Raw genomic sequence first — 144,179 nt, 5'->3', positions numbered from 1 at the left:
ACGGATGAAATCTACCACCCATGGGTCCCTAAAATTGATGATAACAACGCAATCGCCCTCCAGATCCTTAGGACAGTGACCCACCCAGCCTGTTCTTCTAACGTTTAAGATGTCCGTGTTAGACATTGGAGGGAGGGGTCGGTTCTTATTCAGCCAAAAGGTAACCTTGTTTTTTAGGTCTCTATGGGATTCCATTTTGTCCACCCCGATAGCAGTAACTCCCGTCAGAATAATTGTGTAGGGTGCAGACTCGGGGGGTAAATTAACACAGGGTGGCCTCTGCTTATAAGACTCTTTGCCCATTTTGCCAGGCCCCAATGCCTGTCCACCACTAGCAGGTGCACATTGAGTGGGCTGGAGACTAGTCGCGGCACCATCCTGTGGAAGCCTGCTCTTGGCGGAGGCCCTAGGAACTAACACCTTAGGAGCTTTCTCGATACTAGTTTTTTTGCCTGCGTTATCAAAGGGTCGATTATAGATGAGGGGGCCCGCCTAGCAGTAACAGTAATCCCCGGTTTCTGGTACCCTGTAGGAGGCTCCAATATTTTATCTGGACCTTTGGTTAGATTACCCAATATAACCGAGTTATCTCTTACTAGATTCTCCAACGGGTCCAATTTAGTATTTATCAACCTAGTCCGTTCCAACAAGGGTAGCATCAAGGATTTGACTAGAAATTCAATCCTACCCAAGAGAACGTCATCTGCACTATTGGTCGGTGAGATCTACAGGACCTGCTATGGGAGTTGGGGGGCTTATTACAACAGAAGGGGACAACACTATATTGTTAATTTTAGATATCTTAGCATTTCTTCCCATCTGGGTTTTATCCCCTCTTTTTCTTTTACTAGATTTGAAATTAAGTAATCCTCCCAAGGTTGAAGGGTTATGTGCGGGACTCGGTGGTAGGGACAGGTCACCTGAACTATTTAATGAGGTATCTATAGATACACTAGTTACTGATGTGTCCGGGATCAAGCTGTCATCCTCAACATCTGAATCCACAGGCAACAGATCCGAGTTTGAGCATTGTATTAAGCTAGGGTCTGGCTGGGTAAGTTGTGGGGGAGATACTGCTAACCCAATTTTTCCCAGCGACGAGCGTTTGCCAGTGATAAGATCTACTGATAATCTCTTCTCAGCAAATGCAATTTCCTTTTCTAAGATACCTGTTGCTCCCTTAAAAAAGTGATCAAGAGTACCAGATACCACCCCACTCTTCGTAGTAACCTGGACAATTCTTTCTTTCCCCGAGCGTAAAGACATAACTATTAATAAAAAGACACAAACTGGGGCCCAAGTAGCTACACAAGAATAAAACATTTACGTGACACTTATAACAATAGGCACGAAATTAAATAAATGTCTTAACTCGGTCCAATCTTCACTTGAAAGGGGGGTGGCCCGACCCGACCACAGTCGACCTCGGACGGCCTCAGACGGCCCGCCCTTTGCCCGGGCTTCACCCGGCGCCCACCCGCGCGCGTCCCGCGTCACGGGTAAATGATGGAATTATAAAGAGGCAGGCGGGGGCGTGTCCACTGCGGGAAGAGGCGGCAGGTGTGTGGCAAATGGCCTGCTGGGCCTCGCAGTCCCACAGTGTCAGGGAATTCAGCCCCGGAGTCCCGTGAACGGCTCCCACGAAACGGGGGCCTGAAAAGTATCTCCAAACGCCCTCAATCAATCCTCGTAGTCAGGAGCACAAAGAGTCAGCCAGGTGAGCAAAACGAGATACCGGCACCTGAGGAGCGGGGGCCGTGTAGCCAGGATAAGGAGGCAGGCGGGGGCGTGTCCACTGCGGGAAGAGGCGGCAGGTGAGTGGCAAATGGCCTGCTGGGCCTCGCAGTCCCACAGTGTCAGGGAATTCAGCCCCGGAGTCCCGTGAACGGCTCCCACAAAGCGGGGGCCGTGAAAAGTATCTCCAAACACCCTCAATCAATCCTCGTAGTCAGGAGCACAAAGAGTCAGCCAGGTGAGCAAAACGAGATACCGGCACCCGAGGAGCGGGGGCCGTGTAGCCAGGATAAGGAGGCAGGCGGGGGCGTGTCCACTGCGGGAAGAGGCGGCAGGTGAGTGGCAAATGGCCTGCTGGGCCTCGCAGTCCCACAGTGTCAGGGAATTCAGCCCCGGAGTCCCGTGAACGGCTCCCACGAAGCGGGGGCCGTGAAAAGTATCTCCAAACACCCTCAATCAATCCTCGTAGTCAGGAGCACAAAGAGTCAGCCAGGTGAGCAAAACGAGATACCGGCACCCGAGGAGCAGGGCCGTGTAGCCAGGATAAGGAGGCAGGCGGGGCGTGTCCACTGTGGAAAGAGGCGGCAGGTGTGTGGCAAATGGCCTGCTGGGCCTCGCAGTCCCACAGTGTCAGGGAATTCAGCCCCGCAGTCCCGTGAACGGCACCCGCAAAGCGGGGGCCGTGAAAAGTATCTCCAAACGCCCTCAATCAATCCTCGTAGTCAGGAGCACAAAGAGTCAGCCAGGTGAGCAAAACGAGATACCGGCACCTGAGGAGCGGGGGCCGTGTAGCCAGGATAAGGAGGCAGGCGGGGGCGTGTCCACTGCGGGAAGAGGCGGCAGGTGAGTGGCAAATGGCCTGCTGGGCCTCGCAGTCCCACAGTGTCAGGGAATTCAGCCCCGGAGTCCCGTGAACGGCTCCCACGAAGCGGGGGCCGTGAAAAGTATCTCCAAACACCCTCAATCAATCCTCGTAGTCAGGAGCACAAAGAGTCAGCCAGGTGAGCAAAACGAGATACCGGCACCCGAGGAGCAGGGCCGTGTAGCCAGGATAAGGAGGCAGGCGGGGCGTGTCCACTGTGGAAAGAGGCGGCAGGTGTGTGGCAAATGGCCTGCTGGGCCTCGCAGTCCCACAGTGTCAGGGAATTCAGCCCCGCAGTCCCGTGAACGGCACCCGCAAAGCGGGGGCCGTGAAAAGTATCTCCAAACGCCCTCAATCAATCCTCATAGTCAGGAGCACAAAGAGTCAGCCAGGTGAGCAAAACGAGATACCGGCACCCAAAGAGCAGGGCCGTGTAGCCAGGATAAGGAGGCAGGCGGGGCGTGTCCACTGTGGAAAGAGGCGGCAGGTGTGTGGCAAATGGCCTGCTGGGCCTCGCAGTCCCACAGTGTCAGGGAATTCAGCCCCGCAGTCCCGTGAACGGCACCCGCAAAGCGGGGGCCGTGAAAAGTATCTCCAAACGCCCTCAATCAATCCTCATAGTCAGGAGCACAAAGAGTCAGCCAGGTGAGCAAAACGAGATACCGGCACCCAAAGAGCAGGGCCGTGTAGCCAGGATAAGGAGGCAGGCGGGGCGTGTCCACTGTGGAAAGAGGCGGCAGGTGTGTGGCAAATGGCCTGCTGGGCCTCGCAGTCCCACAGTGTCAGGGAATTCAGCCCCGCAGTCCCGTGAACGGCACCCGCAAAGCGGGGGCCGTGAAAAGTATCTCCAAACGCCCTCAATCAATCCTCATAGTCAGGAGCACAAAGAGTCAGCCAGGTGAGCAAAACGAGATACCGGCACTCTGCTGCAGGTAGGCTTTTGAAATTTCCATAATCAATGGTATCAACATCAAGATTTTTCAGATGCCTTGTGATTTTAGTGAACAGATACCACAGGCAAGCACCCCACTCCGAAACTTGTTACGCCTACACTGCAGCTCTTCATCTGCCATTTTTATTGTCAGATCAATATCTTGGCAACAGTCTGATTAATAGATATGGAAGGATGATGTGTTTTTTTTCCAACTGGCTTCAAATTTTTCTGACTATAAGGTCAATATTTGTAATTTTTTTGCACTTAGGAATATAAATTCAGCAATTTGTGTTTAGAAAATGTCCGTAAAATGTAAAATGGTTGCAAAAAAGTTAGATGGGCGAATGGGTTTGTAAATCATATCCACAGACAGCAAAACCTTTAATGATCATTTCTAAAGACATTTTAATGATAAATGCATCTCTTGGTTATTATGTTTTGATGGCTTTCTTGGTAAAGTGAGCCCCAAACATCCCTGGAGAGTGCCAGAATTTCACAGCACACCTTGAAAGGATTGGACTATTTCATGACTACTGCATGTAGGGTAATCACCTCCCTCCGGGTCTTTGCAGATACTTTTACCGGTCTTAGAATTTTATATGATAATCTAATGCATTATGGGTGTTGAAGTCTTGTTTTGCTTCAATTAAACTAATTAGATGAACACATCCATAAATAACGATTTGTATGTGAAATGTTCAAGGCTGAAGGCATTGTCCATAATGACCTAGACTCAGGTGGACACCCTAGCTGCATGACATAGTATGGGTTTTTGGCAATAGATATGCTGTAAAATGCACTCTCCCCGCCCCCACCATTGTTCTTGGGGTTGAAGCCCCTGCCCCTACCCCTGTCTGAAACAAACTGTTTCCCTAACTTCGTGAAATTCTGGTCAGTATCTGTATCACACTATTTTTACTTTTCACCAGTTGCCATTGTTATGATCTATAATGTACAAAGCTGAACACCCACCAGTGACTGTGGTGCCATTGAGGAGCATTTGTCCTCTAACTAGAAAAACCTGCTATCACAGGTGTATTGCAAATGTTTATTGGGTGACAAGTGCAACGTGATCAGCTGCTACAAACGATTAAACTTCCTTGTAAGTTTTAAGGTAGGAGGAACACTACTTTTGCTTCCCATTTATTAAGGGTCACAATTAACTCACAATGTTATTTTGATACATCATGGGTTTGTTTTTCATTTATAAAGCCTTCAATTTTCTGCAGTGCATAAAATGCAAAGAAAAGAGGATCTGTCCTAAAGGCTAGAGCGGTCGACCTCGAACCTGGGGACCGTGGTTCGAGTCTTGGCAGGGACGCTCAACATCCTGTGATTCTGAGCGAAACACTTAATCTCCCAGTGCCTAACAAAGATGAATGTGTCTGTATCGCAACTGGTGCTCATGTAAAGCGCTCTGATACGTTCGTGTCAAATTCGCACTATATAAAACTCCCCCCGAAAAAAATATCACAAATATATCTACTCCTACTTTACATGGACAACTTGAAAGTCCAGTACACTTCCCCGAGCATGGTAAGTAAAATATAGAGAACTAAAGCAATGTATTTTAGAAAGTCGGAGAGCATACATTTTGCTCCAGCATTCCATAAAAAGTATAAACAAAGGGAAAGATTTACATGTTTCTCGCAACACAGTGCAGCAAACAAGATTGCCATACATAAGACTGACCTGATGCTGCTGTCATCCCCTGCTGGTGCTCTAATTAGCCTGCCTTGAGAAGAGGCGCAGCCTCACAGTAGGGTACAGAGGTGACTACCCGCTGTCTAGCATATATGATTTGTACTGGAAGTATAGATGTCCAGTCCAATTACCTATGATTAGGATGTCCTAAAATTGGGCCATCTGAAAGCATCTGGAAAACCTTGGCACCAACACAGAGGTGTGAAGGTTGCCATACAGTTATTGCAACTGCAGTGTACTTACTGCCCAGGGATGTAGAGAAAAGGCTGGTGATAGCAGGTACTTTCTATGGGTCATTCAGGAATTAAGGGATATTGGACACTGGTTACCTTCAGAGACTACAATATGTGGAGCATCTTGGTGGAGGTGATTGTTGTTTGAATTTGTTGTGTAAAATCAATTAAATATTTCAAAAAAGAAAAACGCCTATGCTTAGATACAGTATCCCATGCTTTGGGTATGTGCTGTGAAATGTGTGGGTTTTTCTGAGAAATGAAAATATTTCCGCTTGTTAACACCTGCTCCAAGGAGGTGTTAGTTTATGACTCAAAGCCCGGCCTGGCTATCTTAGTAGATAGGGCTTTACATTAAAACCTATAGGTGCTTGCGCTGATCCCCACAAGTAACATCCCAATAAAGCACTACTGATGCAAAACGATCGGCAGCTGTGCAAAAAAGGGCACCCCCTCCAGACCCTTTGAGCTGGAAAGTATATTCCAATGTATCAACTTATGACAACGCAAAGCCTTGGTAAATTCTTGATGTATTTCACCCAAACAAGGAACCGCAGACAGGAGGGACTCTCCCTGCTTGCATCAGGGTTCCTGACATGTTTGGCACACCTCTGAAAACAACGACACAAACTCAACGTGATGACTTGTGGTCAGGCCAGTTCCAGAGCTCGCAATCAGTCCTGTACACACACACGAGGTTCACCCATGAAGCATTGCGAGGTCCAAGCCAGCAGAGAAAACCTGCAAACAATGCAGCCAGCAGCACACGTCGCCCAAGGAGAGGAGGGCCGAGACTCGTGCCCTCTACTAAGAGACTGCACCTGATGTCACTCCCTGATGCTGTTATGCTTTGCCGCAAATATTATCATGTCTGCCGATGTCTTGATTTCGCTAATGCTGACATTGCCTCGCTGCCTATTTGGTTAGCCATTTGATGTTCATTATTCTTGTTTCCTAAAATGATAACTAAGGTCTTAAAAAAGGAGAGAAAAACATGCAGATAGGAATGCACATTTACCCTAACAGGTAGTAGATACAATCGTTTTGGCAAAGGAAGAATTACAACATGTTAGACAAGTTCCAGCAACAAAATTTGCCTCAGCTACACTGAAAACAAAATGCGCAAGGTAAGGCAGAAGGAAGTGGGGTACATATGTAACCAATAGAACAAAGAGTCTCCCTTGTACCAAACACCTTCCTAGATACCTAATTAGTGCTTACACAAGTACAAAAAATAACATTTAAGAGTTTCTTTATACATTAGCCTTCATTGTGTACCAATACTCAGAAGTATGTTCTAACAGTCCAAGAAGCCCCCCTAAAATATGTAGAACATAGTGAATGCGTGCTAATACCCAATATGTAGTTATCATCTTGATTTTAGGTGGGTCTCTGCTGTAAGTGGAAGGAGCTTAGCAATTACGAGAGTAGAAAAGGGATAACCAAGGCCCAGGAAAGCTGCACCTGGTACTAGTGCAAATGTGTAATAAGATTTCCCCATTGCCAGCCAGCATGAGTGGGTAATGTATTAGAATGTTGCTGGCAGCTCTGACCCACTTAAATGGAAAAATCTGCTAGCCTTCCCTTCCATGGGGTCAGTTGGGGGGCATGGTAGTAGTGACACTACATGAAAAGCATTAATGCTTCTAATTCGCCTACAAAAAGTCGTACTAGGTCTAATGATTGTCTTGATTAGGGCATCATGCTGTGCTGAGGAACGACAGCAAGATCGTTATACAGTGATTTAAACACTCTGAAGATTCGTCAGAATCTGCATGGTACATAATAACTGGATGGGACTGCAATTTAGAGGCTCCTAAGGGCTGTGGTCCACCCATCCACCAAACTCTAAGGGGCATATATACAAGCCCCCTATCGCCTCCACAACGTCACTTTTAGTGACGTTGTGATGGCGATAGGAGCTTCGCTTTATTTACAAGGCAGAGTTAAGCTACTCAACGTGGCTTAAGGCTGCATTGTATATAAGGCCCCCTTTCACGCTACACATAGCGTGAAAGGGGAGGACAATGGGTGTTGTGGTGGGCATTCCACCACAACACCCATTGATTTTGACGCTGCCACCTATATACAAGGGTGGCGTAATTAGGAGGCATCACCAAAATTAAGACCAGGGAAAACCTGGTCTTATTTATTTATTTATTTATTTATGCATTTTTATATAGCGCGGACTTTACCCGAAGGCGTCAGAGCGCTTCACATTAGGAACAGAAATGAAACATAATGAGAAACATTACAAAAGAACAGATTGCAAAAACATACGTTACGTACATAAGGTAATAGTGAGCAAACAAAATACATGAGGTAGTAAAAACTGTGAGCAACCAAAAATACATGAGGTAGTAAAGGTAATAGTGACAATCGTGAGCAAACAAAATACTTGAGTAAAAATTGTGAGCAACCAAAATACATGAGGTAGTAAAGGTAATAGTGACAATCGTGAGCAAACAAAATACTTGAGTAAAAATTGTGAGCAACCAAAATACCTGAGGTAGTCAAAAGTGCACAAGAGGAAATGAAAGTGACAAGTGTGCAGTTATAAGAGAAAACAGAGTATAATTAGAGGTATAGTCCTGCAATAGGTGCTAGACACTCAGGGCCCGATTCACAGAATGAACTTAAGACTCAATCCTAAATTTACTACTATTTTGGTATTCACAGAATGCACTTACTACTTTTGGCATTCACAGAATGAACTTACTACTTTGGGTATTCACAGAAGTTAGGATTTTGTCTTAAGTTTGTCTTAAGACACACTTACGACAGACTTAAGACAGACTTAAGACAAACTTAAGACAGACTTAAGACAGACTTAAGACAAAATCCTAACTTCTGTGAATACCAACAGTAGTAAGTTCATTCTGTGAATACCAAAAGTAGTAAATGCATTCTGTGAATACCAAAATAGTAGTAAGTTTAGGATTGAGTCTTAAGTTCATTCTGTGAATCGGACCCTCAGGCTCAGGAACAAGCGTTACGTGGGCAAGGTGGCACTTGTGCAAGTATCAAAGGTAAAGACATGTGAGAGGTAGCAGCCGTGTGTTGCAAGGGCAGAGTGGTGTGTGCATGTTACAAAAGGGCACCGAACACCAGTACATGGAAAATACTGCAAAAAGGCAGACCCTCCAATCACAGGCATACACTGGAAAGGCACTTCCATGGTCATGGAAAGTAGAAATTATCAGTAGTGGGAAGTCTTCCTCACAAATAGCAAGAGGACGTGAGTTACTTTTGGAGGTGTCTCTGGAGGAGGAGAACTTTGAGGTACCTTTTGAAGGCCTGGGAGGAGGCGGTGGTGAGTTCCAGATTCTCACTGCGTTGCCTGAAAAGGATTGGGCCATTGTTCTTTCCTTCTTGAAAGTGGGAGGTTCAAGCAGTAGATTTTCCGCATTGCGTGAACGTCTAGAGCCACCAGAGAGTTTCAGTTTATTCGCCAGGTAGCTGGGAGATGAGGAGTGCAAGGCTTTGTGGGTAATGCAGGCAGTCTTGTAGATAGCTCTAGCCTCGAAGGGAAGCCAGCGGAGGGTGGATAACATCGGCGTGATGTGATCGCTTCTTTTGGCCCCATAAATGAAACGAGCTGCTGAATGGAAGACAGACTTAAGTGGGGACAGGTGAGATTTGGGGAGGCCAGTAAGTAGAAAATTGCAGTAGTCTAGTCTAGAGAGGACCAGCGATTGCACCAGGGTTATAAGGTCCTGCTCCGGGAAGAAGCGACGGATTCCCCAAAGAAGGCGCAGTTGGTAGCGAGCAGATTTTGCAATAGAATTGATGTGGGGAGTTAGATTGAGTTTTTTGTCTAGAATGACACCAAGGGATTTTGCACTGTCGACAATGATGGGTTTATTGTTTAGTAGATTCAACTGATCCATCCATGATTGAACCGGGGGAGGAGAGAGTGAGGAGGAGAAGAGGAGGAATTCAGTTTTGGCGGGATTCAGAATCAATTGATGAGTTGACATCCAGTTTTGAATGGAGTCAAGAGTAGATCTTAGGATGGAGAGATCATGAGTGGAGGCAACCTTGAGGTAGAGTTGAGTGTCGTCTGCATAGAGATGATAGTGAATCCCAGATTTGCTTAGGAGGTTTCCCAGTGGTTCTAAGTAGAGATTGAACAATGTTGGTGCTAGTATTGATCCTTGGGGAACACCTTGACCCACCGCCACAGGAGAAGAGAGACTGTTCGCTATTTTGATCATTTGAGATCTGTCAGAGAGGAAGGATGCAAACCACTTAAGCACAGAGCCATCCATGCCCATTCTCTGTTGAAGAATATTGAGGAGGGTGTTGTGATTAACAGTGTCGAAGGCTGCGGAAAGGTCAAGGAGAATTAGCAGACAGGACCCCCCTGAGTCGAGTATCCTCAGCGCATCATCAACCACTTGCAGAAGGGCTGTTTCAGTGCTGCAGTTTTGGATGAAGCCGGACTGACAATTGTCAAGAAGATCATTGTCCTTGATATGACGAGAGAGTTGTTTTGCTACACATCTTTCTGTGATCTTCGCAAGAAAGGGAAAGTTAGTGATGGGGCGGAAGTTGTTGAGGTCATTCGCATCAGCAGTGGGCTTTTTAAGCAGAGGGGTGACCTGCCCAGTTTTGAAGGAGATAGGAAGGGAGCCTTGCCAGAGGGAGAGGTTGATCAGGGTAGTCCAATAGGAAAGGGAATGGGTATAGAAGTCCAAGGCAATGGCACTGGGGATAGGGTCAAGAGAATGGTTGGAGGGCTTTGTTTCCCGTATGCACTTGAGAAGGGCATCTTCAGATATGGGGTCAAAGCTCTGCCAGATGGCTAAGGATTTGCGCTCCTCTGGAGGTGTAGGATGAGCAACCTGATCCACAAGTGCTTTCACTTTTCCATCGAAGAAAACAGCGAAATCCGCTGCTCTCTTTGAAGAATCCTCCACCTTGGAGGTTGGGGGAGAGCAGCTCGGAGTCTTGATGAGATCGAATAGTTTTTTGGGTCTATTTTTGGCGGAGTCAAGGAGGGTTTTGAAGTGCGTCGCTTTCTCAAGGAAGATGTGTTTGTGGTACTTGCATCTTGCTGTGCGAAGCAAGGCTAAATTGTCATTGGAGGGCAATTGTCTCCATTGCTTCTCCAGGAATCTTAGCTGCTTCCTTTCATCATAAAGGGATTTGTTGAACCAAGGTGCTGAGGGAGTGGGCCTTATCCTTTTGCTTTTGAGTGGAGCAACGTTATTAATTTCAGCTGCAAGAACTGTGAGGCATTGGGAGGTGAGATCGTCAACAGCTATGTTTGGGTCTAGTCTTGGAAGGGATAGCAAGGCTGATTCACAGAGGGGACTGATATCAATGTTTTTGGCATCACGGAACCAGGAGATGGCCCTCTTGGGTTGGCCAAGAGTTATAGAGTGTGAAAGTTGAAGGGAGAATGGGATGAGGTGGTGGTCAGACCAGTCTACATGAATTGGGGTATTAGTAGAAAGCATGCCTGCTTTAGAAATAACAAGGTCCAGGATTGCGCCTTTGGAGTGGGTTGACTCGGTGCAGTGTTGGATAAGATCATTTGCAGAGAGGAAGGTGGCCAGTGAGTTCGCAGAGGAGTCATGCGGTGCGCCCCAGTGGAGATTAAAGTCACCCACGATGGTCTGATTGTCACTTTGAGAGTATTGGTCGCTGATGAAGTCTTTGAGATCTTCTATAAATGAAGAGCCACTACGAGGCGGGTGGTAAATGATATGGAATCTGAGCGGTGAACGGTGTTGCAATTGAAGTTCAAGAGAAAGGCATTCAAAGGTGTGGGGGGAGCTGATAGGAGACGCCTTAAGTTGGAGGGCGTTTCTGAAGATGACTGCAACACCTCCCCCCGTGTTTTCAGTTCTGTCATTCCTAAATATGGAGTAACCTGTGGGTAATAGGAGATCAAAAATAGTGTGAGAGGTATCTTTGAACCAGGTCTCTGTCAGGAAGAGCATGTCAAGATTGTGAAGGGTGATGGTGTCGGAGATTTCAAGTTTGTGTTTTACTGCAGATCTGCAGTTGTGAAGCATACAGCGCAGCTCTGTCAAGACTGTTTTGGTGACGGGGGCACTTGGGCTCTGAAGAGTGATCGGGATATTGTACATTTGCGGGGGTGCTCGGGAGGGTTTAGGTGGACGCTTTGTTCTGACAGAGGTGATGGTCGGAATAGTGTAGACAGTGGGGTTGCTAGGGTATGCCTGTTGAAGAAGGGTGGCGTTCAAGGGCTTGTGCGAGTTAACGACGTTTGCAGACGAAAGGTTGAGCTTGGCTGTGTTGGGGTGAGGGGGCGAGGTGCAGCTCCGGGGAAGTTGGGAGGGAGTAGAGGTGCATGGAGGGGTGGAGATCTTAGAGCATAGAAGTGAAATGGCAACTGTAAGCTGGGAGATGGAGGTGATCAGGGAGCCTAGCGTATTTTCCAGTGAGAAAGAGGTAGAACATGGAAGGTTGGGTGGCTCGATTGAAATAAGGGGGGTGGAATTGGTGGTGGAAGGCAGGGAGAGGTGGGGGGACAGGAGGTGAGTCGGGGGGCGGTGTTCACAGGTGAGTAAAGGTGGAGGTTGGGAGCGGAAGTAAGTGAATTGGGTGTTAAGGGAGAGTTGTCATTGTTGGTGTTGCATGAGGGGGAGGAATTAAGGAAAAATTTAGAGGGAGAAAGGTGCGGAACACGTCGGTAGGGAGGTAGGAGGGGGGGGCCTGTGTGGCGACATGGGAATGTAGGAGGTTTGGGAGGAAAAGGGGTGCAGTGGTTGCGGAGGTCCTGTCAGTTAGGAGAGGTAGCGTTGAGGGAACGGTCATCTGGCAGAGTGAGGGGGGTTGAGAGAGAGGGAAGTTGAGGAGGGGAAGTGTTTCTGCTGGGCCCGAGGGAGGGAGATGGAAGGTGTTACTAGGAGGGGAAAGGGGGTAGTGCGGCAGTACTGGAGGAGTAGGAGGGAGGAGAGAGATGCAGTGGGAATGTGGCAAAGACGGGGTGTATGACGAGGGGATGAAGGGTTGGAGAGGAGGGATGGAAGGAGGGCTAAGGGGAGCATAGGGAAAGTTAATTGGGGGAGAGTGTTGGAGGAAAGGTGGACTAAAGAGGGGGGTGATGGGAAGAAGTATGGGGGAGGAGAAGAAGGGGGTGATGGGAAGAAGTATGGGGGAGGAGAAGAGATTGGAGTATCGTGATAGTGCAGATGGGACGAGGAGCGTGTTAGCTAGTGGTAAGGCTGAAGTAATGTGGGAGGGGACATACTGTGGGGGGGGAGGAATAGGAGATGAGGTGAGTTGTGGGGGGGGAAGGAAGAGGGCCAGCCTGAGCTTCTCGAGAGTGCAGCCAATTGGAGTGAGGTGGGGTCGGCGGAGGAGAAAGGGAGTAATGGGTGGAGCTGGAAGGAGAGTCAAGGGGAAACCCGGTTGCAGAGGAGGGGAGTAAGGAGGGGAAGAGGTGGTCAAAGAGCGAGAGGCAGGAGTCTTTGCCTTGGATCATGACAGTACCGTTGTTATAGAGTGAGATAGTGAGGTAGCCATTGAAGCACCCAGAGGGGGAAATTTTTAGTTGTTTCCCATAAGGGATAGAGGAGGAGGAGGTGACGTTAAGGGAATTGTAAAAACTGTTGGACCAAGAGGGGGTGTCGCGAGTGAAGAAGATGAAATCGTTTTTGAGCCTCCCAAGACGACCATTGTAGAATTGATCCACAAAAAGGGAGTCCGGGAAACGTTCAATAGTGTTATGCTTCTGTCGTTTTATTGTAGCTTTAGGCTGGTCGGGAGGATAAATGATTTTGTAGCAATTGGCTCCAGTCTTAACTCGAGAGGTGGCCATGGTGGGAAGATGAGGCGAAGGAGGGTGGGGGAGAGATGAGAGGGGTGTTACTGGGAGAGCGGTAGTGAGGAGAAATAAGAGGGCAAAAAGGGGGCGCATAATCCGGGTTAATGTGCCGTCAGGCTGTAAAAGGCCTAAACGATGCAGCTGGCACTAATTGCTGGGCAGCTGTAAAAGGCCTAAACGGTGCATCTGGCACTACTTGCTGCGCAGCTGTAGAAGGCCTAAACGGTGCAGCTGGCACTATTTGCTGCGCAGCTGTAAAAGTGTTTAAAATAAATACCACACAATTAAAGAGTTAAGCGGATTGCGATTATGACGGAGGAATGCATTCCGAGGGCTGTCCGATTGCTGCAGGAAGCACTGGCCGTGAAGATGAAACATCTGGAAGACAGGCTGTGGACTTACTTAATACAGCTCGGTAAATAGGCGTGCAGGTGCGCGCGGCGTCGAGGTCTCCAATTCCGCCATTTTCCGGTCAGGTGGCATGGGCTGATCGTGAAACAGCAGTACTGAGCCAAAATGGCGACCGTTTGAGGCTGTGTCAGTAAGATTGAGCTAAAACAGGCAGTTTCAGGCAGTTTCAGCAGTGCTGTGCTTGGAGTCGGGTGGCGCCATTTTGGAGCACCTTTCTCATAAATGACTGTAGGTGGCGCTATTGTATGATCCACATTGAGTAATGGCTCTTTAATTTCGAAAGATTGTTTTCCTATATCTTTGCAGTTTTATATAGCGCGACTCTGGCTCGAGAGCACTACAGCGCTTTGCAAGAGACACCAGACACCTTCCAGGCACGGGGAAGAGTGGTTTTCTCAGGTGCTGCCTTGGATGCTCTTCAGATCTCCTCAAGGCGCCCTGGGCCTGAGTCAATGTAAGGCCCCCTACTGCCTGCAGTGGAGAACTTGTAGGGCCCTCACTAACCGAATTTGTGTCAATTTACAAAAGGCGCCTGCCCTGTCCCGGGCGCCGCCATCTTAATGACAGGCAGCCATGGCAAGGGTAGTCTGTGATCTGGCCCCCAAGCTAGGGTGATCAGGCGTCCCCTTTTTTGCCAGGACGGTCCCTGTTTTTCCCCATCTGTCCCAGCAAATTTCAAGAACTTTAGCTCATGTCCCAGATCTTAGAGAGGCTTGACTGAAAACGGTGGGAGGTGTTTTCCATGCTTTACAAAGCAGGGATAGTTAGCAGCCGCTCCAAGAAAGCAATTTAACTAACAGGCAAGCCACTGGGCTCAAATATTGCATTTTATGTATGTTCTTACTTCCTGTTCTGTAATTCTCTGCTGAGGAGCTCTCTCATCGCTTGAAGTAAAATGGTAGTCCTTCTTCTACTTTTATTAAATGTCCCGGTTTTTGGCTTTAAAACGGGTGAAATGAGAAGAAATGCTTTGTTTTTGCTGTTTCCACGTGTGCTGTATTAGGCAGCACACATAGAACCAGCAAAACGTCAATGATTGTTTATTGTTTAACAATAATTTTGAAAAAAAATATGTGTTTTGCAACTTCTATGTGTGCTGCATTAAGCAGCACACTTAGAAGTTACAAAACGGCATTTAAAGATTGTTTATGTGCAGGAAGGGGCACCTTCCTGCACATAAACAATCTTCCCCTCAACACAGGTACCCTTGCACAATGGTGCAAGTGTGCATGCGTGGCACTAGGCAGCTAAATTCAGCGCCAGTGCAGGGGGAAACTCAGGGCTGCACCACATTCTAGTAAATATGGTGCAGCCCTGCGTTTCAGAAATGGCGAAGCATGTCGTTAGCCTTCTTGGCTTAACAAGATGCCTCACTACTTTCTAGTAAATATGCCCCTCCCCTTATACACCAATTCATAAGGCTTTTTTTAGGGTAATTTTGTCTTTCCTATGACTAAGGTGTAACTACCGCCAGAATTTTGAAGAGTATGACAATTACTAACCAAGCATCCATTGGCAAAGCCAATAGGTCTCCGCGATTGGAGAGCTATTGGCTATGCCAATGTAAATGTCTTTTTGCTATGTAGCCCAAGTGCACACATTTTAGGCAGTGAAGCTGTGATTTATCATCGTTTTCTGGTCAGCACCTTTATTTTTGTCTATTTTCTGTTTCATACAAACTGCACATTAGTTTTACAATTGTGTTTTGGGACTCTGTGATTTATGTTTCGCTACTTTCTTTACGACTCTGCATTGAGAAGCCTTGTTTCGCTAAATGTTGTGTAAAAAGTCAATTGTGGCACAGCACATGTTGGTATTTGGATGGATGAAGTAGTGAAAACGCAAGCACCCGTGGTTTTGTCAACCAGATCTAGTGGCTGGTTAAAACAATATTCACAAGTTTGACATAACAGGAATGTGAATTAAAAGGAACATGAAATCTTTACTCTCAATCGCCTCTCTGGTCTTTGTGAGAGTCTGTGGTTTCCTATGAAAGCTGTTCCTTGAACAATCAGCGCCACTGAGGCCCATCCTCCAGCAAAGAAAGTGTTATTCATGTGTTTTGCCAGCCAGCAGTCTAGAGATCTTATGAGACTAAGCATGCAACCTACCCTGTGAAATATATGTGCCCTCGTCCACAAAACTTAAACCAGCAGAGCACATTCTAGACAGGTTCTGGGAATCTGATTGTGATGCAGGACTGGCCGCGCTAAAATCATGACCAAGCTTTTAGGTGGTGATGCAGAGGCCATGAAGGGGGTCCTGGGTGGGTTCAGTGAAATAATCAAAGCAGTGTAATCCTGCTACTGCTTGGATGATATGGGCTTGGGGTACCAAACTCTCCAATGTCGAATGTAATTGGCGCCTTTCTTCTGTTGCAATATGGGACATGTGGTCTTCTCTTTAACATCTTCTACCAGTCCCACCAATTACCTTTATATGCCAATGAGTAGATTGTCTCCCCATTACCTTGTTTCACTAATGTATTGCTGACATAGCAGTTCCTCCGTACATCTGTTGCAGAGATCACCCTGTAACACCAACATGCCAGCACTTTAATAAACATCTGAAATATATGTCAGAGCTCTCTAGTCTCTGTGTTGCATAGTTGACAAGCTTTGCAAGGCCAGCAGATGTTTGGAAGAGAGGGCGTCGCAGAAATGATAGCAGTGGTAGGGTCAACTCAAGGTACAGTAGGAATGATAGAGTAACCCCCGGTTCCTCTATCATCAGAAAAGATAGACCTGAGAGGATAGGGGGTGGATTAGCCATAATCTTTTAAAACGAACTCTAGCTCTCTCTAGTCAAGAACACAGACTATGCAATCTTCGAATACCTTGGAGCCGAACTTAAGATTCAAGGCTGTCCCCCAATATGACTACACAATATCTACCACCAACCTGGTGATCCTCTTCCCTTTGCTGAGGAACTATATGACCTCCTTAGTCAATTGTTACTTTCTAACTCTAAAATTCTCTTCCGAGGAGATTTAAAACTTCACTGGAATGAGCCTGAGGACCCCACAGTCAATTTCTCACTCATCTTTTAGAGATTAGCAACCTCAAACAACTTTGCCATTCCCCAAACCACTCTACAGGGGCCATTCTTGATGCCATCCTTGCAAACAATTACTTGGCATCCCTATCCAACATCATCCCTATCAACTGGTCAGACCACCACCTCATACTGTTCATGATCTCCTTCTCAGCCCCACCCTCCCCATCTAAAAACAACAAAGCCATGAAATGGACCAGAAACCTTAATCTTATCCCCCCTGGTGTACTGGAGTCCAAACTCCAAGCTTCATCGCACCCCTCCCTCTCTTAATGCCAATGATCTGAAGGAGAATTTGAATAAAACTGTCTCCGAGGTTTTAGATCAACTTGCTACGCCCAAATTTAAAACTCTAAAAAATATTCCTTCCAAATCATGCTTTAACTCAGATCTCAACAATGAAAGACGCGCACTTAGATTGTTAGGAATTAGAAACCTTGACATGTGGGATTGGTGCAGATACGCCGGTATTTAGACCATAGCCCTAACCACTGTAAATTTATAGCATTTATTGATGCTCCCTAGCGCAAGTAAAGAGGCGCGTCGGAACGTAGCCGTTGCTTGGCTTACTGTTCCAGTACCACGCCCCCTTTCCACTTCCTGGTTCCTGATCGCGTCCTCCGTGGCGTGTTGCAGATCCCTCTGGGCGTTTGTGGAGAAAGTCCTTCCTGCATCTTGCTGCCGTCCCTTGCTGCAGTGCCCCGCTTTCCTTGTGCACAGTGAGAAAGTTCTTGCCGGTGTTCGGCATTTCTCTGTTATCGCGCTCGAGCAAGCTTTGGTTCTTTCCCTACCTTTCCTCACGCATTGTGCGGGCGTCCTGCTCGACTCCTTTCTTCAGCCTCCGGCTTTGTGGCACTAAGCAACCATATTTCTCCCTTTTACATTTTGATACCTTCTGAGAAAGAGCGCTCCGCCCTGGTTGTCCCTAAGGGCCGGGTGTCTCTCCTCCTGAGTGTGTTTACCACTCCGCTGTTCACTCCCCTACACAGCCGGTTGGGACACCTCACTCCTTATCTTGTTTTCTTTTGTGTGTCTGGTGTGTGAGTCCTTTGATAGTTCTGTCCTTCCTGGCCTGTTATTTTGGGTCTACTGAATTCCCTCTTCACAGAACTCATCTATACGGCGATCACGACCTTCATTTGGGGTAAGAATACCTGGTACAACCCTGCATGTCAATGTTTTAAAGTTACAGTGATATCTAGATAAGAGTGTATATTACCTAGTGCTACCTGGTTTTGTTTCCTAGCCTGGACCACCACCTGAGACTCTTCCTACTACAAGCTGACCCCCTCGTATGAGGAGAGTGGTGGACACTCCTTGGGTTATTCCCTCATACTTTTAGGGGACAGTAGACAGGAGTGTGTTTCATATCGCATTCTTGCTTCTGTGTCCTGGAGGTGGAGGGATTCTTCTTCGTTCCCGTGGAAGTTGGTCAATTTTTTAACATAGATAGGCTGAAAGAACATGGAGACCATGCCCTTCTCCCTCCCATCTCGCCCTCCTCAGAACCGCTAGACCTACTTACAAGAAACACATTTTCTAAGAAAAGGCATCTTTCTTTTTTTCTCAACTCGCCCATTCCAAAAATAGACCCAGAGAACTGTTCAACATTGTTAGAAACCAAACCTCCCCTAACCCCCTCAACTTGACGGCCTCCACTAATAAATGTGAAAAAATTGCCAAAATAGATCAATCCTTCCTTTGAACTCAGATCCCTCCCAACCCCAATGTACCTTTGATGCTACTTCAATACCACCCTCCCCTCTGATTCTACTCACTGCTTCCTCCCCGCACCTACTATCCACATCCACTCCTGAAACCTAACTCGCCAACCCACAGCTTAAAATAATGCCTCCTGGCAGAATTTCCACTCCATTTCCGAACTTGAAGTCGTTAACATCTTGTCCAAATTAAAACCGTCCTCACACAAAATACCCTCTTTCGTCTAAACTCGTCCAAGATCTAAAGCATGTCATTGTCCCGACTCGGACAAATCACGCCCATTCCTAAAAACCCCAAGGCTGACCCTAACAACCCTAACAACCTCCGCCCTATCTCCAACCTCCCCCTTCTTTCCAAAGCCCTTGAAAAATGTGCATTGCTTCAATTCGATAAGCACATTGACACTTACAACCTACTCAACCCCCCTACAATCCGGCTTCCATAAAGGCTGCAGCACTGAAACTGCATTGCTAAATATAGTTGATGACACCCACCACGCCCTGGATAATGGCGAGACCTGCCTACTCATTCTCCTCAACCTCGCTGCTGCATCTGATACAGATAACCATTTAACCTTACTTAACGCACTCAAATTTCGTTTCGGGCGAAATGGCCCTGTCCTCAGTTGGTTAGCCTCCTACTTCCGACAAAGAAACCCTGTAAATCAAAATTCAAAACTGCCTCTTTAACCCCACACCTGTCTCCCTTGGTGTCCCCCAAGGATTTATCCTCTCTCCCGCTCTCTTCAACCTCTTTATGGAACCCCTTACCCTCATAGTTAAACAAGCCGGAATTAACACACTCAACTGCACTATAAAATTAAATCCCACTCTGATGTCCTGCACCTTAACACTGCCCTGACTAAGATCCAATCCTGGTTCTACTCCAATTATCTCAAACTCAATTCTAATAAAACTGAAATCTTCTTTTCTCTCCTAAAAACAACCTACTCCCCATCCAATCATGGATCACTGAACTTAATGCCTCAAACAGTTCACTCTCCCTATCCGAAGCAGTAAAATCTCTTGGCATCACCATCGACAGTAAGCTAACGCTCAATTCCCATATAACAAATTTGGCTAAGGGAGCACTCTTCACGCTCCAATATCTCAAAAAATCAAAAATGTCATTCCAGCTGAAGATTTCAAATCGGTTGTCCAATCTCTAGTCCTCTCGAAAATTGACTATGAGACGCCCTCTTCTCCGGAACTCCCAAAGCTCATCTTGCCCCCCCTCATATCTGTTCTCAACCTAGCGGCCAGGCTAACAACTGCTGCAAACGTTTTGACCACATCTCCCCTGCCCTTAAGGCCCTTAAACGTCTTCCTATCGAAGGCAGATCCTTCTATAAAATAGCCTGCATTATGCACAAAGCCCTTCATCAAAAGACCCCGCTCTACCTCTCAATCAAATTCAATAAAGCGGGCTGCGCCCGACCGATGAGAAGCACCGACTCTCTCCTCCTCGTCACCCCTCTGTTAAAAAAGAAAGCCTCTCAATCTCGCTCCTTCTCGGGTAAGGCCCCCAGCATCTGGAATGCTCTCCCTAAAGATCTACGACATAATCCTTCTTTTTTTTTTTGTTCTCATTTGCCATGACCTCAGTATGGGAAAATACCAACCACCTAGCGAGTCCTTGCCTTAGGGTCCACTCAGAGGTCCCCTCCATCCATTACCAGGACTCGAGTAATTTAATTTAATGGGTGGAAGATAAAACCCAGTGACACGAGGCGTACAGACTGACTCCATCTAGGTGCGTTACCACCTGTAGGACCATATTCGGAGCGAGGCAATACCCAGTCCATGGAGTATTATCGGTATAATCATAGCACCCGGGGAAAAAAAAATTAAAAAAACGGATTCTATCTCCACTCGATGAGCAGCTCCCAAAATGCCAGGTTACACTTACTGCCTGATCTATTAAGGACTGATCTTGATGTTTCATATAGTGAAGTGAGCCATGCATAATGTAAAGGGGCTGCTTTCTCCGTCCAGTGTATACAGATTTGCCTTCTAGCCAGCAAGATTGCGTAGAACAGAAATTACCTTGCTTTACCTGTGATGTTGCCATCCAGACCAAAGATGATGAGTGGTAGTGTAATTGAGAGTGATGTGTTCATGATGGATTTTAGAGGTGCCTCCACTTCTAGCCAGAAACTAGTTATGTCAGGGCATTCCAAAAACATGTGTACATCTGAAGCTCCCGTGAGATTACATTTATTACATTTTTTGTCCGGGAGAAATTTGAAAAGTTTAAGTGGCGTGATATATGCTCGATGTGCTGTAAAAAGGTGATTTCTTCTTAGCCATGATGGTTTCACAGTTTTGTATAAGAGGGCAAAAGAAGTCAACCACAACTCTTCATATTGAGATCCAATTACTGCGCCCCACAGTTCGACTGGGAGAGAGAATTCTCCATCAATTTCTTCAAGCAACTGCCAATACCAAAATGCTACCTCTCTTCGTCCCGCTGGCTTCTCCACTAGCTGTTGTTCTAAGGGACTTACTTTCCCCAGGTGTTTATCTTTTCTACGCTGGCCCCTTGTCCAGCTATCCAGCTGAATGTATTTGAATCTGGACATTCCGGGACCTACGTGGTCTTTTAACTCGTCCCATGCAATTAATAATCCGTCCTTTACTAGTTGACCCCATCTTGTAATCCCTGCTTGCTCAAGTACACCTGACAAACTGTCTCTCATGTATAGCGGAAGCCCGGGAGATTCCCAAATTGGGGCGAAGTTTGAGTAGTATGACAGCCCGAGTTATTTCCTTATGATGAGCCAGGTCTTAGACCACGATTGTAGTACTTTAAGTTTGATTTTTTTTGAAAAATTTCTGGCTGGCAAATTTAAACATAAACCCATCCACTGATAGGTTTGCCCCGATTAACATAGCTTTGTACATTGATCCATTCAACAGATTAGTTGGCGTTTTTAGAAGCATCCTCGAGTGAGTCAACTGAAATGCCCATGCGTAGTATAGTAGGTCAGGCAGAGCCAGACCTCCCTTCTCCCTTCTTCTCCTCAGCTTCTTCCAAGCGATTCTTGTTGACTTATAGTTCCAAATAAAGGAGTTAATTTCTTGTTGACTTTTTTCGATTGCCTTGGGGTCAAAAGCCAAAGGGATAGTACTAAATATAAAGGTATATTTGGGGAGGATGCACATTTTTATTAGGTTTACTCGTCCTGATACAGAAAGTGGCAAGTGCGACCAAGATTTCAACACCTTAATACTCTCTCTGTGGATTCTGTCTAGGTTGATTTGACTAATATTGCCCACATCCTGGGTAACTCGGATTCCTAGGTACCGCATGGACAGTGAAACATTTATTCCCAGATGTTGTTCTGGGATATTCCAAGTCATTATTTCTGTTTTACTCGAGTTGATGTCATACCCTGAGATAAGTCCAAATTCTTTTGCTCGCTCTATGACTACGGGTAGTGTAGTTTTTGGATCCGATGTTAAGATCAAAATGTCGTCAGCGTATAGTGCAACCCGCCTCTCCCACTCCCCAAAGCAAAACGATGGAATGTTTGCTTCTGCCCTCAGGACCTGGGCAAAAGGCTCAATATATAAATTAAAGAGGAGTGGGGAGAGCGGGCATCCCTGTCTGGTGCCCCTGGTAATTTGAAATGCCTCTGTCAAGATGCCGTTAACCAATAGCTTGGCTGAGGGGGCACTTTTTAGCTGAAATATTGCTTTGCAGAATCTACTTTCAAAGTTAAATTTTGTAAGGACATCCTCTAAATAGGGCCAGTTGACCCTATCAAACGCCTTAGTTGCGTCTAGCGTGAGTGTAGCCAAGGGTAGGGAAAAGGCTGATGCAATATCTATGGCTCCTATCAGATCGTGTGTTAATTCTGACAGTTGTCGCCCTTTAATGAAGCCCTTTTGATCTTGGTGTATTAGGCTAGGTATTACGCCGCTCAGTCTTGTTGATAATATAGTGGTGAAAATGTTATAATCGTTATTGAGAAGCGATATGGGTCGATAAGACCCACACCCCCGGGGCGATTTGCCTAATTTTGGGATGAGTACAATTATTGCCTCCCCCCATGATTTCGGTGTTGGGTTTCCTTCTATTAGGATGTCGTTAAATAAACCACACAGGACAGGGGTAATAACTTCTTCCAGAGCTCTGTATATCTCTCCTGGGAGACCGTCGGGGCCTGCTGCCTTTCCTTTTTTGGAATGCCATATTGCTGTCTTTACCTCTTCCGCTGTGATCTGACTCTCTAGAGCTTTATTCTGTGGGATTGAGAGGGCAGGTAGCAGAATTTCTTTGAGCCAATTTTCCCTAGCCCCTTGATTGTTGGGAAGATCTTCTTTGTATATTAGTTTAAAGAAATCGTGGAAGGCGTTACCTGTATCTGAGTTGGATGTTCTTACTGTTACTTCTCCCTCTACCTGTATCTCTTTGATATATTTAAGAGCTTGGTCTGATTTTATTTTCCAAGCCAGAACTTTGCCGGCAGCTTCTCCAAACTCAAACTGGGATATCTTACTTGCTTCCCATCTCTTGTTAATCCTTTCTTGTAAGATCCCTTCCAGTTGTGCCTTCTTTTCAGCTAGCCTCGTCTGTTCTTGTGGTGTTGCCAGACGTTTGTCAATATTTTGCTCTAATAGTTTCATTTCCTGCTCCAGATTGGCTATTTTTTCTCTATATATTTTGCGCCTGTACGAGGCCCTGTTGGTAATCTGTCCTCTCAAAACAGCTTTAAATGTCTCCCAGACTACCACCAGATTTGCGGAACCTAAGTTCAAGTCGAAAAATGTTGAAGACTCTTCTACTAAAAACTTGACCTCCTCTTCCTCGAGCAAGAGTGTCCGGTCAAATGACCAAGATGTTGATGTGGTCTTGTTATCTAGTCTCATAGTAAAGGAAAGTGCAGAGTGGTCTGAAAGATGTGAAGGAAGGTAATCTATTGTTATCAGGGTGTCCTTCAAAGAATAACTAAAAAAAGCATAGTCAATTCTTGACTTGTGCTTAAACCGGCCATTTCTAAAGGATACCCCCATTTTATTTCCAGCTTTTTCTCTCCACAAATCTGCCATGCCAAGATGTTTCATTATTGCAATAAGTGTTTGCCTTGATTTAGGTGAACTAGGAGTTTTGGAGCTTATGGATTTATCCAACTTAGGGTTAAGTACAATGTTGAAATCTCCCATCCAGATCACTGGGTCGTGCACTACAGTTAAATGATTCCTAACTGCCTCTAAGTGAGATGGATCGTCTGAGTTAGGGCCATAATAGCCCACCAAAGTGCGAACTTGGCCTTCCAGTAATGCTCTAACTATTAGCCATCTCCCTGTATAGTCCTCTTTATATTCTAGAAGTTGTGCTCTGGCTGATTTCTTAAAGATAAATATCATCCCCCTGATATTTGCGTTATGGTCTGTAGAACAGAATTTGTCTATCCATTTATGTTTCTTTAATATCTGTTCGGCCTCTGACTTAATTAAGTGTGACTCCTGGAGAACAATAATCTGTGCCTGGGAGTCCCTTAGATATTGGAAGATGCGCTCCCTTCTACCCTTCACCCGCAGACCATTAACATTCCAGGATAGATATCGGTGCAAAGTCATTTTATTATTTCCACCTCACCCTCCTTCATGGTCAGTTTTTGGCGTCTGGTGACTACTACACTTGGGTTTATTGTAGTCAGACTTAAATCAAAGGGACATACTAGAGAACTAGTTTGATTAGGCTTGTGAGGACTTTTTAAATTTTCTCCCCTTCTTCCCCCCCCCCTCCTCCCCCCTGGGAAAACCCCCCCTACTTACTGTGGCCTGATGTCTGGCCACCTTTACGCCCATTGCAGCTTGCTCTTTTTCCCTCGGCTACAGATACATTGTTAGGTTAGGAGCTATTATCAACTTTTTAAAGGATTATATCTGCCAAAGGCTTTTACTATTTTCTCTGAGGGAGCCATCCTTTTTTTTTTTTTCTCCCCTTTTCTTATTATTTTTTTTTTTCCTTTTTATTGACTCCCAATCTCCCTTTTCGGCCTTAATCTTCATTTTTTTTCCCCCTCGATTTTTCCTCGATTTTTATATGTTTTTTTGAGTTTATCTATTTATTTTATTGTAGTCATACTCGTGTTTTTATGTGCTATGCTAGCATTTCTTTAAATGATAGGGGTTTTTTTTTTGTTTTTTTTTTCCTTTTTTTTTCTTTTTTACGATTTCTATTTTCTTTTATTTCCCTTTTTATGTTATTTTTCCTCCCTTCTTTTTGTCTTCATCCTCTCCCTTTTCTTTTTTTTCCTCTCATGTGATATATCGTCAGGTCTATCCTGTATATGATCCTCCTTTCCTAGGTTATTTAGTTTTTCGGAGCCTGCGCATGTTCTTGTATATTTTGCAATAAATCATCCGCGTCTTGTATTGAGCGGATGTTGTGCATTTTGTTATTATACATGATCTTTAAGAATGCGGGGAATCTCATCTGAACATTTGCTCCGAACGACCTAAACTTTTCCATGCACTGTCCCAGCTCCCACTGTCTATCAAGTGTGGTTTTAGATAGATCTGAGCGAATCTCAAAAAGGAAATCAGGGCCCTGTATCGTTTTAGCCTTTAGGGCAAGATTCAGAACCCTTTCCTTTAGTGCGTATGTCAGGAAATTAACTAATACTTTTCTGGGTTTACTTCTAGCCGGGTTCAGACTGAATGGGTCTCGGTGTATCCGCTGTATGTCCTTTTCAAGGGACTCCGCAGTCTCTTCCAGATTGAGAGATTCCTTCAATAGCTTTACTATGAAGTTCTTAAGATCACTCCCTTCTTTCCCCTCCGGAATTTTCAGAATTCTAATATTATTACGTCTGGAATAGTTTTCCAGCACCTCAATGCGCTCCCTCATACTCTCTCCGTCCTTTTGGAGAGTGTTAATTTTAGATCTTGCTGATTCTAGATTGGAGGACAAGACTCCCACGGAGCATTCTAGTATTTCTGTTCTTTCACACAGTCTGTCAACTTTCTTTTCTAGGATGTCGCAGGATGCCCTTATATCAGTCTGATTGGCTTTGAAAACTGCGAAGTCATGTCTGATTTCTTGTCTCATCGCAGTAATAGATCCAACAAGGGCCTCAAGAGCACTGCCCACTCCGGCCTCCCCCTGCCAATTAACCATCTCTAAAGCCCCCTGAAGTATAGGCGTCTCATTATCGAAACTCCCTCCTGGGAGAGTTCGGAGGGGTTCCAGTGCATCCTCTGAGGTTAGCACCAGTTCGGGGTCATGTGCGGGTCTCTCTGTCGACTCCGGAGACGATATCTCAGCTAAACTCTGAGTGGGGACCTCTCCCTTCCCAGTGGTGCCCTTTACTATATCATGTAGGTTATCTTGCTTCTCTAGTGTAGCCATATCTTGCAAAATCTCCAAAACCTGAGGTATGGGCTTAAAGTACGATCGTAGCGATGGAGTTATGCCAATGGGTGCTTTTATGTTTTTATTTTTAATCTTACTCTGCCTTGTTTGCTTTGTATTTTTAGTGCCTTTGTCTTTGCACGATGCGGGTCTCCTTGATTCTGGTGCTCCCGTCTTGTAGCTCAAATCCGGCTCCTTATCTGAGCCCTTCCCCGCGCTGCACTCTGGGACTTGTAGTTTGTTATGTGCTTTTACTAATTTGGCCCCTCTATCTGCAGCCCTGGATTTACTTCTTGTAATGCGAGGTTGCTGCTCAGCCCCCCTGGCTGCCTTCCCTGCCCCTCCTGGACTCACCACGTCATCCTTCCGATTAGACTCTGCAAGTTGTGAGCCTCTCCCCTCCTCTGTAAGGCTCACCTCCCTGTTGAATCGCCGCAGTTGCAAGGGTGGGTCACCAGCTGATAACGAGCGTCAGGGGCTCCCTCCTTCCCCTCCGCTCCCGCCGCAGCTGGCAGTGGATCTGCTCAGGGCTCCTCTAGCTGCGGCCGCCCAGCCGCGTCGGAGCTCCACGGCTGCCCGCCTCCAACTCGGGTGAAGAGCGGATGCCGAGGAGAGATTCGTGCACGGCTGACACATACGCCGCAAATCCTGGTACTGATGTGCAAGGAGAGGCTTTTGCACTATGAAAGTACTCCGCTTTCTACCTCACGCTGTTTTTTTAAATTCTTTTCTGTGTCCCAAGTGTAGATCAGCAATTCCAGCTCAATTCAACTGTGACTTCTACGTTTCTGCAGCGAGGTACTCAGAGCGCTGCTTGGTGCGTGCGGTCCGCTCTAGACAGCGGCCGCCATGTTTTCCCCGACATAACCCTTCTTACGTCAGTTTAAAAAAAGACCTTAAAAAACACCTGCTCAACAAATATTGGGGTCCATAATCCTTCTCTTACCCTTCTTGCTATACTCTCCCTTCCTCTTGAAACTCCTGCCTTTCCCCCTCTCCCCTCCCCTCTCCCCCCATTTTTCCGACCTCTCCTACCCATCCCCTTCCCTACCCCTCTCCACCTTTTCTTCCTCCCCTTCCCCATCCTAACATTTCCCCCTTCTCACTTGCCTAACCCCTCCCGCTATATGCATACTACTGAGCCTCCCTCCTTTATACTGTATAATAATTTGTAATTACATTATTAATGAGTTGTTTGTAAATAGCTCCTTCTTTGCATTTTTATCAATTTAGGCAATATTACTCAATGTGTTCTCTAAGTCCACCCTGTCTGAATGCTCCATTTAAAACAATTGTTTTATATTCCTGTACTATCATCATACTAATGTAAAGCGCTCTGATACCCTTGGGTAGAGCCAGCGCTATATAAAACCTTTTTAAATGAAAAAAAATAAAAAAAACATTTGCTTAACAGGAAACATCTGGCTGAAAATTGAGGTTGGTGAGGTTTGTGATGAGGGCTGCTTTAGTTGCTGCAACAAGCCGGTGAACTGCTCACTAGCCTTTTTCGCTGCTGATAGGTTTTTTTGAACCTGAGATGAAACTGTGTGTGTTTTTCCAGTAAACCATGCCGTTCCTACTTTGTATTCCATCTTTTTCAAAAGTGTGTATGTAAACTTTAGAGCAATGTAATTACTTATCTGATTATTAACACAACATTAAGATGTGTTTGCTGTTTTTGTGCCATGTTACATGCACACATGTCAGTCATGGCCCGTCCCCTGCCAAAGTGGCGGGTTGGGCCAGAGGAGGGAGCTGGGGGAACTCTGAGACAAAATAAAAAATAAATAAATAAATAAATAAACGTATCTGGGTGCCGTGGCCTCCACCGTCTGCTCCATCCCGCTCTTTCTGCTTCTGGGACAGGCTTCCAGACTGCACTGTGGCCAATCATGACGCCGCAGGAAAGCACCATCAGGACTGGCCTGAGCGCTACAACTTTGTAGAACTTGGAAGACTAGTAGCCTGTGCCTGCTTTCTCCAGACCCAGCAATGCAGCTGGGGCTGGAGAAAGCTTTCCTGCACTTGAGGTGTTTAAGTGTCTTGAAACGGCAGCCAAACACCTCAAGTGCAGTGAAGGGACAAGGGAGTGCATTAGCACTCCACCACCACAGTGGCATCCCCCTGGACCCGCCCCCAAGACTCGTCAGAGTCCGGGGGCGGGTCCAGGGGGACTCAAATACAGGGCCAGTCTGGGCCAGGGCCAGTCTGGTATATCAGCTGAACTCAATCTTCTTGAAAGCTGCACTCTATGATCTAAGCCAATGCAAAGAAACACATGACAAGCAAGGAGTAGAGGGAGCTGGGCAAAGAGAAGCGCACAGGGCAGAGAATAGCAGTGTGCAACTTTTTGTACATAACGCATGGGGCCCAACTTGAATGAACCAGTTTCTCATATTTCCTTTAGCAAAAAATATATGTATATAAACATACAATTTGCCTTAGTTTTAGCGTAATGAAGTACTGGGAAACTTTTACACGAGTTGCTATTGTGAAATATATGAAAGGTTTTGCTAAAGTGCAAATGGCAGCTGAAGTTACACTCACATTTATCACAAAAAGCTATTGTGTTTCGTTGCATTTAGGTCTGGTCCTCAGGTTAGCTGTTGTTGTGTCCTTCGGATAGGTTGGACCAACTTAGCTAATCGGCACTAGGCCTAACACGTGGCTCTAGGAATAAAGGATGCAGACACGGGAAATAACTTGCTGGCTCTCCGTGCGCCCGTCTCAGAATGGCGTACGTGCGTGCGGAGCCTTTCTTTATTATAGGCGGTCACATGACTTCAACACTACACGCCCCTTACGCCAGGGGCGGATTATGAGCCCAAAACATAACATTCCTCCTAAAACAAGAAAAACTCAAAACAATAATTCTCAAACATTGGCAACCCTTCAGTCTTGAGGGATAGTCTATTGTACTAATCTTCATAGACTTCAAAGTTCACTTTCAATAACTGCTCCCAACCCGTAGGACACATTACGGAACATTGTATTTAACACTGATATATAGAACAGTCTTACGTGAGATAATCGCGTAGTCGACAGGAAGGCGTCGGGTTACGTCTCAGCCTTTGATCCCCGCCCCTCTGGCTTGAACAGTCTGTCTCTGGGGCGGAGCCGGTCTCAGGCGCCTCCATGTCGGGCTCCTCCGGATCTGACACCCCTTCCTGGGCCTCCGCACCGCCTTCCGTTTCCTTGATCACCGCCCTCGGAGTGCTACTCTGTGTGATCTCGAGACTGGGCGTCGGCTCCCTGCCTGGCAGGTCCTGGGCAGTTTCGGTTTCTGTTACCAGAGGTGGTGAATCCGAGGCTCTCAAACCCCCATGGAAATGTTTAAAGTGCGACACAATCCTGGTTACAGTCTCCCTTCCGCGGACCACAGTGATGCGTGTTCCTCTGACACCAACTACTCGCCAGGGTCTTTTTTCGTAGTTCAAACGAAACTTTCCGCTCGTCACCCTGTTACGGAGAAGCACCACATCTCCCCTGCCAAATTGTGTCACCATGGCTCTTCTCCTTTGGCTGATTTTAGCAAATGCAGTCTCTCGCTTGTGAGCAATTATTTCTTCATTCACGGGGGCAGGGGCCCATTGGGGGTGGTGAGGAATGGAATCAGGTACAATCCGTCCCATCAGGAGATGCGCCGGGGCTATCCCGGTAGTTGAATGAGGGGTTTGTCGGTAGCTGCGAAGAAAAGTGAAGATGGCCATTTCCACGGACTGTCCTTTGTCATGAGCTATGCGAATTACTTTATTAAGGGTCCTCATGAAACGTTCCGCTTCCCCATTCGCTTGTGGCCATCGGGGAGTGATGCGTCGATGCCGAATGCCCAGAGATGACAGATAGGTGGCCAATTCCTGTCCTTGAAATGGGGGTCCATTGTCAGTGCGGATTTCACACATAGCTCCATGGGTGGCAATAATCTTCTCCACCTTCGGGATCACACACTCGGCGCTGGTGCTGGTTATTATTTCCACTTCCGGATACTTGGAATGGTCATCAATCATGACCAGCGTGTAGTTTCCGTCCGGAAGACTGCCAAAGTCCATGCTGACCTTGTCCCATGGCCTTTGTGGACGAGGTTCCACGGCAATCGGGGCTTCTCGAGGAGCTTCCCCCGACACGCAGCACATGCCCTCACCACTTGCTCCACCATGTCATCCATCAGAGGAAACCACACCTTTGTCCGTAAGCATGCCTTGGTTTTAACTATGCCTTGGTGACCTACGTGCGCTAACTGTATTACTTGATCAGTGAGGGCTGAGGGTATCACCAAGCGATGCCCCCGCAGAAGGCATCCGGCCTCATCCTCATTGAGCTCCTCTCGGACATGGTACAGACTCTCCATTATTTTCTGAGCTTCGGGCGTGAGCATTTTCCACCCCTCCTTGGCCCGATTCCAGTTAGTCGTGTGAACAAGTTCTTTGGCCCTCTGGAGGCATGCGTCTTGCGCTGTGACACTCACAATGTCGCTGAGAGAGATGGGACGAGGGCACGATCGCGCCACCACCCACCTGACATAGGCCTCTGTTTCTTCAGCTTCCTCCATCTCCTCAGCCGTGGCTGGTCTGGGATGTCGGGACAGATAATCTGCCGGGTTCTTGGCTCCAGGCTGATACTCGATTGTACAGTTGTACTCCTGCAGTTGAAGCAGCCACTTTTCTATGCGAGGCGGGGGTTTGGAGGAGGTTCCCGCAAACAGGGACAGCAGGGGTTTGTGATCGGTCACCACCGTGAATGGCTTGCCATATATGTAGAGGTGAAAATGTCGGCACCCCCAATGAATGGCAATTGCTTCCTTCTCAATCTGCGAGTACCTCTGTTCCGTGTCCGTGAGAGATCTGCTCGCAAAAGCAACAGGCGTCCAGTCGATGTCGTCTCTCTTCCTCTGCATGAGAACCGCTCCCAGTCCAGCAGGCCCCGCATCCACAGCAATGAGCGTGAAGTTGCGGGGATCAAAGAAAGCGAGAGTGGTGTTGTTAGACAGAGACTCTTTGATGTCTCGGAAGGCTTTCTCTTGCTCAGGTCCCCAGTGCCAGGGATTGGAGTCTTTGGTGAGGTCCCGCAGGGGAAGCGTGAGGTTAGCCAAGTCTCTGATGAACCGGCCACAATAGTTGACCATGCCCAGGAAGCTCCGGACTTCAGTAACGGTCTGCGGGGGTGGCGCATCTTTGATGTCCTTCACCTTATCCGGGTCCGGGTTGACACCCTCGGCTGAGAAGATGTAGCCAAAGAATCCTAGCCGGTCCCGCAGAAATTCACACTTTTCTCGGTGGAGCGTTAGTCCTGCGTCTTTGAGTCTCTGAAACACTTGGGCCAGCCTTTGATTGTGCTCCGGGATGGTGCGGGCATGTATCATTATGTCATCACTGACATTTATCACTCCAGGTATTCCAGCGATTAGCTCCTGGATTACATTCTGGAACACCTCCGCTGCGCTGGAGATTCCGAAACTGAGGCGAGTGTATCTTCGGAGGCCGATGTGAGTGGAGAAAGTAGTGATGTTACGCGACTCCATGTCCAACACCAACTGGTGGTACCCTGATCGCAAGTCCAACTTGGAAAACCAGCGGGCACCTGCCATCTCTCCGATGAGGTCATCTATGGTTGGCGTGATGTGGCGCTCCCGTTTTATGGCAGCATTCGGGAGGCGCATGTCCACGCATATCCTGACCGCTCCGGGTTGCTTCGGTTTCCTGGTGACCACGATGGGCGAAACCCATGGGGTGGGACCCGAAACCTTTTCAATTATGCCTGCCGCTTCCAATTTGTGCAGTTCTTCTTCCACCAGCGGCCGTAAATGGAACGCAATGCGGCGGTGTCGCAGAGCCACCGGCTGCACCGTTGGATCAATGTGCAGATGAATTTCTCGGCCTTTGAACTTGCCAATGCCCTCGAAGAGGTCCGGGTGCTCCATGAGGAGATGTTGGACAGATTCCTCATGGACCCCGAAGGCAAATGTCACCACTCCCAGGTCTTCAGCCGCTCTGCAACTCAGCAGCATGCCTTGGCCTTCTTCTGACACGAAGACATTGGTTTTGATTGTCTTGTTCCCATGGCGGATTACCGCTTTGAACTTTCCTCTAATCTCGAGAGGGGTGTCTTGCCCATACGCGAAGACAGTGATGGGGGTGGGACGCAGCGCCGGAGGCGTGGTCATGGTCCTGTAGAGGGAAACACTCATCAGGTTTATGGATGCGCCCGTGTCTACCACGGCTATTAGATCTTGGTCCGCTACCTGTATGGCGCATTGGGGCAGGGGCCTGGTGCGGCGGGCAGCCGTGCCAATCATGTGCACCTTGTGCACCGACCGTTCTTCCTCTTCGTCATCATCCATGTCACTGTGACTCTGTTCCCCCTCCACTATGGCCTGCACAGCGGGGCGTGGTTTACGGAAGTTCTTCGATCGGCACACCTTTTCAAAGTGATTCTGCCGGCCACATCCCGAACACCGCTTGCCCCGTGCTGGGCATTCTGCCATCTGGTGTCGCGGACCTCCACAATACCCACATGACTGTCCCGACGCTCCACCCTGAATGGGCGGTCTCTTGGGCCACTTGGTGGGCGGGTGTGTCTGTATCTTGTTGACCGGTTCCACTTTGACCGATGCCTGCAAGGCAGCTTCCATGTGCGCAGCCCTTGCTTTGGAGAGTTCTTTCGTGCGGCCAAGGGTTAGGATGTCCGTCAGCGGCTTGCCAGACTCCTCCAGAATCCGTTCCCTCAATTTGGCCGACGCACATCCCTGTATGATCTGCCCCCGAATTTCCTCAGTGGTATCTTGAAACCCACACGTGAGCGCCAACCTTTTGAGCCTGGTGTGATATGTGTCCAGCGATTCCTCAGGCAGCTGGCGCGCTTGTCTAAACACAAATCGTTCATAATCTTGATTGGCCATGGGCTCAAAATGGGCATTGAGGGCATTAATCAGCGTGTGATGAGTTCTGGGGGTCGCCTCCGGGAGGGTCCGAGCAATGGAGTGTATGTCCTTGCCGCCGAGATGCAACACCATGGCCCGTTTCTGTTCCTTGTGCGTCTTCGTAGCTTCAAAGAATACTAGAAGTCTATCCACCCACTCCTTCCATTTGGGAGCGAGCGCTGAGGGCGCACCCTCCACCACAAAGGGTTCGACGGGCGGAATCGTTGCCATCCTCCCAGGCGCGCTCGCGCGGAGGTGGGGTGCGCCGCACGGCACGAGCACCACGAGCCGAGGGACAGGCTCGCAGCCGCCACACGGGGCAGGAGGCCGGTACTCTCACCCAGCGAGGATTCAGCAGCCACCCTCGTCGCCAATTGTTGTGTCCTTCGGATAGGTTGGACCAACTTAGCTAATCGGCACTAGGCCTAACACGTGGCTCTAGGAATAAAGGATGCAGACACGGGAAATAACTTGCTGGCTCTCCGTGCGCCCGTCTCAGAATGGCGTACGTGCGTGCGGAGCCGTTCTTTATTATAGGCGGTCACATGACTTCAACACTACACGCCCCTTACGCCAGGGGCGGATTATGAGCCCAAAACATAACAGCTGTGTGAAGTCCATTCGCTGATGATTTCACAGATTTCTATGCATTTCAAAGCCTGTGTTCAAGCAGCGGGAAATAAAGCTTTGCGCGGAGGGAAAATGAGTCACCGCATATCCTTTCATAAGTGTTGAACTGTTTCTCTCATACAATATTGGAAATTACTATTTGGAATATACAACTGTCTTTTACTAATTCCAACAGAGGATTTTATAATTATCCTACCTGCCAAACAGCCACAAGAGGGAGACATGTCCCTCAACTATGCAATCTTTCAGGGTAAAAAACGCACTAAAACGTAGTTTTGCTTCTTTTTACGTCCGGCTTGACAGCTAATCCTATTGCTGCCTTATGTTATCAATAGCATGCCAGTTTTAAGAAGCAGTACTGAGAAAGGGGCTTTTTAATCAGCCCAAATGTTGATTTCCTTGAGATTTTAATTGGGCCGAAGTTGTGTGCTTCCACTGAAAAAGAGTCCTTGTGTTGCACCTTCTGCCTTGCTAGAAGTCGTATGCTCAATACAGCAGGACTCAGGTGTTCATGCTAAGGAGGAAATGAGCAAGGCTAGCTTGATCTGTTTGTTATGAAAAAAATACAATAAAGGCTGTATGTCTGACTTATTTATTGTGAAAAGCACATGTTGTAGCCAATATGCATTTAAGGGTAGCTTATCATTGCACTGCGGTAAAGCATGTTGAAAGGTAAGTTTTTACACAGAATCTCACAGAATACCATAGTAGGCATGGGTTTCCATGCTGGGTATTCCTTTTGACAAACTCTCACGGTAGAAAAATTGCATTTTTAATTCTTTGTTATACATTTTAGGAAGGGTTTTATATTGTTTCTCAACTGTAATTTTGTATAGATTTGTAACGATTTGACTGTACACCAGTACATTTACTGGTGGGATAATTTTTGCAAAAGCAATAGACATGAGTTGTTCAGTGATAAACACTATAATCTTGATTTATTTAAAAAGTTTTACATCAGGGGCCATAGATCTAATCTTTATGAAAAACGTAGGTCTGATTTGTTTATTGCTAAAATCATATGTTAAACAAATAGACCTCTGAGGGTAGATTATAATTACACTGTGTTAATGCCTGCTGATAGGCATTGCGCTATATGGAATCTCACAGATTACTGAAGTAGGCAAGGGTTTTGATGTTTACTTCCCCCTCTTCTTTCTATCTCTGACACACCCTGTGGGTAAACGATTTGCAATTTGATAATCCTTGTTAACTCTCTTAGGAGTTGTTGAATGCTGTTTTTCTAGCTGTAATTTTCTGTATTTTTATAATTTTCGGACTCTATGCCTGAGGATTGACTTGTGTGAATTTGGTAGCCTGATTTGGCTATAGTGCAAAGACAATTATAAAGGCTGTGGGTTCATTGAGATGCCACAGGTCTGATCTGTTTATTGTGAAAGACTATGACAAAAGCAGTAAGCCAAACCAATTTATCGTGAAAAGAGTTTGTTAAAGCCCACAAGATTTTAAGGGTATGTTGTCATCACACTGAGTTAATGTTCTATAGAGAGATATTTTGTTGCATCAAATCTCAAAGTTTACCGTAGTAGGCAAGTTTTTTTTTGTTGGTTACGTCTTCTGGCAAACACTTGTGGCCTGATTCACAAAAGTAAACTTACAATTTTGTGTGAGTTTATGATTTTTTGCTATTCACAAATGTTTTTGATATCTTTACAACTGCAGAGTAAAAGATAGGACGGTCCTGTTGTGAATAGCAAACAAGCGTACACTTACCCAAAAGTTTAAGTTTACTTTTGTGAAACAAGTCATTGCAGCTGACCATCTGCAAACTGCAATGTGATAATCCTTGCTACGCCCTGCATATAGGTTGTGTATTGTTTTTCTAACTGTATTTTTGAACACATTTGTAATTTTATGATTGTATGCTTGATGTTTGCCAGCCTATGCGCAATACAAGAGGACTCAGTTGGATATGGTGACAAGCCAGTTATGTAGGCTATCTGCTTGATTGAAAAGGTTATAACAGATGCAATATGTCTGATCTGTTTATTGTGAAGAGTTATGACAAAACCAGTAGGCCGGTCTTATTCTAGCTAAAAAAAATCATTAGGCCTTTAAGGGTAGTTTGATCTTATGCTGTGTTGAAGGCCGTTGAGTGGCATTTTATTAGATGGGATCTCACAGATTAACTTAGTAAACAAGGGTTTTACTAACTTTTATGCCAACGTTCGCCATCTTTAATGTTATATGTATTAGTAATGTTACCCTGGCAGCTGCCTAGGGAGAACCATTAGGATTGATATAGTAGGCATGAGATGGTTATGGTGATAAGCCAATGATGAAAGCTCCAGGCTTGATTGGTTCAGGATGAAAAGCAATGTCAGTTGCTATATGCCCAATCTGTTTATTATGAAAAATAACAACAAAGACAGAAGGCCTGACTTATTGTTTGTTATTGGAGTTGTAGGGTTGTTTCCCTTTCACAATGAATGGTTGCTTGATGTTCAAGTGTTTTCTTTCAATCCCTGGTTCTTCTTCAGCACTTTTGACTATTGCGATCCCTGGGCAAACCTAAAAGTATTTGTTATTTTCAGACTTTGAATATCTGGGACAACATAAATGTCGAGTACGGATTTGCCAAATAAATGGTGCACAACGAGTCTGGACACATCACAATCAGAGGCAGTCATCATATTTGAGCTAACACTTTGCAGAATTACAAAATACAAACCTGACACTGGTAGAGACACATATCCTGGAACTGAAAAGTTTAGAAAACTGTTATGATGTTCTTGGTTACAATGTTTATTTTGTGACAAGATTTCATTCTCTTTCAGGTTTAATATAGATCTGTTGAGGATCCTTTGAATGTAAGTAGGAACGTTTTTTCAAACCTTCATAAGATAAGTAGTATTTTGATGTAAGATAAGTCAGAAAGGAGATATTTTTGACGACCACTTGAGAAGCGATAGGGGCGTATTCCCTCTCAGCCACTACTATGCCTAGGTTATTCTCAGTTCATTTTCCATCATCTTTACAATGCAGCGTTCTGAGCGTTCAGGGTTCTTGCCCTTACCCCTTTTCTCGTAATAATGGCAATATCATTTTATATATGAACAGTTCAAAACGCCATGAATCAGTATGTAAAACCAGAAAGAGTGCTCAGCCTGACTGGGCTTGTCCTTGAAAGTTTTGAGTTCTTGCGCTTTTTTATTGACATGTATCGGGCTGGTGTGATCATTGGTCACAGTGTGTCCAGAATATTCCAGCGCAGAACATATATACTTTCTAAAGATGGATGTAATTTGTCATACAATGTTCTGATATGTAGTTTAATTAAACATACAGAATTATACACATTTTAAACACCACAACAAAGAACACAGCTACAGGCTTAAGGCTGTAGGTCAAATAGTATGAGTAAGGACCATCTGGTTTAATCTTTGACACAAGGTCTTTAGCCTGTAACTCTGTAATTTGTTGTGCTACTCGATCCACAGTCTTTAGTATGTAACTCTGTACTTTGTGGTTCTATAAAATGAAAACTTTGTTGAGTCTGCTCTATTGGACATATAGTTGAAGATTCATCTTCATGAAGCAGCATAAGAAGGCTGTGCGTAATGCTGTGTAGCAAGGAGAATGTATCTGGTAGCACAACATATATGAAAATAATGGATTATCAACCCCCAACTGTAGCTGAAGTCCATTAATCTATTGGCCAAGATAGTGGTGGATGAAGTCTACATGATGGCCGAGGTGTCCTGCTCGGTGGAAGGCGTGTATACAGAACTTTGCCGCTCTAGTCTTTCTCTATCAGACATTGGGCAGTAGGTACACATTGCCCATTTCGGCATCAGTTTTCTGAGATATTTTCTGAATTTTTCCCCTACAAAAGCATAGATGATGGGATTAAGACAGCAGTGGATAAAAGCAATTGATTCTGTCCATTGCACTGCCCGATCTAGCGCCTTGCTTGTCTCACAAGTATTTAAAGCTTCGGAATCCTGAAATGTGAACAAGATGATCACTACATTGTAAGGCATCCAGAACAAGAAGAACGTAATCATTATGATGAAGATCAGCTTGACTGCTTTGTGCTTTTTCTCGTTCTTGCATTTCGATAGAGTCTTGAGTATCCTTGTATAACAGAATATCATCATGGCCATGGGAAGTAAGAGACCCAGGATATTCATCTTAAATGTAACAAAGAGTTTCCAGGCCTTCACATTATGCAGTGGGTAATGAGGGCTGCAGGTGTATTTTTCATTTTCCTTTTGAGCTTTGTAAAAGATGAATCCTGGAAGGGATGCGAGCAGAGCTACAACCCACGTCACCACGCTGGTGATTATCCCATATGATACGGTCCGGGCTTTGAAAGCAAGCACGGCATGCACTATCGCTAGGTATCTATCTAATGTGAGAAGAATTATGAACAACAAGCCACTGTAGAACCCAACAAAGTAGATGCCGGAGAGAAGTTTGCAAAACCCATTGCCAAACACCCACTGGTCTTTAGCATAATGTGCCCAAAATGGTAAAGACATAACGAAGAGCAAGTCTGAAATCGCCAGGTTCAGTAGGTATATGTCGGTCATGCTTTTCAGCCGCTTGTATTTTATCAGAACGAGGACCACTAGAGCATTACCAAGAAAGCCAAACACAAACACAAGAGAGTAGACAGCAGGTAGAAACTGAGCTGCAAATTCTTTCACATCGCCTTTTTGACATGGCTCTGTGTCGTCATAGTTATATTCTGTAGATGCACTAGGGCTAGGTTCTCCTTCAATTGTTGGGTTCATCTTGAAAGACCTGAAAATAAAGACAGGAATATATCAGTGACATGAACAGCAACTGAGTGGATCATACGTTCAACCAGAATTCTAATAACAGACATTACTGTGTCAACCTCACAACAATCCATCTTATATCTCTTGAGATTGTTTAATGAAACAATTGTATCCTTTTCTGCAGTGAAGCTTGATTTAACTCATGTACTGTAAGCCAGCAGTTAAGAGGTACAGCAGTCATAATGTCTCTGAAACAACTCATAGGAGTGTAGGTCTCAAAACATACTTCTGGGAAGGTACATTGTGTGTTTAGTTGTTGACGTTGCACTTTAATATTGTGTTGAAAATATGGGCAAGTATATGAGCATAATTTCAATAATGTGAATGATCATGAACTATCATTTATGATCTGTGTTCCAAGCTTTGATGGAATCACTTCTGACATCAGCCTGAATGATATTTATTTGCAACTCGCAGAGGGTTATGTTGTTATGCACTTCTCTTTAGGTGTGGTAAGTAGTTCACTGTTGCTTTAATACTCTAAGTGGATTTATTCTTCTTTTGTGCAAGCAGCTAATTCTTCTACTTTTATTTCTTTTCTCAAAAGTCTATTTAGGATTGAGGGTGCTCCAATGTGTTGTCACAGATAATGGCCACTCTTTCCTTTTCATCAAGTTACTAGTTTTCTAGGAAGTTTTGAAGTCAAACACTTTCAAGTGCCTTGTATAGTCCATCCTCCAATGGACTTGTCAAGAGAGCTAATATTTTTCTTAAGGAAGGGGTTCAAACAGCTTTTCCACCTAATATTGATGTGGGTGATTTTTTGCAAAAAAAGGTTTGGGCATATCTGACTGCACCCCATTCCACCACTGGTCTGACACCTTTTAAGGCACTCAGGGGTAGAGAAGCTAACTCCAAGCTGATGCCTAAGTGGTGAAGTGACTTAGCAATGGGTTCTGCTTTGTCTAAAAAAAGAAATTCTTTAGAAGATCTTCAACAAGTTAAGAACAGGAAAACTTATGATGGTGTTTCTAAAATTAAATGTGCTGATGTAGCAGTGAATGATTGGGTACTTATCAAGAAGCCATACAAAGTTTGCAAAGGTCAATCTAAATTCACATTACCAGTCATTGTTGTCAGTCAAAGTCACCAAACATTCTGTTTTGTTAGAAAATAGAGGTTGGTGGAACAAGGACAATATTGTCAGACTTACTGACACACAAGTTGAAATCTTTAAAAAGGTTTATGCCAATAGGTCTGATGAAGACGATTCTGATTTTACTTTTGGTCCTGGTTTTGATGTTGTAGATTTCCCGAATGCACTAAGTGAAAATGCCTTCTTTGTCTCTAAACTGTTTAAACTTTGAATCACCACACTCTTCTTCATTTGAGGGGGGAACTGCTCACAGCCAGCGGGTCTGTAAGTTACCTATCAAATTGCAAGACAATTTTTTATATTAATGTTCCTGGTTATTTTTTATCAATGGGAGGGGGGTTGTGGTAAGTAGTTCACTGTTGCTTTAATACTTAGAATGTTTTATATGGAATTCTCCTTATGTCATGTTCTGTTCTAGAAATCCATATGGTCGCACACTGCTCCTCCTACCAGCGGGTTCACCCCCGGAGCATTATGGTTAATGCAGTTTGTTTCAGCGTGTGCGCTTCCAGAAAAATGTTGAGTATATCCACCGTTGTGCTGACCATCCCTGGACACGTGTTTCTAGGTCGTTACCTTTCATCAGCAGGGAATAGGCGTGTATATGGGGCTGCTGCGTAGGCTGCCAAAAATGTTCTCAGGTCTTGATACCTCTTGCGGCGCACAGGTGTGTAACCATGAGCTCGTCAGCTCGACAGGCTCAAGGGAGCCTTAATAAACAGAAATCCATATGGTCGCACACTGCTCCTCCTACCAGCGGGTTCACCCCCGGAGCATTATGGTTAGTGCAGTTTGTTTCAGCTTGTGCGCTTCCAGAAAAATGTCGAGTATATCCACTGTTGTGCAGGCCATCCCTGGACACGTGTTTCTAGGTTGTTACCTTTCACCAGCAGGGAATAGGCGTGTGTATGGGGCTGCTGCGTAGGCTGCCAAAAATGTTCTCAGGTCTTGATACCTCTCGCAGCGCGCAGGTGCGTAACCATGAGCTCATCAGCTCGACAGGCTCAAGGGAGCCTTAATAAACAGAAATCCATATGGTCGCACACTGCTCCTCCTACCAGCAGGTTCACCCCCGGAGCATTATGGTTAATGCAGTTTGTTTCAGCGTGTGCGATTCCAGAAAAATGTCGAGTATATCCACCGTTGTGCTGGCCATCCCTGGACACGTGTTTCTAGGTCGTTACCTTTCATCAGCAGGGAATAGGCGTGTGTACGGGGCTGCTGCGTAGGCTGACAAAAATGTTCTCAGATCTTGATACCTCTCGCGGCGCGCAGGTGCGTAACCATGAGCTCGACAGCTCGACAGGCTCAAGGGAGCCTTAATAAACAGAAATCCATATGGTCGCACACTGCTCCTCCTACCAGCGGGTTCACCCCCGGAGCATTATGGTTAATGCAGTTTGTTTCAGCGTGTGCGCTTACAGAAAAATGTCGAGTATATCCACCGTTGTGCTGGCCATCCCTGGACACGTGTTTCTAGGTCATTACCTTTCATCAGCAGGGAATAGGCGTGTGTATGGGGCTGCTGCGTAGGCTGCCAAAAATTTTCTCAGGTCTTGATACCTCTCGCGGCGCGCAGGTGCATAACCATGAGCTCGTCAGCTCGACAGGCTCAAGGGAGCCTTAATAAACAGAAATCCATATGGTCGCACACTGCTCCTCCTACCAGCGGGTTCACCCCCGGAGCATTATGGTTAATGCAGTTTGTTTCAGCATGTGCGCTTCCAGAAAAGTGTCGAGTATATCCACCGTTGTGCTGGCCATCCCTGGACACGTGTTTCTAGGTCATTACCTTTGGGGACAACGAGTACCTACTCGCACCAACTTTGGTGAACCACATACAAACTTTGTTTCTACTCTTCGAACTACACACACTTCAAATACCAGAGTGCTTAGGGGCGAACCGGAGGAGAGGCTAGCGGTGTACGATCCATTCTACTTATAGTGCTCCCATGAGCCCCGAGCTGACGAGCTCCTGGAGATGCACCTGCGCGCCGGAGAGGCATCAGGGCCTGTGACGGATACTTGGCGGCCTTCTCATCCACCCCAAATACTTCTCTACTGATGAGGGAAACTATTCCGAAACCCGGGCCATGTCTCGGGTCTAGAGATCTTGGGGACAACGAGTACCTACTCGCACCAACTTTGGTGAACCACTTACAAACTTTGTTTCTACTCTTCGAACTACACGCACTTCAAATACCAGAGTGCTTAGGGGCGATCCAGAGGAGAGGCTAGCGGTGTGCGATCCATTATGTTATTCTACTTATAGCGCTCCCATGAGCCCCGAGCTGACGAGCTCCTGGAGACGCACCTGCGCGCCGGAGAGGCATCAGGGCCTGTGACGGATACTTGGCGGCCTTCTCATCCACCCCAAATACTTCTCTACTGATGAGGGAAACTATCCCGAAACCTGGGCCATGTCTCGGGTCTAGAGGTCTTGGGGACAACGAGTACTTACTCGTACCAACTTTGGTGAACCACTTACAAACTTTGTTTCTACTCTTCGAACTACACGCACTTCAAATACCAGAGTGCTTAGGGGCGATCCGGAGGAGAGGCTAGCGGTGTGCGATCCATTGTGGTATTCTACTTATAGCGCTCCCATGAGCCCCGAGCTGACGAGCTCCTGGAGACGCACCTGCGCGCCGGAGAGGCATCAGGGCCTGTGACGGATACTTGGCGGCCTTCTCATCCACCCCAAATACTTCTCTACTGATGAGGGAAACTATCCCGAAACCCGGGCCATGGCTCGGGTCTAGAGATCTTGGGGACAACGAGTACCTACTCGCACCAACTTTGGTGAACCAATTACAAACTTTGTTTCTACTCTTCGAACTACATGCACTTCAAATACCAGAGTGCTTAGGGGCGATCCGGAGGAGAGGCTAGTGGTGTGTGATCCATTGTGGTATTCTAGTCATGTTCTGTTCTACCCTGGCTCTGGCAGTTGCTTCTGTGGTCCTTTGCCATGCAGCTGCCTCTTCCGCGGGCTCCTATTTGTACTGCCTACTTGCTTTATTGGAATAAAGCTTTCCAGGATTAAAGTTGATATGACTGCGAGTTTCCTGCCTCCAACCCCACCACATTAGGGCTGTCTATCTTGTGATGTAGCCACTCTTTAAAGGAAATCATCATCTAAACCACTGATTGCTATTTCCTTACAAAATCATTTTGACATCCAGGCAACAAAAAAAGTTAATAAGGGACACCTTAATAAATCAAAATGAGTCCTTTTCATGATGGAATAAGGAGTGATCCAGTAGGACTGCAACATGGATCTGACTGCTCCTTCAATAACACAGCCATTTATCTTTACACACTTGACACAATCAGCCAAGACCCTATTCATCCTGTCTGCGAGCTCATTGATTTGTAGGTGATAAAAGGAACTCTTGAGATGTTTAACTCCTAAATTTGACAAACAAGTGTTTCATGTCAGCACTCACAAATTGGACACCATTGTCTGAAACAAGATACTCGGGGTATCCCTACGTTAAAAAATTACAGAATGTACTTCAAGCCACTTCCTATAATAATCCATATGGGCAAATGCATTACAATGCTGTTGAGACAGAAAGTTGAACTAGCCAAACATATCTATTTTTACTTTAATCCATGGACTATCTGGAAATTCAATTGGACCTAAAGGGGCCATTTGAACATCCAAAAATACCTTGTTTCCACTCAGAGTTACTGTAGACCACACATTCCTCAACAGCTAAGTCAACGTTCTTGTTCATTGAGGGCCACCAAAATACAGCTCTAATCCGCTTCTTTGTCATGGTGGAACCTAAGTGACCTTCATGTGTGACGTGTAACAAGTGCATGTAAAGTCCTAAAAGGTGGATTCAGCTTGTCAAATCCCAAAATAACACAATTCTTGACAGACAATTTGATAAACTCCATTACTTTAAGGATTTCATCCTTTTCACTAGCTCTCAACCACAGTTCTTCGGAACAATCACAAATATCAACTGCTGCTATAAAACCATCTTCCCTGTACAAAGACTCTGGCTCATACGAGGGTAACCTAGAAAGAAAATCTGCTCTAAGATTTTGTTTACCAGGAGTATACTCGACATTAAAGCTGTCCGAGGGGGCGTGGCTTGGTCAAGCAGCTGAATGGTTGCATCTTAGAGCGGCTCCGCCGGTCGGGTAATTAATCCATCTATTATCTGCGATATAACGCACAGGACCCTTATTCCAGACAAGGGATTCGTGCCACTGGGTGCCAGCAGCGCGACGAGTGCCCAGCAGCACTGAAAACATGCAGAAAGATGCAGGCTGAGGCGCCAAGACAGATTGAGGCCTGCTGGAGTGTCTGCTACCGCGAGCCGAGACCTCAATTTCCCTATCACCCTGGCGCAGTGTGCTCGGACTGGATGCCCGCCGATCTGGATACCGGGGGGAAATAAACAGAAATAAATAACAGCGACGTGTTCACTGAAGTGTAGTGACCGGCTGTATGATCAACTGGGTAACAATTGGTGCCTACGGGAACTGTCGGGTGGAATAAGGCGCCACCGATGCGAGTCGACCGAGCAGCTGTGGAGAAGCGGGTAACTCGCTGGGAAAACGAAAGGCAGTAAGTGCCCACCGCAACATCGAGAGGTCCCCCGAGGTGTGTGCTGGAGCGGCGGATGGGTCGGGAGAAAGTGGGGACCACCAGCGTCTTTTGAAGCTGGGTCCTCACTTTTGGCACTGCGCCAGCCGTGGCAGGGGCTGCGCCGGGGGCCCGCTGATCTAATTGCCGAGGTTCGGGTGCGGCGCGGCCAGCGCTCGTGGTGGGGCATCCGGTGGTCCAGGGCGGGTGCCCGATTCCTTACAGACATTACCAGACCAATAACTGTGGATGGAGGGCCGGAAATTGAATAGAGGCCTGTTGGAGGGTCACTTTGTAAAGGGCACCGCAGCATACGTGACAATTTGACCCAAAAGCACCTGGGAACCCTCAGAACTGAGGAGAGTGATCGGGGCATAGAGGAGCGGGCTGACCACCTTGGGGAGGCAGGGCCCATGGAGATGCCATTTAGCAGCCCTAAGCACGTTGTGGGACCGGAGGTGGTCACCAGCAGCATATACTGGCACGTCACCCGCCCCGCACCTTGAGGACACAGCTGACAGAGGAAAAGGAGGTGTAGGAGCATGGCTTGGGGAGACACGGACCGCGAGAGCAAGTTGGCACGGTGAGACCTGCTGTTCTGTATCCGGCTGCCTGAATAGGAGGGCATTGCTTGCCGGGCCCAGGGTGACCAGAGACTGCAAAGGTGGTGGAAGGTGGTGCCGAGCTGAACACTAGTAGGGTGGAGAAAATATACCACTAGGCTAACTGGCCTTAAAAGGGCTCAAAGGAAGGCATTATCGACGTAAATGTCCCCCGCAGAGCGGCTCTCATAGAACTCTTGGCGGAGGCCAGTTGGGCACACTCGAGAGAGGGTGCATGGCGCAGTCTGCAACTCGAGAGTGAAGAAATCGATGCTGAACTCGGTTGCACTGGGAACAGGTGGCGAACACCAGTCGACAAGGCCAGCGTTTCTGACATCACTGATCAGCGATCCGCAGTGCTAGATAGAGTGAGGAAACTGCTGTATGCGCCGCTAGCCACCTAAAGACCTCCTTTCTTTGCCCACAGGAGGTCATCACTTTGGAATTGGTCAACTACAGCTCGCATACACGTAAGCGCGTGGACTCGGGATGGGGAAGCCGGACACCTGGCAGCCGAGACTGAACTTCAACAAAAATACTGCTAAGAGTGCTGATGCGGACTTAAGCCACCAAGAACAACCGGAGGATCCTACGGTGTTGCAGCTTCCAGCCGACGACATACGGGAAATGTTCAAGGGCTTAAAAACCAGCCTACAGGTCATTGACACCAAGATGAAGTCCCTGGCCAAGAGGATGGATTGAATCACAGAGCGAATGGACAAACAGGAGGGCCTTGTTGGCGTCCTGGAAACAAGGATCACGGAAACAGAGGAGGGGCATATGGAATTGGACAAGAAAATATGGCAAATGGACGGTCCGAAATTACAGGGACCGAGACACGATACTGCGGCTTGCGAGGGAAAGGGGGAACATACAGTACAAGGGAAACAACATAGCGTTTTACCTGGACTTCACCCTGCCGGTCCAGGCTGCTCGGACAGAATTTCTACCTGCCAAGAAAATCTTTCAACAACTGGGCACCAAATTTTCCCTGATAAACCCTGCAAAACTGAGGACCCAAGGACCTGGGAAGCCCACCTTTTTCACGGACGCAACAGCAGCGCTCGCATTTGCGAAGCAGATGGCGAAAGACCATAAACAACGAACTATCACAAGCGCCACACAGGCCGTCAACAATCTCAGCGACAATGACTGAGTGAGATACGCCCTAACACTGGACATACAGATAAGTGTGGGGAGAGGAGTTGGCCTAACGGCTAGGGCGCTCGACCTCGGACCTGGGGATCTGGGTTCGTGTCTCGGTAACGACGCCAAAACCTCCTGTGATTCTGGGCAAATCACTTAATCTCCCCGTGCCTAAAATGAATGTGTGTCTGTCCTCATGTAACGTAACTGGTGCTATGTAAAGCGCTAATCTCCTCGTGCCTAAAATTAATGTGTGTCTGTCCTCATGTAATGTAACTGGTGCTATGTAAAGCGCTCTGATACCCGGTTCGGTTTGGGTCTAGTTCGCGCTATATAAAACTCTGCAAAAAAAAATAAAAAAATAAGTACTCTGTTCATGATATTGAGTCAAGGATAATGTCTTGCCGGGGAGGTAATTTATGTGTTGGTATTGGTCAGCACCAGGAGGGGTTAATCCTGTTTTGTTCAGATGCCTGTCGACTGGTTCCAGTTGTAGATTATGTTATTATGGTATAAATATGGAATCGGGGGGAGGGGGTGTTAAACACCCGGCCACCCTGTCACAAGTATAGGGGAGTGTTGCCGGTGAACCCATGTACCCCACTGGGATGATTCCCTTGTGCTCAAGGCTGTGGACCATATGTTTACAGTTAGGGGGATTAGGGTGGGTATTTCACAACCTGTTTGGGGGGTTGGTGTGGGTGGAGGGGGGGGTGTGTGGGAAATATTAATATTTTTTACTGGTCTTGCCACAATCTATGCCATAACATGTTGGAAACGTTACACACTTACTCTTTCCCGGGATGTGGGACATAACGGGGACAGGTTGCGATTATAGCATCTACAATATCGTATATATTGGTACACAATATGACATGTGACTTGCACAGAGCTGTCTACCCACTGGCACACTACATTCACTCTATATGACGACACTCAAATGTTTGTTATGGAATGTTAGAGGTCTGAATGACCATCGTAAGGTTAGGCTAGTACACTCTTATTTGCTACGACACGCTATAGATGTCTGTTTGCTACAAGAAACGCATTTAATGGCCGCATACTGAAATATACAAGGTGGGAGGTGGTACTGGAGGCTGGGTATTCAAACTAATCTAGGGGTGTGGCTATCCTCATTCGTAAGGGATTGCAATGTAAAACACATCAGCAACTTACTGAGAAAGAGGGAAGGTTTATTTTGTTAGATGGCACGCTTTATGATACCCCTTTGGTGATAGTCAAAGCGTATGGCCCAAACGTGGATGATCCCGTGTTCTTTCGGAATATAGGACAAAAAATCTAGGCCCTCGGTGATGTAGCGATTAAGTGGTGAGGCGATTTTAATGTTGTTCTATCGCCTTCATTGGATAGGCAGGGTGCGCCACGGGAACACCATCCCCACGCAGCCGAAGCGCTGTTGGGAATCATGGAGGATCTCAATCTCATTGACTCGTGGAGGGTGTTACGCCCCGCAGTGAGGGAAGGTACGTGCATGACCCAACACCGAAATGCTTGGTCAAGATTGGACTATTGGCTAGTTACTAAAGATATGCAAACCTGGATACACAATGCCACACATTGCCCTCGCACGCTGTTTGATCACACGCCTGTCCTGTTGACGCTGCAAGTGCCACCTCCATATCGTCAACCCTTTAGCTGGCATTTCCCCTCGGGGGCGTTTAGGGATCAAGTTTTCCGAGAGGAATTGAGAAAAAGATTTACTGATTACTTTGCACTCAATGAGGGGACAGTGAACTCGCCCGGAGTGTTGTGGGAGGCATTTAAAGTGGTTACTAGAGGGAATTGCATGGCGCTCAAAACAGGGGTACTTAGAGATATACGCACCACACTTACTAGGTTGGAGCGCAAAAAAGGCGAGCTGGAGCGCTCGATTCAACTATCTGCGCAGCCAGCGGCTCTGGCACAACTACGGTCAAAAATGACGGACTACCAGTTGGCGGCGGAACGAGAAACGGCCTACTTGTATTAAAATGCACAAGCCAGGAGATACGGCGAAGGGATAGGGCGGGTAAAACTCTAGCGGGAATGCTTAGATTCCCGAGGGGAGCCAATCACATCACCGAATTGCAGGCAGCGAGTGGCGAGATGGTCAGGACACCAGGTGACATTCTTCACACGATGACCTCCTTTTACAAATGCTTGTACACTTCCCAAACGCTCCCCCCTCAGATGATTATCGAAGAATACTTGGACACTGTTGCGCAGGCATGGTTTAACCGGGGTGCGCAGGAATACATGGACTTTTCAATAACAGTGGGGGATGTGCGCCATGTGATAAGTGGTATGCCAGCGGATAAATCTTGGGGCTCTGACGGGCTAACAGCAGCCTTTTATAAAGAATACGCTGATATACTTGCACCGTATCTTTTGCAGGTATATCTGGAGGCGACGGAGACGGGTATTTTACCTCTCACCCTCAGAGAAGCCACAATAATCACATTACTCAAACCTGATAAAGACCCGGCTAAACCAGACTCACATAGGCCACTGTCCTTAATAAACCTAGTCGCCAAGATCTATGCAAAGCTACTCGCAAATAGACTACAACCAATGCTGCCGCTGATCGCGCTGCCGGACCAGTCTGGATTCATCCTGGGCCACTCGACGGCGCACAATTCACGCACTATCTTTGGACTGTTGCATTACTTGGCCCCTCATGTCCAGGCAGCGGCTGCCCTACTGGACGCCAAGAAAGCGTTCGATTCTCTAGAGTGGAAAGACCTCTTCACACTCCTTCCCCGACTCTGGCTGAGCGTAGGATTGGTAAGGCAGATCCAATTGATATACAACACTTCGATGGCGCGAGTAAGGGTAAACGGACAGTTATTCACAATAGCAACTGAACCGTTGGCAGATAGACTTCGCCAACACCACACCCAGCGGAGTATAGGTTTCACGACCAGGGGCCTGCTGATCTCCATGTACGCAGACGATATGACAATCTATCTCACAAACCCCAGGGAAAACTTCAACATAATCATGAGGGAATTGGTCAGATTCGGAGGGCTTACCGGGATTCAAATTAATTTGACAAAATCCGTAATCATTCCACTTACTGATAACACCGTCCCTTGCCCTACGGAATTCCCCATCCAATGGGTGGAAAGCGAAACGTGGTATCTTGGCATTTTGGATTAGCCGATCCATGCAAGAACTATGGCTGACAAATTATGGGAGAGTGATGGAGTGGACTGATAGCAAGGTTCAGCGCTGGAAACGCCTCCCCTTATCCCTGAAGGCTCGTATAGCTATTACAAAAATGGTAATACTCCCCAAGCTTCTTTATCTATTTTTCAATATTCCAATGCCACTAAACAAGCATTTGTTTAGACACCTCCGTACTAGTATAATTGAGTTAGTGTGGGCAGGCAGGCCACCGCGGGTGTCCTGGGACCTCTTGACTTTGCCCTTTGCACAGGGTGGATTGGGAGCACCAGATTTTGAACTTTACGCTTTCAGCCACAGGCGCAATACTTGCATTTCTGGCATTATGTGGTAATAGATACCGATAGAGTTGCACATACCCCACTTGATGCGGCATTATATCACCCTTACAAGAGGCAGCTGCATCAAGAGTCATGAATATCCACAATCAAAAATCCTGCCAATGCCCTTCCTGAATCTTGTTCCAGTAGTGTGTCAACGCGTTTCGAACCCACGTATTAATGAGGGGCTCTCCTCAGGACCTGGACTGGAGACTGTCCTGTACTGTAAAGTGTAAAAGAAAAATGAATAGTGTAAGGACAGCTGATCTTACACTATTCATTTTTCTTTTACACTTTCGAAACGCGTTGACACACTACTGGAACAAGATTCAGGAAGGGCATTGGCAGGATTTTTGATTGTGGATATTATTTCACCTGTTTCATGACCCTATTACTCGCTATTGTTCCAGTACAAACAAGCAGGCTAGCAAAAATAATTAATGCCTCTTGGTTTGCTTTAGGTTGTATATCAGGACTGGTGTCGTTAACATTGACTGATAATAGGCATTTTTGCCTGTGTTTTATGTATATAGTGTGCAAATGTAAATATGTGTCATTCACAGTTATTGTCCAATTTATGTTTTGAAAAGTGTAACTTTATGTGAATTTCTCGTTATTGATTTTGTATCGTTCTTTTGACATATACAAATGAAATTTATGAAAAATGAAAAAATAGTAAAATAATACTAAATGATAAGTGTGTCCGCTTAGATCAATTGGGTAAGTGGCACTATACTTTGTTGTCATAATTAACCTACCTTGCCAATGTATTCCACACATAGGGAAGACACTGCGTCTTGCCACTCCTCATCGTCCATTTCTATACCCTCTTCCACCCATTTATTTCGGAGACCTAAAAGGGAATCCTCCATATTGTATATTCATTTTTCATATATAAGAGAGATGTTTTCTCAGGAAGGTGGCCGTCTAGTAGTCTATCCTCTAGTGGGGAGGACTCCGAAGGGGAGGAACCCTTTGGAAGGAGTGAGTGTAATGCGTGGTAAACTTGGGTGTAGCGAAAATATTCAGTGTCAGCTAGCTCGTGTTGACTTTGGAGAGCCGCGAATGTTTTGACATCCCTCTTTTCCCACAGGCCCGCAATCTGAGAAATTCCAATCAAGTCCCAATGACCAAATCCCTTTGACTTCCACAAGCTACCCAGTCATTCAGAGTCCCACAGGGGGTTTGCTAGCGTTAGTTTATTCCGCCATCCGAGGGATTTGTTATCTGCATGCCACACCTTTACGGAATGGCCAGTGGGGCCCATAAGACGACATCTGGTCGGTCTCGAATAAAGTGCCGCATTATAATTACCTCCCGGGAGGAGCCACCTATCCATACGAAATCCACGGTCGTCCTGGTTACCGTATGTGCCATGATTATTAGTCGCCAAGTGTGCGGCCCAGTAATATTTCTTTATATCACGGAGACTGATGCCTCCGTCATACTAGTTTAAGGTGAGTTTGCCAAGGGCAATACATGCACTCCATTCCACAATAAGTCCCTCTGGAGACTTTCAATTTCTTTAAAGTACATGTAAGTACCAACAAAATTATTTTATTTCTCTTGGTTGGCATAGCAAAGTCACCTCAGGACCAATCAGCAGCTGTCAGCATCTCCAACTGACTCCAGCAGAACGTTTGGAACCATTCTATACATAGCAACAGAATCTTAATGAGGGTGAGTTCTATTCTACCAACAGCAGCTCATAGCAATATGACTGGTCTTCACAGGCTTGTCTCCCAGTACAGGTGACGTGAATGCGTCAGAAGTCTGCTGATCAAGGATTATTTTCTGGGTACTGCAAGAGACTTCTTGGCCTAGGTCGCAGATCATTTTTAAAAATGCCTTCAATATACTGTCTTTAATAAATGTTTTGAAATAAAAGAAATAATGACTGTAAATGTTCTTCCCTGGAGGGCCTCAGTAGTTGACTATAGGAGTTCTAGTTAAACACAAAAGGGTTGATGAAACTCTAAGGGGAATGTATGCAATCTCTTTTCTCTTTCTCTCCAAATATTTCACAATAAATATTGATGTGATCCATGCATGGACATAGTGATTGTGACATACACATTTATTAACTTAAATCTGATTTACAAATCAGCACGACTGTTGGAATCCTTGATCAGAAAGATTTGTTTTCTTGCACACAAGGCTTTCTATTTTCCATAGCTACATACTGCTTATGATGCTCTGTATGTAGAAGCATCTCTAAACTATGCCCCTTCTATACTTATGATTACTGGTCTTCTTTATGCTCTGTATGTAGAAGCATCTCTAAACTATGCCCCTTCTATACTTATGATTACTGGTCTTCTTTGCCTCCTAAGATAAAATGTAAGTTTGTGAATTTTCTAGGACAGAGCTTGTATTTTTTCCTGTCTAAAAGACACAGTCCAGTTGGTAGGTTGACAAACATTATAAATCTTTAGGGAGGATGCACAGGGTCTGTTGGTATGTTCTAGGTCTCACATAGTGGCGTAGCTTGGTTTTTAGGGGGGGCGGCGGAGGTGAGCAAGTTGTGTCTGTCTGCTATCACCATCCACCCCACTCCCGAGAACAAGTTGTCCGTCATCTGCCCCCCCCCCCCCACCAGAACAAGTTGTCCACCGGCCACACCCCCCTCCCACTATTACCTTCACCAGGTGGCAAACTTAGGGTCCGCCCCGCGTGGCAGTAGGTCTTGCTACGCCACCAGTCTCACACTAATTTAGCCGCTTGGATGGTCCCTGAAGTGTCAATCCAGACAAGTGATTCTTTGTGAATCGCCCAATTGTAGTCATTGTTTTTCTGTTTTTTTTGTATTCCTGTCAAAGTGAAACAAAGTGCCCAAAAACGTTGTGTAGTATTGATATATTCTGGGTTGCCTTTTACTGCCTTGATTATTCTCTCCTTTAGGGAGAATTATATGACCTAGACACCACAGCACGGGTACTCATAGTACGGCCCGCGGGCCGGTGGCGGCCAGGCATGCCTTCCATGGCGGCCCGCGGACCATGAGACATTCTACCCCTGTTTTCAAAGAGTGTCTGCAAACATTCTGCTGCTCTGTGGGGTTCCGCCGATTCAATCGAGCGAGGCCAGAGTGGAGCTGCAGGGGCGCTAAGAGAAGGAGAATGCACATGCAAATGGTCTTTTTAAAGACCTGTTAAGTGCTGTGAAGTGCTCGAGTGGGGTCTGTGTGTCTGTGCGCGCTGGGGAAGCTGGCTGGGAAGCTGTCTCAGCCCGTGACAGAGACAGAGGGAGAGGGAGGGAAAGGGAGACAGAGAAATGGAGACAGAGAAGGCGACCGAGGGAGATGGAGTGAGGGAAGGGTATCCTAATCACGGAGAGGCGTGCGTCCTAGCTGCATTTCTCTCTCCTCCATAATACATTGTTGTGGAGAAGAACATGATATGCAATTGCTCATTGATTGCCAGGTAATATTTAGTCAACAAGCAGAGGACGTTTTTTTAAGATGTAAATATTTAATATCTGTTTTTAAGTTCTCTTTCATATTCGGCTGTTGAATGCCAAACACTAAGAATCCTTGACTCCTAAGCAAGACTCAAAAATCTGTTTCCTTCTAAAAAATAGTGAAGACAACTCTTTGCTTTGCGGCCTCTGGAAATCCCTTGCAGTTTGTCATGCACTCTTCTTCAGCCTGCAGACAAACAATCTGTTCAGCAGCAGACAATATTTCTGTCCCTTCTTTCTGTCCCTTCCGGTCTCTGGTCTACATCCATCCCCCCCTTCGTGTGTGTCAACCTGGGCTGACCCAGCTTCGAGGCTGGCGACATCTAATTGTAGCTGCACCTGAGTACTTCACAGGTCTGTAAAAGACCATTTAAATGTAAATGAGGCTTTTGTTGTGAGTTTACCCCTTCGTACAGCCACTCTGGTTACGGCTGGAAGAATTAGCCCCCCCCCCAAATCTTTTTCCGCCCCTCCCCCACCCCCCACCCGAAATTTGGCTCTAGTTGCCTGCCTGCTCAAGATGATATGCTCAAACCACGCCATTCAATGTCACCAAAAGATCAAGAGGTGGCTATGTTATGCTCATTTAAGCTGTAGGGCACTTGAAGGGAAGAGAAGGGAGGGAGTGAGGGAAGGGAGTGAGGGAAGGGAGTGAGGGAGGGAAAGGAGTGAGGGAGGGAAGGGAGTGAGGGAGGGAAGGGAGTCAGGGAAGGGAGTGAGGGAGGGAAGGGAGTGAGGGAGGGAAGGGAGTGAGGGAAGGAAGGGAATGAGGGAGGGAATGGAGTGAGGGAAGGGAGCGAGGGAAAGGGAGTGAGGGAAGGGGAGTGAGGGAGGGAAGGGAGTGAGGGAAGGGAGTGAGTGAAGGGGAGTGAGGGAGGGAAGGGCGTGAGGGAAGGGAGTGAGGCAAGAGAGTGAGGGAGGGAAGAGGAGTGAGGGAAGAGGAGTGAGGGAAGAGGAGTGAGGGAAGGGAGTGAGGGAGGGAGTGAGGAAGGGAGGGAGGGAAGGAGGGAGGGAGGGAAGGAAAGGGAGGGAGGGAAGGGAGTGAGGGAGGGAAGGGAGGGAGGGAAGGGAGTGGGAGGGAAGGGAGGAGTGGGAAGGGAGTGAGGGAAGGGGAGTGAGGGAAGGGGAGTGAGGGAGGGAAGGGAGTGAGGGAAGGGAGTGAGGGAAGGAAGGGAGTGAGGGAAGGGGTGAGGGGAGGGAGTGAGGGAAGGGAGTGAGGGAAGAGGAGTCAGGGAAGAGGAGTGAGGAAGGGGAGTGGGGGAAGGGGGTGAGGGAAGAGGAGTGAGGGAAGAGGAGTGAGGGAAGGGAGTGAGGGAAGGGAGTGAGGGAAGGGAGTGAGGGAAGGGGAGTGAGGGAAGGGGAGTGTGGGAAGGGGAGTGAGGAAAGGGGAGTGAGGGAAGGGAGTGAGGGAAGGGGAGTGAGGGAAGGGGAGTGAGGGAAGGGGAGTGAGGGAAGGGGAGTGAGGGAGGGAAGGTAGTGAGGCAGGGAAGGGAGTGAGGGAGGGAAGGGAGTGAGGGGGGGCGAGGGAAGGGGAGTGAGGGGAGGGGGTGAGGGGAGGGAGTGAGGGAAGGGGTGAGGGAAGGGGGTGGGGAGGGGGTGAGGGAAGGGGAGTGAGGGGAGGGGGTGAGGGGAAGGGAGTGAGGGGAGGGGATGAGGGTACGGGGTGAGGGTAGGGGAGTGAGGGAAGGGGAGAGAGAGGGAAGGAGAGTGGAGGGAAGGGGAGTGAGGGAAGGGGAGAGGGAAGGGGAGTGAGGGAAGGGGAGGGAGGGGAGTGAGGAAGGGGAGTGAGTGAGGGTGAGGGAATGGGAGGGAGGGAGGGAGGGATGGGAGGGAGGGAGGGAGAGGGAATGGGAGGGAGGGAGGGGGGGAGGGAGAGGGAATGGGAGGGAGGGAGGGGAGAGGGATAGGGGGAAGGGGAGTGAGGGGAGAGGGAGGTAGAGGGAAGGAGAGAGGGAGAGGGAGTGATACAGTCAGAGTGAGTGAGACAGAGGGAGACCGGGGAGATGAGATAGAGATAGAGGGATGGAGAGTGAGAGAGGTGTGTATGTCGGGTATTGTAGCTCAGTGGACGAAGGCGCTGCTGCAAGGACCTGTGTTCAACTCATGGTCCGTTTTTTTGTTCTCTAGCCCCGCCCTCCCCCCTGACCCGCCCCCCACCGTTGCCGGCCCTCGGGCACAAACCACACTGTAAATTTGGCCCCCGAGGAAAGTTTGTGAGTACCCATGCACACAGTATTGCAAATTTAATTGGAGCCTTATAGAAAACCTTGTTTAGGAGTGAAAGATGTTAATTAAGGTACAATGTTTGCACACATTCAATTGAAAATTACCTAAATAGGTATGCACCTTCCCGTCCACCCTATCTTACTTTGATGGTAGTTGACATGGTACACCATCAGCAGCAAGTAGCATACTCTCCCAAGATGGATAAAACCCCAAAGTCAATAGTTACATCATCAGGAAAGCTTGTTCTTACTGATTCAAATATCTGTTGTGTTGCAGCTATTTGATCCATTGGTCAGGTTTAGTAATATGTTTTTACTCTTATTCACCAACAATAAAACATGAAATATTTGGTAGGGAGAGAAATACACGTTTGTGGTTTACGAAAGGTGTTAAATTAGATGTTGTCTGTCTCAAAGTGTGGAGATAACCCCAGACCCATTAAACAAATAACTTTACTGGCAAGGGCAGGCATAAAACATTTGAACAATCAATTTGTCAGATCGTCTTATACACAAATGAAGGTTTACATTATGCTAATCAATATTGGACCTGTTGGCTATTATGGTGCTTATTTAGATGTAGTAGAGCTACATTTGTTATAAGAAAAATATTGTGTAATGACTGCCTAAACCTCATTACCTTCTGTCTTTACTGGGTCACTTTGAGCTCTTAGCAGGCCTTTTACTCAACTACATACTATGAAGTTAGTAGAAGAACAACCAAAAAGAAAGATGGTTTCAGAGTGTTACATGCGAATCTGTTGTATTTTGTGAGAGCCCATTGTGAATCTTAAACACTGTTTGCAGTGATTACATTACAGTTTCCATCTTTAATGAACTATAGAGGGATGGAGAACATATATTCAGAATTAAATATTTGGAGGCTAGCAGTAGATTCACATAACTTTTTTGAGTATCAGAAGAATGCCCATTGACCGCCACACAAAAAGAACGAATGATATTTCATCATAGTGCTTTAGCACCTAGCATGACTTGTAGCAGTCACAATGGCCTTAGGGTCTTACTGTTTTAATTGTATAGAGTCTGCTCTAAGTTTGAGGAATGTTTTAGTATTTTGTGGAGATTTGATAGCAACATCACTATTTTATAGGAAATTGGATAATTATGCATTTGAAAGTTTAGTCGTTGCAATATTTTGTATGATGTTGTAGAGTAAGTAATACAAGAAAAGTGGCTCTGGTTTATATTTGATTTGAAGGTAGACATGTATCAAATCATCCCTTTTAAAATCTTGTCAACAGAAGAATGCCATGTGCTGCTTTTAGGTGCCTGTCCCTCACAGCCAGAGTAGGGTCTTTTGAACAATACTCTGTCATTTCACGTTGTGATTGTTGAGCTGACATTGTTATGCAAGCATACTGCATCTACATGCATGCCATCACGCCCAGCAACAAGTAAAGTATAACATGGGCTCATTTGGTAGAACTGCTGTTTTATGGTTCTCTGGATCAAAATTATTTCCTTCATAATCCATCAGCAAACTTGCAGCCTTCTTTCTTTGGCTGCTTTTTATTCCATGTCACCCAAATAATTAAACAGTACTGTAAACAAGCATTTGCAATGCATAAGGTCTCGTATTAGGAAGTTTGAGCTATTGGTATTGTAATGACACATTTTTTATATATGTGTTGGTTTTGAAAATAGCAAAAATAATAGCTTTGTCATTTACAATGCCAATAGTTATAACTTGTGACACCTATAGCATTTGTAATGCAATATGTGTTGTATTCACGTGACTTAGATGTATTGATATTACAAATAACAATGGCTTTGAATTTTTTGAATAATTAATACTTAAATAAAAGTTATTGTAATTTATAATGGCAATAGCTTAAACTTTTGTAAATAACTTTTGTGAAGAATATGTTCAGTGTATTTTATTGTGACAAAAATCCAAGAACAGAAGTGAAATACTGACCTCTTTTTGTGACATTTGTAATAAAGCTTGAAACATTGAGAGATCATATTTGACCCAGTTGTTCGTAAATGGTTGCACAGATTGATGCTGTGGTGGGGCTGAGAGATGTTGTGGTGGCGACTAGTGATGCTGTGGCATTCAATGATCCTGTGGTAGCGCATAGTGATGTTGTTGTGCCCCTTAGTGATGCTGTGGTGGTGCTGAGTGATGCTGTGGTGATGCGATAGATAGAGTGAGTGGGATAGATAGATAGAGTGAGGGCGATAGATAGATAGAGGGAGGGCGATAGATAGAGGGCGATAGAGTGATTGAGTGAGCGAGATAGATAGATAGATAGATAGATAGATAGATAGATAGATAGATAGATAGATAGATAGATAGGAGTGAGGGCAATAGATAGCTAGACAGATAGATAGAGCGATGGCGATCAGTATCTAAATAAATAGATAGAATGAGGGCGATAGATAGAGTGAGGGCGATAGATAGATAGAGTGAGGGTGATAGATAGATAGAGTGAGGGCGATAGATAGATAGCGTGAGGGCGATAGATAGATAGATAGATAGAGTGAGGGCGATAGATAGATTGATAGATAGATAGAGTGAGGGCGATTAGATAGATAGAGTGAGGGCGATTAGATAGATAGAGTGAGGGCGATAGATAGATAGATAGAGTTAGGGCGATAGATAGATAGAGTGAGGGCGATAGATAGAGTGAGGGCGATAGATAGAGTGAGGGCGATAGATAGAGTGAGGGCGATAGATAGAGTGAGGGCGATAGATAGAGTGAGGGCGATAGATAGAGTGAGGGCAATAGATAGAGTGAGGGCGATAGATAGAGTGAGGGCGATAAGATAGAGTGAAGGCGATAGATAGATAGAGTGAGGGCGATTATATAGAGTGAGGCCGATAGATAGATAGAGTGAGGGCGATAGATAGACAGATAGAGTGAGGGCGATTAGATAGATAGACTGAGGCCGATAGATAGAGTGAGGGCGATAGATAGACAGAGTGAGGGCGATAGATCGATAGACAGATAGAGTGAGGGCGATAGATAGATAGTTGTGTGTGTGGTTGTGTGTGGTCGTGGTTGTGTGTGTGGTTGTGGTTATGTGTGCGTGGTTGTGTGTGTGTGGTTGTGTGTGGTTGTGTGTGTTATGCTTTGTTTTTCTATGTTATGTTATGCTATGTTTTGTTGTGTTTGGTATGTTATGTTTTGCTAGGCTATGATATGTTTTGTTTTGTTATGCTATGCTATGTTTTGTTATGTTATGCTATGTTTTGTTATGCTATGCAATGTATTGTTTTGCTATTCTATGCTTTGTTTTGTTATGCTATGCTATGTTTTTTGCTATCCTATGCTTTGTTTTGTTATGCTATGCAATGCTTTGTTGTGTTTGTTATGCTATGCTTTGTTATGCTATGCTATGTTGTGTTTTGCTATGCTATGCTTTGTTTTGCTATGCTATGTTTTGTTATGCTATCTTTTGTTATGCTATGTTTTGTTATGCTATGTTTTGTTATGCTATGTTTTGTTATGCTATGCTATGTTTTGTTATGCTATGCTTTGTTATGCTTTGTTATGCTATGCTATGTTTTGCTATGCTATGCTTTGTTTTGCTATGCAATGTTTTGTTGTGTTTGATATGCTATGTTTTGCTATGCTATTATATGTTTTGTTATGCCATGTTTTGTTATGCCATGTTTTGTTAGGCTATGTTTTGCTATCCTATGCTTTGTTTTGTTATGCTATGCTCTGTTTAGTTTTGCTATCCTATGATATGTTGTGTTTTGTTATGCTATGCTATGTTGTGTTTTGTTATGCTATGTTGTGTTTTGTTATGCAAAGCTATGTTGTGTTTTGTTATGCTATGCTGTGTTTTGTTATGCTATGCTATGTTTTGTTATGCTATGTTTTGTTGTGTTTTGTTATGCTATTTTTTGTTATGCTATGTTTTGTTGTGCTTTATTACGCTATGCTTGGTTATGCTGTGCTTGGTTATGCTGTGCTTGGTTATGCTGTGCTTGGTTATGCTGTGCTTGGTTGTGCTGTGCTTGGTTGTGCTGTGCTTGGTTGTGCTGTGCTTGGTTGTGCTGTGCTTGGTTGTGCTGTGCTTGGTTGTGCTGTGCTTGGTTGTGCTGTGCTTGGCTGTGCTGTGCTTGGCTGTGCTGTGCTTGGTTGTGCTGTGCTGTGTTTTGCTGTGCTGTGCTGTTTTGCTGTGCTGTGTTTTGCTGTGCTGTGCTGTGTTTTGCTGTGCTGTGTTTTGTTTTGCTGTGCTGTGCTGTGTTTTGCTGTGCTGTGTTTTGCTGTGCTGTGTTTTGCTGTGCTGTGCTGTTTTTTGCTGTGCTGTGCTGTGTTTTGCTGTGCTGTGTTTTGCTGTGCTGTGTTTTGCTGTGCTGTGTTTTGCTGTGCTGTGTTTTGCTGTGCTGTGCTGTGTTTTGCTGTGCTGTGCTGTGTTTTGCTGTGCTGTGTTTTGCTGTGCTGTGCTGTGTTTTGCTGTGCTGTGGTGTGCTGTGCTGTGCTGTGTTTTGCTGTGCTGTGCTGTGTTTTGCTGTGCTGTGTTTTGCTGTGCTGTGCTGTGTTTTGCTGTGCGGTGGTGTGCTGTGCTGTGTTTTGCTGTGCTGTGCTGTGTTTTGCTGTGCTGTGCTTTGCTGTGCTGTGCTTTGTTTTTCTGTGCTGTGCTGTGTTTTGCTGTGCTGTGTTTTGCTGTGCTGTGTTTTGCTGTGCTGTGCCGTGTTTTGCTGTGCCGTGCTTTGCTGTGCTGTGCTTTGTTTTGCTGTGCTGTGCTGTGTTTTGCTGTGCTGTGTTTTGCTGTGCTGTGTTTTGCTGTGCTGTGCTGTGTTTTGCTGTGCTGTGTTTTGCTGTGCTGTGTTTTGCTGTGCTGTGTTTTGCTGTGCTGTGTTTTGCTGTGCTGTGCTGTGTTTTGCTTTGCTGTGCTGTGTTGTGCTATGCTGTGCTGTGTTTTGCTGTGCTGTGCTTTGCTGTGTTTTGCTGTGTTTTGCTGTGTTGTGCTGTGCTGTGTTTTGCTGTGCTGTGCTGTGTTGTGCTGTGCTGTGTTGTGTTGTGCTGTGTTGTGCTGTGTTGTGCTGTGCTGTGTTGTGCTGTGCTGTGTTGTGCTGTGTTGTGCTGTGCTGTGTTTTGCTGTGCTGTGTTTTGCTGTGCTGTGCTTTGCTGTGCTGTGCTTTGCTGTGCTTTGCTGTGTTTTGCTGTGCTGTGCTGTGCTTTGCTGTGCTGTGTTGTGTTGTGTTTTGCTGTGCTGTGTTGTGCTGTGTTTTGCTGTGCTGTGTTTTGCTGTGCTGTGCTGTGCTGTGTTTTGCTGTGCTGTGCTGTGTTTTGCTGTGTTTTGCTGTGCTGTGCTGTGCTGTCCTGTGCTGTGCTTTGCTGTGCTGTGTTGTGTTGTGCTGTGCTGTGTTGTGTTGTGCTGTGCTTTGCTGTGCTTTGCTGTGCTGTGCTGTGTTGTGCTGTGTTGTGCTGTGTTGTGTTTTGCTGTGTTGTGTTTTGCTGTGCTGTGCTTTGCTGTGCTTTGCTGTGTTTTGCTGTGTTTTGCTGTGCTGTGCTGTCCTGTGCTGTGCTTTGCTGTGCTGTGCTGTGTTGTGTTGTTTTGCTGTGCTGTGTTGTGTTGTGCTGTGTTTTGCTGTGATGTGCTGTGTTGTGTTGTTTTGCTGTGCTGTGTTGTGTTGTGTTGTGCTGTGTTGTGTTTTGCTGTGCTGTGTTGTGTTGTGCTGTGCTTTGCTGTGCTGTGCTGTGTTGTGCTGTGTTGTGCTGTGTTGTGTTTTGCTGTGCTGTGCTTTGCTGTGTTTGCTGTGTTTTGCTGTGCTGTCCTGTGCTGTGCTTTGCTGTGTTTTGCTGTGTTTTGCTGTGCTGTGCTGTCCTGTGCTGTGCTTTGCTGTGCTGTGTTGTGTTGTTTTGCTGTGCTGTGTTGTGTTGTGCTGTGTTTTGCTGTGCTGTGCTTTGCTGTGCTGTGCTGTGTTGTGCTGTGCTGTGCTGTGTTTTGCTGTGCTGTGTTGTGTTTTGCTGTGCTGTGTTGTGTTGTGTTTTGCTGTGCTGTGTTGTGTTGTGTTTTGCTGTGCTGGTAAGGGTATGTGAAGGTGTGTGTGAGGGGGTGTGAAGGTGAGGGTGAGGGTGTGACGGTGAGGAGGTGTGTGAGGGGTGAGGGGTGAGGGTGTGAGGGTGAGTGTCTCCAATGAATGTCACTGCTTGGCCTTCTTTGAAAATGTTCAGTGCTGCAAATAGAGCATGCCGCCCTAATTATCACAGCATGAGGCCCCAAAGATATAATTATCACAGCATGCAGAGAGCCGACCCACGCTGCTGGAGCACTCAACTGCACATTAATTATAGTTGAGTGCTCCAGCAGCCTGGGGCGCCTGTTGACATGCTGTGATAAGTGGGTCTCATGCTGTGATAATTGTTGCGGCGCCTGAGGAAGTGGAGACTCCTGCTGGGATAATTGGTCTGGCGGGCTTGCAGAGCCTGACGTCCAACAAACGTGCACAAGCTGCTCAACCTTGAAGCGCGTTCACAGACCTGGGTCGGCTCGTGCCCAGGTCTGTATCGGGCTCGTTCACAGCTGTTACTCCCTTGACAGGGAGGAAGGTGACTATAGTCTCGCTGGCGGGAGCGCTTCGCGCTCCAACGCCAGCTCGACCTAAAAATGGTTAGTTGACACCTAGCCAGTCTGTGGTCCCAATAAGTCGGACAGCAGAGGTAAAGTCCATATTACAAGTAGAGGATGGCACTGGGCTGGGTCCAGAAGGTAGTAAACTAGTGATCAAAGTATCTAAAGTGTCTCCAAGGATGAGGGTCTTGATTTGATCTGAGTTTAGTTTCAACGTGTTTGCTTACATGATTATGCTGATGGCCAGCAAGCATGCATTCTCTAAAATGTTCAGCTGCCACACCACATCCCCATAAAGTCTGAGGATAATCTGTGTATGGAAGTATACACAAAGGATGTGGACTGATTGAATGTCGCTGGAGATGGGAGCACTGGATGATGATGGAAATAGAAAGAGGGAGACTGTCTTTTAAAGAACATGTGATGCATTTGAAAGCTATATTCCAGATGCCCATTCCATAGACGCTACTAAGGAGAATGGAATTGTTGATGATGTGTAGTCCACTGAAAGGTCCAAAATATTGAGGACTGAAATGTAACTGGCATACAAGTCACTATTGAACACACCCAGCACAGCAAGCAGGAAGTATTCAGTAATATTGGCAAGAACATGTCCTTTACGTCTGTGAGAAGAGCCGAGTTTTTATACAATTTGAAATATGGACAGTAACATCTTATCCCATCCTTTTTTTTATATAGAAAGGATAGGTGGATCCAAGGAGAGTTCTAAGAAAAAGAGTCAAAAGGGTCCATTTACAGGCTACTGGCACTACTACTGTTGTAAATGGTCTGGGTGACTTAGGAGGTGGCTTTTGGGTAGAGAATTAAGTTGTGCTTTTAATTCATATTTAACTACAAAAATGGGCAACCCATATTTAATAAAAATCAATGGCATTCTTCTGTGTTGTAACGTTCAGGTCTAAGAATGAAAAAGAGAAGAATCATTTGAAATTGATGTCTGGCCACCCATACTTCCGTTAAAAGTAATGGAAAGTGACCGCCTCTCTTGCATGTAGAAAAGACTTCTCTATAGCTGAATCTGAAATTACTCCACTGTGTCCATGACTTAGAACAATGCACTTGCTAGCTTCAACTTACAATTTCCGATCACTAAAGCTTTTACCATGTGTATATATTTGGTTGTGCTCAAAATTTGTTTTGTATTTGTTAGAAGTAACGTACTGTCTCATTTGCAGTTATTGAGCTATTCTCATTCCACAATATTAATGACTAATTTATTATCATTTCCCAACCACATGGCCTCAGAGCAAAGAGGCCTCAAAAGTGATATAATGCCATGATCAGTGCATGGAGGGCAACCTGGCAGTATATGGCATGCAGCAAAATAAGGGGCATATTCTCAAGAACGTGTGATAACCATCACAAAAATAACTTAACGCAACTTCCAACATCGCAGTCTATCGCAGGAAAATCACGCCGTGTTAATGAAGCATTTTCAACACGTCGTTACCATGCAATAGTCTCCAGACAACGTGTCAAATGTCGGCGTTAAAATCAATACCACGCTGCAAAAGTGCTAAACGCGAACGCAATGAATCCTGTGATGAGGCCAATCGTGGTACAAAAAGAAGCAAAAACCAGCGACAGGCCTGCAAATCCCACGCGTCTGGCGGGAAAAAGCACTATAACAACTACTGAAATAACACACCAGAAACAATCCAAAGCGAGTAGCAACGGATGCACCCTGACCAAGCGCAGAGGCCAACGTGAACTCCACAACCCCCATAGACCACCAGCAAGGAAGAACAGGGACGGCCAAGGAGAAGAGGGAGAGGAAGACAGGGTGTAGTCCGCAACAAAACCAGATCTGCATCACGGAGGTGACAGAACACTACCATCAACTGATCCACAAGTAGACTACCGGGAATGCAGTCAGAGTGTCGAGGAGGCTGATCGAGGAGGCCAAGAGGTGCTGGCATGATGTGATAATCTAAGCCAGGAGCAAAGCCGCTGTCAACAGGAAGGCAGCAACGGCAACAGGAGGTGGGAGTCCTGAGCCACAGGAGGAGCTGGAGGAAATGGAGGCCACAGGCATCAGTGTGGAAACAATGCAAGGAGTAGTGAGTACAGACACAGCTCGAGGACCTGACACAACAGCAACAGGGTGAGAAATGACCAGGGACTGGGGGGACGGGGGAGATGGGCGCAATGGCACACATGCACAACGATGTGCAGCACACTGCACACCCACAATGATCCCAGTGGCACACTCCAGCACACACACATTGCAAGAACAGCACACTCACATTGCCGACAATGTGGTACAATGCGCAAACCCGACACTGCAGTACAGAGGACACAACTGGCTCCGCACATGCGCAGAAATAGGCCTACTACATCTGACAGAGCTGGAAACTGTGAAATGGAAATGTACGCATACAACTTCACATCCGTCATGTAGTCCAAATGTACTGGCCCACATCCAAATCCTGAACCTTCCAAACAGTCACTAGGTACATTATCATGCAGTCTGCATGTAAACAAGAACAATGCGCCAACATACATGTCAACACAATGTCAAAATGCATCTCCCCTTCATTTTGCAGAGAAACACAACATCCCCAGCAGAGCACAGAAGACCACACATCAGTGATGCTGGAGAGGACCACCACACCTTCGACGCCGATGCCCTACAACAGCCCATGGACATCCCACTCAGCCCACCACCAGGACCAGGGCAGCCAAGCTACTTAGAGAAGAAAACAGACCCTGCAACAGACCACACAGCAGGAAGCACCCGCAAGCAGAGCTGGCTCACAACACTTCACCGAACCACACATGGCACCCCAATGCCAAGTGTGAGAACAGCAAACGGAGTGGGGTCCGAAATCATGGAAGGCGAACTAGATCACATATCTGGGTGTATATTATCCTTCAGGGACCACCTACACCCCATGAAGGAGACCCACACAGCCATAGAGACACATGCAGTGGCACATTCCCAGTACAGAACCACGCCCAGGGGCATTCAAATATCAGTCACACACCCACGTTGGCTCTGTGTACAATGGCCCAGGCCACACCCCTTACGAATTGAGTGGGTGACGATAAAGCTACATGTCCAAGCTCCAACCCGCTGCCTGCAGTGACATGTCTGCGCCCGCTCTACACAGCACAATGTAATGTCGTAGGGCCCAGGGCCCTCATGCATACAATAAGGCCACAGGGACAGACGCAGATATTATGTTGAACTGACTACGGGCATGTGCACCCGGCCCCTTTATTGGCAGGGCCACATGTACCGTGATACCTGTGCTGGATGTGTTTGGGGTGAGTGTAAGCCAGCCCGCACGGAGTGCTTGGTGCTGGCAACAACTTAAACAGTGGACACCAGTGCAACAGAAACTGAAAACACCTGCATAAGTCAAATGCTGAGCAACATGGAGGGAGCCAGAGCAAGTACAGAGGTCACCCAACATGCAGATAGAAGTGCCCGTGAGTTGCAGTGCACTGAGGTTGGGGCACTAGAGCTGAGCACGCTCATGTGATGAAAGTGACTAGGATTGTGTCCATTCGGGATATTCCTGATGCAGATCCAGTGGGGTGTGTTACACCTGCATGATCTTCCTCATCAACGCACCAGGTCGCCCACACTGCCTGAGGTGTCATTGCTGTGCAACCTCTAAACAGCAGAAAACTCAATCAGCCATGGGTTGCGGTGCACTGAGTCTGTGGCACCTGGAGTGCTGAGCAGGCGATCAGGCAGATGATGGCATCCATGACCGGTGTGAGCAACTCCATTAGTCTGCCAGTACCACTGTTTCGACTCTGGCAAATGGTGGTTGGAGTTGGCCCTGGCGATGGTGGCGTGTGCCTCCTGTGGTGATGTGATGTCCAGGCCGGACAGGACTTGTGTGAGGCCGGAGGCAGCAGATAGCTCAGGGCCACATACACATGTCGTCGATGACCCCAAGACCACCGTCACAGAGGTCATCCAATATTCATTCGGACAGGGTCCCTGACTTGAGCAGCACAGAGTTAGTGGCCCCGCATGCACAGTGGCCATCACAGGCACCCCGCCACAAGACGGTGACTTGTGGTCCAATGAGGTAGGGCCACAAAGACTGAGTGGGTCTTCGTCGAAGGTGAATGTAGCGGATGGTTGTGGAGGACAGTAGAAAGTGTCCTCCAGGGCATGATGCAGAAGTCTGATGCTATCCGGGAGCAGCAAATAGAGGAGTGGAATGCCCCAGCCTCGTTGCCACCACCAATTCGGTATCAGCTACATGAGTATGAATACTAACCCCTAGTCCATAGACTCAGACGCAACCAATGTTTGACCAGAGAGTGTCCATGAATGTCGGGGAACAGACTTAGTGGCACCAGGTCTGAGAGGGTATGCAGTCTGCGATGATGCCGGTACACTGTTATGAACTCTGCCATTGCTCAATCAAGACTCTGTGACCTACTGGACCGCAGTGTAGGCTGGAGGCAGCGGTCAGCAGTGGCCCACAGCCACGAGTCGTAAGCTCGCGATGCACAGAATTAGTGACACCAGGGCAGTTGTCGGTAGTGTTCGATCACCTCCCAAACGATGATCCAAATGCAATGCGTCATCCTCTTACGCCTCTCCTTGTGTGCAATGATATGTACTCTGCATTTGAAAAATCAATGCTCAGTTCCAATTGAGTGACCTACTCGAGCGCAGGGTAGGCCGAGGGCATTAGTCTGCATGGGCACACAGAATCGTGCGGTTGTGATGCACCACTAAGACCTGGTGGCACCACATCGAAGGGAGTATAGTGACATAAACTCAATCATAATTAATGTGTTCTGCCATGGTGTAATCAAGACTCAGTTACAAATGTGTGACCTACTAGTCTGCTGTGTCAGCCGGTAGAGTACGCAAATGAGAAAAGAGTACTGCGTGCCTTGCTCGTGGAGGCCGTGGAGGTCGTAGCAGGTTGCCAGGGTTGCGGGCATCGGGATTAGAGGGTGCACTGGGATGTGGTGGGCCTTCTTCAACACATGCCAGTATCGGTAGGTGGGCATTGAGGCCTGGGTGCGCAGGGGTGGGTAAGAAAGGTTTGGGGACCAGCATCCGGGGTGCAGCAGGCGCACAGGATCACAGGCAACCTCGCTCACGGCGACAGCAGTATACTCTTGGTGGGGGGAGAGGCGCTGCCTTGGCAGAGATGTTGGGCATTCCGGAAGTGTTATGTGCCTTTTATTCACACCCCTACGCTGACCTGGCATACGCCTGAACAGCCCACTCCGCTCACGCTTACCGGGGAACATAACAAGCTACATTCCCGCGATCTTCCCCACTGGCTGGGGTGGCATGGTTGCGTCCACTGTCCACTACACTCCAAACATCAGTGGTGTGTGTCGACATGGATATGTGTGTGTGTTCTACATACCACAGTCTGGCGATAACATCCTCCCCACACTTGGCATTGTGTACATTCTCATTCATCAGTCACTTGCCTCCTTCGCAAATGCCTGGTGCCCACTTCTTCCGACATTCTGCTATTGTGTGGCGGTGATGCCATACCGTTGATTGGCTGGGTCACATTCCCACAGGGAGTTGTGCTGTCGTGTCTGGTGGGTGTGCATGTTGTATGTGGGCTTGTGACGTGTGCATTTCCTGTGTTGTGAGTTGCATGATTGTGGAGTTGAGGTGTACGGTGTGTGCATTTGCTATTGGCCAACGAGCAGTGCATTTCGATGGGTGCCATCCTGGAAGCGCTGGTTGATGATGGACTGCCGGAGGTGTATGAATCATGCACACTGCCTGGGTGGTTGGCGGCAACGTTGGTGGAGATTCCCCGGTGGTCCACTAGTGCCTGCACATTGGTGGGATATGTGCGCTTTCTGTTGCGCTTATTGTGTGCAGTGTCGGCAGGGAGCACAAGTAGGACATGTGTGCAGTCAATTGCCCCAACACGTGCGGAAAGCCAGCTATGGCGTAGACGGCTTGCTTGGTCTCCAGCTGTTCCTGCGCAGTGTGGGGGAAGTATAGATAGTGGGGTACCAAGTTGATGGTGTCATCCATGACCATTGTGAGGGACTTGGATTGGCCTGGCTGTGTGACTCCTCCGACTCATGCGGATGTTGGTTGGAGGGTACCAGAGGCCAACAGGTGCATCATGGCCAGGAGCTTTGTTGGAAGTGGGATGTTGGTTGTCCGCTGTGTTGGTACCGTCAGCCTGTGGACAATGGTGATCAGGATGCGGAGGTGGGTTGTCTCTTTGAGCATATAGTGGGCACTGTCACACAAGAAAAGATCCACGGGTCCGGATTTGGAGGAGGTTAGTTAACTGTTTAGATATGGTATGTCATGCAAAACGGGGGGGTTTCCTTTTCAGAACGGTTCCCTCACACACCAGAGGTGTCATGTTTTATCATAGGGGTGCCTCCTCACACGAATGACCTAGTCTTCATGTGGGCTACAACCCCCTCTCTATGAGGGAGGACCTCAGGGATGTTTTTATTGAGTCAGGCGGGATGTACTAAACCCCTATGTGAGCTTGGCGTGTGTGTAAAAAGGGGGGTGCAGTGCTGTGATGTGAATGGTTAAAACTGGCTACATGGTTAGCTATATTGTAACTTTATTCAGCTACCTGGTGTCAGGATTAAAAACAGTAGGAAGCTGATAACACAAGTGCCAACATTAGAGTCAGATGTGTAGCTAGACCAACATGTTACGGCCAGAAGGACCAAAATAGTGTTGCTGCCTTCTTCAGGGTCCGTTTGTTCAGCTACTGCAGAAAATATAGTGCAAATATGTGAAAAAACATGAAAAACACATGAATAAATCAAAAGTATGATACTGAACCAGTGATATTGACTGTTAAGTATTGACTGCATACAACCTATATTAGAGACAAAAACACACGTTGGACCTCGGTGTCACAGTCTGCCAAGAAAGGTAACCAGCGGGCGAGGCGTTTAAGCAAATGAGCGCCTCGGTTCCGTGCGGCGCATTGAGCCAAAATTGCCTGCCGGACGGCCTGCAAAAGAGTAGTGCCCAGCGGCGAGGAGGTGTGAAAAGTGAGCACCTATGAGGTGGAAAGCAGAGAACCAGTGCGTTACGCACTGTCACCTGCATGGGAACTAAGTGGAGTAGAAAGTGAGCGCTTACACTGTGGAAAGCGGAGAACCTGTGCATTACGTGGTGTCTCCTGCATGGGAGTGTGGTGGCTGTAAGTGAGCGCCACGGTTCTTTAAAATGCCTGAATCGGGGTGTGGCGCTGGAGAGATAGCGTGGAAACTGCGGGGTGGAAGGTGGAGAGGGTCGGAATGATCCGCGTCGTCTCCTCAGAGGATGTGTAATGCAGGCCGTCGAAGGACAAAGGGGCTGCAACACTTACCACAATGTTGTGGATCCTAGCCAAGCGAGCACGTCCGGGGCAGGTAAAAGCGTGCTGGGACGGCTCTCGTTTAAATACACCTGGCGTGTATCAGAAACTCAAATCAGCTGGGTAGTGAGGCGCATGCCCAGAAAAGAGAGCCCCATGGCATATGTAGTTTCCCGGGGACTGGGACTGGTGCAAGGCAGGCAGGGGTGCTCTATCAAAAAGATCTGATCATCTGATCAGTGTGATACCGCCCCGGGCGGAAAAGCTGTGGTGGGTAGAGGCTTGTGGGAGGCCGCTCTGAAAAAGGGGGCTGCCGGTGGATGGTGCGGGCAGTGAGGGTGCCCTGTCTAATAGTGAAGGAGGAATAGTCGGCAAAGACAAGTAGAACAGGCGGCTGGTGCACATGCCCAATGATTGGGGCGCACCCACCAGTTATGGAGAACGAAGGTACCGCTCGATGTGATCGGCAGTAGCGGGCAAAGTGGGGGGCTGGGGCATGTGCCCATCGAATGTCCATGGAGGATGTGGTGCTAATGCATCTGCTCAGAGAGGGAATTAAAGTGGTGTGATCCACACGGGAGCAGGCATTCCGATCATGGAAGGGCAGTGGATGTGTGTGCCTCGAGCGGGCATTGCTGGGTGCATGATGCTCGATGGAGTGTTAGCTGAATGGAAGGATAAGATGTCCCCGGAGAGGACAGCTAATTGATGTGGTGGCCCGAGGGGCACGCCCAGGCTAGAAAGGGAGGAAGGGAAGAGGTGAGTTGGACGACACTGGGGTAAGTGTATTGCAGGTGAACAAACTGGTGTGCACTGCTAGGGACGTATCTTGGACCTGCAATCAGTGAATCAGGAAAGCACCAACCAAGGAATCTCATTGTTAGGGTTCGTTTCTGAAATTCCCAACCTATACACCCATCTTTGTTCCAGTCTAAGGAGTTTGGTCGTGAGATCGGGAGTGTTGGCATTCAGGTTTGGTTTGTCTAGAACCATCCACCTTAGGGAGACTTGGCTGTGTTTTAAATAAAAAAAATGTTTAGTCATCTTAGTCATTTGTTTCGCACATCTAACAGTACTTTTGTGTTCCAAAATCCTAGTGCCTACTTTCCTGGTGGTCATACCAACATATCTCAAGCCGCAAGGGCAAGTGATAAGGTAGACCACCCATTCGCTGTTACAATTGGTGTGTTTTTGTAAAAATCGAAGGTCTGGAGGTCCCTATGTCAATGCTTTTGGTTATGCTGGTTTGGGCACAGACTGTGCAGGACCCACAGGGGTAGTGCCCTTGGACAGGAGTTAAGTTCCAAAGTGTGTTTGTCTTGTTATTTTTGGCACTGCCGGTCTTGTGTGGATCAAAGTTTATTTTAAATTGCAGCCTCTTTTGAAAGAAAAAAGAGGTTTTTCAAGGGTCAATTGTCCTTTATTCAAGATTTCCCAGTTGTGTAGTATAGATTTTTTCACTACATTGGACAAAGAGCTGTAGGTGTTGACACATATGAGTTTTGATGGTGTTGGTTTTGCAGAGGGCTGATCTAAAAGGGCCTCCCGATTAGTGTTGAGTGCTCGTTTGGCTGATTTATTAACCAGTTTAGCAGGTTAGTGCCTGTCCAATAGGTTACTTCTGAGTTTTGCGGCATTTGTGTTATATATCTCCATTGTGGAACAATTGCGGCGGACTCGCAAGAACTGCCCATATGGTAAGTTGACCCGCAATGACTTCGGATGATAGCTCTCATATTGGAGGAGTTCATTGCGGGCCATTGGCTTTTGATATAGTTCAGTTTGCAAAGTGCCCCCTGCTGGATAAATCAGGAGGTCCAAATTATCTTTACTATACTCACAGGTGAAGCAAAGGTGTTCATTGGTGTTGTTCAACCAGTTGTGATGGTGACATCATCTCCTCACCAGATGACAAAGATATCATCTATATATCCCTTCCATAGGAGTATGTGTGTGAGAAATGGGTTCTGGCCTATAGTGGGCACTGACATTCTCTGGTGTTGGGTCTGTGAGGTTGGTGCATTTTCTGGGGTCGCTGTCTTTGTCTGTGCTGCCTCAGTGTTGGTCCGGGGGCGAGGATGGTGGGCGTCTGGGGGGTTGGCGGGGCGGTGGGTGTCTGGGGGTTTGGGGGGGGTCCTAGGGGTGGTGGCGGTGGGTGTTTTGGCCCTCCTGGGTGTTCGGCCCGCATGTTCAGTGGCTCCATGGCATCTGTTGTTCTTCATGTGTGTATCTGGGCTGGCCTCCATTTTGTGGTGCAGGCTGTTGTCTGACTTTGCACCAGGTCAGGGCAGGTGTTAGTTTCCTGCTGCTAACGCGCCTTATTGCATGTTTCGTGGTCTTTTCGCTGATCTGGCTGGTCGTTGAGAATGTTGCTGAGTGGTGTTGTTGCGACTTTTGGCACGGGAACGCCTACTCTGCATCTCATTAGCGATAGTTGGCGGGGTCGTCTGTAGCAATGTTTTTTGCGGCTGCTATCACTGGTAAACTGGTGATATCAGCTGTTAGCACCAGCTTGTGAATGGGGCGATACATTTATTGCCACTTTGACTACGATAAAGTGTTGTTATTTCGGCGTTAAGTCCCTAAATTTGTTATAGGATAAACAAGAGCAAGATGTATTTCTAAGGAGATATTTGCGCCTGGTGTGGTACTTTTGGCAAGTCTTAGTCCTCGTTCCATTGTTGTAATGATATATTTAATTTCCTGGTTCCTTGTTGCAGGTAGGATTGGAAATTAGAGCTGGAGAAATGCGATGAAACAGGAGCCACAACAGGGCAGAAATACAGGCTCTTCTCTTGAATGATAGTTGCTTGCACTTTTATTGAGTTATCACTGAACGCTTCGGCTGTTAGAATGTTATGGGCCGTCCTTGGCTACAACTTGCTTGGTTAATGCACAATTTGTTAGGAGAGTCATGTGGAGAAACACATTCATTAAACAGACATACTCCACTAGAAATGTGGTGGAGATACTGAGCGTAGTGGCTTGGTATTTACCAATTAAAACTCTATATTATTTTCTAATGTGGACATTGTGTTCCAATACGTATCGAGGGCCGGACTGGCTACCGGGCGTTTTGGCATGCTGCCGAGCTTGAGGCTGATTTCTTGATGGCGACCTGCGTTTGCTGAACAAACTTCGTTTTGCTTTGTTTATTTCGAAGCACACGCAGGTCTCCATCAACTAAATAAGCCCGCACCGCAGGGACATCAGCCCCCAGCTCGGCAGCATGCCAAAACGCCCGGTATCCAGTCCGGCCGTGTAGGACTATGTGTGTTTTTCCATGGTAACTAAATCGCCTCTTCCTCTTTTGGGTATATTTGTGGTTAACAGTAGTAAAAAGTCTACTTTGCTTCCTCTTGTTATTTCACAACAGTGGAAAACACAGATTCATCTATTTCTCTCAACCACATTAATTATTAGGTCTGGCTAAAAACAGCATTAGCATTTTTTTGTAGTGAGAGCTCATATTATCACTTTTTCAAAATAAACCCAATGTACTATATAGAGAGAATGGGTTTCGGATCAGCCTCTCTCAGCCATCGGCTTTCCTGGTTTTGTTATGAGTTAGGCATTGTTTGGGTGGCCTGCCATACAAGCCTGCAGCATCTCACAGATGTTCACATTGTGCAATTAACTTTATAAAACAGCTTTGGTGATGGTATAAAAGTAATTGCTTCCTGTGACACCAGCACTTGAGCACAAACAGTTTTTTTGCTCAGTGGTGAATCTTCACATGAATGGGTACATCATCCCACAGCAGCAACAAGCTTGCCACTGCAGAGCCCCCATGACTCCTCTGATGTTGCACCACTGTGATGCTGCTTTCAATGCAGAACCATTCCGGCATAGATTTGAGTGTCCTCTTCTCTTCCTCCAGTTATGTTGCTACACTGTGCTGCTCCTTGCCATACAGAGCACATGGTGAACAGTGTGGAGTCTCTCCCACACCTCTGCTTTAAACGGTGTCACCTCTTCAGGGTGGGTTTGCACACTATGCAGCTTCGCAGGCTCCTTCCACAGCTAAGCCCGCTCCTCCCGCTGCTCTTCCAGGGCACGTCACTGGCTGCTTCTATCTAAATTAGACTGTCCCATGGAAGAAAGCATTAAATAGCGCTGTTGTTGGGTGGGGAGAGGTGTCTGCCACACAGCTTCTCTGCTCCTCCCACAGTTAACATTGCTCTCCTCCCATCGGCCAGCCTCATCCTCCTTCTGGCAGCTCAGTTCATATTCAGAAATTCAGAAGGCTTTGCAGAAGCAAGCATCAAATAGTGCCACCAGCTACCCCACTGCGTGAACAGTGTTTGGTTCCAGAGGTGTTTGGTCAGTACAGAAATTTAACATAGACCCCTGTTTATAAGTAACTTGGGGCCAGCTGTACGCCGCTTTCTAGCGTGTGCAAACAGGTCTTAGACTCTTTTGCGCAAGCTAAAAAGCATGGGTCCATGTACAAACAGTATTTCGCGACTCGCAAATAAATTGCGACTAGCAAAATACTGTTTTGCGGCTCGCTATTAGGAAGGAGCATTCCCTTCCTAATAGCGGCCGCAAAGCTATGTACCAATGTTTTGCAACTGCAATTGCGGTCACAAAACACTACTTTAAGTAGGTGGTAATGCCTTCGTAAATGGAAAGGGGTCCCCAGGCGACCCCTTCCCCTTTGCAAATGCATGCAATATTATTTTTTAAGGGCAGGCAGTGCCTGCCTTTAAAAAATGAAACGAAAACGTTTCATTTTTTTTTTTAAATGCATCTCGTTTTCCTTTAAGGAAAACAGGCTGCATTTTTTTTTAAAAAGTGCTTTATTTAAAAACAGACCTAGACATGGTGGTCTGCTGAGCCCCGCAGGCCACCATACCTGGGAGGGCCTATCATTCCCAATGGACTCGCAAATTGCTCGAGGCTCATTAATATTCATGAGCCTCACAATTTGCAACCCCATTGGGAATCACAAACAGTGTTACACAATGTTGTGCATGCCAAATAGCGCCTCGCAAATTGCGAGTCGCAAATGCGAAGTAATTTGCAAGGCACTATTTGGCAGGACGTACATCTGGCCCTTGGTGTCTATAAAGTCACATCAAGTTTGCAAATAAAGGGTAACTTTTAATGCTTGCTTTATGACATTCGGTAAATAAGAGCGTGGACCTTTTTTCAGAAGCACATGTTCTGTGCTTCACATTTGTCTAACACAGTGTTGTAAACATGCATGTTTGTGGCTTAACTTCCGAGCTGGATACTATCAGCTTCGTTGACAAACAAAGTGGTAAATGGAGGGGCTTAACCTTGCGCCACCAGTACGTCACGTTGTGACGCAAGGTGGCGCAAGGGGCTATAAATAAGCCCCATAGCGCCAGATGTATGGCGCTTTTCAGAGTGCGCAAACGGGTATTAGACCTTTTTGCGCATGCTAAAAAGCATGGGCCCAGGTACAAACAGTATTTTGCGACTCGAAAATAAATTGCGACTCGCAAAATACTGTTTTGCTATTAGGAAGGGGCGTTGCCTTCCTAATAGCGACCGCAAAGCTATGTAACAATGTTTTGCAACTGCAATTGCGGTCGCAAAACACTCGCAAATTACCACCTAATTCAAGTAGGTGATAATGCATCTTCTCCTTTAAAAATGCATGGAATATTATTTTTTAAGGGCAGGCAGTGGTCCCAGGGACCACTGCCTACCCTTAAAAAATGAAACGAAAATCTTTTTTTTTTTTTAAATGCATCCCGTTTTCCTTTAAGGAAAACGGGCTGCCTATACAAAAACAAAGCTGCTTTATTTATTTTATTTTTGGGAGGGCCTGTCATTCCCAATGGGCTCGCAAATTGCAAGAGGCTCATTAATATTCATGAGCCTCACAATTTGCGACCTCATTGGTAATCGCAAACAGTGTTAAATACACTGTTGTACATGCCAAATAGTTCCTCTCAAATTGCGAGTCGCAAATGCAACTCAATTTGCGAGGTGCTATTTGGCATGTCGTACATCTGTCCCTAAGTTGTTAAAACCTCTTTCAGGTTCTGCTGTACAGCTTTGTGCATGGAGCAGTCGGGCTGGTGATGTTTTATAGACTCGCTCTATGATGATAACGTTGCTACAAGAAATATGCAGCTCGAAGTAGGTTCCCCTACTCTCACAGGCGGATTTTGCAGGAAATGCTCTTGCAGGAAAAGAATCACAAGGTGCTTTGCGATGACTAGAACTGTGCTGCTGCTGCTGCTGCTGGAGCTGGTCTTTGTCTGCTGGGCTGAGCACCACACGTAAGTGCCTCTCATGAACCTGACAATTTCTTTTTTATGTTTTGAGGATCTTTGTCAGCTGGTTTTGTGTGATCTCTGTTATATCGTGCAAGGTGACTTCACTTGTTCACTTGCTCTAAATCACTGTGGTAGAGGGTGCTCGGGTTGAGAAATATGAGTCTACATTGTAACCAGTGTTACTGCTGGGAGTAGTAATAACAGTTGTTTTGTTTATTTTACTTGCCCCATTTCTTTAATAAAGTCTCCTTTTGTGCTAATTCTAGGAACATCTGCATTCAATAGATATAGAGGGCAGGGTTAACTGAGGATAAAACCAATGCCAGCATGAATGATTCAACTTCACACCCTGCGTGCTGTTGTGCTACATGAAGTTACCCTGTATTAATCAGTTGCTCAGCAAAATGGATTTGATCAACCCCCCACCTCTTCTTTACAAGAAATGCCACTCCTGGTCAAGATAGCAGTGTAATGCCAAAAATATCTCAAGAGGCCTTACTTGAACGGCATTGTATTATGACAGTGGTTTGTTTTTTACCTGAACAATGTCCTCGTAATTGGGAACGGGGTACACTGATACGCTTGTCATTTTGAGAGTAGGGGTCACCAGCTCACTGTTGTTTTCATGTATGAATGTCTTGGTTTTCTTAAAATAAAATAAAGACTTGTTGAAAAAACAACGACTTCAAAATTCTGGTGATGGAATACGTATCCAATTTCAGAATAGTGATCTGTCACTTAGTGCATCCAGCTACCTTCTGAGACTCCATCAGTTTTCATCCAGTCATAGGCATAGGCACTCATTTCAATGGAAAGATCAAATTGGACCATCAATCAATCTCAGAAGCTAAGATCTACTCTAGATAATACGAATTTCGACTGAGAAATTAATTATGTGAAATTCAGTTGCAAAGTGAATTTAAGATAATGATTGACTCCAGCAACAGTATTAGAGTGCAAGAAGTGAAGTGTATGGTTTGCCAAACCGTGGCTTGAGGCATTATTGCTCAGGAGATGTGGCCCCTCATATCGCCTTTGGTGTGTTGGCAATGTATAGCTACTTCACATGACCATGTGGAGAAAATGTTTGTTCTTAGCAGTCAGCAAACAAGCGTGTGCAGCGACTGAAGAATAGCAAATTGGTGACAAAGGGAACTCAATTAGTGTTTTAGGCACTGTATGGTTCAATCAATCAATCAATCAATCAATCAGGTGTTTGTGAAGCACACTATTCACCTGTAAGTGTTTGAAGGCGCTGAGGGGAGGAGGGGGTTCGAGCAGTTCTGTCTCATCCGAAGAGACAGGTCTTGAGGTTCGTCTGATGCTGAGTGGTAGTTTGTTCCATGTCTTGGCTGCGATGTAGGAGAAGGATCTCCCTGCCACTCTGGCTCTCTGGATGTGTGGGATTTCAGTCTGGGCAAGATCGGCGGAACAGAGGCTTCTCTTGGGTGTGTGGAAGGAGATTCTTTCGTTGAGGTATTGGGGTCTGATGTTGTGGAGGGATTTGCAGGTGTGAGTGAGAAGCTTAAAGGTCACTTTCTTTTTGATGGGGGACAGTGGAGTTCTCGTAGGTGCTGGGTGATGTGGTGTTGTCGTTGGATGCAGAGGAGCAGTCTAGCTGCAGTGTTCTGGATGGTCTGGAGTTTGAGGAGTAGAGATTTGTTTTTTTCGGTGTAGAGGGTGTTCCCATAGTCCAGTCTGCTGGTTATGAGTGTGTGGGTGACGATCTTTCTCGATTTGGGGGGGGGGGGTCCATTTGCAGGTCTTACGGAGGATGTGCACGGTGTTGAAGCATGCGGAAAATACAGCGTTGATCTGTCGGTTCATGGTGAGGGAAGAATTGAGTATGATGCCGAGGGTGTGAGTGTGGTCTGTGGCTATGGGAGGGTTGCCGAGGGCGGTGAGCCACCAGGTGTTTTACCAAGCAGACGGGGTGGTTCTGAGGATGAGGAGCAACTGTTGCTCATCCAGGAGGTGACACCTTTAATTTTATTCCTGAAAAGTTACTAGAGTGCTTTAAATATATGGCATACACTAGATCAAATGATCCTTCTATGGTTATACTCACATTAAGCAGTATAGCAATGTATATAATTAATTCATATAGGGATTAGGATGGATAATTAGTTAATCCAGTAACTGTTTTCAGTAATAACATGACATTATTCTTCCTTTCTATAGACCCAGGAGAATTCCTATTCTGATTATCACTGTGATTTTTGCTTTAAACAGATCATTTAATATGGGTATGCATTAATATTTTAATCTAAGTTGTTTATTATCTTGGTAGCACTTATTTGTCATATATTACCCACCTTAACTGTATTGTGAACATGGTGTTGAATCATTGTTGTGTCTTTTCTCGCTTTTCTGATTCGCAAATACAGTAATTTCCAATTGATTCACTTTCCTTTTAAATTCTGATTATTTTGATAAACATGTTGCACTTTACATATAAGGAATACCAGTCTGGCATTTTGTCACTGCCTACTGCATAATGACCTCACGGGTAGAATGCAGGTACATCATAATTAAAGTGACACAGGCTATCATATTACAAGCTAGTACAATATCACATATTTGTTTTTCCTTTTTGATATATGTCTTCCATCTGTTTTTTCCCATCGCACCAGTGTCATTAGTCTTTCAAGCTTCGGGCTGTTCTCCTCAGCTTGGGTTATGACATCTACATTTGCTGAAATTGTTATTTTTAATCATTGTTATGCTGTATAACTATTGTAATAATTTGTTATTTGCATTTTTTCTCATCATTCCTTTTTCTTTCACTGTGATGTATTTTTCTTCATACTGTTATTATATTGTGATCATGTTAATTATTCATGTACTGCTGTATCATAATTACAGCATTTTATAATATTAATATCTTGTCCCTGAGGAACCGACTGGTTGTCGTGAAACACGTGTTGGCCAATGAAGAATTTCTGAAATTAATACATTTTCCTGCTTGACTTATGAATTTTTTACTATTAAGATTAATATCTAACCATTTTATTGACCTCAACTGCAGTCTAAGCTTACTGTTCATTGTATATCATGCAGTCATTTCTGCTTTTATTATGGGAACATATTAGTTCCAAGGCATGGACTCGCAAAATTAGGAGAGGTTATTGGGTGTTCAGGCCTACTCTCCAATGACTGATCTTGTAGTTCCCACCTTTTTTATCATGTATGTGTATTTTCCACTTTAATCCTTGTGTTAAGGCCTTCTAGATTATTTTTAGTAAAGCTGCGTTAAGGGACTAAGGGCCAGATGTAGGTCGACTTTTACCGGTCCGGTAAAAGCCTTTTCCTATGTAGGAGGCTATTTTACCGATTCGGTAAATAATGAATCGGTATTTACCGAATCATTATTTACCGATTCGGTATTTACCGAATCGGTAAATGAGATGTAAGAAGCACTGAAAACAGTGCTTCTGGGCTTTAAGAATTCGTTATTTACCACCAACTATTAGTTGGTGGTAAATAAGGAATTCCTATGTAAATGCATAAATGTGCATTTACACCTGTGCCATGTGACAGACATACATGCCCTTAGGGCATGTATGTATGCCGCATGTGTTAGGAAAATTGACAATAGCAAACATACATTAAACAACTTCACTTTATGGGTGCAGAAAAATGGATAGTCCTCAGTTCGATATTTTAGAAAAATATATCTTTATTCTATTTTTTGATAGTTTTTTTTGATTCATTCTTATTTTCTTTGCCATTTTTCAAGATATCAGATGCATTTTAACACATTATTTACATTTACTATTTACATTCATGATTCTGGGCACAGAAAGCGGATACATTTGATGATGGCTAGCGGCAGAATAAAAACTACGCGTGTTTCGGCACTGCTGCCTTCATCAGGACACCGTCTTTTAGCATCATTTCTACTTCATAAAACAGTCGTTTTGTCTATGATAAAAGGCAAGAGATGGAGTAGCACATATGTTGATTTATAATATAGTTGAATATTCAGTAATATTATGTCCCCAGTGGGATTCTCCTTTTTTCCTTAATATGAATAAATGATTGTTTTTAATTGGTTTTATGAATAATATGTTGTTGTACTAATAAAATTGTAATGTGATATCTTCGAGAATGGTCCTTAACCTTTACATCATTTCTTAAGACAAGCAACTGCGAGTGCCTAGGTAGATATTTACATGTATGATTTTCCCTGACCTAGGATTTGCAAATCTATTTTTTGCTCAGGGGGCCTTTGTTTCATTCAGTAATGGATTTCAGACAGGGAGTACCCTTAAACCACAAAGCTTATTGATTTTGTTTTTTATGAAATAAGTAATTGCTTTTAATACTTGATGCAGGAAATGCTGAGTTTACTATGGGAGTAATTTCGCTGAATGGCACAGACCTCCATTTACAGTGGTGCTTGTTGGGTGTTCGAGACTGCTGTCTACTGCTTGATTTATTGTCTTCCGATTTCACTTTATTGTGTGATTATGATTGTGCATTTTTTACTCTATCTAGGATGTTAAGGCCCTTTTTGATGATTTTCAGGGATGCTATGCTGTGTGATCAAAATGAGGAAAAAGTATACTTGCATATGATATACATTTTGTGTCTTGTTTACTTTGTCGAAGTCGGGTTGTTCCTTTTTCCATTTTATTTCATAGTCCTTGTCAGGTTTTACATTTTGCCCATGACCTTTCAAAATTGTACCAAAATATCAGGAATAAAGGTTTCAGGAGAACCTAATTATGAGGGGTCACCGACTGGGTATTTAAGCATGCTTGCCAGCAGGGGCGTAGGAGAAACTAAATTTCTGATGGGGACAAGGACAACCTTTTGGACTTTTTCAGTGACCCTATACAAATCACTCATTGTCTGAGAGCCATTCGCTCCCTTATACAATTGCATAGTTTTGTAAGTTAACCTTGGCAGGCATTTAGTCACAGTTTGTAAGTATGCTTTAATTGTTATTACCATTCACAAAGTAATTAGACCAAATGTGAAAAAACTAATGTGTACAGTGTTTGTGTGGAAGAGAGATGCTTACCAATTAAAAAACAAACTGCTGTGAGAGACTCATATGAGATGCTCACAGAAAATAGATATAGTGAGATATGCAGAATGAGGTGTGTGGCAAAGCTCATATATGATGTGTTAGTTTCACTTTCTCAGATCTCCACTCCTCCCCATAAACCCTCTGTCGTCTATCACCATGCCCCTCACGCCCTCTAATCATCTCAAACCCCATCTCCTGACTCTATGAATGTACCGTCCTCATCTGTCCTTCCTTCATCAAACAGCCTGTCCACTCCCATTATCCCTCCTCCCGGCCTCTCCCCACTTCCTCACACCAGATTCTCTCCCCTGATCAACAATGATCTCATCCCATCCCCCTCAACCGCGCTCTCCCCCATTCTTTTAACCCCGACACTGTCCTACATAGAACGCAATCTCTCTACCGTGACGACCGAACTCTCACGACTGAGAAAAGATTTCCACTCCCTCTATTCCCAAAAAATATCAGGAATAAAGGTTTCAGGAGAACCTAATTATGAGGGGTCACCGACTGGGTATTTAAGCATGCTTGCCAGCAGGGGCGTAGGAGAAACTAAATTTCTGATGGGGACAAGGACAACCTTTTGGACTTTTTCAGTGACCCTATACAAATCACTCATTGTCTGAGAGCCATTCGCTCCCTTATACAATTGCATAGTTTTGTAAGTTAACCTTGGCAGGCATTTAGTCACAGTTTGTAAGTATGCTTTAATTGTTATTACCATTCACAAAGTAATTAGATCAAATGTGAAAAAACTAATGTTTTTGAATCTTAAATCTTCATGAACCAAGCAAAGAAAGGTGGGACAAAAAAAAGGAAGATTAAACTGAATGCTCTTCACAAAATTCCTAAACCTCAAAATGCAACTGGACTAATATGGGAGTGTTTTGGAGACAGACTTTTAGCACACAGAGCTGTAAGAGTAGAGAAATGTCCACTTTGTAAAAGTGGCATAGCTAAAATAGTAATATGAAATCCAACCTTACCAGTAAAGAGGATTTATCATTGTCATTCCAAATATGTAAAAGATGGCACAACTACTCCTTTCTGACCCGGAATTACAGCTTAAAAGAGTGTACTGAGGAATTCCCAATTTTATTATATGAGATGGGAAGGCCTCACAGTAGTGAAACACGAATTTAGGTGTTTTTCACTAATATGAGTGTAGAATGCACTCAAATAGCCTTCTGTGGGATGCTCACAAAAATGAGATGTACAGTGTTTGTGTGGAAGAGAGATGCTTACCAATGAAAAAACAAACTGCTGTGAGAGACTCATATGAGATGCTCACAGAAAATAGATATAGTGAGATATGCAGAATGAGGTGTGTGGCAAAGCTCATATATGATGTGTTAGTTTCACTTTCTCAGATCTCCACTCCTCCCCATAAACCCTCTGTCGTCTATCACCATGCCCCTCACGCCCTCTAATCATCTCAAACCCCATCTCCTGACTCTATGAATGTACCGTCCTCATCTGTCCTTCCTTCATCAAACAGCCTGTCCACTCCCATTATCCCTCCTCCCGGCCTCTCCCCACTTCCTCACACCAGATTCTCTCCCCTGATCAACAATGATCTCATCCCATCCCCCTCAACCGCGCTCTCCCCCATTCTTTTAACCCCGACACTGTCCTACATAGAACGCAATCTCTCTACCGTGACGACCGAACTCTCACGACTGAGAAAAGATTTCCACTCCCTCTATTCCAGGTCCCTCTCCAATCGTTCGAACACCCTAGACTCTTACTCACAATGCATCTCTAATCCTAAACCGTGACGCACTACTCCCCTCTGCTGCCGTACCCATATGTACCTCCGTGCTTCGAGCCATCTCTCCTCTTCTGAACTCCTTTCCCTTTGCAATTCCTACCTTCCAAATTCCTCGATTAATGCTCCTCCCCCCACTCACTCCAACATTCCTGTGATTTTGGGGACTAGCACAGGCCCCTCCTCTCCCACCTCCCCTCGACCCCCACCCCAACTTACCACCATCCACTCTTGCCCGTCTCCCAAAGACTACCCTAAACCCCTTTTCTGCATGCTCGTGAACTGTCGTTCGGCCATCCGACAAACAATCGAAATATTTAAATCTATCCTTAGCGAAGCTATTGACATCACCTTCCTCAAGGAAACCTAGCTCAATGACCACTCAACGTCCAGCCTTGACTTACTTTCTCCCCCCGGCTACTCTACCATCAGAAAAGACAGAACTGAGAGATTAGGGGGTGGATTAGCGATAATATTGAAAAATTAACTCCAACTTTCCCTTGTCTAGAATTCTAACCGCTCTACCTTTGAATACCTTGAAGCTGAACGTGTTTCAAGGTTCATCCTGCTTCGACTACACAACATCTACCACCCTTTTGGTGATCCTCTTACCTTCTCTTAGGAATTTTCTGTACTTCTTACTCAATCCTCACTCTCTAACTCAAAAAATCTCTTCCTAGGTGATTTCAATCTCCACTGGAATGAGACCGATGACCCCTCAGTCAACCTCCTCACTAATCTTCTTGAGATCAGTGACCTCAAACAACTCTGCCGTTCTCCAACCCCCATCAAAGGGGCCTCCCTTGACGCCATCATTGACAACAATGACTTGGCTTCCCTTTCCAACATCATCCCCAAACACTGTTCTGACCATCACCTCATCCTGTTCTCAGTCGCCTCCACTGCTCCTCCCCCCCACCAATAACATCAAATCCACAAAATGGACCAGACACCTTAATTGTATCCCCCATGGGGAACTGAGTCTAAACTCCAAACACAACTTCTTTTCACCCCTCGCCCCCAAATGCTAACAAACTCACTAAGCATTTCAACAAAACTGTCACTGATGTCTTAGACCAAATTACCCCTTCCAAACTAAAAACTCTAAGAAACATTCCATCCAAATTGTGGTTCAATTCCAATCTCAACAATGAAAGACGTGCACTTAGACTAACTGAAAGAACATAGAGACAACACCCTTCACCCGCGCATCTTGCCCTCCTCAGATCTGCTAGAGCTACTTACAAGAAACACATTTTCACGGAAAAGACTTCCTTCTTCCGCACACAACTCGATCGTGCCAAAAATAGACCCAAAGAGCTGCTTAACATAATTCGAAACCAAACGTCCTCTGCCCCCCCATAACTGACGGCCACCACTGATAGATGCAAAGAAATTGCTAACTTCTTCTCCAAAAAAATAGCCACAATAGACCAATCCTTCTTTGTATCTCAGATCTCTCCTTATCCCCTATTCTCTGCTGACTCCTCCTCTAAACCTCCTGCCCTATTAACTCTCCCCCTGACTCCTCCTCCCACCCTCTTGCCACTTCCCCTTCAGATAACAGCCTTTCTAATTCACAACTTAAGAACAACGCCTCCTGGCACAATTTCCACCCAGTAATAGAGCTCGAAGTCTTGAACATCATCTCTAAACGCAAACTATCCTCACACACCAAAGACCCTCTCCCTTCTTACCTTGTCCAAGAGCTTAAGCACATCATTGCCCCCTATTGAACCACAATCATCAACTCCTCCCTTACCAGTGGATGTGTCCCTGCCTCCCTCCAACTTGGACAAATCACTCCCATTATTAAAAATCCCAATGCCGACCCTGATGACCCTAATAATCTTTGCCCTATCTCCAACCTCCCCCTGCTTTCTAAAGCCCTTGAAAAATGTGCCCTGCTTCAACTGGGCAAACACATTGACACCTTTAACCTACTTGATTCCTTACGATCTGGCTTCCTTTTTTTTTTAACAGGTAGAAACAAACAGTTTACAAAATCAGGTAACTTCGTCTCCAAAGAACCCACTCCCCACCCCCCAGCCCGGGTCAAGAAAAGAGAAAAAATAGAAGAGAAGAAAAAAGAAGCATACCATTAACAATGCTTAATCACTATAGCAAAATCAAAGTGTAGGGCTATTTTCCATACGAAAAGTAATTCAATAATTCCCTGACATTAGTTGCTAAACAAAGGGACTGACAGGAAAATCCATTGTAGCTTATGATACAATCGTGTTATCACTCAAAAGCAAGGTATAAAACCTACGGGAAGACGGAGGGCGGAAGGGAGCCAGGGGATGGGCGGGAGGGGGGGTGAGGCAGGGAGGATGCAGGAGCAGGGGGAGAGAGGAAACAAGGCAAGATAATGTAAGGTAGAAAAAACCCTGTATATTTTTTATGATCTAAATATTCAAGTATTCAATGAGGCCAGCCATCTATTCACTGGGCCCCAGACCAGGAGACCCCTTTTTTTGCCCTCCTTCCTTTTTTAGAATAAATTGCCCATTCAAACCTATAAGTGACGAGCAATCTCGCTTGCCATTGGCCAAATGAAGGAGGATTCAGATCTTTCCAGTTTGAGGCAATACATATCCGTAGAATGGTCATTGCGACAAATATCAAAGCTCCTCCTTCTTTTAAGTCAATATGATCATAAAGCCCTAACATAATAGTGCTGGGCGTAAGACATATGTCTAAAGAAAGAATTCTGCTTAAGAAGCATTGAACCTGTGTTAATAGAGGCTTAAGATTAGGACAGGAGGCGAACATATGTACCGAATCTGCACTATATTCGAGACAGCCTGGGCAGTTTGCCCTAGGACCAGTTGCCCATTTAGATACCCTATTAGGGGTTATATATTAAAAAAAAGGTTTTATAAAATTGCGCTTGTAGCTTGGAGGATAGAAGACAAGTTTGCGCTAGTCCCAAGGCAGAAGAGAAAGCGTTCAGTACGGTGTTCAACTAAAGCTGCCATTTGGAGTCAACCTTGCTTAGATCATCCGGTCGTTGTTCGTTCAAGACCTTATAGATACTACCAATCCTGGGTAAATTAGGGCCAAGTAGTTTGCCGATAAAATCGGCCGCTGTGAATCCTGCTGACCCTCCAGTTTTATGTTTTAAATAATTCACTATTGATTGGTATTGAAAAAATTGGTGGCTGCTTAGTTTATAATGAGTTTGCAGGTTCTGAAATGACCATATACAACCATCAGTGTACAGATCCCCTAATTTCAGTGGAAGGGTATTGTTCTGCCTGATCGGGGTGTAATAATTTAGTTTAGAGATTCCAAATACCTTGCAAACATTGCGAAACACCCGATAGGCATTAATCGTGGTCTTAAATCAAACTCGCTTATAGTAAGAGAATTCCAATTGGCACCAAAGACAACCCCTTGCATTCTCTCCTAGAAGCAGAAAATAAGGCGAGGGTAGACCCGAGGGGCTTAAGACACAGTCTTCATTTAAAAGTTCAATGCAATGTTGTAAAGCAGTGGCCCAATAATATAACTTTAAGTTAGGGAGAGCCTAACCTGGCTTCCGAAAAGGAGGCAGTACTGAAACTGCCATGCTAAACATTGTTGATGACATCCACCACTTACTAGATAATGGTGAGACCTGCCTACTTATTCTCCTTGACCTCTCTGCAGCATTTGATCCGGTTAACCACCCTGCATTACTTAACACGCTCAATGTTCGCTTTGGCCTCAACGGTCCTCAACGGTCCTGTCCTCAAATGGTTCTCCTCTTACCTCCAACACAGAACACAACAAATCAAAATCTACAACTGTCTCTCAAACCCCACACCCGTCTCCCTTGGTGTCCCCCAGAGTTCTATGGCTCTCTATCTCTCTCTTTAATAACTTTATGGAACCCCTTACCTTCATTCTAAAAAAAGTAGGCATCAACTACCACCTCTATGCTGATACACCAAACTTTACTTTAAGATTAGATCCCACTCTGATGTTCTGCACCTTAACCGCATGCGCGCTAGCGAAATTCTGCTCCTGTGCTGAGTTTTTTAAAACCGCACTTTACATGACGAGCTGGGCTCGTCATGAGCGTGCGAGGAGGCTACCTCATGACGAGCCCAGCTCGTCATGAGCGTCGAAGGGGTTAACAACACTCTGGCAAAAATCCAGTCCTGGTTCCACTCCAATCATCTTAAACTCAACCCTAAAAAAACAGAAATCATTCTCTTCTCTCTTAAAAATAATCCTCTTCCTAGCCAAACATGGATCTCGGACCTTAATGCCCTCAACTGTTCGCTCTCCCTTTCCAACTCAGTTAAATCTCTTAGTATCACCATTGACAATAGCCTAAACGTTCAGGACCATATAAAAAACTTGGCCAAAGGACCACTCTTCTCTCTCCGTCATCTCAAGAAAATTAAACCCTTCATTCCAGCGGACGACTTTAAATCGGTTTGCCAATCTCTAGTCCTCTCGAGAATAGACTATGGTAACGCTATCATCTCTGGTACCCCAAAGTTCACCTTGCCCCTCTCAAATGGGTGCTCAACCTAGCAGCCAGACTCATCACGGACTGCAAACGTTTTGACCACATCTCCCCAGCCTTCAAACCCCTCAAATTGTTACCCATCGAAAGCAGATCCTCCTACAAAGCCCATGCAGTACGCACAAAGTCCTCCATCAAAATGTCCCTCTGCATCTCACTAACAAACTCATCAAAGTGGGCTGCTCCCGACCGTTAACAAGTACCAACGCCCTCCTCCTTGTTCCACCTCTATTAAAAAAGAAATCCACACAATCTTGCTCCTTTTCCGAAAACGCCCCTAACATCTGGAATGCCCTCCCTAAAGACCTGCATTGCAACTCTTACATCAGCTTAAAAAAATATCTCAAACTGCACATGCTCAACAAATATTGAGGTTCTTAAGCCTCTCATTTCACTCCTTTTCTACTCTCTCCCTTCCTCCTCCTTACCCCTCCCCGCCCCGCCTACACCTTTTTATTTCCCACCTGCTTCCAAACTCCTTTCCTTTGAGTTACTTCCTCCCCTTCCTTAGCCCAAGATTTCATCCCCCATTTTTCACTCCTATGCTCCCATTTCCCTCCTACCTTCCAGCCTTCCTCCATCTCTTGTCACTGTTTAATAATTTTGATTTCCTATACCCTTTTCAAGTCAAATGTATTTTTCTATTTGTTCTCTGTATTTTATCCTGTTTTGAATCCTATGTTATGTAACTCCTGTACTATACCCACACTCCTGTAAAACGCTCTGATACCCTCGGGTCGAGCTAGTGCTATAGAAAACCTTTAAAATAAATAAATACATTAGTAAAGAACACCAGAAACCTTGGGGCATATTCTCAAGGAGCTATCACCGATTTATCGCAGCCAAAGTCGCGATAATTTTATCTCCCCAATCACAAGCTGGTGCTACCAGCCCATGTCACCAGTTTACGGGCGATTGCAGCCGCAAAAAACATCGCCACAGATGACCACGGCAACTATCGGTAATGAGATGCAGAGTAGGCGTTCCTGTGCAAAAACCCACGATCACACCACTCCGCAAAATTCTAAATGACCAGCCAGATCGGCAATGAGAAGCCAAAACAGGCGATATGGTGCGTTAGCAGCAGGAAATTAACAACCTCTCTGACCTGGTGTAAAGTCGGACGACAGCCTGTACCACCAGAAAGGGGAGTACAGCCCACAGCCACACCTGAAGGGCAATAAAAGCCATGGAGCCATTGATCATGCAGCCCGGACACCCAAGAGGGCCACAACACCCACCGCCACCACCCCCAGGACCACCGCCCCCCCAGACCAACACTGAGGCAGCGCAGACAAAAACAGCGACCCTCAGACAACGCACCAACCTCACAGACCCAACACCAGAGAATGCCATTGCCCACTACAGGCTCAAAGGGACAACCATCTTCCGCATCCTGACCACCTTTGCCTACAGGCTGACGGTACCAACACAGCGGACAACCAACATACCACCTCAGACAAAGCTGTTGGTCGTGCTGCATGTGTGGGCCACTGCTACCCTCCAACCAACAACCGCCAGAGGAGTATCACAGCCAGCCCAATACAAGGTCCACACAACGGTCGTGGATGACATCATCAGCCTGGCACCAAACTATCTCTACTTCCCACACACTGAGCAGGAACAGCTGGAGCCCAAGCAAGGTGTCTACGCCATAGCTGGCTCCCCGCACATTTGAGGGGGCAATTGACTGCACACATCTCCTACTTGTGCCCCCTGGCAACACTGCACACAATAACTGCAACAGACAGCACACGTATACCATCAATGTGCAGCCAATAGAGGACCACCCGGGAATCTCCACCAATGTCGACGCCAACCACCCAGGCAGTGTGCATGATCCCTACATCTTCCGACAGTCCATCATCAACCAGCGCTACCAGGTTGGCACCCACGGAAAAGCACTGCTCGTTGGCAAGTACCAAATGAACACACCACACACCTCAACTCCACAATCATGCAACTCACAACACTGGGAATGCACACATCACAAGCTCACATACAACATGCCAAACAACATGCACACCCACCAGACAAGACAGCACAACTCACTGTGGGAACCTGGGCCAGCCATGCACAGAAGCCATCAACGGCATGGCACCGCAGCCACACAATAGCAGAATGTGGGAAGAGGTTGGGTCCAGGCATGTGAGAAGAAGGCGAGTGACCCATGAATAAGAATGTACACAATGCCAAGTGTGGCGTGGATGTGCTGTCCAGACTGCAGTATGCAGGCCACACACATATCCATGTCGACATACACCGCTGGTGTTTGGATTGTAGTGGACAGTGGATGCAACCATGTCACCCAAGCCAGTTGGCAAGATCAAGGAAATGTAGCTTGTTACGTCCCCCCATAAGCGTGAGCGGAGTAGGCTGGCCCGGCGTATGCCAGGCCAACGTAGGTGTGTTAATAAAAGGCACGTAACCCTAGGTGTGGTCCTCTCCCGGAATGCCCAACGTGCCAGCCAGGGCGGCGCCTCTCACCCCGCCACAAGGCTAACGCCGTCGCTGTGAGCGGTGTTGCCTGCGATCCTGTGCTCCTGCTGTACCCCGGGCCACTGGTCCACGAACCAGTCTTGCCCGCCCCTGCGCACACAGGCCTCAATGCTCACCTGCCAACAGTGGTGTGCGTGGAAGAGGGCCCACCACGTGCCCATGCAAGCTCCAAGCCCGAGGCCCTCAAGCCTGGCAACCTGCTACGACCATCACGGCCTCCGCGAGCAAGGCCCGCAGTACTCCTTTCTCGTTGATGTATTCTCACAGCTGACACAGTGGACTAGTAGGTCACACATTTAGAACTGAGTCTTGATTACACTATGGCAGAGAACATTATTTATGGCAACTTTTATGTCACTATACTCCATTCGATATGGTGCCACCAAGTCTGTGCATAGCATTACAACCCCACGTGTCTATGGGCCCACGTGGGCAACTGCCCTCAGGCCACACCAAGCTCGAGTAGGTCACACATTTGGAACTAAGTCTTGATTCTTCTATGGCAGAGTACATATCATTGCACGCTAGGGGAGGTGTAAGAGGAAGACGCGTTTCAGTCATGATTAAAAAAGGATCATCGTCATGGAGATGATCGAACACTACCGAGAACTGCCCTGGTGTCACTAACCCTGTGCATGGCGAGCCAACCACACGTGACCGTGGGCCACTGCTGACTGCTGAATCCAGCCTACACTGCGGTCAAGTAGGAAACACATTTGGAACTGAGTCTTGATTATGCAAAAGCCGAGTTCATTACATTGTACAGGCATCATCGCAGACTGCATCTCCTCTCAGCCCCAGTGCCACTAAGTCTGTTCCCCGACATACATGGACTACTCTATGATGAATTTCGGTGGCATCTGAGTCTATGGACTGGGGGTTGTCTTCATCCTCATGTAGCTGATGCTGACATGCTGGTAATGACGAGGCTGTAACATTCCACTCCTCAATTTGCCGCTTCCGGATGACGTCTGCCCTCTGTATCATGCCCTGGAGGACACTCTCCACTGTCCCCTGCATCCCTCTGCCACATTCACCTCGGACATCGATGAGGACCCGCTCAGACCACGTGGCCCTACCTCAGTGCACCACAAGTCACCGTCCCATGGCGGTGTGCCTGTGCCGGCCGCAGTGCATCCTGGGCCATTAACTCTGTGCAGCTCAAGTCATGGACCTGGTCTTCAGAGATATTGGATGGCCTCTGAGATTATGGCCTTGGGGTCATCAACGCTGTGTATATGTGGCCCAGTGTGCGCTGTCCACTGCCTCCGGCCTCCACTCCAGCCCATCAGGGCGCACGCATCAAATCGAGTCCTGACCGGCCCGGACGTCACATCACCGCAGGAGGCACACACCACCACCGCCAGGACCACCTCCAACCACCAACTGCCAAACAGTCGTACTGACAGACTAAAGGAGTTGCTCACACCTGTCGTGGATGCCATCATCTGCCTGATACCCTGCTCAGCACTCCAGGTGCCACTAACTGAGTGCACCATGAGTCATTGTCCATTTCTGTTTTGGTTATGTGCTGTGGGGAGCTCACGCAGCAGTGTCACCTTAAGCAGTGGGGGAGACCTGGGATGATGATCTGCAAGATGATGCAGGTGTGACACCCCCCACTGCAGCTGCATCAGGAATATCCTGAAGGGACCCAATCCTAAAAAAAATTCTTCACTTGAGCGTGCTCAGCTCTAGTGCCCCAACCTCAGTGCACTGCAACTCACGGACAATTCTGTTTGCTCACTGGGTGGCCGCTGTACTTGCTCCGGCTACCACTATTATCCTCCTCTGTTGTCTCTGTAATACTGGTGTTTTCTGTTTCTGTTTCAATGGTGTTCACTGTTGTGTTTGTTGCCAACACCAACAACTCTGTGAGGCCTGGCTTACACTCACCCCACACACATCCAGCACATGTGTCACTGTACATGTGACTCTGCCAATAAACCTGTCCCACCAACTATATAAGTGTGTCCGTGTGGTCATTATGTAGGCATTAGGGGCCCGGGCCCTACGACATTACTATGTGATGTGTACAGAGGACGCAACCGTGCCCCCGCTGGCAGTAGGTACAACGTTGGACATGTAGCTTTGCCGTCAGCCACTCAATACGTAAGAGTAGTGGACTGGGCCGTCGAACGGAGGTCCAGCGTGGGTGTGTGAATGGTAAATCCGGGGCTCTGGGCGTGGGTCAGTACAGGAAATGTGCATATGCATGTGTCTCTGTCACAGTGTGGGTCTCCTTTGTGGGGTGTAGGTGGTCCCTGATGGGACTTAGACATCCCGTATGTGATGTAGTTCGGCTTCCAAAAGGTCTGAACCCCAACCCGCACCTGTTCGGTCACCTCCTTTTGGCATTCTCACACCTGGCTTCTGAATGCCATATGTACCTCGGTGGGGTGTTTTGAGCCAGCCGTGATGGCAGGTGCTTCCTGAAGTGCAGGGGCTGGGGTCTCCTCTATGTGGCTTGCCTGCCCTGCTCCTGGGGGTGGGTTGCCTAAGATGTCCATGAGCTGTTGTAATGCGTCGGTTTCGAAGGTGTTGTGGTCGTCTCCAGCACACTGATGAGTTGTCTGCTCTGCTGTGCTGGGGGTGTTGTTTGTCCCTCTGCAATGTGAAGGGGAGATGCATGTGTTGACATGTATGTTGGTGCATTGTTCTTGATGACATGCAGACTGTATGATAATGTATATTGTGCCTGTTTGGGAGGTGCTGGCAGTTTGATGAGGAACGGTGGACATTTGGACTACGTGACGCATCTGAGGATGTACATGTACATATGAGTCTCACAGTTTCCTGCTATGTTAGGTGTGATTGGCCTGTTTCTGTGCATGAGCAGACCCAGTTGTGTGCCCAGTTCTGCAGTGTCGGTGTAGCACTTTGCACCACAATGTAATGGGATGTGCTGTGATTGCTATGTGTGTATGCTGCAGTGTGCCACAGGGGTCAGGGACATGATCCCATTGTGGGTGTGCAGTGTGCTACATATCGTTGTGCATGTGTGTCATTGAGCCCATCTCCTCCCGGCGTCCCGTCCCTTGTCGTTACTCACCCTGTTGATTTTGTGTCAGGTCCTATTGAGCTGTGTCCGTACTCCCACCTCCTTGTCTCCACACTGATGACTGTGGCCTCCATTTCCTCCAGCTCCTCCTGCGGCGCAGGACGCCCAACTCCTGTCGCCATTTCTGCCTTCCAGTTGGCAGCGGTTCTGTGCTTGGTGTGGCTTTTCATATCATGCCAGCGCCTCTTTTTGCCCTCGACACTCCGACTGCATTCATGTTAGTCTCATTGTGGGTCAGTTGATGGTAGTGTACTGTCACCTCCGTGACGCTGATCTAGTTTTACTGTGGACTGCACCCCGTCTTTCTCTTCCTCTTGGCCTTTCCTGAGCCCGAGGTTCCTTGCTGGAGGTCTGTGGGTTTGTGGGGTTCGCGTTGACCTTTGCACTAGGCCCGGGTGCATCCATGGTGCTACACAGTTTGAATTGTTTTTGGTGTATTCCTTTTGTTGTTTTTATTGTGCATTCTCACGCCTGACGTGTGGGATTTGCAGGCCTGTCGCCGGCTTTTGCTGCTTTTTGTATCGCGATTGGCCTCATCGCAATATTTTTTGCTTTGCTGTTTCACATTTTTGCGGCGTCACGTTGGTTTGAACGCGGTCATTTGACGCGTTATCGTGAGACTTTTGCATGGTACCGGCGGGTTGTGAATACTTAGTTCACATGGCGTAATTTTCCAGCGTTAGACTGCGATGTTGAAAGTTGCGTTAAGCTAATTTTGCAATGGTTATCACACGTTCTTGATAATGTCCCCCCTAGTGTTTTTGTGCGAAGCTTACACATAAACACAGTGGGTGCAAGGTCACAAATGAGTAGTGTGTGGCATGCACTAAAGCACAATGTCAGGACAGATTATTCCATGGCAGTTGTCAATCTCAGCTGTTGAAGGGCAATTGGCCCAAAGAGAGTTTTCGTATACTCAGACCTACCTGTGGACTGTCTACTGGGCAATGATTTGGAAGCTTCAGCCTGGTCTGAATCAGAGTTCAGACCTCATGCAGAAATTATGAGAATTTCAGCCAGTGTCTTTGCTGTCACTGGGGCTCAGGCCACGAAGTTAGGCACTGAGGGAACCCTGGATCCTGAAAGAATGGACCAGCTAGCTCCCAAGAGAAGGATAAAGGTAGGGTAAAGATGTATCCTGCTTTCAGATTCCCAGTAAGAACCAGCCTCCTGAGGGAGATGATCTCAGTACCTGTGAAGGAACTGTCCCAGAAGAGGCTGGGCCTGACAAGGAAGAGCTATTGGGTGTAGGGGTTCTTTCCAGGAAAGACATGAGTCTAGAGCAGAAGGCCTGCCACTCTCTTAAACAGCTCAGAACGCAAGCTGCTGCTGAGGAAGCAGGGGATGTCAGATGGTCCCACAGGACCTATTGGGAAGATGGGCTCCTGTTTTCTAAAAGTAGAAACCCCAAGCGTACCACAGGACTTGGCTATCAGTCCCATTTTATTTAACATCTATATGAAACCCCTGATTGCTGTCATCAAAGAGCACAACATTAACATTGTTAATTATGCGGATGACACAAGTTGATTTTCTCCCTTTAGGGAGACCAGTCAACCCCGTTAGAAGTGTTTCATAATTGCCTGCGTGATACGGCGCTCTGGCTGAAAGAAAACTTGCTGCAATTTAATGCGGATAAGACAAAAGTGCTTTATTGTCCTAGGGATAGGATTCCCTCTGTCTTGCCCAGTAACTTCTGGCCCACCGCTACCTCGTCCGTGGTTCAACCAGTGAAGAAGGTCCGCAACCTGGGTGTCATGTTTGACTATAAACTCACCATGGAAGCTCAGGTTGTGAACACTGTGACTTGTTGTCTGGCCGTTCTTAGATCATTGCGGATGATCCTTCCTCTGCTACCATCTTATGCACATGCATTAATAGTGCACAGTACTATTCTTAGTAGACTTGAGTATTGCAATGCTTTGCTCCTCGAGTCTCCTAATTTTTTGCTTGACAGACTGCAGAGGATTCAGTCAACTGCTGCCAAGTTGGCCCTGGGGTGGCCTAGAAGGTCCACTTCTTCGTCGGCCTTGGCAGAACTGCATTCGCTTCCGCTGAGACAGAGAGTCCAGTTCAAGTCTCTTTGCATAGTATTTAAAGCCTTGAATAGTTTGGGGCCTGTGTCTATGCAAAGAAAGTTTGAGTGGTATGCTCCTGTGAGAAACCTTTGCTCTTCTTTGGCAAGACTTGTAAAGATTCCCAGATTCAGGAAAGTTAGGGCAGGTGGTAGATCCTTTGGGATTGCTGCCGCCAAACTTTGGAATCAGCTCCCATTAGAGCTTAGACAAGTTAGTGATCTTTCTGTCTTTAGGAGACTTAAAACCTGGCTGTTTTCTTAAACTTAGTTAGATGTCGGTACTGGAGCACTCTTTATCCTTTCTTTAATCTGAGCCGTCAGCGCCAGGATGCCTTCTTGGTGACAGAGGCTTTATAAATCAAATAAATAAATAAGCCTAGTGCCACCAGGAAGTTGGTCATACCCCAGATATTCAGGGGTTTCTTATTGACCCTGGCACACAACATTCCCCTTGCAGGATATCTTGGGCAAAGCAAGACTTGGGATATGCTTGTCCCTCACTTTCATTGGCCCCACATATCTGAAGGCACCAAGGAGTTTTGTTGCTCCTTTGTCACCTGCTAAGCCAGTGGTAAATAAGATGGCACTACGAAGGCCTCCTTAATCTCAATACCAGTGGTTGGGGTCCTTTTGAGAGGGTAGGGATAGACATTGTAGGTCCCTTAAACCCTCCAACAGCATCTGGACATAGTGTTATCTTAGTGGTGCTGGACCGTGCCACTGGATATACAGAGGTTATTCCCCTTAGGACCAACACAGCTCCTGTAGTGGCCAGGGCCCTCCTGGGAATCTTTTCCAGAGTTGGGTTCCCTAAGGAGGTCTTTGTCAGACAGAGGAACTAACTTCATATCTAGCTACATCACTGCTATGTGGAAAGAGTGTGGTGTTAATTATAAGTTTGCCACACCCCCCACAGGGCAATGGGCTTGTTGGAAGGTTCAACAAGATCGTTAAATGATCATGGGACTCCCAGAAAAGCTGAGGAAAAAATGGCATGTCTTACTACCTTGCCTTCTCTTTGCCTACAGAGAGGTTCCTCAGAAGGGGGTGGGCTACAGCCCATTTGAAATTCTGTTTAGGCATCCAGTTAGGGGTCTATTATGTCTAGTTAAAGAAGGATGGAAGCAACCTCCCAAGCCTCCTGAACAGGACATAGTAGACTATGTTCTGGGCCTGCGTTCTTGCATGGCTGAGCACATGAAGAAGGCCAGCAAAACCTCGAGGCCCTCCAGAAGCTTCAGAAAGCTTGGTATTACCTAAAGGCTGTACTGACTGTTTATCAGCCAGGATAGAAAGTGTGGGTTTGTAGCCTGTGGTCTCAGCAGCTCTCCAAGACAAGTAGAGTAGCCCCCACAGTATACTGGAAAAGAAAGATGAGGTCACCTACTTAGTTGACCTAGTTACTCCAAGATCCCCCACAGGGTACTTCATTTGAATCACCTGAAATCTTTTGTTGACTGGACTGGCATGAGCTTGCTTATGGCTACTGATGAGGGACAGGAGGAACAGAGTGACCCTCTCCCTTAACTCCTCTAACAGGACACTGTTGATGGATCAGCTGAAGGAGCAGTCTTGGCAGCCAGCCTGGCTGATCATCAGCAAGCTGATTTCAGACAGGTTATCAGTCAGTTTCCTGGTCTCTTTTCTCAGACACCCAGTCAAACCACCTGGTGAACCCATGAAGTGGACATAGGTGGCTGCCTGCCTGTAAAGAGCAACATTTACAGACAGTCTGACCATGTCAAAGATTGCATCAGGACAGAGGTCCAAAAGATGCTGGAGATGGGAGGTCATTAAGCCTTCAGATAGTCCTGTAGTCCTTGTACTTAAACCTCACACCCAAGATAGTAAGAAAGTGATAAGGTTGTGTGTTGACTATAGAGGCCTCAATGCAGTCACTAGGACTAATGCCCATCGAATCCAAGGGCAGATGAACTGAATGATACTTTAGCCCCTGTTAAATATCTCAGTACATTAGACCTGACAGCTGGTTATTGGCAAGTCAAATTCTATGAGGGAGCCAAACCAAAAACAGCATTTTCAACCCCCAGTGAGCATCATCAATTTATTGTGATGCCTTTTGGTTTGAAAAATGCACCTGCCGCATTTCAGAATAAAGTCTTAACAGGTCTGGAAGCCTATAGTGCAGCATAACTAGATTATATAGTTGTCTTTAGCGCCACCTGGGAGAATCACCTGGTCCACCTCAGAAATGACCTTGAGGCCCTGCAGAAGGCAGGCCTCACTATCATGGACACAAAGTGCCAGATAGGAAATGAAATGAAATGAAATGAAATGATGAAATGAAATGATTACGCTCTTGTATAGCGCACGACTACCCGTAGGCATCTCGGCGCTTGCTTAGGGAACCCGTCCTGGTATTCCCCTGTGAGATACCCCAGCAGGGTGTCCACAAGGTGAAAGCCAGGCATCCCGCCGCGAGGGGCCGTAGTGGAGATTAAGCAAGCTATTGCCCAGAGTCGCAGAGTGTGACCCCGTGAGTTGAGTAGGCACCGGAACGAGAATTATCGAGTTCGTGGAATTTTGAGCCCGAGACCCGCCGAGGCGGGGAATCGAACCCTGGTCCACGGCTGATCTCAGCTTCCGGGTCTGCCGCCTCTAACCACTGAGCCACGCTTCTCCACAAGGACAGAGCAAGGTTGTGTACTTGGGCCACCTTGTAGGTGGAGGCCACGTTCACCCATTGGAGAGAAAAATTCAGAATACAATGGACTGGATTGCTCCCAGTACCCAGACTCAGCTCAGAACTTTTTTTGGCCTGACTCAATACTACAGAAGATTTGTTAAGGGTTACGGATCCATAGTGGTATCCTTTAATGATCTCACCTGCAAAAGAAAACCTAAGAAAGTTCAGTGGACATTTAGCTCTCAGAAGGCATTTGATGAACTGAAGCAAGCTTATGCAAAGTCCTGGCTACTCCAAAAGATTCATTGTCCTGACAGATGCTTCTGAGAAAAGAGATAGGTGCCATATTGTCAGAGTTTAATGCAGAGGGCCAGGATCAACAAGTAGCTTTTCTACGCAGAAGGTTGACCCCCCCAGGGAGTAGTATTGGTCAGCTCTTGAGAGGGAGGCCTTTGCTGTGGTCTGAACCTTGAAAATTTGAGGCCCTACCTGTTTAGCACTCACTTTATTGTCCAGACAGAATGTAAGCCCCACATATAGCTTAAACAGATGAAGGGTGAAAACCCCAAGCTTTTGAGGTGGTCCACTTCCCTACAAGGGATGGACTTTTCAGTGGAACATAGACCTGGGAGTAACCATGTTAATGGCAATAGACTTTACAGATATTTACACTTAGAAAATGAAGACTCAACTGGGCAAGGTTAGTCCTTATGTCCTTACATTTGGGGGGTTGTGTAGGACATTAGGATCTGCTTTCATGGCTACCCCACCTTTTGCCTGGTGTCAGTGTATTTTGACTGTAGTCTGCTGGGATCCTGCTAATCAGGACCCCAACAACTGTGCTTTCTCCCCTAAATTGGCTCTGGTAAGTATTTTGGTACATCCACAATTGGCTACTGGTGTACCTTTATAAGTCACTGGTATATGATACTAAGGTACCCAGGACATAGGTACACCAGGGGTCTCCCATGGGCTGCAGCATGTATTGTGCCACCCATGGGAGTCGACTTAAACTCTGACTACAGGCCTGCTATTGCAGCCTGTGTGAGATGGTGCTTGCACCTCTCATGACAGATATACGTTTCCTTATATCTTAGGTCACTGGAATTAAAACCTATAAGTCACCCCTGTTGTAGATAGGGTGCTTGGTTACAAGTGTGAGGGTACCCCTGCCTGAGCAGGACACCCCAACAAACCCCGGAGTCGATTTCTCCAGGCTTTGTAGTTGCCTTTAGCAATTTTAAGGTATATAGAGGACCTCGTCATTACAAGATGTCTAACTATATAATGGCTGAACTGAACCTGGTCATGCGGTCATGCTTAGTGTCAAACATGTTGGAATCAAACCGCAACACCGATACGGGTGCTGGAAGTATGATCCCATGTACTGGAGTACTCTTTAGGGGACTGGACACTTGGACTTTATCGTACTTCAACTGGAACCAAGACTGCATCAAGTAAGACTCCTGGCCTCACTGTTCTTCAAGTCTGTGCTTCATCCAGGTTCTCCAAAAGGCTAGTAGGCATCAAGGACATTTGAAGTAATCTCCTTTGGAGTGAAGGAGTCACCACCCCCCTGTATCTGCAGGCACCGCAACAAAGCTGACCATTCTGCTGCTCCTGTTGTTCTTTGGACTTCCCGAGGCCCAACAACACCAGTGGTGGTTCTGCTGCTACCTAGAGGCCTGACTTGTTTTCTCTGCAATTTTGAGGTCAGTATCCCTTGTCAAAGCCATTGAGACCCAACCCCTGTGAACTGCATTGAATTGCCTTTGCCAAGGCTTGCTGGCTCTGCACGGCTCCTGGTCTTCCTCAGCATTGCCTAGTCCCCACCTAGCTGGGACAAGGTCACCATCTTCACTCTTGAACCTCCCTACATCAGTGGGCATTTTGCTTCTGTGCCTCCTGGTCACTCCTGAGTGTCATAGACTCTGTCCACTCTGCTTGCAGGTTCTCTTCTTCACGAAATCACTCTTGGATTCCACGGGACTCCTTCACAGGGTTCTCCAGAATCATCTTCTTCAAAGTCTTCCAATGCCTTCTATGGCAGGCTCCGACGACACATGACCCCATGCACCTGGCTTCCCTGGTGCAGGTAACCTGGTTCCTGGGGCACCCACGGATGGGGTGGCCCTCCAACCTCCCGTCTTTATTTCTCCTTAATATTTTCAGTGAGATCACAGATCATTTGTGATCTCTACTCGCACACACTTTCACAATTTCTTTCCTATGTACTCTCAGACAAAATTGTTTTTCTGTTTCATTGACTGCTGTGAGATTGCTAGGGGACATTTGATATTTGATGCTCTGTGCTCATAAGGCGCATTATGCTTTTCTAGTTCCATGGAATGTTTTTTTCCTGTGGTTAGATTCTCTCTGTTTTGTTTGTTCCATGTTTCAGGAAAATTTTCTGAATGTGTTGGGATTTTTTTATGGACAAGAGAGCGTAACATACTTGTTTTTCACATTGTTTGGTTCTGTAGCTCATAGAGTCATAATTTAATTGCCAGATTTTGGGACGCTTGGAGGTGCAATAAAAACTATGAATATGCATGAAAACTAATAGTGAATGAATCCTACATGCAACGTTTTATTCACTTTGCTAATGATGTTGCCCTTACTTGGTCTTGGAGATTTAATGTGAAGTTTCATTCATTGACTGAGGTAGGTTTCAATATATATTTGTAAGTCACTTTGGGTGACTTAGACCGGGACCTCCTCTCTCAGTGGCAAACTGATAGAACAGAATGTTCTATGAAGCTTATAAACACACTAATATTACATGCTGAGAGGAGATTAGGGCAGGCAATGGAGATGACCAAAGGCCTAGAAAAATCCTTGGAGAAATCAAGGGATATCTGCTGAGGGCACTAAACTATTTGAGGAACTTGAAAAAGGCTGGATAAATATGAAAAAAAAGTACAAAACAAAAAGATTTGAAAATTCCAACATGATAAGATTGAGTACGCCACAGGGCGTGTCATATGTTTGCGCGCAGATATGATGCCAACTACAACAATCAATGGATCGGGTTCAGACACAGGTAGAAGTCAGGATGTCAAGCGCAGATAGCTCAGAAATCAGCTCTGGGGACGAGGGACCAATCAACAGCCACCAGATGAACACATTTTCTGTGAAAATGCACCTCCTGCAAATGACTACGCGGGGAAAGGGCAGAGGTACACAACAAAAGAAAGAACACCAGCAACAGAAAGGCGGACATCAACAAAAAGAACAAGACGGACCCGCAAAAGGCGGAGCCAAAAAAGCAAAGATACAAAATGATTACAAGAATCGATGATGACATCAGCACTCTATCAAGGAATAATCTGGTCATCAACCTATCTTCCAAAGTCTTGAACTCAAAACATCGAAAGTTATTGACATTTTTCCCCGCATCTGACATGGACCTGGCAACAACAAGGAGTGACCTGTACAAGTCCTGCCATGAATTGAAATCAAGAAAACATTTCAACAATAATCCATCACCAAAAGCAATGGAACAAGAGACATAAAACAATCTGATACCTTTTAGTATGAGTGACATAACACCATTGAAAACTCTTTATCATTTAGAGAGAAAAAGCATGGAACATCCCGCTATTGCTACCCCAGAACAAATTTCTGATGCAGAAGTATGTGAACAAATGTCCATTGATACCAACCTGTCCATTAGTAGCAATTGCAGGATACGTTCAAGGTTTTGTCCCCAACTACCATCCAGCAACAGAGTGGATATTTTTTCAGGAATTCATTACTGAACAGCTACATTCTATATACATCAAGGTTAAAAAAGACAAGCAATATTGGGGGCAAAATATGACTCATGGTGACTATTGGGCATTTAAAGATTTACAAAAGGGCAATAACATCATAATCAAGCCATCTGATAAAGGAGGGGATATAGTAGTCATGGACTGCCAAAAATATTACTTAGAAATAAAGAGACAACTGAATGACGTTAACAGTTAAGAATGCTGACTGAAAGAGGATCCAACACCACATGTTATGAGAGCTTATCACAATATGCTTGTGGAGTGGCAGATGAGAGGCCTGCTGGATGATGACGAGTTTGAATATCTCTTAGTAACACGACCTACCATTCCTATACTCTACATTGTACCCAAAGTACATAAGAGTTTGGAGAATCCACCGGGACGCCCATGGTCCGGTCATCTGACTCCCTTTTGGAAAACACATCACGATTTATAGACATTTTTCTTTTTCCATATGTAGAAACCCTTCCGTCATACATTTGTGCCCCAACAGACTTTCTCAAATGCATTGGAGGAATACCATGGAAGCAGTACTACATCATGGCTACTGTTGATGTGGTCTCCTTATATACATCTATCAACCATGAGGATGGCATTAAAGCGAGTGAATTTTTCTTAAGGGGACGCTCATTTAACCTTCTTGAGCAAACACAAATGATTTCTGAGATGATTCACTTCTGCTTTCATAGCAATGTGTTTATATTGGACAACAAGTTCTATAAACAAAAGAGAGGAACTGAGATGGGTACATCTTTTGCACCATTGTATGCCAATCAGACCATGGGCTTTTGGGAAGCTGAATATGTCTGGCGTGAAAAGAACAATGCCATAACTGACTAGGTGCTATGGGTGCATTACGTAGATGATCTCTTTTTAATCTGGGAAGGGTCGGAGGAAGAATTGGCTCTCTTACTAAAATCTCTCAATGAAAATGCTTTCCATTTGAGATTCATCTGCACCACGAACCAACAGGCAATTGACTTTCTAGATACACGCATATGTATCAAAACCAAAAAGTATTGTACCACCCTATATCGCAAGCCAACATCCTGTATCAGTATTCTTGTAGCAAATAGCTGAGGTTCTGCACCCAAGATCATCTTAGCATCACATACAGAAAAGTTCCATCCTTAGGTGACATTTTATCACACAGCTATTTTGAGAAACCAAAACAACAAGAAAACATTGCTGGGAATTGGATGAGAACAAGTGGTTTCTACAAGTGCCACAAATGTAAGGCCTGCAAATATGGATGCAATCATCAGGAAGTGGTGACCCTCACAGAAGAAAAAAGAAAAATCACAGAAAGAATCTATTGCGAAACAACACATGTGGTCAACGTCCTTGAATGTCAGTGCAGACAGAAATACATTGGTAGTACCATCGACAAATTCAAACTGAGAATCCTCCAACACATAAGAGCGACGAATATCAAAGACTTCAACGTATGTCATGGTGAAACATATTTGAAGGGATCATGAGGGACATCTGAATAAGTTATCGTTTTATGGTATTGAACATGTGCCCAGGAAGATCAAAGGAGGGGATCATGAACTTTTACTAAGAAAAGCAGAGTCTAAATGGATCATTACGATTGGAACAGAAATACCATGGGGACTCAAAATGGACGCAGAATTGGTGCTGGTGGTATTGGTGGTGTTGGCGGTATTGGTATTGGTGGTGGTGGTATTGGTTGTGGTGGTGTGCTGGTAAAGGTGGTAGTGCTGCTACTGGTAGCATTGGTGGTGGTGGTTTTGGTGGTATTGGTGGTGGTGGTATTGGTGGTAGTATTAGTATTGGTGGTGCTATTGGTACTGGTGGTGGTGGTATTGGTATTGGTGGTGGTGGTACTGGCATTGGTGGTATTGGTGTTGGAGGTATTGGTGGTGGTATTAGTTGTGGTATTGGTGATATTGGTGTTGGTATTGGTGGTGGTGCTATTGTTGGTAGTATTGTTGGTGCTGGTGGTATTGTTGGTGGTGGTATTGGTGGTGGTATTGGTGGCGGTGGTACAGGTATTGGTGGTGGTATTGGTCATGGTATTGGTGATATTGATGGTGGTAGTGGTTTTCGTGGTATTGGTGGTGGTGGTGGTTTTGGTGGTGGTTTTGGTATTGGTGGTATTGGTGGGGGTGGTGGTATTGGTGGTAGTGATGGTATTGGTGGTGGTATTGGTTTTGGTGGTGGTATTGATATCGGTGGTGGTGGTATTGGTGGTGGTATTGGTGTTGGTGATATGAATGGTGGTGCTGGTATTGGTGGTGGTAGTAGTGGTATTGGTGGTGGTATGGGTGGTATTAGTTATGGTATTGGTGGTGGTGGTGGTGATATTGGTATTGGTGGTGGTATTAGTGGTGGGATTGGTGGTGGGATTTGTGGGATTGGTGGTGTATTGGTGGTGGTAGTATTGGTGGTGCTGGTAGTATTGTTGGTGGTAGGATTGGTGGTGGTGCTGTTATTAGTGATGATATTGGTGGTGATATTGTTGGTGGTATTGGTGGTGGTGGAGGTGATATTGGTATTGGTGGTGATATTGGTATTAGTGGTGGTGGTAGTATTGGTGGTGATGGTATTTGCGGTGTTAATGGGGTGGTGGTTTTGGTGGTGGTAGTATTGGGGGTATTGGTGGTGGTGTTGGAATTGGTGGTGGTGGTATTGGTTGTGGTGGTGGTATTGGTCGTGGTATTGGTGCTGGTGGTATTCGTATTGGTGGTGGTGGTATTGGTGGTGGTGGTATTTGTGTTGTTGGTGGTATTGGTGGTGGTATTAGTGGTGGGATTGGTGGTGGGATTGGTGGTAGTGGTTGTGGTATTGGTGGTGGTGGTGGGATTGGTGGTGGTGGTGGTACTGCTGCTGGTGTTGCTGTTGATATTGGTGGTGGCAGTGATATTAGTTGTGGCATTGGTGGTGGTATTGATGGTGGCGGTGATGTTATTGGTGGGGTATTGGTATTGGTTGTGGTGGTATTGGTGGTGATGGTGGTATTGGTGGTGGTGTTATTGGTATTGGGAGTGGTTATATTGGTGGTGGTATTGGTGGGGTGGTATTTGTGGTGGTGGTGGTATTGGTGGTGGTTCTGTTATTGGTGGTGGTGGTGGTATTGGTATTGGTGGTGGTATTGGTATTGTGGTGGTGGTATTGTTGGTGGTGATATTGAAGGTAGTGGTATTGGTGGTGGTGATGGTATTGGTGGTGGTGATGGTGTTAGTGGTGGTATTGGTGGTGCTGGTATTGGTAGTATTGGTGGTGCTGGTAGTGGTGGTATTGGTGGTGGTGATATAGGTGGTGGTATTGGTGGTGGTATTAATGGTGGTATTGGTGATGATATTGGTGGTGATGGTATTGGCAGTGGTATTGTTGGTGGCATTGGTGTTGGTGGTGGTATTGGTGGTGGTAGTATTGGTGGTGGTATTGGTGGTGTGGTATCAGTGGTATTAGTGGTGGTATTGGTGGTGGTGGTCTTGGTATTGGTGGTGGTGGTATTGGTGGTGGTGGTATTGGTGGTCGTGGTAGTGATGGTGTTGGTGGTGGTGATATTGGTGGTGATAATAGTGGTGGTGGTGGTGGTATTGGTGGTGGTATTAATGGTGGTATTGGTGGTGGTATTGGTGGCAGTGGTATTGGTGGTGGTATTGGTGGTGGTGGTATTGGTGGTGGTGTTATTGGTGGTGGGGGTATCAGTGGTATTAGTGGTGGTGGTGGTATTGTTGGTGGTATTGCTGGTGATGGTATTCATGGTGGAGGTATTGGTGGGGGGTTTGGTGGTGGTGATCTTGGTATTGGTGGTGATGGTATTGGAGGTGTTGGTGGTATTGGTGATGGTGGTATTAGTGGTGGTAATGATGGTGGTATTGGTGGTGGTATTGATGGTGGTGGTATTGTGGTAGTGGTATTGGTGGTGGTATTGGGTGGTGGTATTGGTGGTGGTATTGCTGGTGGTGGTATTGGTGTTGGTGATATGAATGGTGGTGCTGGTATTGGTGGTGGTAGTAGTGGTATTGGTGGTGGTATGGGTGGTATTAGTTATGGCATTGGTGGTGGTATTGGTGGTGGTGGTGGTATTGGTGCTGATGGTGGTATTAGTGGTGGGATTGGTGGTATTGGTGGTGGGATTTGTGGGATTGGTGGTGTATTGGTGGTGGTAGTATTGGTGGTGCTGGTAGTATTGTTGGTGGTGGTATTGGTGGTGGTGCTGTTATAAGTGATGATATTGGTGGTGATATTGTTGGTGGTACTGGTGATGGTGTTGGTGGAGGTGGTATTGGTATTGGTGGTGATATTGGTATTAGTGGTGGTGGTAGTATTGGTGGTTATGGTATTTGTGGTGTTATTGGGGTGGTGGTTTTGCTGGTGGTAGTATTGGGGGTATTGGTGGTAGTGGTATTGGTTGTGGTGGTGGTATTGGTCGTGGTATTGGTGGTGGTGGTATTCGTATTGGTGGTGGTGGTATTGGTGGTGGTATTTGTGTTGGTGGTGGTATTGGTGGTGGTGTTAGTGGTGGTATTGGTGGTAGTGGGATTGGTGGTGGGATTGGTGGTGGTGGTGGTGGTTGTGGTTGTGGTATTGGTGGTAGTATTGGTGGTGGTAGTTGTACTGCTTCTGGTATTGCGGGTGATATTGGTGGTGGCAGTGATAATATTTGTGGCATTGGTGGTGGTATTGGTGGTGGCGGTGATGTTATTAGTGGGAGTATTGGTATTGGTGGTGGTGGTATTGGTGGTGATGGTGGTATTGTTGGTGGTGGTATTGGTATTGGGAGTGGTTATATTGGTGGTGGGATTGGTGGTGGTGGTATTTGTGGTGGTGGTATTGGTGGTGGTTGTGTTATTGGTGGTGGTGGTGGTATTGGTATTGGTGGTGATATTGGTATTGTGGTGGTGGTATTGGTGGCGGTGATATTGGAGATAGTGGTATTGGTGTTGGTTATGGTATTGGTGGTAGTGATGGTGTTAGTGGTAGTATTGGTGGTGCTGGTATTGGTAGTATTGGTGGTGCTGGTAATGGTGGTATTGGTGGTGGTGATATAGGTGGTGGTATTGGTGGTGGTATTAATGGTGGTATTGGTGGTGGTATTGGTGGTGATGATATTGGTTGTGGTGGTATTGGTGGTGGTATTGTGTTGGTGGTGGTATTGGTGGTGGCATTGGTGATGGTGGTGCTGGTGGTCTTGGTGGTATTGTTGGTGGTGGTATTGATGGTGCTGTTATTGGTGGTATTGGTGATGGTATTGGTGGTGGAATTGGTGGTGGTATTGGTGGTATTCGTGGTGTTGGTGGTGGTGGTATTAGTGGTAGTGGTTGTTGTGAGAAGGTGCCCTCTTTTTGCATGGAATGCCCCCACTTTTTGCTGTATTGCTGATGTTCTTTGACTGAGTGTGTCCTGGGCTCCTGCTAATCAGGTACCCAAGGCCTATGTTCCTTCCCTAAAATAGCATTGAAGCCTTAACCCAATTGGCATCTCTGGCCACAGGTCAGCCCCTGGTAAATGGTACCACAGGTACGCAGTGCACTTTGACCATAGAAGGCCTATAAGGGCTGCAGCACTTATTGTTTCACCCCTAGAGGTCCTGTACCCTGACACTCACACACTGCCTTTGCAGGCTGCGTGTCATGGTGCACACATCTGCCATGCCCACAAACCACTGCCCTGCCATAGATCAGTCACCCTTCTAGCTGGGTGCCCAATGCCAGTGGTGAGTGTACAGAAACATGAGCCCTGTACCCCTACAGCGCCCAAGTCCATTACTGGGCATTGTAAGTACAGTGCTGCCATTAAAAGTATATGGTGCTGGGAGTTTGTCTTTATGAACTCCACAGCACCATTATGACTACACTGAAAACTGAGAAGTTTGGTATCAAACATCTCAGCACATTACACCCACACTGATGCCAGGCTGGGATTTAATATAAAATACACAACAGAGGGCCCCAAGAAACTCGACCAATTTCTAATGACTCGACTGAGTTGTTGCATAGGCTGCCACAAACAGACATGTTTCTGGACCCCTGAGTCGAGAGCCTGCTGCTCTCGGGGGCCTGAAACAATGCACATCCTGGGACGAGATGCCAAATCTCCTCCCCCAGGATGGCAGGGTTCAGGAAGAGGAAGCTTCAAACGAATGCCATATTTGTGAACCTCCCCAGACAATTTGCTCCTTTCAGCAACTGGTCCCCACTGGTTCTACCCCCCACTTTGGGTGGGAGAACCGGCACGAAAAACAAGTGAGGGAAAGAGGTGTGGTCACCTCTTCCAACTCCACCCCTCAGGTGGGGGATGCGAGTTGAAGCACAACTCTGAGTACCTGACATCTTGAGGATGGAGGGACCCAACCAACCAGGGACAGGCTCCTGCCCCCCTTCCGCTGGAGGCTGGCACGATAGGGGGTGTACCCACCCCAGAGAAGGGACCCATTGGTCCCTGCCCTTTACCTACCTGTAACGCCCCTAAATCTAGAATTTAGAGGGCACTCTGAACCTTACTTCCTCAGATCCAGAAACGGCAGGAAGAAAAGAAGAAGGACCGAAGAGCCGTGCAGCCAGCTAACAAGAGGAAGACGCCCACTGACTTGGCCCCAGCCCTACAGACCTGTCTCCCCCAGAACCTGCTGCTGCGAAATCCCGGTGTGTCCTGCAGCCAGCAACCTCGAAAATCCCGGAGGACCTGCCTGCCTTTACTTACAAAGACTGCTTCTCTCCTTAACACCAGATTGGTTCAACTGCAACCTCTGGCAGCAGCCGGAAACTATGAATCCAGCCCACTCTGCACCCACCGTACCCGGCCCGAGCCGAGTGGAAAAACACCATGAGGCGTTCACCTTGACGATCCTGACCCAAGATCCCGTGACCCCTGACCTGCCTCAAGCCTCCAGCCGACGCCTGCAGTCTAAATCTAGAAGGCCCCTAACCGCGACCTGGAGCTGGTAAGAAGATCTGATCCCAAAAGGCACTCCTGCACCCAACACCCCACGGTCTGGTGTGCCCAAACCGACAGTGCTTAACCAACCCTTCACTTCCTAACTTACCTCTCGAAGTGGTGGTTGCACCTAGAAGTCCTTCATCTCCCTGCCTACAGTGCTTTTGCATACCAGAGGTTCTCCATAAAAAACAACTGGGCACCCTATGTCGAAAAAGCACTCTGCACCCGGCCGCCTCAGTGCCGCTGAGGGTGCACCTTTTGTGCTACTTTGTTTCCCCATTTGCTGTGACCTAAACCCTAGGAGCTTTGCTCCCACAACCCAGTGGCCTGCTTACCAGCAGCCACCAATCAGAGGCCCCCTATCCCACATTGGATAACATTGGCCCTCAACACTCTGCACCTGGCCGCCCAGTGCCACTGCGGATGTAACCAGAGTGCATCACTGACCCTGAGGGACTCCTAAGACTAACCCCAGAACCTTAACTCCTACTGTTGATAACTTACCTGTGAACTGATGACCTGTTTTTCCTCCATAGGATATCGCTGACAATTTTCTTCCAAAAAGTTGTGGAGTTTTGAAATCTAAAAATATTCTTTAAAAATCGCACGAATAACCAAAACGTATTTACTTACCTGTTTGCAGGAAATGTCCCAGTGCTGAATCTAGGTATCCAGCACTGAGTTAGAAAAGTAACGTAAAAAGTAACTTACCTGTAATTTACTGAAAAGCCTATTCATTTCAATGTACTGTATTTGCTAAGTATTGCACCCTACTGCATGCCCTGTAAATCACACAAAGTTCAATTCCTATTGCATTTTCAAACTGTTCAACATTCAGCAACTTATTACTGTCAAGCTTGCTTGGTTCTAAAATAAAACAACAGTATATTTTTTATACAAAAACAATTGGCCTAGAGTCCAGTTCTTGAGTGTGTGAATTAATTTGCTGACTGAGTGTGTACATCAAATGCTTAACACTGTCCTCTGATACTGCCTTACTGCTTGACCACTCTACCACAAACAGAAAGTAAGGTTGTATCTAACTTTAACCTCTGCCTACCTCTGGGGTCACCTGGACTCTATACACACTATACCTCATTTTGGTGTAGTATATATAGAGCCAGTTTCCTACAGTGGTATTAGTATTGGTAATGGTGATGGTGGTATAGGTATTGGTGATAGTGGTGGTATTGGTGGTGGTGGTATTGGTGGTGGTATTAGTGGTGATGATATTAGTGTTGGAATTGGCGGTAGTGGTATTGGTGGTGGTGGGTGTATTAATGGTGCTATTGGTGGTGATATTGGTGGTGGTATTGTGGTGGTGAAATTGGTGGTAGTGTATTGGTGGGGTGTTTTGGTGGTGGTATTGGTGGCAGCATTGGTGGTGGTGGGTGGTATTGTTGGTTGTGATGGTATTGGTGGTATTGGTGGTGTTATTGGTAGTAGTGGTGGTGGTATTGGTGTTGGTGGTGGTGGTGGCTGCATTGGTGGTGGTATTGGTAATGGTGGTGTTATTGGTATTGGTGGTGGTGTTGGTACTGGTGGTGGCGATAGTGGTGGTATTGGTGGTGGAGGTATTGGTATTGGTATTGGTGGTATAGGTATTGGTGGTGGACTTGGTGTTGGTGGTTTTGGTGGTATTGGTGGGGATGGTAATGATATTGGTGGCAGTGGTATTGGTATTTGTGGTGCTATTGATATTGGTGGTGGTATTGGTGGTATTGGTGGTGGTGGTACTGGTATTGGTGATATTGGTGGTGGTATTGGTGCTATTGGTGGTGGTGGTATTGGTGGTTGTGTTATGGGTGGTGTTATTGGTGGGAGTAGTATTAGTGGTGGTATTGGTGGTGGTGTTATTGGTATTGTTGGTGGTGGTATTGGTATTGGTGGGGGTGATAATGGCATTGGTGGTGGTTTTGGTATTGGTCATGGTATTGGTGGTATTGGTGGTGGTGGTGGTTTTGGTGGTGGTTGTGGTATTGGTGGTATTCTTGGTGGTGGTGGTATTGGTGATGGTGGTGCTGGGGGTATTGTTGGTTGTGGCTGTGGTATTGGTGGTCGTGGTGGTATTGGTGATGGTATTGATATTCGTGGTGGTATTGGTATTGGTGGTATTAGTGGTGGTGGTATTGGTGGTGGTAGTGTTGGTGGTGGTATTGGTGGTGGTATTAGTGATGGTATTGGTGGTGGAATTGGTGATAGTATTGGTGGTGGTATTGGTTTTGGTGATATTGGTGGTGGTGGAATTGCGGTGGTATTGGTGATATTAGTGGTGGTATTGGTGCTAGTATTGGTATTGGTGGTGGTAGTATGGCTGGTGGTGATATTGTTGGAGGTTGTATTGGTGGTGGTGGTGGTATTTGTGATACTGGTGATGGTACTGGTGGTGGTATTGGTGGTGGTGATATTGGTGGTGGAGGTGATACTGGTGATGGTATTGGTGGTGGTATTGGTATTAGTGGTGGTGGTATTGGCATTGGTGGTGGTGGTATGTTATGTTATGTTAACAAAACCTTGTAAAGCTCACGGTCACCAAAGGTTTCATGGCGCTAATCATGTGTAATGTTGTTGCGTGAAGACAAGTTAACAGGATTTCCCAAACAGCCATGTTTTCAGGGCCCTTCTAAATCCCAATAGGTTGTCGCAGCTCCTGATAGTCAATGGGAGGGAGTTCCAGAATCTGGATGGTAAGTGAAGGTGGGCTGAACATAAATTGCGCCGAGAGACGTGCTTTGTGATCAGATCGCTGGTAAATTTTGGGCTATTGCAGTGCAGGCCTTGAAGACTAGGCAGCCTGTCTTAACCACCTGGATGCTGCAGATTTTCATCTGCTGTGCTGGGCCATAATGTTAATGGGTGTGGTCATGATGAGCTCAGCTCGTCATGAGCACCCTAGAGGTATATGCCATGACGAGCTGAGCTCATCATGAGCATCGAAGGGGCTAAAAGCAGCACGTTGCACCATAGGCAACCAATGAAGGTTTAACAGCAAGGACCTAGCCGATTGCCATGTTGGCTGTTTATGCATTAATCTTGCCGCCTGATTCTGAACCATTTGTAGACGTTTAAGCAGAAACTGAGGTAGACCAATATAGAGGGAGTTTGAGAAATCCAAGCGTGAGGGAACCAGCACTATCACGACCTGAACGAGGGCTGTGTAGGACAGAAAATGGGCATTCTTCCTGATTTTACGCAGTTGGAAGAGACTAGTAGAAACCACTGCCCCCACGTGTCCTCTGAGTGAGAGATCGGCGTTGATAATAACCCCTAAACTTTCCACAGAAGGGGAAGAGGTGGGAGAAGGGCCTAATTCAATCGACCAGAAATGCGGTCCCCACCAGGCATTTGTAGCATTAGTGGTGTTATTGGGGGTGGTGGTTTTGGTGATGGTGTTATTGGTGGTGGTGGTAGTGGTATTGGTGATGGTATTGATGGTATTGGTGGTGGTGGTATTACTGGTATTGGTGGTGGTGGTAGTGGTGGTGATGGTGGTGTTGGTATTGGTGGTGGTGGTATTGTTGGTGGTGGTGGTATTGGTATTGGTGGTGGTGGTATTGGTGGTGGTGGTGGTATTGGTGATGGTGTCTTGATGGTGGTGTCATTGGTGGTGGTATTGGTGGTGGTGGTATTTGTGAAGGTGGGATTGGTGGCTGTTGTGGGATTGGTGGTAGTATTGGTGGTGGTGCTATTGGTGGTGGTGGTATTGGTGGTGGTGATATTGTGGTGCTATTGGTGGTTAAATGGTATTCGTGGTGGTGGTATTGGTGGTGACATTGGTGGTATTGGTGGTGGTATAGGTGGTGGTAATATTGGTGGTATTGATGGTAAAGGTGGTAATATTGGCAGTATCGGTGGTGGTGTTTGTGGTGGTGGTGGTGGTATTGGTGGTGGTATTGGTATTGATGCTGGTGGTATTGGTGGTGGTGGTGGTATTGGTGGTAGTGATATTGGTGGTAGTGATGGTAGTGATGGTATTGGTGGTGGTGGTAGGGATGGTTTTGCTGGTGGTGGTATTGCTGGTGGTGGTAGTGGTGGTTTTGGTTATGGTGATATTGGTGGTGGTAATGGTAGTGGTGGTGGTATTAATTGTGGTATTGGTGGTGGTATTGTTGTTGTGGTATTAGTGGTGGTGGTAATAGTGGTGGTGGGTGGTATTGTTGGTTGTGGTGGTATTGGGGTGGTGGTGTTGGTGGTATTGGTGGTGGTATTGGTGGTAGTGATGGTATTGGTTTAGGTATTGGTGGTGGTGGTATTGGTGGTGGTCGTTGTATTGGTGTATTGGTGGTGGCATTGGTATTGGTGTTGGTATTTGTATTGGTGGTGGGGTGGTATTGGTGATATTGGTATTAGTGATGGTGGTATAGGTACTGATGGTGGTGGGGGTATTGGTGGTGGTAGTAATGGTGGTGGTGGTAGTGCTGCTATTGATGATATTGGTGGTGGTGGTTTTGGTGTATTGGTGGTAGTGGTATTGGTATTGGTGGTGTTGGTGTTGGTATTGGTGGTGCTCTTGGTATTGGTGGTGCTATTGGTATTGGTGGTGGTGATATTGGTATTGGTGGTGTTGGTGGTGGGATTGGTGGGATTGGTGATGGTATTGTTGGTGTGGTATTGGTGGTGCTGATGGTATTGGTGGTGGTGGTACTGGTTGTGGTGGTACTGATATTGTTGGTGGAATTGGTACTGGTCATGGTATTGGTGGCATTGGTGGTGGTGGTGGCGGTTTTGGTGGTGGTTGTGCTATTGGCGGTATTGGTGGTGGGGGTGGTGGTGGTATTGTGGTAGTGGTGGTATTGGTGGTGGTGGTGGGGTGTATTGGTGATATTGGTGGTGGTATTGATATTTGTGCTGGTGGTATTGGTGGTGGTATTGGTATTGGTGGTATTGGTGGTGGTGGTATTGGTGGTGGTGGTATTGGTGGTGGTGGTGGTAGTGGTGGTGGTAGTGGTATTGGTGGTGGTGGTGATATTAGTTGTGGTATTTGTGGTATTGGTGGTGGTATTTGTATTGGGGATCGTATTGGTGGTGGTAGTATTGGTGGTGCTGGTTGTATTGTTGGAGGTGGTATTTGTGGTATTGGTGATGGTTTTGGTAGGGGTGGTATTGGTGGTGGTATTGGTATTAGTGATGGTGGTATTGGTATTGCTGGTGGTATTGGTGGTAGTATTGGTAGTACTAGTAGTAGTGGTGCTGGTGGTATTGTTGGTGGGGGTATTGGTGGTGGTATTTGTGATATTGGTGATGGTATTGGTGGTAGTATTGGTGCTTGTGGTATTGGTTGTGGTGGTGGTATTGGTGGTGGTATGGGTGGTGGTATTGATGGCGGTGCTGGTATTTGTGGTATTGACAGTGTTATTGGGGGTGGTGGTTTTGTGGAATTGGTGGTGGTGGTACTGGTGGTGGTATTGGTGGAGGTAGTATTGGTGGTGGTGGTATTCTTGGTGGTGATGGTATTGGTGGTGGTGGTATTAGTGTTTTGGTGATGGTATTGGTGATGGTATTGCTGGTGGTTTTGGTGGTGGTGGTATTGGTGGTGGTAGTGGTATTGGTGGTGGTGGTGGTGGTATTAATGGTGGTATTTGTGGTGGTATTGGTGGTGGTAGTATTGGTGGTGCTGCTGGTATTGTTGGTGGTGGTATTGGTAATGGTGGTGGTAGTTGTGGCATTATTGATGGTTTTGGTGGAGGTGGTGTTGGTGGTGATAATGGTATTAGTGGTGGTGGTATTGGTGGTGGTATTGGTACTGGTGGTGGTATTGGTAGTGGTAGTGGTAGTACTAGTGGTGGTGCAGATGGTATTGTTGGTGGTGGTGGTATTTGTGGTATTGGTAATGGTATTGGTGGTGGTATTTGTGGTTGTGGTATTGGTGGTGGTGGAGGTGGTGTTGGTATTGGCATTAGTGGTGGTGCTGGTATTTGTGGTATAAACAGTGTTATTGGGATGGTGGTTTTGGTGGAATTGGTGGTGGTGGTACTGGTGGTGGTATTGGTGGAGGTAGTATTGGTGGTGGTGGTGGTATTGTTGGTGGTGGTGGTGGTATTGTTGGTGGTGGTGGTGGTATTGGTGGTGGTATTAGTACTGGTGGTGGTATTGGTAGTAGTAGTAGTAGTGGTGGTGCAGATGGTATTGTTGTTGGTGGTGGTATGTGTGGTATTGGTAATGGTATTGGTGGTGGTATTTGTGGTTGTGGTATTGGTGGTGGTGGTGGTGGAAGTGATGTTGGTATTGGCATTAGTGGTGGTGGTATTGGTGGCGGTGCTGGTATTTGTGGTATAAACAGTGTTATTGGGGTGGTGGTTTTGGTGGAATTGGTGCTGGTGGTACTGGTGGTGGTATTGGTGGAGGTAGTATTGGTGGTGGTGGTGGTATTGTTGTTGGTGGTGGTGGTATAGGTGGTATTGGTGACGGTATTTGTGATGGTATTGCTGGTGGTTTTGGTGGTGGTGGTGGTGGTGGTATTGGTGGTGGTGGTATTAATGTTGGTATTGGTGGTAGTATTGGTGGTGCTGCTGGTATTATTAGTGGTGGTATAGGTGGTGGTGGTGGTAGTTGTGGTATTAGTATTAGTGATGGTTTTGGTGGAGGTGGTATTGGTGGTGGTAATGGTATTAGTGGTGGTGGTATTGGTGGTGGTATTGGTATTGGTGGTGGTATTGGTAGTAGTAGTAGTGGTGGTGGTGCTGGTGGTATTGTTGGCGGTGGTATTGGTAGTGGTGGTATTTGTGGAATTTGTGATGGTATTGTGGTGGTTTTGGTGGCGGTGGTGGCTGTGGTTGTATTGGTGGTGGTATTGGTGTTAGTGGTGATGATATTGGTGGTGGTGGTATTGGTGGCAGTACTGGTATTGGTGGTATTGGTGATGGTATTGGTGGTGGTGGTGGTATTGGTGGTATTAGTGGTGGTGGGACTGATGGAATTGGTGGTATTGGTGGTGGTATTGGTGGTGTTATTGGTGGTGGTGGTATTGATATTGGTGGTGGTGGTATTGGTGGTGGTGGTAGTATCAGTGGTATTGGTGGTGGTGGTGATATTGGTGTATTGGTGATGGTGGTATTGTTGGTGGTAGTATTGGTGGTGGTGGCATTGGTGATGGTATTAGTGGTGGTGGTATTGGTGGTAGTATTGGTGGTGGTGGTGATATTAGTGGTGGTATTGGTGGTGGTATTGGTGGTGGTGGTATTGGTGATGTTATTGGTGGTGGTACTGGTATTGATGGTGGTGGTATTGGTGGTGGTGGAATTGGTGGTGGTTGTGGTATTGGTGGTGGTGGTGGTATTGGTGGTGATGTTGGTGGTGGTGGTATTGGTGATGGTATTGGTGGTGGTGGTATTGGTGGTATTGGTGGTGGTGGTATTGGTGGTGGTACTGGTGGTACTGGTGGTAATGGTGGTGGTATTGGTGGTGGGGGTATTGGTATTGGTGGTGATGGTATTTGTGGTGGTGGTGTTAGTGGTGGTATTGGTTGTGGTGGGATTGGTGGTGGTATTGGCAGTGGTATTAGTGGTGGTGGTGCTATTGGTGGTGGTATTGGTGGTGGTATTGGTGGTGGTATTGATGGTGTTGGTGATATTGGCGGTGGAATTGGTGGTGGTATTGGTGGTGGTGGTGGTGGTATTGATATTGGTGGTGGTGGTATTAGTGGTGGTGGCATTTGTAGTGGTATTAGGATTGGTGGTGGTTTTGGAAGTGGTGGTGATAATTGTTGTGGTATTTGTGGTGGTATTGGTGTTGGTGGTATTGGTGATGTTATTGGTTGTGGTATTGGTATTGGTGGTGGTGTATTGGTGGTGGTGGTATTGATGGTGGTGGCATTGGTGGTGGTATTGTTATTGGTGGTGGTGGTATTGTGTTGGTGATGGCATTGGTGGTGGTTGTGGTGGTGGTGGCATTGTTGGTGGTGTTGGTGGTATTGGTGGTGGTGGTATTAGTGGTGGTGGTGGTATTGGTGGCGGTGGTATTGATATTGGTGGTGGTGGTATTAGTGGTGGTGGCATTGGTGGTGGATTTGGGATTGGTGGTGGTGGTATTGGATTGGTGGTGGTATTGGTGGTGGTTTTGACTGTGATGGTGATATTAGTTGTGGTATTTGTGGTGGTATTGGTGTTGGTGGTATTGGTGATGTTATTGGTTGTGGTATTGGTATTGGTGGTGGTGGTATTGGTGGTGGTCGTGTATTGGTATTGGTGGTGGTGGTGGTATTGATGGTGGTGGCATTTGTGGTGGCATTGGAATTGGTTGTGGTGTATTGGATTGCTGATGTTATTGGTGGTGGTGGTATTGGTGGTGGTTGTGGTATTGGTGCTGGTGGTGGTATTGGTGGTGAAGGTATTGGTGGTGGTGGTGGTATTGATGGTGGTGGCATTGGTGGTGGCATTGGAATTGGTGGTGGTGTATTGGATTGGTGATGGTATTGGTGGTGGTGGTATTGGTGGTGGCTGTGGTATTGATGCTGGTGGTGGTATTGGTGGTGAAGGTATTGGTGGTGGTGGTATTGGTGGTGGTATTATTGGTGATGTTGGTGATATTGGTGATGGAATTGGTGGTGGTATTAATATTGGTTGTGGTGGTATTAGTGGTGTTGGCATTGGTGGTGGTATTGGGATTGGTGGTGGTGGTATTGGATTGGTGGTGATTTTGGCAGTGGTGGTGATATTAGTTGTGGTGTTTGTGGTGGTATTGGTGGTTGTGGTGGTATTGGTGATGTTATTTGTTGTGGTATTGGTGTTGGTGGTGGTGGTATTGGTGGTGGTGGTATTGGATTGGTGATGGTATTGGTGGTTGTGGTGGTGGTATTGGTGTTATTGGTGATGGTATTGGTGGTGGTGGTATTGGTGGTTGTGGTGGTATTGGCGGATGTAATAGTATTGGTGGTGGTGGTATTGGTGGTGGTGGTATTGGTGGTAGTGGTATCAGTGGTATTGGTAGTTGTGGTGGTGATATTGTTGTTGGTGGTATTGGTGGTGATGGCACTGGTGGTGGAATTGGTGATGGTGGTATTGGTATTGGTGGTGGTGGTGGTATTGGTGATTGTGGTGGTATTGATAATGGTATTGGTGGTGGTGCTGGTATTGTGGTGGTGGTATTGGTGCTGGTATTGGTGGTGGTATTGGTGGTGAAGGTATTGGTGGTGGTGGTGGTATTGGTGGAGGTACTGGTGGTGGTGTTGGTGATATTGGTGGTGGAATTGGTGGTTGGGTGGTATTGGTGGTGGTGTTATTGATATTGGTGGTGGTATTAGTGGTGGTGGCATTGGTGGTGGTATTGAATTGGTGGTGGTGGTATTGGATTGGTGGTGGTGGGATTAGTGGTGGTGGCATTGGTGGAGGTATTGGTGGTGGTTTTGGCGGTGATATTAGTTGTGGTATTTGTGGTGGTATTGGTGTTGGTGGTATTGGTGATGTTATTGGTTGTTGTATTGGTATTGGTGGATGTAATAGTATTGGTGGTGGTCTTATTGGTGGTAGTCTTATTGGTGGTGGTGGTATTAGTGGTGGTAGATATTAGTGGTAGTGGTATCAGTGGTATTGGTAGTGGTGGTGGTGGTGGTATTGGTGGTATTGGTGGTGGTGGTGGTATTGTTGGTTTTAGTATTAGTGGTGATGGCATTAGTGATGGGATTGGTGGTGGGATTGGTGGTTGTGGTATTGGTGTTGGTGTTGGTTTTGGTGATGGCGTTGGTGGTGGTGGTATTGGTGGTGGGGCTATTGGTATTGGTGGTGGTGGTATTTGTGGTGGTGGTGTTAGTGGTGGTATTGGTTGTGGTGGGATTGGTGGTGGTATTGGCAGTGTCAGTGGTATTAGTGGTGGTGGTGGTATTGGTGGTGGTATTGGTGGTGTTGGTGATATTGGCGATGGAATTGTTGGTGGTATTGGTGGTGGTGGTGGTGGTATTGATATTGGTGGTGGTGATATTAGTGGTGGTGGCATTTGTAGTGGTATTGGGATTGGTGGTGGTGGTATCGGTGGTGGTTTTGGAAGTGGTGGTGATAATTTTTGTGGTATTTGTGGTGGTATTGGTGTTGGTGGTGTTGGTGATGTTATTGGTTGTGGTATTGGTATTGGTGGTGGTGTATTGGTGGTGGTGGTATTGATGGTAGTGGCATTGGTGGTGGTATTGGTGGTGGTGGTATTGTGTTGGTGATGGTATTGGTGGTGGTTGTGGTATTGGTGGTGGTGGTATTGTTGGTGGTGTTGGTTATATTATTGGTGGTGGTATTAGTGGTGGTGGTGGTATTGGTGGCGGTGGTATTGATATTGGTGGTGGTGGTATTAGTGGTGGTGGCATTGGTGGTGGATTTGGGATTGGTGATGGTGGTATTGGATTGGTGGTGGTATTGGTGGTGGTTTTGACGGTGATGGTGATATTAGTTGTGGTATTTGTGGTGGTGTTGGTGTTGGTGGTATTGGTGATGTTATTGGTTGTGGTATTGGTATTGGTGGTGGTGGTATTGGTGGTGGTCGTGTATTGGTATTGGTGGTGGTGGTGGTATTGATGGTGGTGGCATTGGTGGTGGCATTAGAATTGGTGGTGGTGTATTGGATTGGTGATGGTATTGGTGGTGGTGGTATTGGTGGTGGTTGTGGTATTGGTGCTGGTGGTGGTAGTGGTGGTGAAGGTATTGGTGGTGGTGGTGGTGGTGGTTTTGATGGTGGTGGCATTGGAATTGGTGGTGGTGTATTGGATTGGTGATGGTATTGGTGGTGGTGGTATTGGTGGTGGTTGTGGTATTGGTGCTGGTGGTGGTATTGGTGGTGAAGGTATTGGTGGTGGTGGTATTGGTGGTGGTATTATTGGTGATGTTGGTGATATTGGTGATGGAATTGGTGGTGGTATTAATATTGGTTGTGGTGGTATTAGTGGTGGTGGCATTGGTGGTGGTATTGGTATTGGTGGTGATTTTGGCAGTGGTGGTGATATTAGTTGTGGTGTTTGTGGTGGTATTGGTGGTTGTGGTGGTATTGGTGATGTTATTTGTTGTGGTATTGGTGTTGGTGGTGGTGGTATTGGATTGGTGATGGTATTGGTGGTTGTGGTGGTGGTTTTATTGGTGTTATTGGTGATGGTATTGGTGGTGGTATTGGTGGTGGTGGTATTGGTGGTTGTGGTGGTATTGGTGGATGTAATAGTATTGGTGGTGGTATTATTGGTGGTGGTGGTATTGGTGGTGGTGGTATTGGTGGTAGTGGTATCAGTGGTATTGGTAGTTGTGGTGGTGATATTGTTGTTGGTGGTATTGGTGGTTATGGCACTGGTGGTGGAATTGGTGGTGGTGGTATTGGTATTGGTGGTGGTGGTGGTATTGGTGATGGTGGTGGTATTGGTAATGGTGTTGGTGGTGGTGCTGGTATTGTGGTGGTGGTATTGGTGCTGGTATTGGTGGTGGTATTGGTGGTGAAGGTATTGGTGGTGGTGGTGGTATTGGTGGAGGTACTGGTGGTGGTGTTGGTGATATTGGTGGTGGAATTGGTGGTGGGGTGGTATTGGTGGTGGTGTTATTGATATTGGTGGTGGTATTAGTGGTGGTGGCATTGGTGGTGGTATTGAATTGGTGGTGGTGGTATTGGATTGGTGGTGGTGGGATTAGTGGTGGTGGCATTGGTGGTGGTATTGGTGGTGGTTTTGGCGGTGATATTAGTTGTGGTATTTGTGGTGGTATTGGTGTTGGTGGTATTGGTGATGTTATTGGTTGTTGTATTGGTATTGGTGGATGTAATAGTATTGGTGGTGGTCTTATTGGTGGTAGTCTTATTGGTGGTGGTGGTATTAGTGGTGGTAGATATTAGTGGTAGTGGTATCAGTGGTATTGGTAGTGGTGGTGGTGGTATTGGTGGTATTGGTGGTGGTGGTGGTATTGTTGGTTGTAGTATTAGTGGTGATGGCATTGGTGATGTGATTGGTGGTGGTGGGATTGGTGGTTATGGTATTGGTGTTGGTGGTGGTTTTGGTGATGGCGTTGGTGGTATTGGTGGTAGTATTGGTGGTGGTGGTGGTATTGTTGGTGGTGTTGGTGATATTGGTGGTGATGGTATTGGTGGTGGTGGTGGTGGTATTGTTGGTGGTTTTGGTGGAGGTGGTATTGTGGTGGTGGTATTGGTGTTGATGGTATTGGTGGTGGTATTAGTGGTATTGTTGGTGGTGTTGGTGATATTGGTGGTGGTATTGGTGATGTTGGTATTGGTGGTGGTGGTATTGGTGTTGGTATTGGTGGTGGCGGTATTGATATTGGTGGTGATGGTATTGGTGGCGGTGGCATTGGTGGTGATATTGGGATTGGTGGTGGTGGTATTGGATTGGTGGTGGGATTGGTGGTGGTTTTGGCAGTGGTGGTGATAATAGTTGTGGTTTTTGTGGTGATATTGGTGTTGGTGGTATTGGTGATGTTATTGGTTGTGGTATTGATGTTGGTGGTGGTGGTATTAGTGGTGGTGGTGTATTGGTATTGGTGGTGGTGGTGGTGGTATTCCTGGTGGTGGTATTGCTGGTGTTGGTATTGGAATTGGTGGTGGTGGTATTAGATTGGTGATGTATTGGTGGTGATATTTGTGGTGGTGGTATTGGTGATGGTTGTGGTATTGGTGTTGGTGGTGGTATTGGTGGTGGTGTTATTGGTGATAGTATTGGTGGTGGTATTGGAAGAGGTGGTATTGGTGGTTGTGGTGGTATTGGTGGATGTAATAGTATTGGTGATGGTCTTATTGGTGGTGGCGGTATTGGTGGTGGTGGTATTGGTGGTAGTGGTATCAGTGGCATTGGCAGTGGTGGTGATATTGTTGGTGGTAGTATTGGTGGTGATACCATTTCTCATAAGATCTTGATCGAACGCCTGACTGTGAATGGACTGGGTGGCAAGGCGCTGGACTGGATAAAGAGCTTTCTCTCCGACCGTACCCAGTGTGTCATCATGGGTGATTTCCGGTCGGAGGAGGTTAAGATCACCAAGGGGGTGCCAAAGGGCTCATGCTTGAGCCCAACTCTTTTTAACACCTATGTGGCACCCCTGGCAGATATAACAAGAGCTTTTGGTTTCTGTCCAGTGTCCTATGCTGACGATACCCAGCTGCTTTTTCCATTTAAATCGCTGACCCCGGAGGTTACACAATCTTTCTCCGAGGGGATGAAAGCAGTATCCCAGTGGATGTCTTCCAACTTTCTTCAGTGCAATGTTGGTAAGACTGAGGTGATGCTTTTCGGTGAGGCCAAGATACTATGGTCCCCTGACTGGTGGCCATTAGATCTGGGACCAGTTCCCTAACCAAAACAAGTAATCAAGAACCTTGGGGTACGTCTGAAGCCGGAGCTGACTATGAAACAACATGGAAATACTACGGTGGGGTCCAGTTTCCATGTGATAGGACTCCTCCGTAGGATATTCCCGTTCCTTCCGGACTCCATTAGAAGGACTCTGGTTCAGGCTCTAGTGATCAGCCGACTTGATTACTGTAATGGTCTCCTGGTGTCTGCAAATGAAGAGGTGCTGGACCGACTGCAGGTGGTGCAAAACACAGCAGCCAGGCTAGTCCTCAAAGCTCCCCCCAGATCTTCCTCTAAACCTATGTTGGAAAAACGTCATTGGTTATCCATTCGCCAAAGAGTGAAATTTAAGACATGCTGCATTGTACATAAAGGAGTACATGATTTAGGACCTGTCTATTTGGCGAATAAATTTGTTCCATATGTTCCCACTCGTACCCTTAGGTCAAGTGAGCAGCTGCTGCTAAGGGTACCCAAGAGCAGCAGGACCAGACTGGGTGGCAAGGCTTTGTCAGTGGTGGGTCATATTCTGTGGAACAGCCTTCCTCTCCAACTAAGACAGTGTTCCAACCATTTTGTTTTCAGAAAGCAACTGAAAACTTTTTTGTTTAGGTCTAATTAGTTAAGCTATGAGATACTTAAATATCAGCTAATTTGTGCGTTATGGTGTTCTACTATTACCATTGTCCTGGCCTATGCTTCTGTTGTCTTTCAGCGCGGAGATACTCCTCTGGGAGTTTATTCGAGCGCTATACAAACCCGCAAATCAATAAATAAATAAATGGCACTGAAGGGGGGAAATTGGTGGTGGTGGTGGTGGTATTGGTATTGGTGGTGGTGGTGGTATTGGTGTTGGTGGTGGTATTGGTAATGGTATTGGTGGTGGTGGTGGTATTGTGGTGGTGGTATTGGTGCTGGTATTGGTATTGGTCGTGAAGGTATTGGTGGTGGTATTGGTGGTGATACTGGTGGTGGTGTTGGTGATATTGGTGGTGGAATTGGTGGTGGTGGTGGTATTGGTGGTGGTGGTATTGATATTGGTGGTGGTGGTATTAGTGGTGTTAGCATTGGTGGTGGTATTGGATTGGTGGTGGTGGTATTGGATTGGTGGTGGTGGTATTAATGGTGGTGGCGTTGGTGGTGGTATTGGGATTGGTGAAGGTGGTATTGGATTGGTGGTGGTATTGGTGGTGGTTCTGACGGTGATATTAGTTGTGGTATGTGTGGTGGTATTAGTGTTGGTGGTTTTGGTGATGTTATTGGTTGTGGTATTGGTATTGGTGGTATTGGTGGTGGTGGTGAATTGGTACTGGTGGTGGTGGTATTGATGGTGGTGGCATTGGTGGTGGTATTGGTATTGGTGGTGGTGGTATTGGATTGTTGATGGTATTGGTGGTGTTATTTGTGGAGGTGGTATTGGTTGTGGTTGTTGTATTGGTGGGGGTGGTATTGGTGGTGGTGTTACTGGTGATGGTGTTGGTGGTGGTATTGGTGGCGGTGGTATTGGTGGTTGTGGTGGTATTGGTAGATGTAATAGTATTGGTGGTGGTCTTATTGGCGGTGGTCTTATTGGTGGTGGTGGTATTGGTGGTGGTGGTGGTATTAGTGGTAGTGGTATCAGTGGTATTGGTAGTGGTGGTGGTGGTATTGGTGGTATTGGTGGTGGTGGTGGTATTGTTGGTTGTAGTATTAGTGGTGATGGCATTGGTGGTGGGATTGGTGGTGGTGGTATTGGTGGTTGTGGTATTGGTGTTGGTGGTGGTTTTGGTGATGGTGTTGGTGGTTATGGTATTGGTGGTGGTATTGGTGGTGGTGGTGGTATTGTTGGTGGTGTTGGTGATATTGGTGGTGATGGTATTTGTGGTGGTCGTATTGTTGGTGGTGTTGGTGATATTGGTGGTGATGGTATTTGTGGTGGTGGTATTGGTGGTGGTTTTGGTGGCGATGGTATTGTGGTGGTGGTGGTGGTATTGGTGTTGATGGTATTGGTGGTGATATTAGTGGTATTGTTGGTGGTGTTGGTGATATTGGTGGTGGTATTGATGATGTTGGTATTGGTGGTGGTGGTGGTGGTATTGGTGGAGGTGGCATTGGTGGTGGTATTGGGATCGGTCGTGGTGGTATTGGATTGGTGGTGGTATTTGTGGTGGTGGTTGTGGTATTGGTGGTAATATTGGCTGTGGTACTGGTGGTGGTATTGGTGGTGGTGGTGGTATTGGTGGTGATGGTATTGGTGGTGATGGTATTGGTGATATTGGTGGTGGTATTGGCAGTATTGGTGGTATTGGTGCTGGTGGTTGTATTTGTGGTGGTGGTATTAGTGGTGTTTGTGTTGGTATTGGTATGGGTGATGGTGATATAGGTATTGGTGGTGGTGGTATTGGTGGTGATGGTGGTGGTTATGGTAGTGGTGGTGGTGGTGGTGGTGGTAGTGGTAGTGGTGGTACTGGTAGTGGTGGAATTGGTGGTGGTGGTTTTGGTGGTGGTGAGTGTATTAATGGTGGTATTGGAGGTGGTATTGTAGTGGTGATATTGGTGGTGGTATTGGTGGCAGCATTGGTGGTGGTGGTATTGGTGGTGGTGGGTGGTATTGTTGGTTGTGGTAGTATTGGTGGTGGTGGTGTTGGTGGTATTGGTGATAGTATTGGTGGTATTGATGATTGTATTGGTGGTGATGGTATTGGTGTTGGTATCGGTGGTGGTTGTATTAGTGGTGGTATTGGTGGTGGTGTTGGTATTGGTGGTGGCGGTAGTGGTGGTAATGGTGGCAGTGGTATTGGTGGTGTTGGTATTGGTGGTAGTGGTATCAGTGGTATTGGTGGTGGTGGTATTGGTGGTGCTGTTGGTAGTGGTGGTATTGGTGGTGGTGGTGGTATTGGTGGTGGTGGTCTTTGTATTGGTTGTGGTTTTATTGGTATTGGTGGTGGTATTGGTGATTGTGGTATTGGCTGTGGTATTGGTATCGGTGATGGTGGTATTGGCTGTGGTATTGGTGGTGGTGTGGTATTGGATTGGTGGGGGTGGTATTGGTGTTGGTGGTGATATTGGTGGTCGTGATGGTGGTGGTGATATCCGTGGTGGTATTGGTGGTGGTGGTGGTATTTGTGTTGGTGGTATTGGTGGTGATGGTATTGGTGGTGGTGGCGTTGGTTGTGGTGGTGCTGGCATTAGTGGTGTTGGTGTACGTGGTATTGGTGGTTGTGGTATTGGTGATATTGGTGGTGATGGAGTTGGTGGTATTGGTGGTTGTGGTATTGGTGGTGGTGTTGGTGATATTGGTGGTGGTGGTGGCATTGGTGGTGTTGTCGTTGTTAATAAAACAGGCTTTTGAAAACAACCCGTTAGGTGGATTCAGTGCAGATGACATGTAACACAGATGTGCTGTTGTCAGCTTTAGCCCATTTGCACTCAATTATGTGCTACCTGGAATTCACATGACCTAATTTGCTAATCATTTCTAAATCCATTTTACTTGGGGGTTGAAACAGACAGGAGATAATGCCGGGTTAAAGTGATTGAAAGCGGGCACCTGTGTTATGGGGGCGGCCATGCTGCTTTAAGAAACACAAGCGGTTTCAGCAGAAGCAGTGCATGTCCGGCCTTCAGTAAGAGAAACTCAATAAAGGTCACAGGTCCAGTGTAACAACAGAAGTAAAGGTGCCAGTAGCCATAGGGGGTTACAAATGAAGACAAGGCCGTACCAAGGAGGGACTAACAAGCCTATTAACAAATCCGAAGGTAGCATTTACGAAAGACAATGACACAAGCCAATGAAAAATATGGGCACAGAGTGGGTGTGGCTTCTCTCCCATACTCTACTACAGCAGTCTCGCAGAGTGAGCAGCGCTTGCGCACTCCCGCTAGGCTCGACCTAAAAATGGCTGCAGCTCATTGTAACAACTGGGTGCCTACTATTAATACTCCCAGCTGCAGAAATATATATGATTTGCTGTGATCGACCCTTAAATCAGAAATGCAATAAAAGCTACTCAAATCAGTCGAAGTTGGGGGGAATTCCTCTGTCATGTCTCAGACATATAATAACATGTCATCCGTGTATAAGGAGATGGCATGCACCATTTCCGCTAGTTGTATGCCCTAGGATGAGCTCTATTGGAAATGCACCATTTGTAAACTCTAGTCTTCTAAAAATTCTAGTTGGCTCAGCCAATGTCAGCATTCCATACAAGGAACTAATGACAACTACTGCATGGTTAAGGGAGTAGGAAAAGTAAGTCTCCAGCTCCCATCCCATTCTCTAAAAAAACTCCAGAAATCTTAAGGAGAAATGCAATGTTCTGCATTTTGTATTGAGTACTCTATATATCCTTCTTCTCTTCCTCCTTAAATTCATTGAGAGAGAGAGAGACAGTGAGAGCGTGTGTTTGTGTGTGTGTGTGTTGTTTCTATAAGTGCGCAAGCGCACTTGTGGTCCTGTCATGCATGAACATGGAATGATGGCATTGAAATTTTGGGTAGATGGGATGGCATGAGGCGAGAGACTGTTGGAGCATTATTGCGCTCTGTTGTATCGTGCATAGTGAAATGAAGTGCCCACTGGTCCACATCTCTGTCTCAGTGCATTGTTTGCTTGTGACAAGGACGATATTGGAGCCTGTGCCGCGCTGTGCTGCCTGTCACTATTCTGTGGTGGTAAGCCTCTCTTACTGATCATCAGGTTCTACTGATGGTTCACCTTGTCATTACTGCCTTCCTATCGGCACTGCTGTATATGCAGCAGAGACGGACGCTCATGTGCAGACCTTCAATGCGGCAGAGTCACAAGGTTTCACATCCACCTCTGCAATGTACACACCCATTAGATCTGCTGTTATGTTCTGGTGATGTTTATTTTCCTTTGATGCTATATTTGCGGTTTCTGCTTTGCTGAATTGAATGCACACATAAATCATAACATTTTTCACTTTATTATAGTTTGACAAAGCATCAAATATTCATTTATGTGTATTCATGTGATTTATAACTTGTGATAGAATTTAGTGAATATGCAACTGAATTTATATGCTAACTCTTGCATTTTACATCTTCAAAATAATCAGAAAGGGGTATTTAAGCCTGGTATTGACATGCATTAGGTAAAGAGGCAACTTATGATTCCTGGGAAATTTGTAAAAGCTGTACTGCAAATATCTCTTGCGAAGGCCATTGACTCCTTGAAGCCAGGAGGTCTTTATCAACTGATACAGAGAACGATCTTCTCCAAGTACAGAAGCTAAGAAACAACAATTCAGTTGTTAAGATTTGGTATGCATGCTAAGGGCGACCTAAAAAATATAGAAAGGGACTTTTGGTGCTAAGAAAGCGCAGCTAGATGCTAGAAGAGATGGGTTGGTTATCAAAGACTAATTTCATCTTCTGATGTAATGAGTTATTAAAATACCATCACAAAGTTGCTATTCATTGTAATATTTTGTTCAGTAATCACTTCATCGCTACGGTCGTGTTTATTTTTATAGTTACATGCATACAGATAATCTATACTAGATTAGGACATTAACTTTATTAAAGTTTTGAAAATATAGGGGCATATTAGCAAGAAGCTCGTTAAAATTATGGCTGTTTTAGAGGCAGGAAACTGACGCTAAAACGACGATAATGGGCTTGCTAATATGTGTTATAGAATTCCAATCGAATCTAGGTTAGATGTCCTGCACATCTAACCTGGGCTTCTATTGGAATTCTATAACGCATATTAGCAAGCTCATTATCGTCGTTTTAGTGGCAGTTTCCTGCTGCTAAAACGGCGATAATTTTAACGAGGTTCTTGCTAATATGCCCCTTAGTGTGAATTTCATGTGTGTGTGTCAGTCCATGATGAAAAGAGTATCAAAAGTTACTGAAAAATCCTGTAGTCTCACAGGACTGATCGTTGCCTGGAAACGCACCATCCTCAAGCGGTAGTTGGTAAATTGGCAGTCTGCATTTGCCAGAGGGTTTAGGGTTTCTAAAAACTGCTAACGTTGCAAAACATGTATCACTGTGACTGTCTCAGCTACTGTCTTGCTTTGTGACTGGGTCTTGCTGGTTGTGCCCTACCAGTGACAATACATTGAAATTCTACTTTGCCATGAAATAACAGTTTGCATAACTTGTTCAGTGGAGTGTCCACCTGACATGTCACCTGAAATGTGAGCCGACCTTGAAGTACCCACATTTTTATATTTCTTACACCTATTTTCCACTCTAACTGATTAAAACTCCATATTCTGTACTATTGTCCACATTCTGTACTATTGACAATTTTATCATTACACCACATTATGCACATTTATGGCTGTGGTCATGAATGCTGTTTCAATGGCACACCTGTTCCTTGAAGTTGCTGGTGCAGCAAGAGAAAAATGGAACCAGTGACGCAACAGCTTTGAGGTGCTCGTTATCCATGCCATCACCTACCCAGCTGGACATCGAACATTGTTCTTAATGGTGCTTCACGGTCTTGTCCATCTTTCACTTTGACCGCTTGTTTCCCCTGAAGTCCCGCCCCCTGGTCTGCCTGGTACTAGCTGCATTCCCTTTTCCCCTGTTTATCTTCCCCCCTCTACCTTCCATTCCACATAAGACATAAGACGTTTTGTCTTTGCTATGTATCATGAAAATAACTTATGTTATCGTGTAATGGCATGTTTTTCATCTGTCTGTTCTTACCGCAGAGTCTGAACAACCTTGGACGATGCCCGGTGGAACTGTCCTATGCAGCTATAGAGGAGTTTGGCCGTGGTTCACCCCCTCGGCTGTCACCTACCCAGCCAGACATCTGACATTGTTTTCCTCGCCTCCCCTTTACGTTTCCTTCCCTCTATCTTCTTTCTCTTATGTCTCTACTTGGAATCTGTAACTGAAGCGATCCTCATGTAAAGCGCTCTGATTCCTACGGGTTTAGCCAGCGCTATATAAAACTTTGCAAAAAAATAAATGGATGGCACAGAGTGTACAGCTTTAAGAAGCAAGCCTTGTTGTATAACTGACTGAAGACTGAAGGTAGTAGACTCTTTGATAATATTACGTACAGAAACCCAATGGCACGGTTGAGTGGGATATGTGTACTGAAGCCAATAAGAACTCTAGGGGATGGAGTAACACTTTGACACTACTTTTAGTATCATCATTGAGAGACATAACTTCTACTACAAGTATCAAGCTCCCAAGAAAACCAATAGAGGCATACACTGTGACCTTACATATATTAGCCTCCACATGTGGATTTAGCAGCTCAGAGGCAATGAGACAGGACCAAATTATGATGAGAACAATATGTGCCAAAGCCCAAGGAAGACGTTTGTGTCCCAAACCTCCTAACTTAGAGGGGGTAGTTTGCACAATAAAATGTGTGGAAAGGTCTAATTCAGGGATTAAAATGCTACTGGACTCACATATTGCTGATGCATACATAAACACGTGCCGAGAACCAAAAGTAGAAATTCTGGAGGCATGTCTAAAGATGCAGAATCAAAAAAAGGCACTTGTGGCCATTGTGGAGCGAATACCCACCTGACATATTTTTAGAAATTGTCTGGCAATAGGCAAGAAATACCGCAAATGTGGAAAATTGTCACTTTTCAAAAGAGGTCTTGAAATAGGCTAAAGAGAGTTTACACAGTCCATGACAAAGAAGAGGATGAATTTTACATTGAAGAGGACATATTGTTACTGGTAGCAATCCTTTGCAAAAATTATGAGCAAGGCCAACCAAGGTGTAACATATAAATCAACAAATCCACTAAAGTCACGTGGAGGTACTCGTGGACACTGGGTCAAGGATCATCTCTACACAAATTTACAAAAATCTACCTTTGAGAGAACAACTACATTTCATAATGTGGGTGCTCATGGGGCAAAAAATATAACGAGATGTTTTCAGAGTACAATTGTGCTTCGAAGGGAGATATACCTTGGCCAATGTGTAAGTGGATGAATATTCTTTGTTGGAATAAACAGAACCTTAGAATGCTAGTCAATGCATGCAAGGCACTTCACACATTCAGCCTTATTGAAGAAAATCTATGACTACAACTGGGTATTTAGAAATGAATTAGGTAATCTCAAGGGATTCCTCCATTGCATAATTCTGGAAAACTAGTGCAGCCTTGAAACCGAAAGTGTGCTACATATCTCTGTCAGCCTGGAAGAAACTAAAGAAAGTTTTAGGTAATGGCAGAAAATGGGCATATTTAAACCAGCCAATATACTCCAATGGTTGTTACACTTTGTTGTGACAAAGAAGAAAACAGTTTAGATAATACCATTAGACAGGTTAATTAGGTTAAATGCCAAATTGTGGTGGATTGCCATCCACTGCCATCATTCATGAGATGGTAGCTACATTGGGCAAAGCCACTGTTTCTACCACCATCAAGTTCACTCCTGGCTGGCACCTAATTTGACTCCATAAGGACTCAAGGAGCCTAACGGCATTGATTGACCATATGGGGTGTACCACATTTATTGCATGCCCATTGGCTTGAAATCTGCCTCAGCTGCGTTAAAAGATTATGAATTAACTCTTTAATGGGATGGAAGAAGTACGTCTTCCAAGATGATAGTCTATACATCAGATGAAAAGAAACACATCATCAAGTTACACCAAGTAATGAAGAGGGCACAAAACAGTAGCTTGACCCTCAAGATGGAAGAGTGCAGGTCCAGGCAAACCAGTGTGGAGTATATTGGCCATATGAGCAGTGCACGTAATATCGACCCCAACCCTTCTTTGGTACCTGTCAACAGAAAAGTGCCTCAACCAAGTAATAAGGAAGCACTGTCATCCTTTTTAAGATTGTGTCAATATAATCTAGATTTATAATGCACCATTCTGAAAAAGCGGAGCCCATGAGGAAACTAAGGAAACAGAATGCAGACTTTGTGTGTGGGAAATAATTGCAGTGACGGTATTGATGAATTAGAAAACAAACTGCAAGGGGCACCATCCTGAAAATCCTTGATGAAATTTTAAAATCCTTTGTGACTGTGGATGGAAGTCAGATAATGCTTGAAGGCTTGGGGCTGTCTTGAGTCAAGTGGCGCAGAGTAACAGAAGGATGATAGCCTTTGCATCACATAAACTCAGGGAACCCGAAATATAGAGCATGCACTCATAGTGTGTGCGTGGGCGGTACCAAATTTAAGAGTTGTGTTGTTGAAGTGACTGTCCCATATCTGTGCCAACTAGAATCCATTGAGAACTTTATAGAGAAGGGTGGTTCGGAGTAGGTGTCCCCTTGCATAGCTAAACTGGCATGCAAGTTGCATTCATGTATGTTCTCTGTGGAATATATTAGTTGGAAAACAAATGTTACTGCTGACTTTCGGCCATGTATGCTGTGAGAAGACCCTGAGGTTAATGCTGTGAGGATGATGAGGATGGGATAGTGCTCTGCTTGTCTGATGAACCCAGTGTTGAGCTAGATGTCATCTTGTGTGAATGGATGAACGCCACTCCAAATGAGTGTTCCACTATTTTGCAGTGCATTGTAAAACGATGGCCAAAGCATAGAGGGCTAGAAATTAACTTTTGACCATTTTGGAAAGAAACATAAGAGCTAACAAGTGAAATGATTTAGTCATAATGCAATATATGATAATAATGGTACCTTAATTGATCCCAATGAATTAAGGTCTCATTTCCTTACTCTTGTTCATGAAGGGCTTGTATGCATGACTGGCAGGAAGAAGAGACTCACAAATGGCTATTGTTGGCCAGCTGTGGAACAAAATGTTGAAATACGTGTGTGTGTGTGCATGCATGTGTGCGTGTGTGTGTTGTGTTTAAATGCCAGGTGTGCAGAAATTCTGATAGGACACTCAGGGTTTGCATTCGTCAAATTTGCATATTCAGTTAGCTGAGGAGTCATCCCTGAATCTACACATAAACCTCATAGGACCAAGAAATAGCACCACTTTCTGTGAGTTATGCCATGATATTGCTAGATTATTAAGGTTCGAATTGGAGTTTCTAGAAAAACCATTGGCAAAAAAGTGTAGACTTCCTAGCACACATTTTCACAATGGAAATGTTCTGAAAGGATTTGGTAAGTGACAATGGCACTCAGTTTGTGTCATCTGAAGTCTCTGGCTTTTTGAGGGAGACTGGTGTAGCATCATTGCGGAACCCTTGTACCATGCCCAAAGTAATGTGCAAGGAGAACACACCACCACATTAATAAAATACAGTTAGCTTTGAGGGGTTGTCTAAGCTTCAAACCATTTCTAATATCTTGCTTGTGAGCATATCACCAACCTCTACCCCATACCCAGGGGCAGATTTATGATGCCCTTGCGCCTCCTTGCGCTGCAATTGCGTCACGTAATGTGACGCAACGGCGGCGCAAACAATGCACCCTATTTACAACGTGACGCATCTAGGAGATGCGTCACGTTGGAAACCCCTGCGCCATAAGGAGGCGTTCCTGCGCAGGGGGGGGGGGGCGTTCCTGCGCAGGAACGCCTCCTAAAAGTGGCTGAGTGAAATCTATGAGATTTCACTCAGCCACTTTCTACGTCAATTCCTTACGCCTGCTTGAAGCAGGCGTAAGGGTGACGCACAATTAATTGAATAGGTGGCTCCTGTGCATTGCAGGAGTCATGTCGCACTTGCGACATGACTCCTGCAATGCGCCGCCCGTACGCCGAGAGATGCGTCACGCATCCTCACTTCCTTGCACCATGGTGCGCCGCATCATAAATGCTACGCACCATGGGTGGCGGAGCAGTGGCGCACTGTGGCGCATGTTAACTGGCGCATCCCTGGGGATGCACCAGTTAACATAAATCTGCCCCCTAATGTTTTGTTGGGCTACCCCCTTTGAGCTCATTCGGACTAGACTAGCTGCTACCGAGCTGCATCCTCATTGGTCCAAAGTGGGAAACACAGTGAGTGATCCAGAACACTGAGCAGGACGAGGACAGCAGTATGCGTGAAACTGTGTCCAACCAACAGAAACTGATGAGAAGGCATTATAATAAGAGAACGGTGGTTGCTTTTTGTATGACGTCTGCTAGTTATTTTGTCTGGATTAGACTGCCACCTATCAATAACTGGTCTACCAAGTTTTACAGTCTCCTTCGCGTTGTGAAAACAACTGGTTCTACCTCACCTTTTGGAAACTGGTCAATGGGGGAATGAGGCACATGCTTTATGCGTACCAGCATCCACCATGAGCCCCCTGACTAGGGATGAATATTCTGTGGATGTGCATGCAGGAGAATGTATTGCCAATACCTCAAAGCCCAAGATGACGAATAACATGTATGCCAAGAACCAGGTTAGTGATCAAATAAATCAAGATCGTGAAATATCTGTAGCAAGCCAATAGCTAGCAGGAATTATTGTGGCATTAACCATGGCAGGGTAGAGGGGTGCAATTCAAGCATTAAAGATTTACTGACCAAATTCGAAGTTTGCTTGATGGTTGGAACTTTCTACAAAAAGGGGAGATGACATAATGTCCTGCATTTAATTGTGTGCTGAATATACTCCTCTTCTCTTATTGCACCCCCCTTCGATTCCTAATGCGTATTTTGCGTGGTCCAGTCACGTGCTGTTTTGGAACGTCTCATAAAATCCCATGATGCACTGGGCCAGGGTCAGACTAATTTGCATGTAGCCAGGTTCTGAACTGGGATGGTGCAGTGAGCTAAAAAACGGTGATGGATCAAGCCCTGATCTTTTGACTGGGTAGGAGTGTTCTGCTTAATTCAGATACTCTGTCCATCACCACCCCCTTTATGAATCGTTTTGGAACGTCAGCATGGTACGTTCAGGGGAATTGGTAAGGTGGGAGGAGGGTAACCATTAGGGAATGGTAATGTTCTCAGCTACTGTGCATGGCTAAATAAAAGCTAAATAAAAGGGCTCCTGTTCCTCGCCTATGTCTCGGTGCATTACAACAAATGACAAAGGAAAGAATGAAGTAAAGAGCAGCACATTGATTAAAGCAAATGGACTGCCCCAGTGCTCATAGCCGTGGTTGCTCATACGTTTGTATGTAGCTCAGACAATTCCAGTGTTCTACCATATATCATTTCGGTATAAACATGGCTCTGCCTCATGATAAGAAGTATGGAGCCAGACCTCAGTAAGACAATCGACAGTCATTCTTCCCAACGCAGGACACACTTTTATTATGTTCCCAGAAGTAAACACCTCTGCACAACCATCAAGAAGTTACACGATTATTATCATGCCTCGGCCTTTCATGTGGTACCCCGATATAGAAATGAATTAATGAAACCTTAGAAATGTAGTCACTGCTTCTTTTATAGACCTGAATTAGTCACCCAATTCTAACATGAAAAAAAAACATACTTTACTTTATATTGCACATAATCTACCGTTTTAGAAGTCAATTTCCCATGATAAAAATAGCATTAGGTTTACACGTATGTAAGACCTTGCAGGGAAACTCGTAACAAATCATTAGTGAAATAATAAAACAAATCTGAGAATACCAGATTATCCGAAAAAAACAACCAATTATTGTAATGCTAATCAAAATAGAAAAAAGACAAGTGAAAAGAATGATTAATGCTTCAGGTGAAAGTTTGGGATACCAGAGGCCAGTTTCCTTCTGCCCTGCAAGGGAATGGATCTAAACGTCCACAGAGTTGCCATACTGAAGACAGTTGAGAAAGCACTTGAACATGAATTTAAAAGCCCCAGTTGCCCCTCCAGCTTTCTACTGTGTAAACTAATTGCACCAATAAGGCCATTTAATAAAGAATACATAATTAATACTTTCATTGTGTCCCTTCTGGCACGGTATATAAATCACACACCTCGTGCAAATTCAGATACAATATGGGTCAAGAAGAAAGGGCAAACAAGAAATGTATTTAATGCCTCCCAAGTCTGCATCACTATTAAATTGAAACAACTAAGGTAGTAACTTACCAAATGAAACTCTGCAACGAAGAACAAGTATGCTGGCTGCCTTCGATAATAGTTCAAACGCCTTATGGTCGCGGTATATTCTTCTTACTGTGACATCTGCAGGGCTTCTCCTGCCATTAGCTACGAAAGCCTTTGCTTTGAAGGAAGTTCAATAGTTTCTGAAATAATGTGCACTTCATCTCAAGTCGAGCAGCAGCGGTTGCAGCCACCGTGCATCCCTGAGCTCAGCAGGAAGAGGTATGAATGAGTGGTGCTTCAGCAGAAGCAACACTTATGCGACGACAGAGGTTGCACAAGCGGCACCACAGAGTCAGCCACTGAGTTCTACCATGCTTTGGAGTGAGCGTCGGGGCAAGCCAGTGAAACACCAGTACTTCTGCTGTCTTGCCATCGATTCATGGTTCTACAGGAATAAGCATAGGTGCCCTTCAGTCACGGAGAAAAAAAAACACAACGGAGAAAAAAAAGAGCATAAGAAAAGTACATAAAGCACCAGCTATGTGAACAGAATGACAAGACGGGCAAGAATTTGCACCATAGAAACCGCCAAGCAGTTCAAAGCACGTTCGCTGAAGTAAAAAGTAAACAACTACATTGTGACCGAAAAGCAGAAGCGAAGTGAAAGGGCACCAGGGCCGTCACTTGTGTGAGAAAATCTGAATGAAAAATAGCTCAAGTAAAAGAAGAGGGAAGTGCAACAGATTGAGTGTGTGGTAACAGACACACCGAGGTGTGTTTGCCTCACAGGTTTCTCATCCTCACTGTCGAGACCCCTTAGGTTCGCTTCCGAGACCCAGTTGAGCCTTCATCCTTTCTGCAGATGGTTTGGGGACGGACCGTTCTCTGTGACCGCTGTCGAAACCTGAACCTCTACTGTGTTGTCTCGTTCTGCGACCATCTCACCTGCACAAAGAATTAACAACTTGACTGTTTGTCTGTGATACCTCCCTGTGTGCAGGCTGCGAGGTCCCGCACACCTCGGGATATTAGAGCAAACTACACATTTGAATTGAATCAATTCTGATTAAAAGGAATTTTCTCTTAGAGCAAGATGACAAACATTGAACATGTTAATGGATGCACAAAGAGTGATAAAACTCATACTTGTTAGCTTTACGCTCTCCATGATTGGTATGCTCTCGCCACCTACATTGCATACATAATAAGAGGAGGGCACACCACACTTCAGACCTCCATCTGGAAATAAAAACACATTCAGAGCACCCTTTATTTGATCAATTACCAAATGAAGGAGTATGGTTTCACCTGCACCTTCATTGATGACGGGGTTGACGTATTCCAATTCTGTGTTTGGAACATTAAGCAGTACCAGAAGTGAGCATTGTCCTTTTCTAGAGAAGTATTATCGCTAAAGCATCCTTCCTCCCATCATCTTCATAAACCGATACCACATAGTTTCAGAGTCAAACAGTTATGACTTGTGAATCAGTGATGTACAGTCAATAAGTGCTCATACCAACTATGACAGTCAAAAGACTGCAACGCTTCAAGTTGTGGTTCGTGGCAGGTTTATTGTACAGCATACAGGTTAGAGACTTCACCCACAGAGTAGCTGCAACCAACTGCCAAACTTCAATCATCCTGAATACTACATGACAGCGCCCTGTGGAACGGCTCATCGACCCAGGCCCGACGCTCTGGCATTTGACCACCTTCGGCTGCTTCATTCACCGGGAACTACACCGCCGACCCGTTTTTTGTTTCTCCTCCCTCCCCCGGGCCGGACAGAGCGACACAAGATCAGCGGGGATCCTTCGAGGGTCCCTACCTGAACCTTCTTCATCATTCTTCTGACTTTCTAGGCCCTGTATTCCTTGTGAACTGGGCTGCTCCTGCCATTGGTGGACCCTCCTCAGGGCCCTAGCCTCCTTGTACCTCTTTTTGACCCCAGGTAACTGCCACCCCCGGATCCTTTCTGAACGGGTTGTGCCATCGCCCTTTCCACATCCCACCTTTAGTCTCTCAAATTATCGGACTGCACCTCCTTGGACTAATCCCCAGCACCTTCATTCAGTAACCTGGTCCTGATGATGATCCACAATCGATAGAATCGAACGCCCGTTGACATACCAGCGCTTCCGCTGGTGCCTTCTCTCTGTGGTTCTCTAAAGTGTTATGAATTCACAAAAGTTGATGTAAATAATTGATTACGAACCACAAGTGCCCTCGTACATATATTTTGGTCACTTTCTCACTCTGCGCCATCGCTGTTTTTCTTCACTTGTCACCTGCGCCGTTCACTTCAGAGTGTCACGAGCACTTGCGTGCACAAAGTCTTAGGGTTACCTATACAATATTTGCTTACAGTGCTGATACAACTGTCTACAAATTTCATAGCCCTTGTCATTATCTGTTTAAATATATGATGCCTCTGGCACATCTACAAATCTTCATTGAGTCTTCCGGTTTCGTTTCCCCAGCAATGTTTTTTACTTGCTTTATAATCAGTCTTTTTCAACAATACCGGTTGAGATACTGCTGTTTGTTTAAACTTCAATCATGAACATTCTTCCTGCAGATGCTTACATTCTAGATTTCTACATCATTCCCTGGCAACAAGAACTTCAAGGAGATACCTACTTTAGAACACCACACCACCTCCCCCTTAACAACACCAAAAGAAGAGAAGACGAAAAAAAAGAAGGACAAATTCAAATATAGCATTAAAGAATAGATGTGCACCATATTGTCAAAAAGAACAAAACAATTTAGCGAACACAATCTTGCAAACGAAGAGGGACCCTCTTAATTCAAAGAGTCCTCCACCCTTCCGCTTGTGTTACAGGAACGTCCACACTACTTGTTCCTTGTCGTCGACATTTAGCAATTCTGTTCAGATTCCATATTCTATAGTCAAAATTTTGACTGCATTGCTAAACAGCTTAATGATCTTCATGAGTTGTCCAAACTTATACTCACCCACCCCCTTTTTGGTAACTTGAGCCTGACCCAGTCACCAACCCCCACAATTTTCCTCTTCATCGCTTTCCACACATCATACCTCTCTTTCCTCTTTTCCATCTTCCTCATCTCCCACTCCTTCCACCCACCTGTACCATCCACACCACCATCAGCTTCCTTCCTTCTAGAAGCAACCCACAATTGAATCACATCCGTGTTGGCTGCTCTCCCTTTGAAAAACCGAAAGGGGGCCACACCCATGGAAGAAAGGGGGTAAATCTCTACTCTCACAACTTTTTTTCACAGCCTCTTCCTAGTTATTACCAGAGATCACAGCCAATTGCATAGCTTCCTTAAGTACCCTTTAGGAACCGCTCCACCACACCATTACATTCAGGATGATACAAAGCTGCCTTCTTTTGCTTGATACCTCTCTCCTTTAAAAAAGTCTTCCACTACCCGAGAAGTGAACTGGACCCCTTTGTCAGATAAAATTGTGTACATCTATAGATGGCCACCAGTACGCCTCTCGGATCCTCTCCTTGGTTTTAGCAATGCCCATATGACTCACATAAGAGGTCCCGGACCCGGAGGCCCAGTGTTTGCCTCGCCGGTGCCTTTGGGTTGGGGACTTGGTGCGCAAGAACGCATGTTGACGATCTGTCCCTCGCGGTTCATCCCTGCTCTGCCTAATCTTCCCCCGGGGAGAGCGGGCTCTCCGAGGGGATCACTATGCCTGATGTCGTGCGAGACCTCGCGGAGCGGGCTGAATGCGGCCCGTCACTGCGGTCTGTGCTGACAGCCCTCGAGGCACTTCAGGTGACTATGGAGGCCCGGGTCTGTAAACTGATGTCGGCAGCGGACAGAGTTGGGCAGTCGGGACCGCACCCTGATTCATCGCACGGGACTCGACGGCCTGCTCTACTCCCGATAGACACCCCAGCGGTGCATTTAGACCCTGTGCATGGAGATGTGCCTGCCCCTACAGAAGTGGAACTGATCAAACATGCTTTGATCTGTGCATCGACTGAATGGTTGGAATTCTTGGTTTCACTACCAGTGGAACATTTGACTGCTGTTCGCATTCTGGTCACTTTTGGTCGAGATTGTGTACTGCGTTGAATTGTGTCGCACCCCCTTCCCAGCTGGTTCATCAAGATGGCTGGGGAAACAGTGTCGGGCCTTGGAGTCGGGGAGGGATATCGTCGGAACCGGCCATGTACTTTGGGGTTTGCCATCTTTTCTCCATCTAGCAGACTATATTTAGGCAACTTTTATGTGTATTTTGACAATTTGTGGATGGAGTTCTACTTACCAGAGGGAGTCGGCAAGTTTGCTCGACGGGGTCAAGGCTGAGACTGTTGTTTTGGGTTTACTATTGTGGTTTAATCGGTAACGGGATTTGCTCTATTATTAACGGAGACCGGGCGGGGTTTATAGTTTCCTCCAGTGTAATCTTCTATTGTGTTTGGCTCGATTGCGTCTGCTTTGTGGGGGATTCTTTGTTAAGGCGGGGGGGGAGACCGGGAATGTGTATGAAAATGCCCTCCTCCATTTCTACTTTTAGTGTCTGGGTGTAGTTACTCTTTTATATCTCTTCGTTCTCTCTATATTTCGGGTTTCGGTTATTTGGGGCGACAGGCACGCTGCTAGGGGGGTAGGCCATAGTCATCTGCAGGGGTGCAGGGTGGGGGTTGGGGGAGGGGACTTTTTGTTTTGCCTTTCTTTGTTTCTATGGCCTTTTTTCTCTTTCGTTTCCTTTCTTTCACCTTTTCTTTCGTTTCTTCATTTTTCGGGTCAGCATAGTGGGTCCACTCTTGTGTCTATTATCAATCTTTCTTTCTCTGTGCCTATACTGCCTACAGTATTATCAGTATAAATGGGCGGGCGCTTAACTAGTGCGAACTGTGACTGTATGCTTGTTTATCCCGAATCATATGCTTTAGCGCCATTGTTCTAACTGCGATCGTTCTAGCTGTGGATGTTTTACTATTTTGCCCGCCCTTTGTGTGACTCTGTGTTATTGTATGGCACCTGATCCTTTCATTCTACATTATAAAATGGAGCCTTTTGAATACTGTAATTTAGTTGGTACGCTCAATAACAAGTTTTAACCGAATCTATGGTACCTCCGATTCACGGGCTGCCGAGTCATGTCATAACTGACTTGCTGTGCTGAAAACTGATTAGCGGCCGGCCCTGGTGGTTGTAGGCCCATACTTGTACTCGTTTGAAGTAACAATAAAGGTTTTCCACAAAAAAAGTACAGAAATCTAATTAAAAGGATAAAAGTTAAGAAAAACTGTAATATTCCCTCAGAATACAATTCCTATTTATTTTTTTTAAAACAAGTTCATGAACAGAAATTGCTGTGCATGGCAGCATTGAAGAAAAATGCACAGTGGAATTATTTTCCCCAAAGTCTGTTATCAAAGGGATCAGACGTCAATACAACAGTAGGGTATACTATCTCCACCGATGAAAGAGACAGGTGAGGAGATAAGCTGTGAGCATTGTAGTGTAGCTCCTATTGTACCATTCGTGCAGGACCTGCGCTGTTTACGGATAACATATACTGTGGGCCTGGTGGTAGACTGACTCTGTACACCCCGCCAAATATCTTAGCCTATGTTTTTGCATTCGCTAGCATGCAGTGCCACCAGAATCATCTCCTATTATTAGAGAGATTAGTTTTTGACAACCTTAGAACACAACAAACCCTGATTCCTCAGAGTCGTAGAAACAATATGCTACTTTTCACCCAGTCACTCGTGTTTGTTGTCTTGCTCTCAGAGAGATACACAGAAGAATCAGTCAGGCGTGTTTACAATAAGAATTTATATTACCGTTGTTCTCCTCATGTAAAACAAATGTGTTGCTACAACTGTAACGCAGTAGCAGAGATATAGAACCAGCATTACAGTGAATAAAAAAGAATAGTATTGTTCTACCATTTCGCAATAGTCACGAACACATACATGAATATAAAATGCATTTATAAAATAAAGTGCGTATTCCTAAGATGCCTGTCTAGATGTACCGAAATGTACCTAGCATATGGGTAGGTGTGCAAAGAGCCTAAGCCTAAGAGTCTAAGAGACTGGGGGCCATATTATTAAGAAAGGGCGATACATTTTCGCTGCTTTTATCGACAGGAAACTGCTGCTAAAGCGGCGATAATGGGCTTGATAATACGCCCATGTGAATTCCCATAGCAGCCCAGGTTAACACCAGAACCTAGGCTGCTATAGGAATTCACAAGGGCATATTATCAAGCCCATTATCGCCGCTTTAGCGGCAGTTTCCTGCCGATAAAAGCGGCGATGATGTATCGCTCTTTCTTGATAATATGGACCTGAAAGCCTAAGAGTCTAAGAGCCAAGAATCTAAGAGTCCCCATTGGCAAGCAGATTGTGAACATTCTGTATTTTTCAAATGGTGTTGTAGTTGGGAATACTGCTTCTAACTGGGTTATTTCCATAGTTACCCAGAAAGGAATTTGTTCACGTTGAGTGGGCAATTTGCCCATTACCGCGTGCAATGTTTGTGAAGTAATTTTAGTACCTGTGCCCTGTGTAGGACCTGCAGTAGGTGTAATTACTGTTGGTTGGACCACAAGTGTCCTTAAGACGAAGTGTGTCATGTTTCTGTAGAGTTTTATCAACTCTTTGTGTTGAACAAGCAGTTCATCACCTGGTATTGTGTCAATGTCTGGATGTGGTGCATAAGTCCCTAATATCGACCATGTTGCTCCTGGTCTTCCTAAAGGATCAAGCCTTGCTCTTGTTCTTGTATGGGTCTGGGCGCCATTAAACCAGAAAGTATGTTCCTGGTAAGTAAGCAGAATCTCAATCTCCTCCAACGGATTGTAGACCCTTGGAACTGATTCATTTTTATAATAATGAAAAGTTTTTGTTATGGCATTCGCTGCTGGTAATGTACTCCATGAGTAGAATACCTCTGATTTGAAATCTTCATGTGCCTCTATCACGAATATTACTACACCTCCTCTGGATGCTAACCCATGTTTGAGTAGTCAACTGTCAGAGTGTGTCTTACATTGGGTGCAATTTGTATTGCATCGGTATCTTCCTCACCCTCTTGAGTTATTAAGTACCTGGTCTATTGGGTTTAAATCTCCGTTCTCGATAGACATCATGTTTAAGACACGGAAGAACTGTTTTTGGCAACCTTGAACACAACAAATCCGGATTCCTCAGACTCGTGGACACAATATACTACTTTTCACTCAGTCACTCGTGCTTGCTTGTTTTGCTCTCAGAGAGATACACAGAAGAAACAGTTGGGCGTGTTTACAATCAGAATTTATTGTACCTAGCATGTGAGTAGGTGCGCAAAGAGCCTAAGCCTAAGAGTCTAAGTGCCTAAAAGCCTAAGAATCTAAGTGCCAACAACCTAAGAGCCAAGAATCCCACTGGGATTTAGTCGAACCCCATTACCTGAATAGTGAGATTGTGGGACTTCGTCCTGGACTTGAGTTGGAAGGGATAGTTAGACCACTGTCAGCTGGAGCAATTGCATGTCGGAGCCGCAGCGTCTCTGGTCAGTGTGTCGGCCTTGAAGTCTCAGTTCCCTCTCGCCTACTGATAGCAAGAGGTGCTGTATTTATACAGTCTATGTGCGTTTGTTACCCATTGTTCAGTATGAGGATGACGTTGGGGATTAAACCTTGTGCGTCGATGGGAAAGGTGAAGTATGGTTCATGGAGAGTGTACTCATAAATTATTCATATGTGCTAAGGAGGATGTCTTAGCAATATCGATTGGGAAAAACCCACCCTCTGCATGGAACTAGGTGAAAGGTTTTCTCCATAAAAGGCTGCAGTCCTTATTAGGCGTTATGTCCCTATAAGGCATTCTGTCCTTATTTGGAGTTATGTCCTTATAAGGCTCATTCATATGAAATGATGGGGAGATTATGTAGAGAAAGTATACGATGTTCCCTGGACCTATATGAGAGTACCGATATCAAATATAACAGCATCAGCAGGTGCACAATGCAAAAATAAAAGCTCCCGGAACCTCCGAACAAAGTTCGGGAACAATGTCGGAGAGATCCAACATGCAATTAAGTTGTGCACATCAGCGCAAAAGAAGTCGATGAAGGGACCTGACATACAAATAAGCTGTGCATATCAGCGCAATGAAAGAAGAGACCTAGAACTGCTGCTGATGCTGAGAAGCTTACCTTAATCAAGATGGCCGCTAAGCACGTTGAGTAAAGCAGGCCGTGTGTCTTTCCTGTGGCTACTGCCGACAGCTCATGTTTCCCTAACGTGGAGAGCAGTCTCTCATCTCAAAATGGTGGCCCCGTACATAATGCCTTGTGTGACGTGCGTCGTCACCCGACGTGGAGAGTCAGGCAAAGGCAGGCAAGTTATTTGCGAGAGCGATCAGCACGTGATTGGTGCGTAAGTCCCCCTCCTTCACCGGTACCTGCGTGTTGGGGCTCAAACCAAAGCCCAAATTGTAGTAAGAAGCCCACACAGCTCCACCCGATCTCAGGACACGGACTCCTCTCACCTCAAATCCATGACAGCAAGCTGGCACACAGGCTCCCGTTCTGAGTCAGACAAGAGATTACTTTCTTGAGCTGGTAGTGGACGTTTAGTTGAAGACACCTACAGGAGGTGAGCCATCAAACTTTGCTTCTCTGTAGAGTAAATGCTGGATATACTTGCTGTGTTACGGTCTCTTGTACCTAGAAGGGTTGTGTAGAATGTTCGCTCTTCGTCAAAATGAGGTGATGCCTTCATCTTGAGTCAAAAGGCTGCAACCCTTCAAGTTGTGATTTGTAGCAGGTTTATTGTACAACATACAGTTTAGAGACCTCACTCACAGAGTAGCTACAACCAACTGCCAAACATCAATCATGAACATTATCCCTGTAGATGCCTACATTCTAGATTTCTACATCATTCCCTGGGAACAAGAACTTCAAGGAGATACCTACTTCAGAACACCACACAGTGCCTACCAGAATAAACATTGAGCACACTCACTGCACTGAGATCAGTTGTTGTATAACACACAAACCTGTAGGTGCTGGAAGCTGGGCTGCGGAGAGGTGGGGGATGATGCAGCACCCCCAAAATAACATGCTGCAGTTCAGAAGATAAATATACAATACAGATGCCTTTAATTTTGTGTTTTTATCTTGGCCACTTTGTTGTGCTTAAAGACAGAGGTAAGATGTCAGGCTTTGTCTTGTAACAAACTGCTCCTTATTGTTTTGCCAAGGAAGCTGGGGTTTACTTTCTCTGACTGCAAAGTCAGAGGATTGTGTAAAGCAAGCTATGTGACACTCTTACTGGGGCACCGGGAGTGTGAAAGGAAAGAAAAGGAAATCATTTTTTTCTAGCACACAACAAGATTAAAATACCTTTAAAAGAGCTGTACAAATATTTCAGAACATATGAGCAGTTAGAAAAGCAAAAATTAAGAACAATTTTAAGTGCTACAGAAACAAATATTTTAATTGGATAACATTAAATTAAGACACCTTACTTGGTGATGCACAAATCACAAATATTTGCCAAAACTCGATATCCACAAATTATTATTTGTGTGCTACATCGTTTTATCAGTAGACCTGTACATCTGTGCAAATGTAGTGGCTATTTTAATCGAAAGTGTGTCGTCTGTACATGACAGTTCACTACCATACCATGCTTTGGTAATATATGTGCTGCAGGGTGCTCCAGAAGGTACCGGCAGCTACCTATTAGACCCTCATCACTCTCTTGCTGAATCCATTTGCTACAGTTGTTCTTTATGTGGCACTTGGGTTCAGTGGCGGCTCCTCCGCTAAGGTGGAGGAGCGTTACCCCACTGATCAAAAGGAAAAATAATAAAATGATAATAATTGATCGTTATTATCATTTTATTTTTCCTATTGCAGTCAGTGGTGGGGTGGGGCTGGCCATAGCAGGTGGAGGAGTGTTTTGCAGTCCCTAAGTGTGCATAAACTGTTTTGCCGGCCCTCTTGAGCAAGACAAATAGTTAATGGGCACTTTGCATATTCCCAACCAGGCTGCATTACACAGCGTGGTGAGGAACATGCACAGGCTCCCTGTTCCCGTCTGAATACCGAACCACAGCGCTCAGGACAATCACAATACTGCATTGCAGCATTGTGATCGGTTCAGGGGAGCCTCTGTGCCCGGGTGCTTCCTTCTGATGGCCGGGACTGCTGGAAGATGATGAGGAAAGAGGAGAGGAGGAGGACGGCCGTTAAAGGTGAGTTCTTTTTTTCATTTTTTTCACACAATGTGGCACAAGGGCAACACAACTACTAAGTAAGATTTATCAATCTATGCACAATTCTAGATTTACCATTAGTGGTAGACCTGGGAATGCATCATCAAAATGCTACGCTTTCCCAAGTGAGGCATAACAAGGAGAAATATTTTCATTTATCTTTGTTTTTTCCTCTTTCTACGTGTGTTGCATTCTGCAGCTCACATAGTAAGAGGTACATGCCCCCGAGGATTGTTTTAGTGCAGGACGATGCCCCTTCCTGCATAAAAACAATTCCACCTACAATGCAGGGATAGTCGCACCATTCCTTAATGGTGTCTGCTTTGGCGCTAGGGGGCTAATTGTTCGCCAGCACAGACAAAGGACAGGAATTTGCCATATCTTTATAGATATGGCTCATGGCTGCCCTCCTGCTTTCACACAATGCAACAGAGCAAGGTAGCTTGCTGCACTGCATGAAAGTTTGATAAATGTGGCCCTAAATGTAATTTTTGTTATAGAAAGATAATTGTAAAAAGAATAGGAACTAATGTTATAAGTGAAACACTTCAGCGGCCATAT

General features: G+C 46.1%; 1 protein-coding gene across 1 annotated transcript; it reads right to left on the bottom strand.

Moving 5' to 3' along the window:
* Positions 1–33,947: 33,947 nt before the first annotated feature.
* LOC144829304 (C-C chemokine receptor type 5-like) lies at positions 33,948–133,819 on the bottom strand. The gene is made up of 2 exons (XM_078688333.1): positions 133,417–133,819; positions 33,948–38,139 (listed from the first exon to the last, which is right to left on the bottom strand). Exon 2 carries the CDS (start codon positions 38,127–38,129, stop codon positions 37,071–37,073), a length of 1,059 nt encoding a protein of 352 aa, XP_078544459.1. The 5' UTR covers positions 38,130–38,139; positions 133,417–133,819; the 3' UTR covers positions 33,948–37,070.
* Between the last annotated feature and the right edge of the window lie 10,360 nt (positions 133,820–144,179).

The sequence above is a fragment of the Lissotriton helveticus genome, chromosome 4_1, assembly GCF_964261635.1.
Source record: "Lissotriton helveticus chromosome 4_1, aLisHel1.1, whole genome shotgun sequence".
NCBI lineage: Eukaryota > Metazoa > Chordata > Amphibia > Caudata > Salamandridae > Lissotriton > Lissotriton helveticus.
This window is presented reverse-complemented; position numbering and strand designations above follow the sequence as displayed.

Bases quoted from the DNA above. Each gene is read 5' to 3' on its own strand.
- LOC144829304 (XM_078688333.1), bottom strand. From the start codon at position 38,129: ATGAACCCAACAATTGAAGGAGAACCTAGCCCTAGTGCATCTACAGAA.